We start from the raw sequence: 142,461 nt of genomic DNA, 5'->3' as shown, positions 1-142,461 counted from the left end.
AGTCCACAACAACAAGAATACAATACATTTCTTAATATAGTTAGATTCAAAGAAACAATAAAAGAATAACATTTCATTCTCTGTTCATGCCCAACCCCGTTTAAAAGAGATTTTTTCACTTATAAAAACAAAAACGAAAATCGATGCGATTCTTCGTGTCGTTAAACATTACTGAAAATCAATAGAATAGTTTAAACAAACTGCCCATCAGAGCAAACACGAGGTGGTTAAATCCCAAAATCCGATTCCAGAGTCCAGCAGAATCTTGTCTTCAGCCATGAGGCCTCTGATCGTCCTGCTCGCCTGCTCCTTCCTCGGTGCTGTGGCCGCCGACAGAGGTAACGGAAACACTTTCTGAATTTCGCCACCTGGTATCCGTGGGCGAAGGCGAGGCCTGGTTTAGTCAGGCCTGGTATCCGTGGGCGAAGGCGAGGCCTGGTTTAGTCAGGCCTGGTATCCGTGGGCGAAGGCGAGGCCTGGTTTAGTCAGGCCTGGTATCCGTGGGCGAAGGCGAGGCCTGGTTTAGTCAGGCCTGGTATTCGTGGGCGACGGCGAGGCCTGGTTTAGTCAGGCCTGGTATCCGTGGGCGAAGGCGAGGCCTGGTTTAGTCAGGCCTGGTATCCGTGGGCGACGGCGAGGCCTGGTTTAGTCAGGCCTGGTATCCGTGGGCGACGGCGAGGCCTGGTTTAGTCAGGCCTGGTATCCGTGGGCAACGGCGAGGCCTGGTTTAGTCAGGCGCTCCAAGTAAAGGAATCACAAGCGTGGAGAGCGGAAATGGTTCGATTCTGAGGCAGGGCTCACGAGGTTACTTTTTAAAAATTAATTCTGAGGATGTGGGCGTCGCTGGCAGGGCCGTCATTTATTGCCCATCCCTAATCGCCCTTGAGAAGGTAGTGGTGAGCCGCCTTCTTAACCGCTGCAGTCCGTGTGGTGAAGGTGCTCCCACAGTGCCGTTAGGGAGGGAGTTCTAGGATTTTGACCCAGCGACGATGAAGGAACGCCAATATATTTTCAAGTCAGGATGGTGTGTAACTTGGAGGTGATGGTGTTCCCATGCGCCTGCTGTCCTTGTCCTTCTAGGTGGTAGAGGTCACGGGTTTGGGAGGTGCTGAGGAGTTCCCCATTCTCCCCACACAGTGGTACCCCTCCCCCTGCTATCATCCATGTTGATGGAGGTATGTAAAAGTAGGCTTTCTCACGAGGGACCTTGGGGGACTAAAAATCTTTAGAGGGCAAGTCACCGGAAGCAACTTCAGTGCAGCCCGTGGGAGTCGGTGATCGCGGCGGCAGTGACGAGGAGCAGGAGGGGTTTTTAAATAAACATTAAATGCTCCCCAGATACTGAAAGGTCAATGGCAGTGATTTGCTGATCCGTACAGACTATGAAAACTAGGACATGAGTCAGAAAGATGTCAGCCATGGTTCAGTGGGCAGCACCCTCGATTCTGAGTCAGAAGGTTGTGGGTTCAAGTCTCACTCCAGAGACTCCAGAACACAAAATCCAGGCTGACACTCCAGTGCAGTATTGAGGGAGCGGCGCACTGTCGGAGGGGCAGTACTGAGGGAGCGGCGCACTGTCGGAGGGGCAGTACTGAGGGAGCGCCGCACTGTCGGAGGGGCAGTACTGAGGGAGCGGCGCACTGTCGGAGGGGCAGTACTGAGGGAGCGGCGCACTGTCGGAGGGGCAGTACTGAGGGAGCGCCGCACTGTCGGAGGGGCAGTACTGAGGGAGCACCGCACTGTCGGAGGGGCTGTGCTGAGTGAGCGCGCATTGTCGGAGGGGCAGCGCTGAGGGAGCACGGCACTGTCGGAGGGGCAGCGCTGAGGGAGCGCGGCACTGTCGGAGGGGCAGTACTGAGGGAGCGCCGCACTGTCGGAGGGGCAGCGCTGAGGGAGCGGCGCACTGTCGGAGGGGCAGTACTGAGGGAGCGCCGCACTGTCGGAGGGGCAGTACTGAGGGAGCACCGCACTGTCGGAGGGGCTGTGCTGAGTGAGCGCGCATTGTCGGAGGGGCAGCGCTGAGGGAGCACGGCACTGTCGGAGGGGCAGCGCTGAGGGAGCGCGGCACTGTCGGAGGGGCAGTACTGAGGGAGCGCCGCACTGTCGGAGGGGCAGCGCTGAGGGAGCGCGGCACTGTCGGAGGGGCAGTACTGAGGGAGCGCCGCACTGTCGGAGGGGCAGCGCTGAGGGAGCGCGGCACTGTCGGAGGGGCAGTACTGAGGGAGCGCCGCACTGTTGGAGGGGCAGTACTGAGGGAGCGCCGCACTGTTAGAGATGCTGTCTTTCAGATGAGACATTAAACCAAGGCCCCATCTGCCTGTTCTAGTGAATGTTAAATATCTCTTGTCACTATTCGAAGACCAGAGAGTTTTCTGGTTCCTCCAACAACAGATTAACGGATCATTTGTCTCCTTGCTGTTTGTGGGATCTCACTGTGCGCAAAATGGCTGCTGCGTTTGACGATGAAACATACTGACCATGCTTCAAAGATTGCTTGGCTGCGCTGCTTAACGAGCCATTCTTTGTGATTTGCTGCCTGTGTGTTCTTGTTTTGCAGGGTCTTGTGTCGGTCGCTGTGATCTGGGCTTCATTCTTTCAGAGAAATGTCAGTGTGACAGTCTGTGCAGGTTCTACAAAAGCTGCTGCGAGGATTACGAGACTGCTTGTAAAAAAGGTAATAAAAAAAAGCCAGAGGCAGACTCGCTCACACTCAGACACGTACACACTCACAGACACGTACAGACACTCAGACACACACACACACGCTCACACTCAGACATGCTCACACGCTCAGACATGCTCACACACTCAGACACGCTCACACACTCAGACACGCTCACACACTCAGACACGCTCACACACTCAGACACGCTCACACTCAGACACACACACACTCAGACACACACACACTCACAGACACGCTCACACACTCAGACACGCTCACACTCAGACATGCACACACTCACGGACACGCTCACACTCGCAGAGACACACACAAAGACGCACACACTCAGATACACACACACGCAGACATACAGACACACCCACACTTGCAGACATACGCATGTGCACACACGCAGACACGAAATTGCACACACCCACGTGTGTGCATGCACACGCACGCGCCCACACATACACACACACACACAAACACACGTACAAATATACACACCCACTAACAGTCACATGCATTCACATGAGATGCTCTCTGGCACACACAAACACACATTGGGAACACTCACCCACTCACACTCGACCTATTTATCCATTGCCCATCTGTAATATCTTAAAATGTTTTGCATATAGTACACACTTCCTGTGAGCATCACACTTATTCCCTGTCACACTTTTAACGGTCACACTTTAATGTATGCACTGACTCCCCAATGATGAGGGAGATCTGCTAGTCTACATTATTTCCGGCGTGTCTGTCATGCCTGAAAACATTGCCTCCAGCAGCAACGGCTCAAATATCATGTTTATAAAACATTAACAACTCACAACTGAACAGTCCTGTATAAAAAAAAGAAAGCCAGTCACTTCCTGCAGGTGTTTCTGACCTTGACAGTCTCTCCCCAAGAGGAGGAGCCACAGTTTTTACAAGGAGCCGCCAATCTAGAGAAACCTCCTCTGAGCGACTGCGATTAGCCTCGTGATCTCAGGGTGTTCCCTATTGGATCAGATCGCCACACAGAGCAGCTGAGCAGTGGCCTGAAAGGGGTAGGCCAAGGTTAATCACTTTAGCAGCAAAACACCCGGCCTCGCTCCTGAACCCAGGCTCCCCACGGGCAATGCCACAGGAGATTAGCGAGTAAGAAAGCCGGGAATTTAAAAAAAAACGTATTCAGCTCCCTCTACGCTCCATGCAGCCAAATCATGGACCCCCCTCCCCTTCCAAGAACGCTGCACTGTCTTCCTACCTCCAGTGGCTCAGTGGGTAGCACTCTCGCCTCTGAGAAGGCCGAGGATTCAAGTCCCACTCCAAAGACCTGAGCACATAATCCAGCACATAATCACACCCAATGCAGTACTGAGGGAGCGCTACACTGTCGGAGGTCTTTCGTATGAGTCGTTAAACCAAGACCCCGTCTGCCCCCTCAGGTGGATGTAAAAGATCCCGGGACATTATTTGAAGAAGGTAGGAGAGTTTTCCCCAGTGTCCTGGGCCAATATTTATCCCTCAACCAACATCACTAAAACAGATTATCTGGTCATTATCACGTTGCTGTTTGTGGGAGCTTGCTGTGCGCAAATTGGCTGCCGCGTTTCCCTAACTTACAACAGTGACTACACTTCAAAAATACTATTCGCTGCAAAGCGCTTTGGACATCCTGGAGGATCGGTTTTAACATCTCATCTGAAAGACGGCACCTCCGACAGTGCAGCACTCCCTCAGTACTGCACTGGAAGTGTCAACCTGGATTATGTATTCAAGTCTCTGGAGTGGGGTACAGTTCCTGAAGGTGTTTGGGACAGTGTAGAGGGAGCTTTACTCTGTATCTAACCCATGCTGTATCTGCCCTGGGAGTGTTTGATGGGACAGTGTAGAGGGAGCTTTACTCTATATCTAACCTAGGCTGTACTTGTCCTGGGAGTGTTTGATGGCACACTGTAGAGGGAGCTTTACTCTGTATCTAACCCGTGCTGTACCTGCCCTGGGAATGTTTGATGGGACAGTGTAGAGGGAGCTTTACTCTGTATCTAACCCATGCTGTACCTGCCCCGGGAGTGTTTGATGGGACAGTGTAGAGGGAGCTTTACTCTATATCTAACCTAGGCTCTACCTGCCCTGGGAGTGTTTGATGCGACATTGTAGAGGGAGCTTTACTCTGTATCTAACCCGTGCTGTACCTGCCCTGGGAATGTTTGATTGGACAGTGTAGAGGGAGCTTTACTCTGTATCTAACCTGTAATTAGGTAATGATAAGTATGTGCGAGTTGGGATTAATGGTGTTTCTCCCGTTCTCTGTAATCCCCAGCCCGCGGCGATGTGTTCCTCATGCCCGAGGATGAGTATGATGAACTGATTGAAATCGCGACAACCGACCATGATTCCGGACTTCAGCTTAACGAGACAGTGGAACTAGAACCAGAGACAGAACCGGAGCCGGAACCAGAACCGGAGCCAGAACCGGACCTGGAGCCAGAACCGGAGCCGGAACCGGAGCCAGAACCCGAACCGGAGCCAGAACCCGAACCGGAGCCGGAGCCAGAACCGGAACCGGAACCAGAACCAGAGCCAGAACCGGAACCGGAGCCGGAACCAATCGATCTGTGTATCAGTGAACGACCCTTTGACGCATTCACCGACCTCAAGAATGGATCGATCTTTGCTTTCCAGGGTAGGATCTGCTATTGTGAGCCAGGAGGGGGCCATTCAGCCCCTTGAGCCTGTTCCACCATTTAATCAGATCATGGCTGATCTGTGACCTTAACTCCATCCACCCGCCTTGGTTCCGTAACCCGTAATACCCTTACCCAACAAACGTCTGTCAGTCTCTGCACGCTCCAATTGACCCCCTCGCGCCCCCAGCCTGAACAGCTTTTTTGTGGGGGGGAGAGAGTTCCAAATTTCCACCACCATTTGTGTGAAGACGTGCTTAGTGACATCAGCCCGACGGCATGCCTCTAAGTTGAAGGTAAGGTCGATCCCATGGAGTTGGCTCTAGCACATGGACTACACACGTATCCAATGCAACCCCTACCCCTTGGGAACCGCTGCTGTCTGTGTCCAGTCAACAGGTGCCTGCAGCAAACACTGCTCCCCACTCAGCCCCACCTTGGGACACATTTGTCCATCTGACGCGATCCAACTGCAGGACAGCTGATGAGGTCACATTGAGGGTTCAGCCATATTGTTGGGGCAGAGCTTTACTCTGTATCTAACCCGTGCTGTACCTGCCCTGGGAGTGTTTGATGGGACAGTGTAGAGGGAGCTTTACTCTGTATCTAACCCCGTGCTGGACCTGCCCTGGGAGTGTTTGATGGGACAGTGTAGAGGGAGCTTTACTCTGTATCTAACCCGTGCTGTACCTGCCCTGGGAGTGTTTGATGGGACAGTGTAGAGGGAGCTTTACTCTGTATCTAACCCGTGCTGTACCTGCCCTGGGAGTGTTTGATGAGACAGTGTAGAGGGAGCTTTACTGTGTATCTAACCCGTGCTGTACCTGCCCTGGGAGTGTTTGATGGGACAGTGTAGAGGGAGCTTCACTCAGTATCTAACCTGTGCTGTCCTGTTATTCCTCTCTCTTCAGGGAAAAACTTTTATGAACTGGATAAGCACAGTGTTGTTCCAGGATATCCCAAGCTGATCCAGGACGTGTGGGGAGTGGCGGGCCCAATCGATGCTGCCTTCACACGAATAAACTGCGAGGGGAAAACCTACATTTTCAAGGTTTGATGTTCAAGGGACCCGCATCTCATCCTGAATTGTTCTTGTTTATCTTTCTGTTTGAAATGTTGTGGTTGCAACAACAACACTTGCATTTATATAGCAAATAAAACATCCCAAGGCGCTTCACAGGAGCAATTATCAAACAAAATTTGACACCGAGCCACATAAGGAGATATCAGGACAGGTGACCAAAAGCTTGGTCGAAGAGGTAGGTTTCAAGGAGCGGCTTAAAGGGGGAAAGAGAAGTGGAGAGGTTTAGGGAGGGAATTCCGGAGCTTAGGGCCCAGGCAGCTGAAGGCACGGCCGCATACGGTGGAGGGATGGAAATTAGGGAGGTGTAAGAGGCCAGAATTGAAGGAAGCGCTGAGATCTCGGAGGGTTGTGGGGCTGGAGAAAGTTACAGAGACAGGGAGGGACGCAGCCATGGAGGGATTTGAACACGAGGATGAGAATTTTAAGATCAAGGCGTTGCCGGACCAGGAGCCAATGTAGGTCAGCGAGCACAGGGGTGATGGGTGAACGGGACTTGGTGTGAGTTAGGACACGGGGCAGTGAGCACAGGGGTGATGGGTGAACGGGACTCGGTGTGAGTTAGGACACGGGGCAGTGAGCACAGGGGTGATGGGTGAACGGGACTCGGTGTGAGTTAGGACACGGGGCAGTGAGCACAGGGGGTGATGGGTGAACGGGACTTGGTGCGAGTTAGGACACGGGCAGCAGAGTACAGCTCTGCAGGTGACCCACCCCACTCCCCCAGGAATGACTGTCTGCACCCAGCTCTTTTGCTATGGCAATCTCTTTACCAAATGAAGCAATGTATGCCAACATTATACAGTGCAGTTTTACTCTGTATCTAACCTATGCTGTACCTGCCCTGGGAGTGTTTGATGGGACAGTGTAGAGGGAGCTTTACTCTGTATCTAACCCGTGCTGTACCTGCCTTGGGAGTGTTTGATGGGACAGTGCAGAGGGAGCTTTACTCTGTATCTAACCTGTGCTGTACCTGCCCTGGGAGTGTTTGATGGGACAGTGTAGAGGGGGCTTTACTCTGTATCTAACCCGTGCTGTACCTGCCCTGGGAGTGTTTGATGGGACAGTGTAGAGAGCTTTACTCTGTATCTAACCCGTGCTGTACCTGCCCAGGGAGTGTTTGATGGAACAGTGATATCTTCTCCCAAATGAGAGGAAAGAAATGTGTTGCTTGCTTGAGAAGGTTACTCCAGCGAAGAATTCCTAGTTTGTGGAACTCTGTTTCTAATGGTGCTCCTGCCCCTGCCCTAGGCTGATTCATACTGGCGCTTTAATAATGGGATCGTGGATGACGGTTACCCAAAGCTGATCAAGAACGGGTTTCCCGGCATTCCGGCCAATATCGACGCAGCGCTGGCGGTGCCCGCCTGCAGTATCGATGGAATGGAGCGGGTTTATTTCTTCAAAGGTAACGCGGTCAATTCTCGCCGTCTTAAACTCTGACCTTTAACTGACGCGGGGAGCTGAATTCAATTCCTGGCCGATTGTTTTCTTCCCAGGGGCATCCTACTGGCAATACGTCTTCAAACAGCAGCCGAGCCAACGGGACTGCGCCAGCTCGTCCATCTCCATCCCCTTCCAGAGATACACTTCCATCATGGACAACAACTGGGATGATTTCTTCGCCAATCTCTTCGGAGAGCCCCCACGTGGTAATCCTTGGACACCCGCTTGTTTTGTTCAATTCTCGACACCTGCTTCTCTTTTTCACTTTCCCTCTATCTCTTTCTCTCTCTCTCTCTCTCTCTGTCTTTCACTCTGTCTCTTTTTCTATCTCTCTCTCTCTTTCTCTCTCTCTGTCTCTCCCTCTCTGTTTTTATATTTCTCTCTCCATTTTACTTTCTTTTTCTCTATCTCTCATCTTTCTTTCTTTCTTTGGGATGCAATGAATCAAACGGTACTGGCTTGGTGAAGAATGAGTTTGAAACATAGGAATTGTGGGATGAAAACCTGCCAAGGACTATCTAGTTCGCCTTGTACCATCCTGGTGGTCGCACAATCCAGTGGTGATGGAATTGTTGACTAATCACAGCGATCAATCTCGATCAATTTGTCTACAACAGACCCAGACATGAGGTGAGTGAAACCCCCAGTGGTGGAGAGCTTTAGGAACCACGAGGTCCACAGTCACCTGTTCCTCCCGAGCTCGCTGCACTCGCCACACCTCATGTCGTCAATAACTCATAGTTCCAGTAGGAAACCGAGCAAAGAGTCTTGATACAGATCAGCCATGATCTCATTGAAAGGCGTAGCAGGCTCGAGGGGCTGAATGGCCTACTCCTCTTATGTTCCTGTATCGACACGGTGAGGATGTAGGGAGATGGAGCAACATGGCAAGAACAGAAAAGGAAAGTTGAAAAGACCGCTGACTGCAATGGTGTCGATAACTTTGAAGAAAGTCTTATGAGAGAAGGTAGAGGTTGGAGATAAGAGAATTATCTTGTTTTTTAATTATTATTAATTCTCGGGATGTGGGTGTCACTGGCAAGACCGACATTTATTGCCCGTCCCTAGTTGCCCTTGAGAAGTTGCTGATAGTGGTTTGCAGGGCAGCTAAGAGTCAACCATGTTGGTGTGGGACTGGAGTCACATGTAGGCCCTGACCGGGTAAGAAGGGCAGGTGGGTTAGTGGGAATATGAGGAGAGGCATGCCCGGAACTGTTGGGGGGGGGGGGGCGGAGGTCACCAATCCCTGGGAGGGTGGGGGGGAAGTGACCCCAGGGGGGGTCCAACTTTGAGGTGGGGGCTCTGATTGTGGGGGGGGGGGCGGTTGCGATCTCGGGGTGGGAGGGGGGTCCAATCGTGGTGGGAGGGGGTTCCAATTGCGGTGTGAGGGCGGTCCGATCCCCGATCGCGGGGGGTTCCGATCACGGGGGGAGGGAGGTCCGATCCCCGATCGCGGGGGGTTCCGATCACGGTGTGAGGGCGGTCCGATCCCCGATCGCGGGGGGTTCCGATCACGGGGGGAGGGAGGTCCGATCCCCAATCGCGGGGGGTTCCGATCACGGGGGGAGGGAGGTCCGATCCCCGATCGCGGGGGGTTCCGATCACGGGGGGAGGGAGGTCCGATCCCCGATCGCGGGGGGTTCCGATCGTGGTGGGAGGGGCGGTCCGATCCCCGATCGCGGGGGGTTCCGATCGCGGTGGGAGGGGGGTTCTGATCCCCGATCACGGGGGGTTTCAATCACGGGGGGAGGGGGGTCCGATCCCCGATCGCGGGGGGTTCCGATCGCAGTGGGGGGGGGGGTCTGATCCCTGATCGCGGGGGGGTTCCGATCGCAGGTGGGGTGGTTGTCTGATGGCGGGCAGGGAAGGAGGTAAGTTTAGAGGGGTCGGGGGGAAGCACTCCTGCTCCTCCTGGCCCACAGGCAGTGCTGGAAAGGCGCTCACCTTCTCCACGAAGCTGTCCTCGCCTCCCTTTAGCTGCCGGGTTTCCTGAAGCCAGGGTTAAACCAGTAAGACAGGTTAAATCTCAGGCAGGCAGCCTCCTTGTAATATTTAAATGGACAACCCGGCTCCTGGGAGTGGATTGGTCGCTTGCCCCCCCATCCAACCTCCGTTAATCACGGAAGTGGGCGGGTTGGGTTTGAGATTTTAAAAATTTTAGTGTCCTACCTGACCCCAACCCGACCATTTTTGGGGGTTAAATTCCACCCCCCCCCCCCCCCCATGATTCTATGAGGCACTAAAAGTTAGCATGCAGGTACAGCAAGTAATTTGGAAGGCAAATGGAATGTTGGCCTTTATTGCAAAGGGAATGGAGTATAAAAGTAGGGAAGTTCTGTTACAACTGTACAGGGCGTTGGTGAGACCACACCTGGAGTACTGCATACAGTTTTGGTCTCCTTATTTAAGGAAAGATATACTTGCATTGGAGGCAGTTCAGAGAAGGTTCACGAGGTTGATTCCGGAGATAAAGGGGTTGTCTTATGAGGAAAGGTTGAGCAGGTTGGGCCAATACTCATTGGAGTTTAGAAGAATGAGAGGGGATCTTATTGAAACATATAAGATTCTGAGGGGGCTTGACAGGGTAGATGCTGAGAGGATGTTTCCCCTCGTGGGGGAATCTAGAACTAGGGGGCATAGTTTCAGAATAAGGGAGCACATATTTAAATCGGAAATGAGGAGGAATTTCTTCCCTCAGAGGGTCGTGAATCTTTGGAATTCTCTTCCCCAGAGAGCTGTAGAGGCTGGGCCATTGAATATATTTAAGGTGGAGATAGACAGATTTTTGAACGATAAGGGAGTCCAGGGTTATGGGGAGCGGGCAGGGAAGTGGAGTTGAGGCCAAGATCAGATCAGCCATGATCTTATTGAATGGCGGAGCAGGCTCGAGGGGCCAAATGACCTACTCCTGCTCCTACGTCTTATGTTCTTATGTTCTAAGGAGATATTAGGAAGGGCGACCAAAGGCTTGGTCAAAGAGTTGGGTGTTAAAGGTACGTTGCAGATCCAGAGTCAGGACGCCAGCTGATTCCAGAGAGGAACGGAGTCAGACTCTCTGCTCCAGGCTCGGACTCTGGGCTTGCAGCTGCAGACTGCGGATGGTCCTGACGTTTGGGCTGAAGGCCGCCTTCCCCTCCTCCCTCCTGCTCGGTCAAACTGACTCCCGCCCCATGCTCTGCCTTTCAGCCGGCACCACCACAGCTCGTTCCATCAGACGCGACTGGCGTGGGCTCCCGGATCACGTGGACTCGGCCGTGATCGGGAAGCTCTTCCTGATCCGCCAATTCTGGGGAAACAGCCGGAGGAAGTGGAAATATTTGCGGAGGAACCGATACAATGGACGGCGGCGGAAGTACTCCTCCAGCATGGAAACGGACCTGTTCTCGATGATCCCCAGCCAGAGTGTCTACTTCTTCGTGAATGGTAACGTGTGAAGTTCCATCTCTCTTGTTTTAAACGTTGTTCCTCCATCAACCCCCAACCTCCTTTTCTGAAGGCGCTGACTCGTGCTGTGATGTTGGGGGTGGGTGGGCGGGGGGCAGACACCCTCCAGTACATTGCCCCGTCCCCAACAGTGTGAGCTCAGACATTGAGCTATCTTTCCACAGAGGGCTTCACAACGGGGCCCAGAATCCTGCCCTTGGCCAATGTTGACCTGTGCACTTTCCATCGGGGGGGGGGTCACTGGGTCACAGGTCACTGGGTCGGGGGTCAGGAATGGGAACCCTGGCTGTCTCACTCCCCCCAACCCCGCCCTCAAACCCAGGGACATTACAGCCACTCATAGCGTCGTAACGACCCACAGATCCTGGGGATCGCATCTGAGTCCTCGAGCTCAGTAGGGTTTATTGAAGAAATATTAATTCTCGGGATGTTAGCGTCGCTGGCAAGGCCGGCATTTATTGGCCATCCCCAGTTGCCCTGAGAAGGTGGTGGTGGGCCTTCAGAACCTAGTGGCTCGCTCGGCCACTTCAGAGGGCTGTCAAGCCACGTTGGTGTGGGACTGGAGTCACAATTAGGCCCAGGCAGGGTCCAAACCCCAAACAGCGGGAAAACACGCCCAAAGCCCCAAGCGAATAAACGAGGAACTGACCGACTCTCTGATTCCAGATAAGTATTACCGAGTGGACCTGGAGACCAAGCGAGTTGTTACTGCTCGACCCCCTTACCCGCGATCCATCGCCAGGTACTGGTTCAAGTGCGAGGAGGTGTCGCATGAATAAAGCCAGGGCCGGAACAGTGGGAGGAATCGCCATTTCCACAATCATGGACAGACGGGCCTTAATTCCATTATGAAAACAGCCTCGACTACCTGTTATATGTGAATATACCAGTCAATGACCGATCAATGTAAAAAATCAGTAAACGAGGAAATAAAGGCAGAATAACTCGCCTCAGAGTCGATCATTTTCAAGCATTAAAATAAAAGCTTTGTTCTCAGTGTGACAGTATTCATCAGGGAGAGGCGAAACCAACATAAAATATGGGGAGGTTTTTCCCCCAACCCCACCCACCTCCCCATATCCCCCAACCCCACCCACCTCCCCATATCCCCCAACACCACCTACCCACCTTCTCCCCATATCCCCCAACACCACCTACCCACCTTCTCCCCATATCCCCCAACACCACCTACCCACCTTCTCCCCATATCCCCCAATCCCACCTACCCACCTTCTCCCCATATCCCCCAACACCACCTACCCACCTTCTCCCCATATCCCCCAACACCACCTACCCACCTTCTCCCCATATCCCCCAATCCCACCTTCTCCCCATATCCCCCAACCCCACCCACCCACCTTCTCCCCATATCCCCCAATCCCACCTACCCACCTTCTCCCCATATCCCCCAACCCCACCCACCCACCTTCTCCCCATATCCCCCAATCCCACCTACCCACCTTCTCCCCATATCCCCCAACCCCACCCACCCACCTTCTCCCCATATCCCCCAATCCCACCTTCTCCCCATATCCCCCAATCCCACCTACCCACCTTCTCCCCATACCCACAACCCCCACCTACCCACCTTCTCCCCATATCCCCAACCCCACCCACCCACCCACCTCCCCATATCCCCCAACACCACCTACCCACCTTCTGTCCCTCCAGAAACACCTAATTCCCTTTCTACTGTTCTCTTCCAGGGCCTTCACTGACAAGTTATTCTGGACCTCGGTTACTCATTGAGTGAAATAGTTACCACTAACTTCCCTTTTTACTTTGAACTTCCTCATTTTAACTTGTGCGATTTGAACCCTTCTCCCCACAGGGAACAATATGCTTAGTCCAGTTTTCTCAGTTCCCTTCAGCGACTTAAAAACGTTAATGACATTTTCTTGTTTCCAAAGCCCAACTTCCTTAACATTGCCTCAGAAGGGCAAGCCATTGATCTCAAGGTGGGGGGGGGGGAGGTTTGGAGGGTTAGTCTCTTTGTCACACATATGCAACTTCAACAGAAAGAAAGACTTGCATTTCTATAGCGCCTTTCACGACCTCAGGACGTCCCAAAGCGCTTTACAGCCAATAACGCACTTTTTGAAGTGTAGTCACTGTTGTAATGCAGGAAATGCGGCACCCAATTTGCGCACAGCAAGGTCCCACAAACAGCAATGAGTTAATGACCAGATAATCTGTTTTTTTTAACGATGTTGGTTGAGGGATAAATATTAGCCCCAGGACACCAGGGTTAATTCCCCTGCTCTTCTTCGAATAGTGGCCGTGGGATCTTTGAGGTGTAGTTGCACAGCAGTCCTGACAGTAAGTAATCTCCTGGATTTTAGGAGCAGGAGGAGGCCGTTCAGCCCCTCGAGACTGTTACATAAACATAAGAACATAAGATGTAGGAGCAGGAGTAGGTAATTTAGCCCCTCGAGCCTGCTCTACCATTCAATAGGATCATGGCTGATCTGATCTTGCCCTCAACTCCACTTCCCTGCCCGCTCCCCATAACCCTTGACTCCCTTATCATTCAAAAATCTGTCTATCTCCACCTTAAATATATTCAATGGCCCAGCCCCTACAGCTCTCTGGGGAAGAGAATTCCAAAGATTCACGGCCCTCTGAGAGAAGAAATTCCTCCTCATCTCCGTTTTAAATGGGCGACCCCTTATTCTGAAATTATGCCCCCTAGTTCTAGATTCCCCCATGAGGGGAAACATCCTCTCTGCATCTACCCTGTCAAGCCCCTTCAGAATCTTATATGTTTCAATAAGATCCCCTCTCATTCTTCTAAACTCCAATGAGTTTAGGCCAAACTGCTCAACCATTTTTCATAAAACAACCCCTTCATCTCCAGAATCAACCCAGTGAATCGTTTCTGAACTGCCTCCAATGCAAGTATATCCTTAAATAAGGAGACCAAAACTGTACGCAGTACTCCAGGTGTGGTCTCACCAACGCCCTGTACAGTTGTAACAGGACTTCCCTACTTTTATATTCCATTCCCTTTGCAATAAAGGCCAACATTCCATTTGCCTTCCTAATTACTTGCTGTACCTGCATGCTAACTTTTTGTGATTCATGTACAAGGACCCCCAGATCCCTCTGTACCTCAGCATTTTGTAATCTTTCTCTATTTAAATAATAATTTGCTTTTTTATTTTTCCTACCAAAGTGGCTAACCTCGCATTTTCCCACATTAAACTCCAGCTGCCAGATTTTTGCCCACTCACTTAGCCTATCTATATCCCTTTGGAGATTCTTTGCATCCTCCACACAATTTGCTTTCCCACCTAACTTTGTATCATCAGCAAATTTGGCTACATTACACTCAGTCCCTTCATCCAAGTCATTAATATAGATTGTAAATAGTTGAGGCCCCAGCACTGATCCCTGCGGCACCCCACTAGTTACAGTTTGCCATCTTGAAAATGACCCATTTATCCCGACTCTCTGTTTTCTGTTAGTTAGCCAATCCTCTATCCATGCTAATATATATATTACCCCCAACCCCGTGAGCTCTTATCTTGTGCAGTAACCTTTTATATGGCACCTTATCGAATGCCTTCTGGAAATTCAAATACTCGACATCTACTGGTTCCCCTTTATCCACTCAGCTCGTTACATCCTCAAAGAACTCCAGCAAATTTGTTAGACATGATTTCCCTTTCATAAAACCATGCTGACTCTGCTTGACTATATTATGATTTTCTAAATGTCCTGCTACCACTTCCTTAATGATGGACTCCAGCATTTCCCAATGACAGATGTTAGGCTAACTGGTCGATAGTTGCCTGCTTTCTGTCTCCCTCCTTTCTTAAATAGGGGTGTTACATTTGCGGTTTTCCAGTCTGCTGGGACCTCTCCAGAATCCAGGGAATTTTGGTAGATTACAACCAATGCATCCAATATCTCTGCAGCCACCTCTTTTAAGACTCTAGGATGCAGGCCATCGGGTCCAGGGGACTTGTCCACCTTTAGTCCCATTAGTTTGCCTAATACTTTCTCTCTAGTGACAGTGATTGTTTTAAGTTTCCCCCCCGCCCCACCCGAATAGCCCCTTGATTATCCATTATTGGGATGCTTTTAGTGTCTTCACCAATACAAAATATTTGTTCAAGGTCTCCGCCATTTCCCTGTTTCCCATTATTAATTCCCCAGACTCATCCTCTAGGGGACCAACGTTTACTTTAGCTACTCTCTTCCTTTTTATATACCTGTAGAAGCTCTTACTGTCTGTTTTTATATTTCTTGCTAGCTTACTCTCATAAGCTATCTTCTCTCTTCATTTTTTTAGTCATCCTTTGCCGCTTTTTAAAAATTTCCCAATCCTCTGGCCTTCCACTATTCTTCGCAACATTGTATGTTTTTGTTTTCAATTTGATACCATCCTTTACTTCCTTAGTTAGCCACGGATGGTTCATCCTTCTCTTAGAGCCTTTCTTTCTCACTGGAATATATCTTTGCTGAAAATTATGAAATATCTCCCTAAATGTTTGCCACTGCTTTTCTACATTCTTACCCTGTAATATGTTTTCCCAGTCCACTTTAATCAAGTCTGTCTTCATACCTTTGTAATTACCTTTGTTTAAGTTCAGGACACTAGTTTGAGACCTAGCTTTCTCACCCTCAAATTGAATTTGAAATTATACCATGCTCCTTCACTTTGAGATCATTAATTAATCCAGCCTCGTTACACATTACCAGATCTAAAGTAGTCTTCTCCCTGTTCTGCCATTCAATGAGATCAGAGTCGCAATGTGGATTCTGCCCACTAAGGGGCACAATGGACATGATCTTCACCGCACGTCAATTACAAGAGAAATGCAGGGAACAGCACCAACCGCTGTACTTGGCCTTCTTTGACCTCACAAAGGCCTTTGACACTGTCAACCGCGAGGGATTATGGAGTGTCCTCCTCAAATTCAGCCGCTCTCAAAAGTTTGCCACCATCCTCCGCCTGCTTCATGATGACATGCAAGCCGTGATCCTGACCAATGGTTCCACCACAGACCCAATTCACGTACGGACCGGGGTCAAGCAAGGCTGTGTCATCGCACCAACGCTCTTCTCGATCTTCCTTGCTGCAATGCTCCATCTCACCCTCAGTAAGCTCCACGCTGGAGTGGAGCTAATTTACAGAACAAACGGGAAACTGTTCAACCTCCGTCGCCTCCAGTCCAGATCCAAGGTCGTCCCATCCTCTGTCGTCAAATTACAGTATGCAGATGATGCTTGCGTCTGCGCACACTCGGAGGTTGAAGTCCAAACCATTGTCAACACCTTCACCGAAGCGTACGAGAGCATGGGCCTAAACATCCGTAAGACAAAGGTCTTCTACCAACCTGCCCGCGCCACACAGTACTGTCCCCCGATTATCAAAATCTACAACGAGGCCTTGGACAACGTGGACCAATTGCCATTCCTCGGGAGCCTACTGTCAACAAGGGCAGACATCAATGACGAAGTCCAACACTGCCTTCAGTGTGCCAGTGCAGCCTTCGGTCGCCTGAGGAAGAGAGTGTTTGAAGACCAGCACCTCAAACCCAGAACTAAGCTCATGGTCTACAGAGCAGCAGTGATACCCGCCCTGCTGTATGCCTCAGAGACATGGACCATGTACAGCAGGCACCTCAAAGCACTGGAGAGGTACCACCAACGCTGCCTCCATAAGATCTTGCAAATCCACTGTTAGGATAGGCGTACCAACGTCAGTGTTCTCGCTCAGGCCAACATCCCCAGCATCGAAGCTCTGACCACGCTCAATCAGCTCCGATGGACGGGTCACATTGTTTGCATGCCCGATACGAGACTCCCAAAACATGCGCTCTACTTGGAGCTCCGGCACGGCAAGAGAGCCCCAGGTGGGCAGAGGAAACGCTTCAAGGACACCCTCAAAGCCTCCTTGAAAAAGTGTAACATCCCCCACTGACACCTGGGAATCCCTGGCCCAAGACCACACAAAGTGGAGGAGAAGCATCCAGGAAGGCGCCGAACTCTTCGAGTCTCTTTGCCGGGAGCAAGCGGAAGCCAAGTGCAGGCAGCGCATGTCAACCCAAGCACCCCACCCACCCGTCCCTTCAACCCACCGTCTGCCCCACCTGTGACAGAGACTGTAGGTCCCGCATTGGACTCATCAGTCACCTGAAAACTCATTTTTAATGTGGAAGCAAGTCATCCTCGGTTCCGAGGGCCTGCCTAAGAAGAGGTTGATCTGCACCTCAACCCCATTTACCCGCCTTACTTCACATCCCTTGAAATCCTTACCCAATCTCAATCTTGAGAATTTGAATTGACCCCCCCCCCGAACGCCCCCCCCCCCCCGCATCCACAGCCCTTTGGCGGAGAGAGTTGCAGATTTCCACGCCCCTTTGCTTTAGGTTGGGATGGTGTGCGTTGCTGGAAGGGGCTCATCGGGGTGAAGATTCGGCCACGCCCCCAGATTGAAATAACGAGGATGGTGAGTTTTCACCGATTGCGCCAGTTCCCGGAAGCTCTTCAAATTAAACCCTTCTTTTAGCCACAGAGGCATCAGTGGGCACTTCTTAAAAGTTTTTAAATATCAAAAAATATTTTAAATGACTATGAAACCGACCCGTGTACACCAATGAAACTAGTAAATGGTTCGGTATAGTTTATTAAGTCATTATCAGTGATTTAAAATGCGGTTATTCACAGGTGTTGGACTGGACACTGATTAACAATGCTTATTATTTGTTATAAGAACGTAAGAATTAGGAGCAGGAGTCGGCCATTCGGCCCCTCGAGCCTGCTCCGCCATTCAATGAGATCATGGCTGATCATCGACCTCAACTCCACTTTCCCGCCCGATCCTCATATCCCTCAATTCCCCCTAGTGTCCAAAAATCTATCGATCTCAGCCTTGAATATACTCAACGGCTCAGCATCCACAGCCCTCTGGGGCAGAGAATTCCAAAGATTAACCCATTCTCAGCTGTTTTTATACCAGGTTACCGCTCTTCAATACACCAAGGAATATTTTTCTAACGCGAGGCGAAAAAATAAACAATTATGTTGTCTTACGCTGCCCGATTTCGCGGGTTCATGGAAGATTTGACATTTGGCCGAAAACTTGAACCAAAACTTTGCTTTGGGAAAATCGACGCAATTTGAAGAGTAATCGATGCGGGGATTGCCGAATGTGCCCAAAGCAGAAACTCCACCCCGATATCATATTTGGGCTGGACTGAGCTCACCCGGGGCAACAGGTGTAATGCCACACTTGGCCTCAGCAGCTCTGAGGTAGCGAGGTGGGGGCGGGGTGCGGGGGAAACCAGCCCGGATCCCAGCTCCTGATCCCAATACACTGGCATCTGGAATGTGCGTGCGGGCGGATATCAGACCGGATCGGGCTCAGCTCACGCGTGAAGCCCTCCTGGTCAGGCGATGCGCTACCAGAGGTCAACCAAAGCCCGAGGAGTCAACGGGGGAAAAATTCGGTATCGCCCCATTTGGGGCGCCATTATCGGCCGTGCGCAAAGTTTAGCGCCTGGCGCTAATTATCGCCTCCGACAGCAAACTTGGCTTTTATCGCCCCTGGAGGTGATTGGAGCGCTAAATCAGGCACTTCACACCTGTCTTAAGGCGCAAATGCCGAGGAGCGAGGCACTACCTCAGAGCGCTGGCGAAACAAGGAAGGGCAAATCAAAATAAACCTGCAAAGTGCTGCTCAGTACTCAAAACTCCTTCACACAGCGTTGAATCTCTCTAGAAGTCTCTCTCTCTCGGAATGCGTGGTGCAAAAATGTCACCAACAAAAAAAGGCAGGAAGCGGTCGCCTTTAAATAGCGCTCCCCCAGTCCCTTTCTGACTGCAGAACGCTCCCCTCAACCTGTCGTTGCTAGCGGCAGGCGGTAAGGCAGGGGGCGCCACTCAATATCTGGTCCGGGGCGCTAACGGGGCGTTGCGCTCTCGACTGACATCACAATCTGCTGGCGCAGGAGATCGTGGCGGTAGTGTTTAGCGCTGCCGCAAAATGTCTAGTTAATTTCGCGAGCGGCACAAACATCACTAACGGGAGGCACAAACCAACTGAATTTTTCCCCCAACGTGTTCAGGAGAGGAAAGGAAATAAAATAAAGTAAGGCCCCAACAACAAAAATGTGCATTTATATAGCGTCTTTTAACACAGTGAAACGTTCCAAGGCGCTTCACAAGAGCATTAGCAAACAAAATTTGACACCAAAGGAGATATTAGGACAAGGTGACCGAAAGCTTGGTCAAAGAGGTTGGTTTTAAGGAGCGTCTTAAAGGAGGAAAGCGAGGCGAAGAGGTTTAGGGAGGGAATTCCAGAGTTTGGGCCTCAGTACCGAACACCTTAAAATTCCCAAATGCAACGCAAGGTGGTGATATTAATTGTTAAACTAGAACTTGGGTTTCAGCCATCTCCGTGTCGTGGACAGTGTGGGGCTTTATCAGGCTGGCATGGGTGTCATGGTTGCCATGGCTTCGAGTGCTGACTTTGAACCAACAGAATGCCAGCTTCAGATCTACCTTGTAATGGGCAGGTTGGCTGGGCCTAGAATCTCTAACTAAAGCTGCCAGAGAAGGCCTTCAATCCAAGATCATTGGAAGCATCTGACAGGAAAGACAGAGACCAGCTGTCTCCTCCTCTAACTCAATCTTTCTCTGGACCTGAGAACTATAGAACACCTTAACTCACTCAATGTTTGTTTCTGACTTATTGGGTTGGGTTGGAGGCCCTTGTCCCTGGTGTTGGTGTTTGGGTTGAATGCTCTTGCCCCTTGTATTGGGTTGGATGCTCTTGCCCCTTGTATTGGGCTGGATGCCCTTGTCCCTTATCCCTGGTGTTGGGCTGGATGCCCTTGTCCCTTATCCCTGGTGTTGGGCTGGATGCCCTTGTCCCTGGTGTTGGGGTTGAATGCTCTTGCCCCTTGTCCCTGTTTTTTAAAACATTCGTTCCTGGGATGTGGGCGTCGCTGGCAAGGCCAGCATTTATTGCCCATTCCTAATTGCCCTTGAGAAGGCGGTGGTGAGCTGCCTTCTTGAACTGCTGCAGTCCGTGTGGTGAAGGTACTCCCACAGTTCCAGCATTTTGACCCAGCAACGATGAAGGAACTGTGATACACTTCCAAGTCAGGATGATGTGTGACTTGGAATGTGGGTTGGATGCCGTTGTCCCATGCCCGTGATGTTGGGTTGGATGCTCCTGTCCCTGGCATTGGTGTTTGGGCAGGGTCTCCTTGTCCCCTCTCCCTGGTGGTGCAGTGTCTGATGTTGGCTTGGGCTGGTGTTGGGTTAGTTGCCCTTGCCCCTGGTGTTGGCTCGGGCTGGTCTTGTCCCTGGTGTTGGGTTGGATGCTCCTGTCCCTGATGTTGGTGTTTGGGCTGGGTGTCCTTGTCCCTTGCCCTTGTCACTGGTTCCCTGGTGGTGCAATGATGATGTTGGGCTGGGTTGAATGCCCTTGTCCCCTGTCCCTTGGGTGTTGGGTTGGGTTGAATGCCCTTGTCCCTGGTTCCTTGGTGGTGCAGTGATGATGCTGGCCCAGGCTGGTCTTGTCTCTGATGTTGGGGTTGGGATGTCCCTGGTCTTGGGTTGGGGTTGGGATGTCCCTAGTTCCCTGGTCTTGACCCTGGTATTGGGTTGGGGTTGGGATGTCCCTAGTTCCCTGGTCTTGGGTTGGGGTTGGGATGTCCCTAGTTCCCTGGTCTTGACCCTGGTATTGGGTTGGGGTTGGGATGTCCCTAGTTCTCTGGTCTTGACCCTGGTATTGGGTTGGGGTTGGGCAGGGTGTCCCTGTTCCCGGTGGTGCAGTGCTGACGTTGGGGTTGGGTTGGATGCTCCTGCCCCTGATGTTGGGGTTGGGGTGTCCCTGGTTCCCTGGGGTTGGGATTGGGATGCCCTTGTCCCTGTTCCCGGTGGTGCAGTGCTGACGTTGGGGTTGGGTTGGATGCTCCTGCCCCTGATGTTGGGGTTGGGGTGTCCCTGGTTCCCTGGGGTTGGGATTGGGATGCCCTTGTCCCTGTTCCCGGTGGTGCAGTGCTGACGTTGGGGTTGGGTTGGCTGCTCCTGTCCCTGATGTTGGGTTGGATGCCCCTGTCACGTCCCTGGGGTTGGTTTGATGGCTCCTGTCCCTGATGTTGGGGTTGGGGTGTCCCTGATTCCCTGGTGTTGGGATGTCCCTGGTTCTCTGATGTTGGGGTTGGGATGTCCCTGGTTCCCTGGTCTTGACCCTGGTGTTGGGATGCCCTTGTCCCTGTCCCCGGTGCTGCAGTGTCTGATGCTGGGCTGGGCTGTCCCAGGGTGATGTCATGCTTTGTGTGCGAACTCTGGTGCTGATGCGAGGCGAGGACCGGCCGGCGAGAAACTGCCAGCTGCGGGCCGGGCTCCGCAGGTTGTCGGGGGCGGTGCGGCGCTGCCTGTCCCTCGGCTTGGACATGCTGTCGGTGCCGGAGCCGGAGCGGAGCCGCCCGCGGTCCCCGAGCCCGGGCTCCGAGTCCACGGCAGCCTGCCAGCGGGCGATGCCGGCGCTGCGATCCGCCCTCCGAGCTCTCCGAGCGGCCGGCAGCGAGCAGGAGCAGCGGGGGCAAGTGGCCGAGCTCTACCGGCTGGTGGAAGAGGCCTGGGCGCTCCCGGGTCTGGGCAGGGAGGTGGCCACCGCCCTCTGCCACCAGGTCCGGCTGGAAGGAGCCTTGGACCAGCTCCTGGAGATGCTCCGCAGCGCAGACTTGGCCAGCAGATACCAGGCAGCCAAACTGTTGGAGCAGATCCTGATTGCAGAGAACAGGTGACAGGAGCAAGAGGGCCGAGCCAGCAGGAGACAGGGGGCATCTAATACTGAGTGGCTGCTTGCCCAGGCTGGAGAGGCACTGGAGAGGCTGCAGAGAAGGTTTAGAAGGACAATACCAGAAATGCGAGGGTGCATATATCAGGAAAGGATGAACAGGCTGGGTCTCTTTTCTCTTGAAAAAAGAAGGCTGAGGGGTGACCTAATAGGAGGTCTTGAAAATTATGAAAGGTTTTGATAGAGTGGATAGAGAGAATGTTTCCACTTGTGGGGAAGAGCAGAACTAGAGATCATCATCAATATAAGATAGTCACCAAGAAATCCAATAGGGAATTCAGAAGAAACTTCTTTACCCAGAGAGTGGTGAGAATGTGGAACTCGCTACCACAGGGAGTGGTTGAGGCGAATAGTATAGATACATTTAAGGGGAGGCTAGACAAGCATATGAGGGAGAAGGGAATCGAGGGTTACGCTGATAGATTTAGATGAGGAAAGACGGGAGGAGGCTCGAGTGGAGCATAAACGCCGGCATGGACTGGTTGGGCCGAGTGGCCTGTTTCTATGTAATCAAGGGGAACCCAAGCCAGCTCCCAGCTTGGCAAAGACGATGGTACCGGGAACTTGCCATATTCTTGCTTGGCTGTGGTCATCACCTGGGCAGTGTCGCCTAAAATGGGCATTGGGACCATCGGTGAGGCAATACAGGGAGGGTACAGATAAGTGCCCTCAACTCCTCATCTCCAGAGCATCAGTCAGGGGTTGAGCAGCAGGACTGTCTGATTAAAGGATTCGATAGGGTCGATCGGGAGAGAAGCGATTTCCTCTGGTGGGGGGAGTCCAGAACAAGGGGGCAGAACCTTAAAATTAGAGCCAGGCCGTTCAGGGGTGATGTCAGGAAGCACTTCTTCACACAAAGGGTGGTGGAAATCTGGAACTCTCGCCCCCAAAAAGCTGAGACTGGGGGTCAATTGAAAATGTCAAAACTGAGATTAATAGATTTTTGTTGGGTAAGGGTATTAAGAGTTTCAGAACTAGGGTGGGTTGATGGAGTTAAGATTCAGATCAGCCATGATCTCACTGAATGGCAGAACAGGCTCGAGGGGCTGAATGGCTTCCTCCTGTCCCTGTGCCAGGGAGGCAGGATGGAGAATCGGAAAGGGGGAGTCACGGCTGGGTGGCCTCCGGCATCTGTGGGTGGTGGATTGTAGGGGCCATTGGCACGGTCTACATCGGAGGGAGGGGGAGGAGATATAATTACAGGGAGACAAAATAGGGGAATTAATCTGGGGGAGAGTCGAACCCGCCCCACCTCCTGGAACGGGGAATGAAAGGGAAGCAGTGGTAGTGTGCTTTAACCCTTACCCGCCCAGCGGGAATCGGGCAGTGAACAATGAGCTCGCAACGCGACTCTTCCGCATCACTCCCAATTTTAACCCTCAGAGTTTTGCAGGCGGATGAGGTGGTCGCCTAAAGCAGGTGGGGGCCTCATGCACTTACGCATTTCGGGGCGGGTCACCGAGCTCACTCAAGGAGATTGGCCACTTGGATGAGGTAGAGAGAAAACTGGAGAGAAAGTTAAAAATAATTCACGTTAAAAGGGAACCATTGAATCTTGATCTAGTTTGATAACCGGAACAGGCCTCCCTGACTGATTGAGATTGAACGCTGTGATTGGTCAATACCTCCATTATGGTTGGATCTGCGATTACCCGGATGGGAGAGGGTGAACTAGATGGAAGTTGGCCTGTTTTCATCCAGGAGTTCCTATGTTCCAAACTCATTCTTTCCCAGAACCTCAAAACTGTGGAACTCGGGTTACGGACAAAAAGCGGGGTGTGGGGCAAAGCACAACCGCTCTTTCAGAAGGAGGCCGAATAGCCTCCTTCTGTGCTGTAAGTTTCTCTGAATTCTATGAACTCCTCACCTCCCTCAGTCTCCTCTCCCTCCTACAATCAGCAGGAATTTAAATGCTGAACTTGGCCAAACCAAGCCAATAATCTCTGATTTATCTCAGCTCCCGTCTTGTGTTTCTGAACCTTGGTGGTGTCCCACAGCCTGGGCCTCAGCCTGGGCTACACCATAAAATAAACCAACAGCAGCTCTGTGAAGGAACAGGGACAGAAGCTGGAGGAAATTGGCATGGAGAAAGAGCAAGAAAGAAAGGAGGGAAGGAAGAAAGAAAGAAAGAAAGAAAGAAGCAAAAGAAATACGGAAAGAAGGAAGGAAGGAAAGAAAGAAAAGGAAAGGTAACAAATGAGCGTGAGAAATAGCAAAAAAGAGGAGAAAGATGTGATTAGTCAACTACTCCATTATGGTTGTATCTGTGACTACCAGGCTGGTACAAGGTGAGCGAGATGGACCTGGGTCTCTTTGTTTAGTGATTCCTGTGTTGTTCCTCACTGCTTGATTCATTCCCTGACTGATGTTTTTTAGTATGCTGTGATTTATCTCCTCGCAGGGACCGACTAGCTCGCACGGGTCTCAGAGTGATTCTGGACCTGGCCAAGGATCGCGATGATGCTCAGCTGGCGAGGGTTGTCTCGGGGATCCTGCAGCACATGTTCAAACATACGGAGGAGACCTCCTACCTGCTCATCACCAACGGGGGACTGGACTCTGTCCTGTACTGGTGCCGCAGCAACGATTCCACCATCCTGCGGCACTGCGCCGTGGCGCTTGCCAACTGCGCCATGCACGGCGGGAACGCCAATCAGCGGCTCATGATCGAGAAGAATGCCGCTGATTGGCTCTTCCCCTTGGCCTTCTCCAAGGATGAGCTGGTCCGATTCCACGCCTGCCTGGCCATCACTGTCCTGGCAACCAACAAGGAGATCGAGAAGGATGTGGAGAAGTCGGGGACCTTGGACCTGGTGGAACCTTTCATAGCTTCCCTTCACCCGGAGGAGTTTGCACGCAATTGGCTGGACAGCACGGACAACTCGCAGGGACGCACGGCCGATGACCTCCAGCGCCTGGTGCAGCTGTTGGACAGCTCCAGGCTCGAGGCCCAGTGCATCGCGGCTTTCTACCTGTGTGTAGAGGCAGGCATCAAATCCAGGCAGAGAAAAACACAGGTACCGACCGAGAGACCGAGTGTGGGGAGAGCGCGGAGGGAAGGGGGAGAGGAGAGATAAATAGAGGAAGGGAGAGAGAAAGCAGAGGGAGGGAGGGAGAAAGGAGGAGTGAGGGGGAGGGATGGAGAAATGGGAGAAAGAGGGAGGAGAGCTGGAGGGAAAGGAAAAGGGGAGGGAGAGATCAAAAAAAGGTGAGTGAGAAATGGGAGTGAGAGGAAACTAGGAGGGGCAGAGCACGAGAGGGGAAAGAGCGGGAGACAGACAGAGGGGTGAGAGGGAGATTGGGAAGAGAGAATGAAAGATAGTGCGAAAGTAAGAGAGTGGACAGAGTAAGAGAAAGGAGGATAGAGAGTGAGGGAAAGTGATGGGGAGAGAAAGGATAAGAAAATCGTGGGAAAGGGAGGAGAAGAGGGAAATACAGGGAGAAAGTGAGAGTGAGATTGAAAAGATAGAAGAGGCGGGAATGAGAGTCGAGTGTGGCTGTGATGGAGAGAGGGGGCCGGAGGTCAGAGACGGGAGCAGGATTGAAAACGTGAATTGTGTCTGAGAGAAGATCTCAGGGGTTGATGTGACCATCGCACTCCCCAATATTATAGCCCCAATTTCCTGCTCGCTGTTGGGACCGAGAATCACCCGTAAAACAGCTCTCCTTGTGTTAAGAGCCGTGGGGATTCCTCCACTGTCCCACCCCGAGTTGGATGGGATGGCGGGAAAGATTGGGCAGTGAGGTCCGACCTCAATATCCCTCCATCCCTCTGCAAGCTAATGCTAGTGGGGGTGCAGGGTCTGGATTCCGGGCTCTCTTCCCCACCCATCTGCCCCCCTGTTCTTGCCGGTCCACGTAATGGCGCGGATACACGGGAGAGTGTCTGAGGTCTTCACTGGGTCACTCCTCGTTCCCCACTCTCCTCCTCCTCCTCCAGTCGATGACTCCTCATTCCCCACTCCCTCTCCTCCTCCTCCTCCTCCTCCTCCTCCTCCACCCGGTCACTCCTTGTTCCCAATCCCTCCTCCTCCTCCTCCTCCGCCGACACTCGGTCACTCCTTGTTCCCCACTCCCTCTCCTCCTCCTCCAGCCGATGACTCCTCATTCCCCACTCCCTCCTCCTCCTGCTCCTCCTCCGACACTCGGTCACTCCTCATTCCCCACTCCCTCCTCCTCCTCCTCTGACACTCGGTCACTCCTCATTCCCCACTCCCTCCTCCTCTTCCTCCTCCTCCTCCGACACTCGGTCACTCCTTGTTCCCCACTCCCTCCTCCTCCTCCTCCAGTTGATGACTCCTCATTCCCCACTCCCTCCTCCTCCTCCTCCTCCTCCTCCTCCTCCGACACTCGGTCACTCCTTGTTCCCCACTCCCTCCTCCTCCAACACTCGGTCACTCCTTGTTCCCCACTCCCTCCTCCTCCAACACTCGGTCACTCCTTGTTCCCCACTCCCTCCTCCTCCTCCTCCAGTTGATGACTCCTCATTCCCCACTCCCTCCTCCTCCTCCTCCTCCTCCTACACTCGGTCACTCTGTTCCCCACTCCCTCCTCCTCCAACACTCGGTCACTCCTTGTTCCCCACTCCCTCCTCCTCCAACACTCGGTCACTCCTTGTTCCCCACTCCCTCCTCCTCCTCCAGTTGATGACTCCTCATTCCCCACTCCCTCCTCCTCCTCCAGTTGATGACTCCTCATTCCCCACTCCCTCTCCTCCTCCGACACTCGGTCACTCCTCGTTCCCCACTCCCTCTCCTCCTCTGACACTCGGTCACTCCTCGTTCCACACTCCCTCTCCTCCTCCGACACTCGGTCACTCCTCGTTCCCCACTCCCTCTCCTCCTCTGACACTCGGTCACTCCTCGTTCCACACTCCCTCTCCTCCTCCGACACTCGGTCACTCCTCATTCCCCACTCCCTCTCCTCCTCCGACACTCGGTCACTCCTTGTTCCCCACTCCCTCCTCCTCCGACACTCGGTCACTCCTCATTCCCCACTTCCTCTCCTCCTCCGACACTCGGTCACTCCTCATTCCCCACTTCCTCTCATCCTCCGACACTCAGTCACTCCTCGTTCCCCACTCTCTCTCTGGGGGCCACCGTTCCCTGCCATGGTGCGTTGGGTCACAGCATGGCTGGGTAGGAGAGGGATAGACTGCGAAGCCCGCCATTCTGGGGGTACCTTAGCAGTAAGAATGTTCCTGGTATGTTTCAGATATTCCATGAGATCGGAGCCACGCAGAGCCTGAAGAGATTGGTCAGTTACTCAGGCAACACCACCGTCTCCAGCCTTGCCAAGAAAGCCCTGCACCTGATGGGGGAGGAGATCCCTCGGCGACTCTCTCCCGCCGTCCCAAACTGGAAACCTGCCGAGGTCCAAACGTGGCTGCAGCAGATTGGATTCATTGTCTACTGCGAGAGGTTTTCGGTGAGCAGAGCTGCCTCCTGCATCGCTGCCGGTCCAGGGAACACCAACGCAGACTGGAAGGGCCGAATGGCCTGTGTCTGCCATGTCATTTTTACGTAATTCAGTCTGTGTCAGGTTTAGGAGGGCAGGGCGGGAGAGTCTGAGCGGACAATCAGTCTGGGGCGAGAGGCAGCTGCTGAACTGTTTGGAACTGAACGGGTTAAAATCAAAGGCGTAAAACTGTTCATAAAGCAAAGTACTAATACACACACACACACAGGCACACACACAGGCACACACACACAGAGACACACACACAGACACACACACACACAGAGACACAGACACACACAGAGACACACATACACACAGAGACACAGACACACATACACACAGAGACACACATACACACAGAGACACACACACAGACACACACACAGACACACATACACACAGAGACACACATACACACAGAGACACACACACAGACACACACAGAGACACACATACACACAGAGACACACACACAGACACACACAGAGACACACATACACACAGAGACACAGACACACATACACACAGAGACACACACACAGACACACACAGAGACACACATACACACAGAGACACAGACACACATACACACAGAGACACACATACACACAGGTATACGCACACACACCCTCAAAGATAGATACAGACACACAAAGACAAGTGCTCTTGTATCTGTGTGTCTCAGTGTGTGGGTCTGTTTATTTGTGTGTCGGCAAATTTCAGGCTGATATCAGGAAATTCTTCTTCACACGAAGAGTGATCGACTTTTAGAATAAATGTCCAGATAGAGGAGTGGAAACAAAAAAACTGGAATCAATTACGAAATATTTGGAAGCTAAAGGGGGGGATGTTAGGGCGTCTCTGGATGTAATCATTAAGATAGGATGAATGGCCATTCCCGTTCATAATTATCTTGTGATCTTGTATACGTGGGTGTCTGTGTCTGTGCCTGTGTCTGTGTGTGTGTCTGTGTCTGTGTCTCTGTGTCTGTGTGTGTGTCTATGTGTGTGTGTGTGTCTGTGTGTGTCTCTGTGTGTGTGTCTGTGTCTATGTGTGTGTGTGTGTCTGTCTGTGTGTGTGTCTGTGTCTATGTGTGTGTGTGTGTCTGTGTGTGTGTGTGTCTGTGTCCGTGTGTATCTGTTAACCTGCTCCTGTAAACTATAACGATATTTCTGTATCTGCCAGGACCTGCAGGTTGATGGAGATCTCCTGCTGATGATTTCGGATTCGGAATTACGGGAAGATTTGGGAATATTTCCCAGCATCACTCGGAGAAGGTGCGAGAACATTATTTTCTCTCATTTATACTACATCCCATGGTGACACTTTGAAGGGACAATATAGAGCGAGCTTTACTCTGTATCTAACCCGTGCTGTACCTGCCCTGGGAGTGTTTGATGGGACAGTGTAGAGGGGGCTTTACTCTATATCTAACCCGTGCTGTACCTGCCCTGGGAGTGTTTGATGGGACAGTGTAGAGGGAGCTTTACTCTGTATCTAACCCGTGCTGTACCTGCCCTGGGAGTGTTTGATGGGACAGTGTAGAGGGAGCTTTACTCTATATCTAAACCGTGCTGTACCTGCCCTGGGAGTGTTTGATGGGACAGTGTAGAGGGAGCTTTACTCTGTATCTAACCCGTGCTGTACCTGCTCTGGGAGTGTTTGATGGGACCGTGTAGAGGGAGCTTTACTCTGTATCTAACACGTGCTGTACCTGCCCTGGGAGTGTTTGATGGGACAGTGTAGCGGGAGCTTTACTCTATATCTAACCCGTGCTGTACCTGCCCTGGGAGTGTTTGATGGGACAGTGTAGAGGGAGCTTTACTCTGTATCTAACCCGTGCTGTACCTGCCCTGGGAGTGTTTGATGGGACAGTGTAGAGGGAGCTTTACTCTATATCTAACCCGTGCTGTACCTGCCCTGGGAGTGTTTGATGGGACAGTGTAGAGGGAGCTTTACTCTGTATCTAACCCGTGCTGTACCTGCCCTGGGAGTGTTTGATGGGACAGTGTAGAGGGGGCTTTACTCTATATCTAACCCGTGCTGTACCTGCCCTGGGAGTGTTTGATGGGACAGTGTAGAGGGAGCTTTACTCTGTATCTAACCCGTGCTGTACCTGCCCTGGGAGTGTTTGATGGGACAGTGTAGAGGGAGCTTTACTCTATATCTAAACCGTGCTGTACCTGCCCTGGGAGTGTTTGATGGGACAGTGTAGAGGGAGCTTTACTCTGTATCTAACCCGTGCTGTACCTGCTCTGGGAGTGTTTGATGGGACCGTGTAGAGGGAGCTTTACTCTGTATCTAACACGTGCTGTACCTGCCCTGGGAGTGTTTGATGGGACAGTGTAGCGGGAGCTTTACTCTATATCTAACCCGTGCTGTACCTGCCCTGGGAGTGTTTGATGGGACAGTGTAGAGGGAGCTTTACTCTGTATCTAACCCGTGCTGTACCTGCCCTGGGAGTGTTTGATGGGACAGTGTAGAGGGAGCTTTACTCTATATCTAACCCGTGCTGTACCTGCCCTGGGAGAGTTTGATGGGACAGTGTAGAGGGAGATTTACTCTGTATCTGACCTGTGCTGCACCTGCCCTGGGAGTGTTTGATGGGACTGCATAGAGGGAGATTTACTCTGTATCTAACTCGTGCTGTACATGCCCTGGGAGTGTTTGATGGGACAGTGTAGAGGGCGCTTTACTCTGTATCTGACCCGTGCTCTACTCACCCTGGGAGTTGTTGATGGGACAGTGTAGAGGGATGTTTGATGGGACAGTGTGGAGCTTTACTCTGTATTTAACCCGCGCTGTACCTGCTCTGGGAGCGTTTGATGGGATAGTGTAGAGGGAGCTTTACTCTGTATCTAACCCGTGCTGTACCTGCCCTGGGAGTGTTTGAAGGGACAGTGTAGAGGGAGATTTACTCTGTATGTAACCTATGCTGTACCTGCCCTGGGAGTGTTTGATGGGACAGTGTAGAGGGAGCTTTACTCTGTATCTAACCCGTGCTGTACCTGCCCTGGGAGTGTTTGATGCGACAGTGTAGAGGGAGATTTGCTCTATATCTAACCCATGCTGTACCTGCCCTGGGAGTGTTTGATGGGACAGTGTAGAGGGAGTTTAACTCTGTATCTAACCCGTGCTGTACCTGCCCTGGGAGTGATGACGGGGCAGTGTAGAGGGAGCTTTACTCTGTATCTAACCCGTGCTGTACCTGTCCTGGGAGTGTTTGATGGGACAGTGTAGAGGGAGCTTTACTCTGTATCTAACCCGTGCTGTGCCTGCCCTGGGAGTGTTTGATGGGACAGTGTAGAGGGAGTTTAACTCTGTATCTAACCCGTGCTGTACCTGCCCTGGGAGTGTTTGACGGGACAGTGTAGAGGGAGCTTTACTCTGTATCTAACCCGTGCTGTACTTGCCCTGGGAGTGTTTGATGAGACAGTGTGGAGCTTTACTCTGTATTTAACTCGTGCTGTACCTGCTCTGGGAGCGTTTGATGGGATAGTGTAGAGGGAGCTTTACTCTGTATCTAACCCGTGCTGTACCTGCCCTGGGAGTGTTTGAAGGGACAGTGTAGAGGGAGCTTTACTCTGTATGTAACCTATGCTGTACTCGCCCTGAAAGTGTGTGATGGGACAGTGTAGAGGGAGCTTTACTCTGTATCGAACCCGTGCTGTGCCTGCCCAAGGAGTGTTTGATGGGACAGTGTAGAGGGAGCTTTACTCTGCATCTAACCTGGGCTGTACCTGCCCTGGGAGTGTTTGATGCGACAGTGTAGAGGGAGCTTTGCTCTATATCGAACCCATGCTGTACCTGCCCTGGGAGTGTTTGATGCGACAGTGTAGAGGGAGCTTTACTCTGTATCTAACCCGTGCTGTACCTGCCCTGGGAGTGTTTGACGGGACAGTGCAGAGGGAGCTTTACTCTGTATCTAACCCGTGCTGTACCTGTCCTGGGAGTGTTTGATGGGACAGTGTAGAGGGAGCTTTACTCTGTATCTAACCCGTGCTGTACCTGCCATGGGAGTGTTTGATGGGACAGTGTAGAGGGAGCTTTACTCTGTATCTAACCCGTGCTGTACCTGTCCTGGGAGTGTTTGATGGGACAGTGTAGAGGGAGCTTTACACTGTATCTAACCCGTGCTGTACCTGCCCTGGGAGTGTTTGATGGGACAGTGTAGAGGGAGCTTTACTCTGTATCTAACCCGTGCTGTACCTGCCCTGGGAGTGTTTGATGGGACAGTGTAGAGGGAGCTTTACTCTATATCTAACCCGTGCTGTACCTGCCCTGGGAGTGTTTGATGGGACAGTGTAGAGGGAGATTTACTCTGTATCTGACCTGTGCTGCACCTGCCCTGGGAGTGTTTGATGGGACTGCATAGAGGGAGATTTACTCTGTATCTAACTCGTGCTGTACATGCCCTGGGAGTGTTTGATGGGACAGTGTAGAGGGCGCTTTACTCTGTATCTGACCCGTGCTCTACTCACCCTGGGAGTTGTTGATGGGACAGTGTAGAGGGATGTTTGATGGGACAGTGTGGAGCTTTACTCTGTATTTAACCCGCGCTGTACCTGCTCTGGGAGCGTTTGATGGGATAGTGTAGAGGGAGCTTTACTCTGTATCTAACCCGTGCTGTACCTGCCCTGGGAGTGTTTGAAGGGACAGTGTAGAGGGAGATTTACTCTGTATGTAACCTATGCTGTACCTGCCCTGGGAGTGTTTGATGGGACAGTGTAGAGGGAGCTTTACTCTGTATCTAACCCGTGCTGTACCTGCCCTGGGAGTGTTTGATGCGACAGTGTAGAGGGAGATTTGCTCTATATCTAACCCATGCTGTACCTGCCCTGGGAGTGTTTGATGGGACAGTGTAGAGGGAGTTTAACTCTGTATCTAACCCGTGCTGTACCTGCCCTGGGAGTGATGACGGGGCAGTGTAGAGGGAGCTTTACTCTGTATCTAACCCGTGCTGTACCTGTCCTGGGAGTGTTTGATGGGACAGTGTAGAGGGAGCTTTACTCTGTATCTAACCCGTGCTGTGCCTGCCCTGGGAGTGTTTGATGGGACAGTGTAGAGGGAGTTTAACTCTGTATCTAACCCGTGCTGTACCTGCCCTGGGAGTGTTTGACGGGACAGTGTAGAGGGAGCTTTACTCTGTATCTAACCCGTGCTGTACTTGCCCTGGGAGTGTTTGATGAGACAGTGTGGAGCTTTACTCTGTATTTAACTCGTGCTGTACCTGCTCTGGGAGCGTTTGATGGGATAGTGTAGAGGGAGCTTTACTCTGTATCTAACCCGTGCTGTACCTGCCCTGGGAGTGTTTGAAGGGACAGTGTAGAGGGAGCTTTACTCTGTATGTAACCTATGCTGTACTCGCCCTGGGAGTGTGTGATGGGACAGTGTCGAGGGAGCTTTACTCTGTATCGAACCCGTGCTGTGCCTGCCCAAGGAGTGTTTGATGGGACAGTGTAGAGGGAGCTTTATTCTGTATCTAACCTGTGCTGTACCTGCCCTGGGAGTGTTTGATGCGACAGTGTAGAGGGAGCTTTGCTCTATATCGAACCCATGCTGTACCTGCCCTGGGAGTGTTTGATGCGACAGTGTAGAGGGAGCTTTACTCTGTATCTAACCCGTGCTGTACCTGCCCTGGGAGTGTTTGACGGGACAGTGCAGAGGGAGCTTTACTCTGTATCTAACCCGTGCTGTACCTGCCCTGGGAGTGTTTGATGGGACAGTGTAGAGGGAGCTTTACTCTGTATCTAACCCGTGCTGTACCTGCCCTGGGAGCGTTTGTTGGGACAGTGTAGAGGGAGCTTTACTCTGTATCTAACCCGTGCTGTACCTGCCCTGGGAGCGTTTGTTGGGACAGTGTAGAGGGAGCTTTACTCTGTATCTAACCCGTGCTGTACCTGCCCTGGGAGTGTTTGATGGGACAGTGTAGAGGGAGCTTTACTCTGTATCTAACCCATGCTGTACCTGCCCTGGGAGTGTTTGATGCGACAGTGTAGAGGGAGCTTTGCTCTATATCTAACCCATGCTGTAACTGCCCTGGGAGTGTTTGATGGGACAGTGTAGAGGGAGCTTTACTCTGTATCTAACCCGTGCTGTACCTGCCCTGGGAGTTGTTGATGGGACAGTGTAGAGGGATGTTTGATGGGACAGTGTGGAGCTTTACTCTGTATTTAACCCGCGCTGTACCTGCTCTGGGAGCGTTTGATGGGATAGTGTAGAGGGAGCTTTACTCTGTATCTAACCCGTGCTGTACCTGCCCTGGGAGTGTTTGAAGGGACAGTGTAGAGGGAGATTTACTCTGTATGTAACCTATGCTGTACCTGCCCTGGGAGTGTTTGATGGGACAGTGTAGAGGGAGCTTTACTCTGTATCTAACCCGTGCTGTACCTGCCCTGGGAGTGTTTGATGCGACAGTGTAGAGGGAGATTTGCTCTATATCTAACCCATGCTGTACCTGCCCTGGGAGTGTTTGATGGGACAGTGTAGAGGGAGCTTTACTCTGTATCTAACCCGTGCTGTACCTGTCCTGGGAGTGTTTGATGGGACAGTGTAGAGGGAGCTTTACTCTGTATCTAACCCGTGCTGTGCCTGCCCTGGGAGTGTTTGATGGGACAGTGTAGAGGGAGTTTAACGCTGTATCTAACCCGTGCTGTACCTGCCCTGGGAGTGTTTGACGGGACAGTGTAGAGGGAGCTTTACTCTGTATCTAACCCGTGCTGTACTTGCCCTGGGAGTGTTTGATGAGACAGTGTGGAGCTTTACTCTGTATCTAACCCGTGCTGTACCTGCCCTGGGAGTGTTTGAAGGGACAGTGTAGAGGGAGCTTTACTCTGTATCTAACCCGTGCTGTACCTGCCCTGGGAGTGTTTGATGGGACAGTGTAGAGGGAGCTTTACTCTATATCTAACCCGTGCTGTACCTGCCCTGGGAGTGTTTGATGGGACAGTGTAGAGGGAGATTTACTCTGTATCTGACCTGTGCTGCACCTGCCCTGGGAGTGTTTGATGGGACTGCATAGAGGGAGATTTACTCTGTATCTAACTCGTGCTGTACATGCCCTGGGAGTGTTTGATGGGACAGTGTAGAGGGCGCTTTACTCTGTATCTGACCCGTGCTCTACTCACCCTGGGAGTTGTTGATGGGACAGTGTAGAGGGATGTTTGATGGGACAGTGTGGAGCTTTACTCTGTATTTAACCCGCGCTGTACCTGCTCTGGGAGCGTTTGATGGGATAGTGTAGAGGGAGCTTTACTCTGTATCTAACCCGTGCTGTACCTGCCCTGGGAGTGTTTGAAGAGACAGTGTAGAGGGAGATTTACTCTGTATGTAACCTATGCTGTACCTGCCCTGGGAGTGTTTGATGGGACAGTGTAGAGGGAGCTTTACTCTGTATCTAACCCGTGCTGTACCTGCCCTGGGAGTGTTTGATGCGACAGTGTAGAGGGAGATTTGCTCTATATCTAACCCATGCTGTACCTGCCCTGGGAGTGTTTGATGGGACAGTGTAGAGGGAGTTTAACTCTGTATCTAACCCGTGCTGTACCTGCCCTGGGAGTGATGACGGGGCAGTGTAGAGGGAGCTTTACTCTGTATCTAACCCGTGCTGTACCTGTCCTGGGAGTGTTTGATGGGACAGTGTAGAGGGAGCTTTACTCTGTATCTAACCCGTGCTGTGCCTGCCCTGGGAGTGTTTGATGGGACAGTGTAGAGGGAGTTTAACTCTGTATCTAACCCGTGCTGTACCTGCCCTGGGAGTGTTTGACGGGACAGTGTAGAGGGAGCTTTACTCTGTATCTAACCCGTGCTGTACTTGCCCTGGGAGTGTTTGATGGGACAGTGTAGAGGGAGCTTTACTCTGTATCTAACCCATGCTGTACCTGCCCTGGGAGTGTTTGATGCGACAGTGTAGAGGGAGCTTTGCTCTATATCTAACCCATGCTGTAACTGCCCTGGGAGTGTTTGATGGGACAGTGTAGAGGGAGCTTTACTCTGTATCTAACCCGTGCTGTACCTGCCCTGGGAGTTGTTGATGGGACAGTGTAGAGGGATGTTTGATGGGACAGTGTGGAGCTTTACTCTGTATTTAACCCGCGCTGTACCTGCTCTGGGAGCGTTTGATGGGATAGTGTAGAGGGAGCTTTACTCTGTATCTAACCCGTGCTGTACCTGCCCTGGGAGTGTTTGAAGGGACAGTGTAGAGGGAGATTTACTCTGTATGTAACCTATGCTGTACCTGCCCTGGGAGTGTTTGATGGGACAGTGTAGAGGGAGCTTTACTCTGTATCTAACCCGTGCTGTACCTGCCCTGGGAGTGTTTGATGCGACAGTGTAGAGGGAGATTTGCTCTATATCTAACCCATGCTGTACCTGCCCTGGGAGTGTTTGATGGGACAGTGTAGAGGGAGCTTTACTCTGTATCTAACCCGTGCTGTACCTGTCCTGGGAGTGTTTGATGGGACAGTGTAGAGGGAGCTTTACTCTGTATCTAACCCGTGCTGTGCCTGCCCTGGGAGTGTTTGATGGGACAGTGTAGAGGGAGTTTAACGCTGTATCTAACCCGTGCTGTACCTGCCCTGGGAGTGTTTGACGGGACAGTGTAGAGGGAGCTTTACTCTGTATCTAACCCGTGCTGTACTTGCCCTGGGAGTGTTTGATGAGACAGTGTGGAGCTTTACTCTGTATCTAACCCGTGCTGTACCTGCCCTGGGAGTGTTTGAAGGGACAGTGTAGAGGGAGCTTTACTCTGTATCTAACCCGTGCTGTACCTGCCCTGGGAGTGTTTGATGGGACAGTGTAGAGGGAGCTTTACTCTATATCTAACCCGTGCTGTACCTGCCCTGGGAGTGTTTGATGGGACAGTGTAGAGGGAGATTTACTCTGTATCTGACCTGTGCTGCACCTGCCCTGGGAGTGTTTGATGGGACTGCATAGAGGGAGATTTACTCTGTATCTAACTCGTGCTGTACATGCCCTGGGAGTGTTTGATGGGACAGTGTAGAGGGCGCTTTACTCTGTATCTGACCCGTGCTCTACTCACCCTGGGAGTTGTTGATGGGACAGTGTAGAGGGATGTTTGATGGGACAGTGTGGAGCTTTACTCTGTATTTAACCCGCGCTGTACCTGCTCTGGGAGCGTTTGATGGGATAGTGTAGAGGGAGCTTTACTCTGTATCTAACCCGTGCTGTACCTGCCCTGGGAGTGTTTGAAGAGACAGTGTAGAGGGAGATTTACTCTGTATGTAACCTATGCTGTACCTGCCCTGGGAGTGTTTGATGGGACAGTGTAGAGGGAGCTTTACTCTGTATCTAACCCGTGCTGTACCTGCCCTGGGAGTGTTTGATGCGACAGTGTAGAGGGAGATTTGCTCTATATCTAACCCATGCTGTACCTGCCCTGGGAGTGTTTGATGGGACAGTGTAGAGGGAGTTTAACTCTGTATCTAACCCGTGCTGTACCTGCCCTGGGAGTGATGACGGGGCAGTGTAGAGGGAGCTTTACTCTGTATCTAACCCGTGCTGTACCTGTCCTGGGAGTGTTTGATGGGACAGTGTAGAGGGAGCTTTACTCTGTATCTAACCCGTGCTGTGCCTGCCCTGGGAGTGTTTGATGGGACAGTGTAGAGGGAGCTTTACTCTGTATCTAACCCGTGCTGTACCTGCCCTGGGAGTGTTTGATGGGACAGTGTAGAGGGAGCTTTACTCTGTATCTAACCCATGCTGTACCTGTCCTGGGAGTGTTTGATGCGACAGTGTAGAGGGAGCTTTGCTCTATATCTAACCCATGCTGTAACTGCCCTGGGAGTGTTTGATGGGACAGTGTAGAGGGAGCTTTACTCTGTATCTAACCCGTGCTGTACCTGCCCTGGGAGTGTTTGACGGGACAGTGTAGAGGGAGCTTTACTCTGTATCTAACCCGTGCTGTACCTGTCCTGGAAGTGTTTGATGGGACAGTGTAGAGGGAGCTTTACTCTGTATCTAACCCGTGCTGTACCTGCCATGGGAGTGTTTGATGGGACAGTGTAGAGGGAGCTTTACTCTGTATCTAACCCGTGCTGTACCTGTCCTGGGAGTGTTTGATGGGACAGTGTAGAGGGAGCTTTACTCTGCATCTAACCCGTGCTGTACCTGCCCTGGGAGTGTTTGATGGGACAGTGTAGAGGGAGCTTTACTCTGTATCTAACCCGTGCTGTACCTGCCCTGGGAGTGTTTGATGAGACAGTGTAGAGGGAGCTTTACTCTGTATCTAACCCGTGCTGTACCTACCCTGGGAGTGTTTGACGGGACAGTGTAGAGGGAGCTTTACTCTGTATCTAACCCGTGCTGTACCTGCCCTGGGAGTGTTTGAAGGGACAGTGTAGAGGGAGCTTTACTCTGTATGTAACCTATGCTGTACCTGCCCTGGGAGTGTGTGATGGGACAGTGTAGAGGGAGCTTTACTCTGTATCGAACCCGTGCTGTGCCTGCCCCAAGAGTGTTTGATGGGACAGTGTAGAGGGAGCTTTACTCTGTATCTAACCCGTGCTGTACCTGTCCTGGGAGTGTTTGATGAGACAGTGTGGAGCTTTACTCTGTATTTAACTCGTGCTGTACCTGCTCTGGGAGCGTTTGATGGGATAGTGTAGAGGGAGCTTTACTCTGTATCTAACCCGTGCTGTACCTGCCCTGGGAGTGTTTGAAGGGACAGTGTAGAGGGAGCTTTACTCTGTATGTAACCTATGCTGTACTCGCCCTGGGAGTGTGTGATGGGACAGTGTAGAGGGAGCTTTACTCTGTATCGAACCCGTGCTATGCCTGCCCAAGGAGTGTTTGATGGGACAGTGTAGAGGGAGCTTTATTCTGTATCTAACCTGTGCTGTACCTGCCCTGGGAGTGTTTGATGCGACAGTGTAGAGGGAGCTTTGCTCTATATCGAACCCATGCTGTACCTGCCCTGGGAGTGTTTGATGCGACAGTGTAGAGGGAGCTTTACTCTGTATCTAACCCGTGCTGTACCTGCCCTGGGAGTGTTTGACGGGACAGTGCAGAGGGAGCTTTACTCTGTATCTAACCCGTGCTGTACCTGTCCTGGGAGTGTTTGATGGGACAGTGTAGAGGGAGCTTTACTCTGTATCTAACCCGTGCTGTACCTGCCATGGGAGTGTTTGATGGGACAGTGTAGAGGGAGCTTTACTCTGTATCTAACCCGTGCTGTACCTGTCCTGGGAGTGTTTGATGGGACAGTGTAGAGGGAGCTTTACTCTGTATCTAACCCGTGCTGTACCTGCCCTGGGAGTGTTTGATGGGACAGTGTAGAGGGAGCTTTACTCTGTATCTAACCCGTGCTGTACCTGCCCTGGGAGTGTTTGATGAGACAGTGTAGAGGGAGCTTTACTCTGTATCTAACCCGTGCTGTGCCTGCCCTGGGAGTGTTTGACAGGACAGGGTCGAGTGAGCTTAACTCTGTATCTAACCCGTGCTGTACCTGTCCTGGGAGTGTTTGATGGGACAGTGTAGAGGGAGCTTTACTCTGTATCTAACCCGTGCTGTACCTGCCCTGGGAGTGTTTGATGAGACAGTGTGGAGCTTTACTCTGTATTTAACCCGTGGTGTACCTGCTCTGGGAGCGTTTGATGGGATAGTGTAGAGGGAGCTTTACTCTGTATCTAACCCGTGCTGTACCTGCCCTGGGAGTGTTTGAAGGGACAGTGTAGAGGGAGCTTTACGCTGTATCTAATCCGTGCTGTACCTGGCCTGGGAGTGTTTGATGGGACAGTGTAGGGAGTGCTTTACTCTGTATCTAACCCGTGCTGTACCTGCCCTGGGAGTGTTTGATGCGACAGTGTAGAGGGAGCTTTACTCTGTATCTGATCCATGCTGTATCTGCCCTGGGAGTGTTTGATGGGACAGTGTAGAGGGAGCTTTACTCTGTATCTAACCCATGCTGTACCTGCCCTGTGAGTGTTTGATGCGACAGTGTAGAGGGAGCTTTGCTCTATATCTAACCCATGCTGTAACTGCCCTGGGAGTGTTTGATGGGACAGTGTAGAGGGAGCTTTACTCTGTATCTAACCCGTGCTGTACCTGCCCTGGGAGTTGTTGATGGGACAGTGTAGAGGGATGTTTGATGGGACAGTGTGGAGCTTTACTCTGTATTTAACCCGCGCTGTACCTGCTCTGGGAGCGTTTGATGGGATAGTGTAGAGGGAGCTTTACTCTGTATCTAACCCGTGCTGTACCTGCCCTGGGAGTGTTTGAAGGGACAGTGTAGAGGGAGATTTACTCTGTATGTAACCTATGCTGTACCTGCCCTGGGAGTGTTTGATGGGACAGTGTAGAGGGAGCTTTACTCTGTATCTAACCCGTGCTGTACCTGCCCTGGGAGTGTTTGATGCGACAGTGTAGAGGGAGATTTGCTCTATATCTAACCCATGCTGTACCTGCCCTGGGAGTGTTTGATGGGACAGTGTAGAGGGAGCTTTACTCTGTATCTAACCCGTGCTGTACCTGTCCTGGGAGTGTTTGATGGGACAGTGTAGAGGGAGCTTTACTCTGTATCTAACCCGTGCTGTGCCTGCCCTGGGAGTGTTTGATGGGACAGTGTAGAGGGAGTTTAACGCTGTATCTAACCCGTGCTGTACCTGCCCTGGGAGTGTTTGACGGGACAGTGTAGAGGGAGCTTTACTCTGTATCTAACCCGTGCTGTACTTGCCCTGGGAGTGTTTGATGAGACAGTGTGGAGCTTTACTCTGTATCTAACCCGTGCTGTACCTGCCCTGGGAGTGTTTGAAGGGACAGTGTAGAGGGAGCTTTACTCTGTATCTAACCCGTGCTGTACCTGCCCTGGGAGTGTTTGATGGGACAGTGTAGAGGGAGCTTTACTCTATATCTAACCCGTGCTGTACCTGCCCTGGGAGTGTTTGATGGGACAGTGTAGAGGGAGATTTACTCTGTATCTGACCTGTGCTGCACCTGCCCTGGGAGTGTTTGATGGGACTGCATAGAGGGAGATTTACTCTGTATCTAACTCGTGCTGTACATGCCCTGGGAGTGTTTGATGGGACAGTGTAGAGGGCGCTTTACTCTGTATCTGACCCGTGCTCTACTCACCCTGGGAGTTGTTGATGGGACAGTGTAGAGGGATGTTTGATGGGACAGTGTGGAGCTTTACTCTGTATTTAACCCGCGCTGTACCTGCTCTGGGAGCGTTTGATGGGATAGTGTAGAGGGAGCTTTACTCTGTATCTAACCCGTGCTGTACCTGCCCTGGGAGTGTTTGAAGGGACAGTGTAGAGGGAGATTTACTCTGTATGTAACCTATGCTGTACCTGCCCTGGGAGTGTTTGATGGGACAGTGTAGAGGGAGCTTTACTCTGTATCTAACCCGTGCTGTACCTGCCCTGGGAGTGTTTGATGCGACAGTGTAGAGGGAGATTTGCTCTATATCTAACCCATGCTGTACCTGCCCTGGGAGTGTTTGATGGGACAGTGTAGAGGGAGTTTAACTCTGTATCTAACCCGTGCTGTACCTGCCCTGGGAGTGATGACGGGGCAGTGTACAGGGAGCTTTACTCTGTATCTAACCCGTGCTGTACCTGTCCTGGGAGTGTTTGATGGGACAGTGTAGAGGGAGCTTTACTCTGTATCTAACCCGTGCTGTGCCTGCCCTGGGAGTGTTTGATGGGACAGTGTAGAGGGAGTTTAACTCTGTATCTAACCCGTGCTGTACCTGCCCTGGGAGTGTTTGACGGGACAGTGTAGAGGGAGCTTTACTCTGTATCTAACCCGTGCTGTACTTGCCCTGGGAGTGTTTGATGAGACAGTGTGGAGCTTTACTCTGTATTTAACTCGTGCTGTACCTGCTCTGGGAGCGTTTGATGGGATAGTGTAGAGGGAGCTTTACTCTGTATCTAACCCGTGCTGTACCTGCCCTGGGAGTGTTTGAAGGGACAGTGTAGAGGGAGCTTTACTCTGTATGTAACCTATGCTGTACTCGCCCTGGGAGTGTGTGATGGGACAGTGTAGAGGGAGCTTTACTCTGTATCGAACCCGTGCTGTGCCTGCCCAAGGAGTGTTTGATGGGACAGTGTAGAGGGAGCTTTATTCTGTATCTAACCTGTGCTGTACCTGCCCTGGGAGTGTTTGATGCGACAGTGTAGAGGGAGCTTTGCTCTATATCGAACCCATGCTGTACCTGCCCTGGGAGTGTTTGATGCGACAGTGTAGAGGGAGCTTTACTCTGTATCTAACCCGTGCTGTACCTGCCCTGGGAGTGTTTGACGGGACAGTGCAGAGGGAGCTTTACTCTGTATCTAACCCGTGCTGTACCTGTCCTGGGAGTGTTTGATGGGACAGTGTAGAGGGAGCTTTACTCTGTATCTAACCCGTGCTGTACCTGCCATGGGAGTGTTTGATGGGACAGTGTAGAGGGAGCTTTACTCTGTATCTAACCCGTGCTGTACCTGTCCTGGGAGTGTTTGATGGGACAGTGTAGAGGGAGCTTTACTCTGTATCTAACCCGTGCTGTACCTGCCCTGGGAGTGTTTGATGGGACAGTGTAGAGGGAGCTTTACTCTGTATCTAACCCGTGCTGTACCTGCCCTGGGAGTGTTTGATGAGACAGTGTAGAGGGAGCTTTACTCTGTATCTAACCCGTGCTGTGCCTGCCCTGGGAGTGTTTGACAGGACAGGGTCGAGTGAGCTTAACTCTGTATCTAACCCGTGCTGTACCTGTCCTGGGAGTGTTTGATGGGACAGTGTAGAGGGAGCTTTACTCTGTATCTAACCCGTGCTGTACCTGCCCTGGGAGTGTTTGATGAGACAGTGTGGAGCTTTACTCTGTATTTAACCCGTGGTGTACCTGCTCTGGGAGCGTTTGATGGGATAGTGTAGAGGGAGCTTTACTCTGTATCTAACCCGTGCTGTACCTGCCCTAGGGAGTGTTTGAAGGGACAGTGTAGAGGGAGCTTTACGCTGTATCTAATCCGTGCTGTACCTGGCCTGGGAGTGTTTGATGGGACAGTGTAGGGAGTGCTTTACTCTGTATCTAACCCGTGCTGTACCTGCCCTGGGAGTGTTTGATGCGACAGTGTAGAGGGAGCTTTACTCTGTATCTGATCCATGCTGTATCTGCCCTGGGAGTGTTTGATGGGACAGTGTAGAGGGAGCTTTACTCTGTATCTAACCCGTGCTGTACCTGCCCTGGGAGTGTTTGATGGGACAGTGTAGAGGGAGCTTTACTCTGTATCTAACCCGTGCTGTACCTGCCCTGGGAGCGTTTGTTGGGACAGTGTAGAGGGAGCTTTACTCTGTATCTAACCCGTGCTGTACCTGCCCTGGGAGCGTTTGTTGGGACAGTGTAGAGGGAGCTTTACTCTGTATCTAACCCGTGCTGTACCTGCCCTGGGAGTGTTTGATGGGACAGTGTAGAGGGAGCTTTACTCTGTATCTAACCCATGCTGTACCTGCCCTGGGAGTGTTTGATGCGACAGTGTAGAGGGAGCTTTGCTCTATATCTAACCCATGCTGTAACTGCCCTGGGAGTGTTTGATGGGACAGTGTAGAGGGAGCTTTACTCTGTATCTAACCCGTGCTGTACCTGCCCTGGGAGTGTTTGACGGGACAGTGTAGAGGGAGCTTTACTCTGTATCTAACCCGTGCTGTACCTGTCCTGGAAGTGTTTGATGGGACAGTGTAGAGGGAGCTTTACTCTGTATCTAACCCGTGCTGTACCTGCCATGGGAGTGTTTGATGGGACAGTGTAGAGGGAGCTTTACTCTGTATCTAACCCGTGCTGTACCTGTCCTGGGAGTGTTTGATGGGACAGTGTAGAGGGAGCTTTACTCTGCATCTAACCCGTGCTGTACCTGCCCTGGGAGTGTTTGATGGGACAGTGTAGAGGGAGCTTTACTCTGTATCTAACCCGTGCTGTACCTGCCCTGGGAGTGTTTGATGAGACAGTGTAGAGGGAGCTTTACTCTGTATCTAACCCGTGCTGTACCTACCCTGGGAGTGTTTGACGGGACAGTGTAGAGGGAGCTTTACTCTGTATCTAACCCGTGCTGTACCTGCCCTGGGAGTGTTTGAAGGGACAGTGTAGAGGGAGCTTTACTCTGTATGTAACCTATGCTGTACCTGCCCTGGGAGTGTGTGATGGGACAGTGTAGAGGGAGCTTTACTCTGTATCGAACCCGTGCTGTGCCTGCCCCAAGAGTGTTTGATGGGACAGTGTAGAGGGAGCTTTACTCTGTATCTAACCCGTGCTGTACCTGTCCTGGGAGTGTTTGATGAGACAGTGTGGAGCTTTACTCTGTATTTAACTCGTGCTGTACCTGCTCTGGGAGCGTTTGATGGGATAGTGTAGAGGGAGCTTTACTCTGTATCTAACCCGTGCTGTACCTGCCCTGGGAGTGTTTGAAGGGACAGTGTAGAGGGAGCTTTACTCTGTATGTAACCTATGCTGTACTCGCCCTGGGAGTGTGTGATGGGACAGTGTAGAGGGAGCTTTACTCTGTATCGAACCCGTGCTATGCCTGCCCAAGGAGTGTTTGATGGGACAGTGTAGAGGGAGCTTTATTCTGTATCTAACCTGTGCTGTACCTGCCCTGGGAGTGTTTGATGCGACAGTGTAGAGGGAGCTTTGCTCTATATCGAACCCATGCTGTACCTGCCCTGGGAGTGTTTGATGCGACAGTGTAGAGGGAGCTTTACTCTGTATCTAACCCGTGCTGTACCTGCCCTGGGAGTGTTTGACGGGACAGTGCAGAGGGAGCTTTACTCTGTATCTAACCCGTGCTGTACCTGTCCTGGGAGTGTTTGATGGGACAGTGTAGAGGGAGCTTTACTCTGTATCTAACCCGTGCTGTACCTGCCATGGGAGTGTTTGATGGGACAGTGTAGAGGGAGCTTTACTCTGTATCTAACCCGTGCTGTACCTGTCCTGGGAGTGTTTGATGGGACAGTGTAGAGGGAGCTTTACTCTGTATCTAACCCGTGCTGTACCTGCCCTGGGAGTGTTTGATGGGACAGTGTAGAGGGAGCTTTACTCTGTATCTAACCCGTGCTGTGCCTGCCCTGGGAGTGTTTGACAGGACAGGGTCGAGTGAGCTTAACTCTGTATCTAACCCGTGCTGTACCTGTCCTGGGAGTGTTTGATGGGACAGTGTAGAGGGAGCTTTACTCTGTATCTAACCCGTGCTGTACCTGCCCTGGGAGTGTTTGATGAGACAGTGTGGAGCTTTACTCTGTATTTAACCCGTGGTGTACCTGCTCTGGGAGCGTTTGATGGGATAGTGTAGAGGGAGCTTTACTCTGTATCTAACCCGTGCTGTACCTGCCCTGGGAGTGTTTGAAGGGACAGTGTAGAGGGAGCTTTACGCTGTATCTAATCCGTGCTGTACCTGGCCTGGGAGTGTTTGATGGGACAGTGTAGGGAGTGCTTTACTCTGTATCTAACCCGTGCTGTACCTGCCCTGGGAGTGTTTGATGCGACAGTGTAGAGGGAGCTTTACTCTGTATCTGATCCATGCTGTATCTGCCCTGGGAGTGTTTGATGGGACAGCGTAGAGGGAGCTTTACTCTGTATCTAACCCGTGCTGTACCTGCCCTGGGAGTGTTTGATGGGACAGTGTAGAGGGAGCTTTACTCTGTATCTAACCCGTGCTGTACCTGCCCTGGGAGCGTTTGTTGGGACAGTGTAGAGGGAGCTTTACTCTGTATCTAACCCGTGCTGTACCTGCCCTGGGAGCGTTTGTTGGGACAGTGTAGAGGGAGCTTTACTCTGTATCTAACCCGTGCTGTACCTGCCCTGGGAGTGTTTGATGGGACAGTGTAGAGGGAGCTTTACTCTGTATCTAACCCATGCTGTACCTGCCCTGGGAGTGTTTGATGCGACAGTGTAGAGGGAGCTTTGCTCTATATCTAACCCATGCTGTAACTGCCCTGGGAGTGTTTGATGGGACAGTGTAGAGGGAGCTTTACTCTGTATCTAACCCGTGCTGTACCTGCCCTGGGAGTGTTTGACGGGACAGTGTAGAGGGAGCTTTACTCTGTATCTAACCCGTGCTGTACCTGTCCTGGAAGTGTTTGATGGGACAGTGTAGAGGGAGCTTTACTCTGTATCTAACCCGTGCTGTACCTGCCATGGGAGTGTTTGATGGGACAGTGTAGAGGGAGCTTTACTCTGTATCTAACCCGTGCTGTACCTGTCCTGGGAGTGTTTGATGGGACAGTGTAGAGGGAGCTTTACTCTGCATCTAACCCGTGCTGTACCTGCCCTGGGAGTGTTTGATGGGACAGTGTAGAGGGAGCTTTACTCTGTATCTAACCCGTGCTGTACCTGCCCTGGGAGTGTTTGATGAGACAGTGTAGAGGGAGCTTTACTCTGTATCTAACCCGTGCTGTACCTACCCTGGGAGTGTTTGACGGGACAGTGTAGAGGGAGCTTTACTCTGTATCTAACCCGTGCTGTACCTGCCCTGGGAGTGTTTGAAGGGACAGTGTAGAGGGAGCTTTACTCTGTATGTAACCTATGCTGTACCTGCCCTGGGAGTGTGTGATGGGACAGTGTAGAGGGAGCTTTACTCTGTATCGAACCCGTGCTGTGCCTGCCCCAAGAGTGTTTGATGGGACAGTGTAGAGGGAGCTTTACTCTGTATCTAACCCGTGCTGTACCTGTCCTGGGAGTGTTTGATGGGACAGTGTAGAGGGAGCTTTACTCTGTATCTAACCCGTGCTGTACCTGCCCTGGGAGTGTTTGATGGGACAGTATAGAGGGAGCTTTACTCTGTATCTAACCCGTGCTGTACCTGCCCTGGGAGTGTTTGATGAGACAGTGTAGAGGGAGCTTTACTCTGTATCTAACCCGTGCTGTACCTGCCCTGGGAGTGTTTGATGGGACAGTGTAGAGGGAGCTTTACTCTGTATCTAACCCGTGCTGTACCTGCCCTGGGAGTGTTTGATGGGACAGTGTGGAGGGAGCTTTACTCTATATCTAACCCGTGCTGTACCTGCCCTGGGAGTGTTTGATGGGACAGTGTAGAGTGAGATTTACTCTGTATCTGACCAGTGCTGCACCTGCCCTGGGAGTGTTTGATGGGACTGCGTAGAGGGAGATTTACTCTGTATCTAACTCGTGCTGTGCAGGCCCTGGGAGTGTTTGATGGGGCAGTGTAGAGGGAGCTTTACTCTGGATCTGACGCGTGCTGTACCTGCCCTGAGAGTGTTTGATGGGACAGTGTAGAGGGCGCTTTACTCTGTATCTGACCCGTGCTCTACTCACCCTGGGAGTTGTTGATGGGACAGTGTAGAGGGATGTTTGATGGGACAGTGTGGAGCTTTACTCTGTATTTAACCCGTGCTTTACCTGCTCTGGCAGCGTTTGATGGGATAGTGTAGAGGGAGCTTTACTCTGTATCTAACCCGTGCTGTACCTGCCCTGGGAGTGTTTGAAGGGACAGTGTAGAGGGAGCTTTACTCTGTATGTAACCTATGCTGAACTGAAGTTGTTGTTGAACACATGGGAGTACGATATTGTTGCTATCACGGAGACATGGTTGAGGGAGGGTCAGGACTGGCAGCTCAATATTCCGGGGTATAGTATCTTCAGGCGAGACAGAGGGGGGTGTAAAAGGGGAGGGGGTGTTGCAATATTAATTAAGGAGTCAATTACTGCTGTAAGGAGGGATGATATATTAGCGGGTTCCTCTAATGAGGCCATATGGGTAGAACTTAAAAACAAAAAGGGGGCAAGCACTTTGCTGGGAGTGTACTATAGGCCCCCAAACAGTCAGGGGGAGATAGAGGAACAGATATGTAGGCAAATCTCAGAAAAGTGCAAAAATAATAGGGTAATAATAGTGGGGGATTTCAACTTCCCCAATATAAATTGGGACAGTCAGAGTGTGAAAGGCTTAGAGGGTGCAGAATTCTTAAAGTGCATCCAGGAGAGCTTTTTGAGCCAACATGTAGAAAGTCCTACAAGAGAGGGGGCGGTACTGGACCTAATTCTGGGGAATGTAGCCGGGCAAGTGGTGGAAGTGTCAGTAGGAGAGCATTTTGGCGACAGTGACCATAATTCGGTGAGATTTAAGGTGGTCATGGAAAAAGACAAAGACGGCCCGGAAATAAGGGTTCTAAATTGGGGGAAGGCCGATTTTAATATGATAAGGCAGGATCTGGCCAAAGTGGACTGGGAGCAGCTGCTTATAGGAAAATCCACATCAAAACAGTGGGAGACTTTCAGAAGGGAAATAGAGAGAGTACAACGCCAACATGTTCCTGTAAAGGTCAAGGGTGGGACCAACAAGCAAAGGGAACCTTGGATGACAAGGGATATACAAAAATGCATTAGAAATAAAAGGGGGGCTTTTGGCAGTTACAAAAGACTAAAGACGGAAGAAGCCCTAGAGGAGTATAAAAAGTGCAGGGGCATACTTAAAAAAGAAATTAGGAGGGCGAGGAGGGGCCATGAAATAACACTGGCGAGCAAAATAAAGGAAAATCCTAAGATGTTTTATAAGTATATTAAGGGCACGAGGATAACCAGGGAAAGGGTAGGGCCCATTAGGGACCAAAGTGGCAATCTGTGTGTAGAGCCAGAGGATGTAGGCGGGGTTTTAAATGAATTTTTTGCATCTGTGTTCACTATGGAGAAAGACGATGCAGACATAGAAATCGGGCAAGGGGACTGTGACATACTTGAACATATTAGCATCGAGAGGGAGGAGGTGCTAGCGGTTTTAGCAGGCCAAAAAGTGGATAAATCCCCAGGCCCGGATGAGATGTATCTCAGGCTGCTGTGGGAGGCAAAGGAGGAGATTGCAGGGGCTCTGACACAAATTTTCAGAACTTCTCTGGCCACAGGGGATGTACCAGAGGACTGGAGAACAGCTAACGTAGTACCATTATTCAAGAAGGGTAGCAGGGATAAACCAGGGAATTACAGGCTAGTGAGTCTAACATCTGTGGTGGGGAAATTATTGGAAAAAATTCTGAGGGACAAAATTAATCTCCACTTGGAGAGGCAAGGGTTAATCGGGGATAGTCAGCATGGCTTTGTCAAGGGTAAATCATGTCTGACAAATCTGATTGAATTTTTCGAGGGGGTGACTACGGGGGTGGATGAGGGAAATGCTGTGGATGTGGTTTACATGGACTTCAGTAAAGCTTTTGACAAAGTCCCGCATAGGAGACTGGTCAAGAAGGTAAGAGCCCATGGGATCCAGGGTGCCTTGGCGCGTTGGATCCTAAACTGGCTGAGTGGCAGGAGGCAGAGGGTGATGGTCGAAGGTTGCTTTTGTGACTGGAAGCCTGTGTCCAGTGGGGTACCTCAGGGATCGGTGCTGGGTCCCTTGTTGTTTGTGATCTACATAAATGATTTGGATGAGAATGTAAAAGGTATGATCAGTAAGTTCGCAGATGACACGAAAATTGGTGGGGTGGTAAATTGCGAGGAGGAAAACCTCAGGTTACAGGACGATATAAACGGGTTGGTCAGATGGGCGGAAAAGTGGCAAATGGAATTTAACCCTGAAAAGTGCGAGGTGATGCATTTTGGACGGACAAATAAGGCAAGGGAATACACAATGAGTGGTAGGACCCTAGGAAGTACAGAGGGTCAGAGGGACCTTGGTGTACATGTACATAGATCCCTGAAGGCAGCAGAGCAGGTAGATAAGGTGGTTAAAAAGGCATATGGGATACTTGCCTTCATTAGTCGAGGCATAGAATATAAGAGCAGGGAGGTTATGATGGAGCTGTACAAAACGCTGGTGAGGCCACAGCTGGAGTACTGTGTGCAGTTCTGGTCGCCTCACTATAGGAAGGATGTGATTGCTTTGGAGAGGGTGCAGAGAAGATTCACCAGGATGTTACCTGGGATGGAGCGCCTCAGCTATGAAGAGAGGCTGGACAGGCTGGGGTTGTTTTCCTTGGAGCAGAGAAGGCTGAGGGGGGACCTGACTGAGGTGTACAAAATGATGAGGGGCATAGATAGGGTAGATAAAGAGGAACTTTTCCCCTTAGTGGGGGGGTCAATAACAAGGGGGCATAGATTCAGGGTAAGGGGCAGGAGATTTAGAGGGGATTTGAGGAGGAACTTTTTCACCCAGAGGGTGGTTGGAATGTGGAATTCAATGCCTGAAAGGGTGGTAGAGGCAGGAACCCTCACAACATTCAAGAAGCATTTGGATGAGCACTTGAAATGCCATTGCATACAAGGCGATGGACCAAATGCTGGAAAATGGGATTAGACTGGGCAGGGATGGATGGGCGGCGCAGACACGATGGGCCGAAGGGCCTCTTTCTGTGCTGTAAAACTCTATGACTCTATGACTCTATGCTGTACCTGCCCTGGGAGTGTTTGATGGGACAGTGTAGAGGGAGCTTTACTCTGTATCTCACCCGTGCTGTACCTGCCCTGGGAGTGTTTGATGCGACAGTGTAGAGGGAGCTTTGCTCTGTATCTAACCCATGCTGTACCTGCCCTGGGAGTGTTTGATGGGACAGTGTAGAGGAAGTTTAACTCTGTATCTAACCCGTGCTGTACCTGTCCTGGGAGTGTTTGATGGGACAGTGTAGAGGGAGCTTTACTCTGTATCTAACCCCTGCTGTACCTGCCCTGCGAGTGTTTGATGAGACAGTGTAGAGCGAGCTTTACTCTGTATCTAACCCGTGCTGTACCTGTCCTGGGAGTGTTTGATGGGACAGTGTAGAGGGAGCTTTACTCTGTATCTAACCCGTGCTGTACCTGCCCTGGGAGTGTTTGATGGGACAGTGCAGAGGGAGCTTTACTCTGTATCTAACCCATGCTGTACCGGCCCTGGGAGTGTTTGACGGGACAGTGTAGAGGGAGCTTTACTCTGTATCTAACCCGTGCTGTACTTGCCCTGGAAGTGTTTGATGAGACAGTGTAGAGGGAGCTTTACTCTGTGTCTGACCTGTGCTGCACCTGCCCTGGGAGTGTTTGATGGCACTGCGTAGAGGGAGCTTTACTCTGTATCTAACTCGTGCTGTACATGCCCTGGGAGTGTTTGATGGGGCAGTGTAGAGGGAGCTTTACTCTGGATCTGACGCGTGCTGTACCTGCCCTGAGAGTGTTTGATGGGACAGTGTAGAGGGCGCTTTACTCTGTATCTGACCCATGCTCTACTCACCCTGGGAGTTGTTGATGGGACAGTGTAGAGGGATGTTTGATGGGACAGTGTGGAGCTTTACTCTGTATCTAAACCGTGCTGTACCTGCCCTGGGAGCGTTTGAAGGGACAGTGTAGAGGGAGCTTTACTCTGTATGTAACCTATGCTGCACCTGTCCTGGGAGTGTTTGATGGGACAGTGTAGAGGGAGCTTTACTCTGTATCTAACCCGTGCTGTACCTGCCCTGGGAGTGTTTGATGCGACAGTGTAGAGGGAGCTTTGCTCTATATCTAACCCATGCTGTACCTGCCCTGGGAGTGTTTGATGAGACAGTGTAGAGCGAGCTTTACTCTGTATCTAACCCGTGCTGTACCTGTCCTGGGAGTGTTTGACGGGACAGTGTAGAGGGAGCTTTACTCTGTATCTAACCCGTGCTGTACTTGCCCTGGGAGTGTTTGATGAGACAGTGTGGAGCTTTACTCTGTATCTAACCCGTGCTGTACCTGCCCTGGGAGTGTTTGATGCGACAGTGTAGAGGGAGCTTTGCTCTATATCTAACCCATGCTGTACCTGCCCTGGGAGTGTTTGATGGGACAGTGGAGAGGGAGCTTTACTCTGTATCTAACCCGTGCTGTACCTGCGCTGGGAGTGTTTGACGGGACAGTGTAGAGGGAGCTTTACTCTGTATCTAACCCGTGCTGTACTTGCCCTGGGAGTGTTTGATGAGACAGTGTGGAGCTTTACTCTGTATTTAACTCGTGCTGTACCTGCTCTGGGAGTGTTTGGTGGGATAGTGTAGAGGGAGCTTTACTCTGTATCTAACCCGTGCTGTACCTGCCCTGGGAGTGTTTGAAGGGACAGTGTAGAGGGAGCTATACTCTGTAAGTAACCTATGCTGTACCTGCCCTGGGAGTATGTGATGGGACAGTGTAGAGGGAGCTTTACTCTGTATCGAACCCGTGCTGTGCCTGCCCCAGGAGTGTTTGATGGGACAGTGTAGAGGGAGCTTTACTCTGTATCTAACCCGTGCTGTACCTGCCCTGGGAGTGTTTGATGCGACAGTGTAGAGGGAGCTTTGCTCTATATCTAACCCATGCAGTACCTGACCTGGGAGTGTTTGATGGGACAGTGTAGAGGGAGCTTTACTCTGTATCTAACCCGTGCTGTACCTGCCATGGGAGTGTTTGATGGGACAGTGTAGAGGGAGATTTACTCTGTATCTAACCCGTGCTGTACCTGTCCTGGGAGTGTTTGATGGGACAGTGTAGAGGGCGCTTTACACTGTATCTAACCCGTGCTGTACCTGCCCTGGGAGTGTTTGATGGGACAGTGTAGAGGGAGCTTTACTCTGTATCTAACCCGTGCTGTACCTGCCCTGGGAGTGTTTGATGCGACAGTGTAGAGGGAGCTTTGCTCTGTATCTGACCCATGCTCTACTCACCCTGGGAGTTGTTGATGGGACATTGTAGAGGGATGTTTGATGGGACAGTGTGGAGATTTACTCTGTATTTAAACCGTGCTGTACCTGCTCTGGGAGCGTTTGATGGGATAGTGTAGAGGGAGCTTTACTCGGTATCTAATCCGTGCTGTACCTGGCCTGGGAGTGTTTGATGGGACAGTGTAGGGAGTGCTTTACTCTGTATCTAACCCGTGCTGTACCTGCCCTGGGAGTGTTTGATGCGACAGTGTAGAGGGAGCTATACTCTGTATCTAACCCATGCTGTACCTGCCCTGGGAGTGTTTGATGGGACAGTGTAGAGGGAGCTTTACTCTGTATCTAACCCGTGCTGTACCTGCCCTCGGAGTGTTTGATGGGACAGTGTAGAGGGAGATTTACTCTGTATCTAACCCGTGCTGTACCTGTCCTGGGAGTGTTTGATGGGACAGTGTAGAGGGCGCTTTACACTGTATCTAACCCGTGCTGTACCTGCCCTGGGAGTGTTTGATGGGACAGTGCAGAGGGAGCTTTACTCTGTATCTAACCCGTGCTGTACCTGCCCTGGGAGTGTTTGATGCGACAGTGTAGAGGGAGCTTTGCTCTGTATCTGACCCATGCTCTACTCACCCTGGGAGTTGTTGACGGGACAGTGTAGAGGGATGTTTGATGGGACAGTGTGGAGATTTACTCTGTATTTAAACCGTGCTGTACCTGCTCTGGGAGCGTTTGATGGGATAGTGTAGAGGGAGCTTTACTCGGTATCTAATCCGTGCTGTACCTGGCCTGGGAGTGTTTGATGGGACAGTGTAGGGAGTGCTTTACTCTGTATCTAACCCGTGCTGTACCTGCCCTGGGAGTGTTTGATGCGACAGTGTAGAGGGAGCTATACTCTGTATCTAACCCATGCTGTACCTGCCCTGGGAGTGTTTGATGGGACAGTGTAGAGGGAGCTTTACTCTGTATCTAACCCGTGCTGTACCTGCCCTCGGAGTGTTTGATGGGACAGTGTAGAGGGAGCTTTACTCTGTATCTAACCCGTGCTGTACCTGCCCTGGGAGCGTTTGTTGGGACAGTGTAGAGGGAGCTTTACTCTGTATCTAACCCGTGCTGTACCTGCCCTGGGAGTGATTGATGGGACAGTTTAGAGGGAGCTTTACTCTGTATCTAACCTGTGCTGTACCTGCCCTGGGAGTGTTTGATGGGACAGTGTAGAGGGAGCTTTACTCTGTATCAAACCCGTGCTGTACCTGCCATGGGAGTGTTTGATGGGACAGTGTAGATGGAGCTTTACTCTGTATCTAACCCGTGCTGTACCTGCCCTGGGAGTGTTTGACGGGACAGTGTAGATGGAGCTTTACTCTGTATCTAACCCGTGCTGTACCTGCCATGTGAGTGTTTGATGGGACAGTGTAGAGGGAGCTTTACTCTGTATCTAACCCGTGCTGTACTTGCCCTGGGAGTGTTTGATGAGACAGTGTGGAGCTTTACTCTGTATTTAACCCGTGCTGTACCTGCTCTCGGAGCGTTTGATGGGATAGTGTAGAGGGAGCTTTACTCTGTATCTAACCCGTGCTGTACCTGCCCTGGGAGTGTTTGATGGGACAGTGTAGAGGGAGCTTTACGCTTTATCTGATCCGTGCTGTACCTGGCCTGGGAGTGTTTGATGGGACAGTGCAGGGAGTGCTTTACTCTGTATCTAACCCGTGCTGTACCTGCCCTGGGAGTGTTTGACGGGTCAGTGAAGAGGGAGCTTTACACTTTATCTATCCCGTGCTGTACCTGCCCTGGGAGTGTTTGATGGGACAGTGTAGAGGGAGCTTTACTCTGTATCTAACCCGTGCTGTACCTGCCCTGGGAGTGTTTGACGGGACAGTGTAGAGTGAGCTTTACTCTGTATCTAACCCGTGCTGTACCTGTCCTGGGAGTGTTTGATGGGACAGTGTCGAGGGAGATTTACTCTTTATCTAACCCGTGCTGTACCTGTCCTGGGAGTGTTTGATGGGACAGTGTAGAGGGAGCTTTACTCTGTATCTAACCCGTGCTGTACCTGCCCTGGGAGTGTTTGACGGGACAGTGTAGAGGGATCTTTACTCTGTATCTAACCCGTGCTGTACCTGCCCTGGGAGTGTTTGATGGGATAGTGTAGAGGGAGCTTTACTCTGTATCTAACCCGTGCTGTACCTGCCCTGGGAGTGTTTGAAGGGACAGTGTAGAGTGAGCTTTACTCTGTATCTAACCCGTGCTGTACCTGTCCTGGGAGTGTTTGATGGGACAGTGTAGAGGGAGCTTTACTCTGTATCTAACCCATGCTGTACCTGCCCTGGGAGTGTTTGATGCGACAGTGTAGAAGGAGCTTTGCTCTATATCTAACCCATGCTGTATCTGCCCTGGGAGTGTTTGATGGGACAGTGTAGAGGGAGCTTTACTCTGTATCTAACCCGTGCTGTACCTGCCCTGGGAGTGTTTGACGGGACAGTGTAGAGGGAGCTTTACTCTGTATCTAACCCGTGCTGTACCTGTCCTGGGAGTGTTTGATGGGACAGTGTAGAGGGAGCTTTACTCTGTATCTAACCCGTGCTGTATTTGCCTTGGGAGTGTTTGATGGGACAGTGTAGAGGGAGCTTTTCTCTGTATCTAACCCGTGCTGTACCTGCCGTGGGAGTGTTTGATGGGACAGTGTAGAGGGAGGTTTACTCTGTATATAACCCGTGTTGTACCTGCCCTGGGAGTGTTTGATGGGACAGTGTCGAGGGAGCTTTACTCTGTATCTAACCCGTGCTGTACCTGCCCTGGGAGTGTTTGATGGGAAAGTGTAGAGGGAGCTTTCCTCTGTATCTAACCCTGTGCTGTACCTGCCCTGGGAGTGTTTGATGGGACAGTGTAGAGGGAGCTTTACTCTGTATCTAACCCGTGCTGTACCTGCCCTGGGAGTGTTTGATGGGACAGTGTAGGGAGTGCTTTACTCTGTATCTAACTCGTGCTGTACCTGCCCTGGGAGTGTTTGATGGGTCAGTGAAGAGGGAGCTTTACACTTTATCTGTCCCGTGCTGTACCTGCCCTGGGAGTGTTTGATGGGACAGTGTAGAGGGAGCTTTACTCTGTATCTAACCCGTGCTGTACCTGCCCTGCGAGTGTTTGACGGGACAGTGTAGAGTGAGCTTTACTCTGTATCTAACCCGTGCTGTACCTGCCCTGGGAGTGTTTGATGCGACAGTGTAGAGGGAGCTTTGCTCTGTATCTGACCCATGCTCTACTCACCCTGGGAGTTGTTGATGGGACATTGTAGAGGGATGTTTGATGGGACAGTGTGGAGATTTACTCTGTATTTAAACCGTGCTGTACCTGCTCTGGGAGCGTTTGATGGGATAGTGTAGAGGGAGCTTTACTCGGTATCTAATCCGTGCTGTACCTGGCCTGGGAGTGTTTGATGGGACAGTGTAGGGAGTGCTTTACTCTGTATCTAACCCGTGCTGTACCTGCCCTGGGAGTGTTTGATGCGACAGTGTAGAGGGAGCTATACTCTGTATCTAACCCATGCTGTACCTGCCCTGGGAGTGTTTGATGGGACAGTGTAGAGGGAGCTTTACTCTGTATCTAACCCGTGCTGTACCTGCCCTCGGAGTGTTTGATGGGACAGTGTAGAGGGAGATTTACTCTGTATCTAACCCGTGCTGTACCTGTCCTGGGAGTGTTTGATGGGACAGTGTAGAGGGCGCTTTACACTGTATCTAACCCGTGCTGTACCTGCCCTGGGAGTGTTTGATGGGACAGTGCAGAGGGAGCTTTACTCTGTATCTAACCCGTGCTGTACCTGCCCTGGGAGTGTTTGATGCGACAGTGTAGAGGGAGCTTTGCTCTGTATCTGACCCATGCTCTACTCACCCTGGGAGTTGTTGATGGGACAGTGTAGAGGGATGTTTGATGGGACAGTGTGGAGATTTACTCTGTATTTAAACCGTGCTGTACCTGCTCTGGGAGCGTTTGATGGGATAGTGTAGAGGGAGCTTTACTCGGTATCTAATCCGTGCTGTACCTGGCCTGGGAGTGTTTGATGGGACAGTGTAGGGAGTGCTTTACTCTGTATCTAACCCGTGCTGTACCTGCCCTGGGAGTGTTTGATGCGACAGTGTAGAGGGAGCTATACTCTGTATCTAACCCATGCTGTACCTGCCCTGGGAGTGTTTGATGGGACAGTGTAGAGGGAGCTTTACTCTGTATCTAACCCGTGCTGTACCTGCCCTCGGAGTGTTTGATGGGACAGTGTAGAGGGAGCTTTACTCTGTATCTAACCCGTGCTGTACCTGCCCTGGGAGCGTTTGTTGGGACAGTGTAGAGGGAGCTTTACTCTGTATCTAACCCGTGCTGTACCTGCCCTGGGAGTGATTGATGGGACAGTTTAGAGGGAGCTTTACTCTGTATCTAACCCGTGCTGTACCTGCCCTGGGAGTGTTTGATGGGACAGTGTAGAGGGAGCTTTACTCTGTATCAAACCCGTGCTGTACCTGCCATGGGAGTGTTTGATGGGACAGTGTAGATGGAGCTTTACTCTGTATCTAACCCGTGCTGTACCTGCCCTGGGAGTGTTTGACGGGACAGTGTAGATGGAGCTTTACTCTGTATCTAACCCGTGCTGTACCTGCCATGTGAGTGTTTGATGGGACAGTGTAGAGGGAGCTTTACTCTGTATCTAACCCGTGCTGTACCTGTCCTGGGAGTGTTTGATGGGACAGTGTAGAGGGAGCTTTACTCTGTATCTAACCCGTGCTGTACTTGCCCTGGGAGTGTTTGATGAGACAGTGTGGAGCTTTACTCTGTATTTAACCCGTGCTGTACCTGCTCTCGGAGCGTTTGATGGGATACTGTAGAGGGAGCTTTACTCTGTATCTAACCCGTGCTGTACCTGCCCTGGGAGTGTTTGATGGGACAGTGTAGAGGGAGCTTTACGCTGTATCTGATCCGTGCTGTACCTGGCCTGGGAGTGTTTGATGGGACAGTGTAGGGAGTGCTTTACTCTGTATCTAACTCGTGCTGTACCTGCCCTGGGAGTGTTTGATGCGACAGTGTAGAGGGAGCTTTACTCTGTATCTAACCCATGCTGTACCTGCCCTGGGAGTGTTTGATGGGACAGTGTAGAGGGAGCTTTACGCTGTATCTAACCCGTGCTGTACCTGCCCTGGGAGTGTTTGATGGGACAGTGTAGAGGGAGCTTTACGCTTTATCTAATCCGTGCTGTACCTGGCCTGGGAGTGTTTGATGGGACAGTGCAGGGAGTGCTTTACTCTGTATCTAACCCGTGCTGTACCTGCCCTGGGAGTGTTTGACGGGTCAGTGAAGAGGGAGCTTTACACTTTATCTATCCCGTGCTGTACCTGCCCTGGGAGTGTTTGATGGGACAGTGTAGAGGGAGCTTTACTCTGTATCTAACCCGTGCTGTACCTGCCCTGGGAGTGTTTGACGGGACAGTGTAGAGTGAGCTTTACTCTGTATCTAACCCGTGCTGTACCTGTCCTGGGAGTGTTTGATGGGACAGTGTCGAGGGAGATTTACTCTTTATCTAACCCGTGCTGTACCTGTCCTGGGAGTGTTTGATGGGACAGTGTAGAGGGAGCTTTACTCTGTATCTAACCCGTGCTGTACCTGCCCTGGGAGTGTTTGACGGGACAGTGTAGAGGGATCTTTACTCTGTATCTAACCCGTGCTGTACCTGCCCTGGGAGTGTTTGATGGGATAGTGTAGAGGGAGCTTTACTCTGTATCTAACCCGTGCTGTACCTGCCCTGGGAGTGTTTGAAGGGACAGTGTAGAGTGAGCTTTACTCTGTATCTAACCCGTGCTGTACCTGTCCTGGGAGTGTTTGATGGGACAGTGTAGAGGGAGCTTTACTCTGTATCTAACCCATGCTGTACCTGCCCTGGGAGTGTTTGATGCGACAGTGTAGAAGGAGCTTTGCTCTATATCTAACCCATGCTGTATCTGCCCTGGGAGTGTTTGATGGGACAGTGTAGAGGGAGCTTTACTCTGTATCTAACCCGTGCTGTACCTGCCCTGGGAGTGTTTGACGGGACAGTGTAGAGGGAGCTTTACTCTGTATCTAACCCGTGCTGTACCTGTCCTGGGAGTGTTTGATGGGACAGTGTAGAGGGAGCTTTACTCTGTATCTAACCCGTGCTGTATTTGCCTTGGGAGTGTTTGATGGGACAGTGTAGAGGGAGCTTTTCTCTGTATCTAACCCGCGCTGTACCTGCCGTGGGAGTGTTTGATGGGACAGTGTAGAGGGAGGTTTACTCTGTATATAACCCGTGTTGTACCTGCCCTGGGAGTGTTTGATGGGACAGTGTCGAGGGAGCTTTACTCTGTATCTAACCCGTGCTGTACCTGCCCTGGGAGTGTTTGATGGGAAAGTGTAGAGGGAGCTTTCCTCTGTATCTAACCCTGTGCTGTACCTGCCCTGGGAGTGTTTGATGGGACAGTGTAGAGGGAGCTTTACTCTGTATCTAACCCGTGCTGTACCTGCCCTGGGAGTGTTTGATGGGACAGTGTAGGGAGTGCTTTACTCTGTATCTAACTCGTGCTGTACCTGCCCTGGGAGTGTTTGATGGGTCAGTGAAGAGGGAGCTTTACACTTTATCTGTCCCGTGCTGTACCTGCCCTGGGAGTGTTTGATGGGACAGTGTAGAGGGAGCTTTACTCTGTATCTAACCCGTGCTGTACCTGCCCTGCGAGTGTTTGACGGGACAGTGTAGAGTGAGCTTTACTCTGTATCTAACCCGTGCTGTACCTGTCCTGGGAGTGTTTGATGGGACAGTGTAGAGGGAGCTTTACTCTGTATCTAACCCGTGCTGTAGTTGCCCTGGGAGTGTTTGATGGGACAGTGTAGAGGGAGCTTTTCTCTGTATCTAACCCGGCTGTACCTGCCGTGGGAGTGTTTGATGGGACAGTGTAGAGGGAGCTTTACTCTGTATCTAACCCGTGCTGTACCTGCCCTGGGAGTGTTTGACGGGACAGTGTAGAGTGAGTTTTACTCTGTATCTAACCCGCGCTGTACTTGCCCTGGGAGTGTTTGATGAGACAGTGTGGAGCTTTACTCTGTATTTAACCCGTGCTGTACCTGCTCTGGGAGCATTTGATGGGATAGTGCAGAGGGAGCTTTACTCTGTATCTAACCCGTGCTGTACCTGCCCTGGGAGTGTTTGAAGGGACAGTGTAGAGGGAGCTTTACTCTGTATGTAACCTATGCTGTACCTGCCCTGGGAGTGTGTGATGGGACAGCGTAGAGGGAGATTTAATCTGTATCTAAAACGTGCTGTACCTGCCCTGGGAGTGTTTGATGGGACAGTGTAGAGGGAGCTTTACTCTGTATCTAACCCGTGCTGTACCTGCCCTGGGAATGTTTGATGAGACAGTGTAGAGGGAGCTTTACTCTGTATCTAACCCGTGCTGTACCTGCCCTGGGAGTGTTTGATGGGACAGTGTAGAGGGAGCTTTACGCTGTATCTGATCCGTGCTGTACCTGGCCTGGGAGTGTTTGATGGGACAGTGTAGGGAGTGCTTTACTCTGTATCTAACTCGTGCTGTACCTGCCCTGGGAGTGTTTGATGCGACAGTGTAGAGGGAGCTTTACTCTGTATCTAACCCATGCTGTCCCTGCCCTGGGAGTGTTTGATGGGACAGTGTAGAGGGAGCTTTACGCTGTATCTAACCCGTGCTGTACCTGCCCTGGGAGTGTTTGATGGGACAGTGTAGAGGGAGCTTTACGCTTTATCTAATCCGTGCTGTACCTGGCCTGGGAGTGTTTGATGGGACAGTGCAGGGAGTGCTTTACTCTGTATCTAACCCGTGCTGTACCTGCCCTGGGAGTGTTTGATGGGTCAGTGAAGAGGGAGCTTTACACTTTATCTATCCCGTGCTGTACCTGCCCTGGGAGTGTTTGATGGGACAGTGTAGAGGGAGCTTTACTCTGTATCTAACCCGTGCTGTACCTGCCCTGGGAGTGTTTGACGGGACAGTGTAGAGTGAGCTTTACTCTGTATCTAACCCATGCTGTACCTGTCCTGGGAGTGTTTGATGGGACAGTGTAGAGGGAGCTTTACTCTGTATCTAACCCGTGCTGTACCTGCCCTGGGAGTGTTTGAAGGGACAGTGTAGAGGGAGCTTTACTCTGTATGTAACCTATGCTGTACCTGCCCTGGGAGTGTGTGATGGGACAGTGCAGAGGGAGATTTAATCTGTATCTAAAACGTGCTGTACCTGCCCTCGGAGTGTTTGATGGGACAGTGTAGAGGGAGCTTTACTCTGTATCTAACCCGTGCTGTACCTGCCCTGGGAGTGTTTGATGAGACAGTGTAGAGGGAGCTTTACTCTGTATCTAACCCGTGCTGTACCTGCCCTGGGAGTGTTTGACGGGACAGTGTAGAGGGAGCTTTACTCTGTATCTAACCCGTGCTGTACCTGTCCTGGGAGTGTTTGATGGGACAGTGTAGAGGGAGCTTTACTCTGTATCTAACCTGTGCTGTACCTGTCCTGGGAGTGTTTGATGGGACAGTGTAGAGGGAGCTTTACTCTGTATCTAACCCATGCTGTACCTGCCCTGGGAGTGTTTGATGCGACAGTGTAGAGGGAGCTTTGCTCTATATCTAACCCATGCTGTACCTGCCCAGGGAGTGTTTGATGGGACAGTGTAGAGGGAGCTTTACTCTGTATCTAACCCGTGCTGTACCTGCCCTGGGAGTGTTTGATGGGACAGTGTAGAGGGAGCTTTACTCTGTATCTATCCCGTGCTGTACCTGCCCTGGGAGTGTTTGATGGGACAGTGTAGAGGGAGCTTTACTCTGTATCTAACCCGTGCTGTACCTGCCATGGGAGTGTTTGATGGGACAGTGTAGAGGGAGCTTTACTCTGTATCTAACCCGTGCTGTACTTGCCCTGGGAGTGTTTGATGAGACAGTGTGGAGCTTTACTCTGTATTTAACCCGTGCTGTACCTGCTCTGGGAGCGTTTATGGGATAGTGTAGAGGGAGCTTTACTCTGTATCTAACCCGTGCTGTACCTGCCGTGGGAATGTTTGATGGGACAGTGTAGAGGGAGCTTTACTCTGTATATAACCCGTGTTGTACCTGCCCTGGGAGCGTTTGATGGGACTATGTTGAGGAAGCTTTACTCTGTATCTAACCCGTGCTGTACCTGCCCTGGGAGTGTTTGATGGGACAGTGTAGAAGGAGCTTTACTCTGTATGTAACCCGTGCTGTGCCTGCCCTGGGAGTGTTTGATGGGACAGTTTAGAAGGAGCTTTACTCTGTCTCTAACCCGTGCTGTACCTGCCCTGGGAGTGTTTGATGGGACAGTGTAGAGGAAGCTTTACTCTGTATCTAACCCGTGCTGTACCTGCCCTGGGAGTGTTTGATGGGTCTAGTGGGACCTGTTGCATTTCTTTTAAAGATTTCTCCGAGAACTCACCGAGTTAAAGACTTACGCGAATTACTCCACCTGTGACCCCAGTAACCTGGCCGACTGGCTGGGCAACATCGACCCTCGCTTTCGACAGTATACCTACAATCTGGTGCAGTGCGGGATTGGGAGGGAGACTTTACCCAGAGTGACGGGCCAGCAGCTTAAGTCGGATTGCCGGATCGAGATTGGATTTCATCGAGAATGGATCCTGTCTGCAGGAAAAGGTAAAGCACGGAGCATTGAACAAGGCAGATGCAAGGAATTCATAAACCCACGCGATAGGAGAGCCTACAGCACCATCTCCTCAATATCCAGCAGTGTATCAGTAATACACGGGTCTCCCAGGGTACATCTGGCCCCTGCCTCAGCTCACCTGCTGCTGAAACCCTCACCCGTCCCTCTGTTTCCTCCAGAGTCGACTATTCCAACGTACTCCTGGCCGGCCTCCCATCCCCCACCCTCCGTAAACTTCAGCTCATCCAACACTCTGCTGCCCCGTGTCCTAACTCGCACCGAGTCCCGTTCGCCCATCGCCCCCTGTGCTCGCTGATCTACATTGGCTCCCAGTCTGGCAACGCCTCGATTTTAAAATTCTCATCCTTGTTTTCAAATTCCTCTAAGGCTTCGCCCCTCCCTATCTCTGTAATCTGCTCCAGCCCCACAACCTCCCCCGAGATCTCTGCGTTCCTCTAATTCTAGCCTCTTGAGCATCCCTAATTTTAATCGCTCCACCATTGGCGGCCGTGCCTTCAGCTGCCTGGGCCCCGAGCTCTGGAATTGCCTCCCTAAACCTCTCTACCTCCTTAAAGACCCTCCTTGACTGAGCTTTTAGTCGCCTCTCCCTCGTCAGTGTAGAGTCTAGCCGGTGTTCCTCCGCATTCGGGTTGAGTATCTGCCTTTACTAGGAGTGTGCAGGTTGCAAGGCGCCCGGAAGGAGAGGCGAGGTGATCCTGGATGGTCTTTGCTTCTGGAAGTGTTTACCGATCGGATTAGAATGTAGGAGCTAAAAATATGCGGATTAACTGAAATAAACTGGGGATTGGAGCTTCCTAGTGCTGTGGAACCCTGAGCTCACCCAATGGGAATGAAGCTGTCATTTTCCACCTGCCAAGCCCCCAATCCCCAGGATGTATTCAATCACCGTAGGACTTGGTCGTGAGGGAAGACACAAAGGCAGACTGTCCCTGGCGAGAACAAGGTGCATTCCAGGGTCAATTCCCTCTCAACCACGCTGTGCTGCCCACCCATCCCCATTGGGCAGTAGCCCTACAGTCACCACCCTGCCACGCTTGATGGGGAAAGAGCAGGGGGGAGTGGGACTAACTGGAGAGCTCTACCAAAGAGCCGGCACAGGCACGATGGGCCGAATGGCCTCCTTCGGTGCCTTATCCCCGTGGCCCGTGTGGGCATGTGACAACCTGAGGGAATGAAACAAAATCAGGGCGTTCTCCCCGATGTCCTGGGGCCAAAACTTACCCCTTCGTCCAACATCACTAAAAACAGACTATCTGGTCAGTAATCTCATTGCTGTTTGTGGGAGCTTGCTGTGCGCAAATTGGTTGCTGCGTTTCCTACATTACAACAGTGACTCCACTTCAAAAAAAAGTGCTTCAGTGGCTGTAAAATGCTTTGGGATGTCCTGAGGTCATGAAAGGCGCTATAGAAATGCAATTCCTTTCTTCCAAGTCCAGTTGGAATGCTGGATTGAAACCCTAAACCAGCCAGGGGAAGCTCACGTTGATGTTGGAACTAGTCCTGAAGTTTCTGTTTGATATTCAGATCTAGATTATCCAATCGGATGATTGAAGTTTCACTCACCTAATGCCAGGATGTTATAGGGGATGTCACTGATGTGGGAAATGATCCTTTGGCAACCATAGCCTTTGATGTGAATGTTTTCTACTCAACCCTTCACTCTAAAAGAAAGACTTGCATTTCTGTAGTGCCTTTCAGATGTCCCAAAGCGCTTTACAGCCAATTAAGTACTTTTTGAAGTGCAGTCACTGTTGTAATGTAGGAAACGCAGCAGCCAATTTGCGCACAGCAAGCTCCCACAAACAGCAATGTGATAATGACCAGATCATAAATATTGGCCAGGACACCGGGGATAACTCCCCTGCTCTTCTTCTAATAGTGCCATGGGATCTTTTACGTCCACCTGAGAGAGCAGAAAGCTCGGTTTAATGTCTTATCTGAAAGACGGCACCTCCGACAGTGCGGCGCTCCCTCAGTGCTGCACTGGGAGTGTCAGCCTGGATTTTTGGGCTCAAGTCTCTGGAGTGGGACTTGAACCCACAACCTTCTGACTCAGAGGTGAGAGTGCTACCTGTTAAGTCTGTGTGTTCCAGTTGTATTAAGATTAATTACTGACACAGACTACAAGAATAAAGTTTCAATAGGTCTTTACTAGTTGGAGGTCAGGACTATACTAAATACAATATCACTACACAGTACTTATATACCGGTGGTCACCACCGGTATTACGTATACAGCAGCCAGAGAAAGTAGTACATCTCTTAAGGTGGAACAGGCTTAAGTTCTCTTAAGGTGGAACAGGTTACATACACCACAATCCTCCCTTTTTAGCTTAACAGTCATATCCCCATTTAACATAACATAATAACATATATACATGTATAACTTCAGGTATAAACAGTTCAAAGATTCAGTCTCTCAGGAGGCCTCCTGATTCGGTTTGGATAACGCCTTTCAGTGGTCTCTGATTCTTGTTGCTGAGGTGACTCTTCTTGTTGCTTTCCTATGTATTGGACGTCATCATCAGGTACAGTCCCTGCCGAGGTAGATGCTTCAGGTTCATTAACGTCTTCCACAGTTGTCTCTGTCGCAACCATGGGTTCGACCCTTGCTCTTGATTCTACCTGTTGATCCGCATGATGCCTTATCACATTGTTACCAATATCTACTGTGTACATCAGAGGTCCTTGTCTGGCCCGAATTGATCCGGACTGCCATTTTTCGTTTCCATAGCCCCTTGCCAACGCTGGTTGTCCTACGTCGAAACTTCGAGTGGACTTGTTATTAATATGCCGGAACTGTTTGTTTTCCACTTCCCTCCGCACATTTGGTTTTAACAAGTCCAACCTGGACCGCAACCTCCTGTTATAAAACATCATGGCAGGACTTTGGTTAGTCACTGCATGAGCGGCGTTTCGATATGCCATTAGGAAATTGTCCACCTTGTGTTGTAACGGAATCTGATCATCGTTCATGGCCTTTATTGCCTTTTTGAATGTTTGGACAAATCTCTCGGCCAACCCGTTTGTCGCCGGATGATATGGGGCAGAGGTATAATGTTTCACCCCATTCTTCTTTAAGAATTTTTGGAATTCTTCCGACACGAACTGTGGTCCGTTGTCCGAACATATCTGTTCTGGCAATCCGTTCCTTGCGAATATTGTTCTTAACACCGCAATTGTCTTTTCTGAAGTAGTGGTATTCATCTTGATCACTTCTGGCCATTTGGAATGTGCGTCCACCGCAATTAGGAACATGGAGTCCATGAATGGACCAGCAAAGTCAATATGTACGCGTTGCCATGGGGCTGAAGGCCATTCCCATGGGTGTAGCGGTGCGATCGGAGCTGCATTTTGCACTTTTTGGCACCCAGCGCAGCTTTTTGTCAACTCCTCTATCTGTTGGTCAATGCCCGGCCACCATACATAAGCCCTAGCAAGACTTTTCATCTTAACTCCCCCCAGATGACCTTCATGCAGTTCCTTTAGAACTCTTTCCCGTAACTTGGAAGGAATAATCACTCTTGTCCCGTACATCAAAGTACCATGGCAGACGGACAGCTGGTCTCGCCTTGCCGAGAATGCCGGTAACAGAGGATCACCATGTGTTGGCCATCCCTTCCCTGTCACCTCGTAAACTCGGGACAGTGTCGGGTCGTTCCTGGTTTCTCTTTCAATACTTGCATTGGTGACTGGTAAACACTCGATAATGGTCGAATGAAATAACTCAACAGGGTCAACTTTCGTCGTCTCTTCTGCTTCAGGTAGTGGCAGGCGCGACAGCCCATCAGCATTGCCATGCTGCTTTGTACCTTTGAATTCTATTTGATATTGATGTGCCCCTAGGAAAAGGGACCATCTCTGGAGTCGCTGTGCTGTCATCACCGAAACACCCTTCTTAGGGTTAAAAATGGATACCAACGGCTGATGGTCTGTCAGAAGTGTGAATTTTTGGCCCTGCAGGTAATGATTAAACTTCTTCACTCCCCATACAAGGCTGAGAGCCTCCCTATCGATCTGCGCATAGTTGCGCTCAGCGGAGGTCAATGATCTGGATGCAAACGCGACTGGCCTTTCCGTGCCATTTGGCAACTTGTGTGAGAGTACTGCCCCAATACCATATGGAGAAGCATCACAAGCCAACCGAATAGGCAGTGTCGGGTTGAAGTGAGCCAACACTTCCTCTGAGGTGATCAATTCTTTGCTTTTGCGAAATGCCTTCTTACAGTTTTCGCTCCATTCCCATGGTACCCCCTTCTGTAAAAGAGCATTCAGCGGGTGCAGTACCGTGGATAGATTCAGTAGAAACTTATGGTAATAGTTAATCAATCCCAGAAATGACCTCAACTGAGAGACATTATCCGGAGCGGGAGCCTTTACAACTGCCTCTATCTTGTCAGGAGACTTATGAAGCCCCTCCCGGTCAATGACATGACCACAGTACGAGATCCGCTTCTGAAAGAACTCACATTTCTGCCGATTAACTCTAAGTCCATACTCTTTCAGTCTGTTGAGCACCAGTTCCAAGTTTGCGAGGTGTTCTTCATCACCATCACCTGTAATCAGAATATCGTCCAGGTAACATTGTGTGCCTGGAATTCCCTGTAATACCTGCTCCATGGCCCTCTGCCAAATTGCCGGAGCCGATGCCACTCCAAAAACCAGCCTATTATACCGGTACAAACCTCTATGCGTGTTGATCGTGAGGTACTGGCGTGACTCTTCTTCAACCTCCATCTGCAAGTACGCCTGCGCCAGGTCTATCTTGGTGAAGTGTTTCCCGCCAGACAACGAAGCAAAAATATCCTCAATCCGCGGAAGCGGATACTGCACCGTGTGAAGCACCGGATTAACGGTGATCTTGAAATCTCCACAGATGTGAACCTTCCCTGGTTCTCCTGGCTTGTTGCTTGAAGGACGTTTCATAACGGGAACAATGGGCGTAGCCCACTCACTCCAATCTACCTTAGACAGTATACCTGAACGTTCTAGCGCTTCCAGTTCCGCTTCTACAGTAGGTCGTATTGCATAGGGTACCGGTCTGGCTTTGAAAAATTTTGGTTGTGCATGTTCATCAATCTTGATGTTTGCCGTAATTCCTTTCAGTGTTCCCAGTCCTTGCTGGAACACCTCTTTAGCATCATCCAATATTTTGGACAATCGTTTAGGTTTGACATCTGTTTCCCCGGAATCTACCATTAGTGCTTTTAAGGAGTGCCAGTCCATATTCATTTTCCTAATCCACTCCCGTCCCAGTAGTGGTGGACCTCCTTCAGGTAGCACATATAAGTCCATTACTTGTCTTTCTTCGCCCTTGTGGACCACTTTTACCTCTATCTTTCCGATGGGGTACACTCTTTGCCCCGTGTATGTTTTCAATATAATCTCCGTATCCCGTAGGGGAATATGTTGGAATAACCTTTTGTAATCTTTCTTATTCATGACCGTCAATGCCGATCCAGTGTCCAATTCCATCTTTACTTGGACTCCTGCTATCTGAAGAGTGACCCAAATTGTCTGGAGATCTGCATCCTTACCAACGTTGTGTACTCTTAAGCTACCCAGTTCATTACTGCTAGCGTCTGAATCTGACTTCTGTTCGTTCGAACTGGTCTTTGTCACCTTGTGCACCTTTATGTATTTTCCTTGCGGTGACTTTTTGTTGCTGGTCTTCTTTCCTGACCGGCATACTTTAGCTATGTGGCCAAGCCTGCCACACGTTCTGCATTCTTGGTTTTTAAACCAACACTGGTTCTGATCGTGTGTTGTCTTTCCACAACGATAACATTTTACAGTACTCAAACCCAATTTATTTGTACTGAGTTCCGGTGACCGTAGCTGCATTACTGCCGTGCCTCTCGCTGCGGCTTCGTGTGCTGCTGCCATAGTGACCGCTTTCTCAAGCGTCAGCTCATTCTCCTCGAGCAGTCGCTTTTGTGTATCTTCTTTTAATAATCCACACACAAATTTATCTCTTAGCACGTCTGTTAGTCCCGTTCCAAACTGACAGTACTTTGCTAGCTTACGCAATTCCATTAAATATTCAGCATTGCTTTCATCCTTCAGCTGCCTTCTGCTGTAAAATTTAAATTGTTCCGCTAGCATCAACGGCGTGGGGTTTAGATGATTTTTCAGGACAGTAACAATCTCCTCGAACGTCTTATCCACCGGTTCATCTGGTGATAAAAGGTGTTTCAATTGCCCGTATGTCTTCGCACCCATTAAGCTTAATAAAGTTAGTGCTTTCTCTGCATCTGGGATTTTATTTGCTTTACAATAATTTTGTATGCGTTCTACATACATGGCCCAATCTTCGATGTCACTATCAAAGGTATTAATGTTCCCATGTTTAGGCATCGTTGCAATTTTTTATTTTTTTATTTTATTTTATTTTTTATTTTATCCCAAGATGGCGGCTTCCCGCTCTTGTCTTCGTCCTCCGCCTACAAAATGGCGGTTTTCCCGCGCTTGGCGGTCTTCACCCACTGGCTGCAATGGCGTTTGGCGTGCCGCTGCTGCTCCCCTTTCCCAGCGGTTAGTAACTCCCCCGACGCTGTCTCTGCTTCACCGCGGCTCCCTCGGGCATTCGCGCTTCCCCGATGTCGCGCCTCGCAGCCCTTCTTGCAGCCCGGTTATTAGCACCGGCTGCGTTCGCCTTCACCGCGGCTCTCGCGCCTTCAGTCGCCCCAGACGCTGCGCCTTTTTGGCCTGAAAGCGGCCCGGCCCTTATCACCAGCCGCGATCGATGTCCCCGCGCTGCGCCTTTCGGCCCGAATGCGGCCCGGCCCTTATCTCCGGTCGCGATCGATCTCACCGCCCTTATTCCTCCGTCTTCCTCCCCCGTCTGTACAGCCAACGCGGCCGACTTTCTGCTCGCGTCGCTGACCGGCTTACCCACCACCTAGGTAGAAAGAAGATAGCTGACTGCCGCTGATGGAGGCTTCGAGTTCAGGATGTCTTCTGCACTCCGGATTCTCAATGCCTGCCGCGCGACGTGTCTTCCAGCAGGGTGATGAGGGTGGATGCCTCTCTTCGACGCCCGTTCTGTGGACAAAGCCGCCGTGGATATAAACTGCCGCAGGGTAAGAATCGGACTCGTCGCCACTGTTAAGTCTGTGTGTTCCAGTTGTATTAAGATTAATTACTGACACAGACTACAAGAATAAAGTTTCAACAGGTCTTTACTAGTTGGAGGTCAGGACTATACTAAATACAATATCACTACACAGTACTTATATACCGGTGGTCACCACCGGTATTACGTATACAGCAGCCAGAGAAAGTAGTACATCTCTTAAGGTGGAACAGGCTTAAGTTCTCTTAAGGTGGAACAGGTTACATGCACCACACTACCCACTTTTTTTTATTATACTTTATTGAACATTAAGAACATTTTCAACATCGTGATCATTATATTGTATGATACAAATCAATTCCACCGCCCTGCACAGCCATTCCGCCACCACATTTTAACATCAAAACCTTAAGTTTAATTTGTCACCTGTAACATATATTAATCGATTGTACTTTAAAAATTGGTTGTAAAATACTGTCCTTAAATTCCTTTCTGAATAAAACATCCACAGAGCCTTATAATGGTCTTTTAGCTTATATTTAAAATACTCTTTTAGATTCTCCTCCCCTTAAAAAACAGAGCATTCTTTCTTTGCAGAATCACGAATCTAGCCAAACTGAACATTAAATTAATTGTCGCTCTGCTAGACTCTGGCAGACTCTCCTGCAATCCCCATCTCAAAATTGAGTCCCACGGGATTCCCATTCTCGCTGTTCGGTCCCCACCCAGCAAAAAAGCTTCACACAACTGTCGAACATAGTACTTAAAGTCATTTAACTGCGGACATAACACCAGTAAATGGGACAGAGTCTCATCCTGTGTCCCACACATTGGGCAAGTTGCCGCCTCCACTCGTCCAATCTTGCACAAGACCGTCATGGTAAAAATCCGGTTATGAGCCAATTTGAAATCCAGTTCAATCCATTCTGGGCATTTAAAATTCGCCCACATTCCCTTCCAAATCCTGTTGAAGTCCAGCTGTGGGTATATACTCTGCCAAAACTCCTGACCAGCAGGTGTCTTGAATCTCCATTCTCTGAATACCTCATAGAAATCTCGAGTATTACAGTTGTCAAATTGGACTAACTCTCCCCCTTTCTCCAGTACAAAGCTTGGAAAAGCAGGACGCATTTTACTTCCTTTGGAGATTTCCGCATTTATTTCTTCCATCCAATCCTGTGGCATTGCCCTCACAATCTTCTCATACATGATTCCTATTGCTTTTCCTTCTACCTCCTGATCCTCCTCCCACACCATGTCCCTCACTATCGCTTCCGGCAACCAACCTGGAATCACCTCGTATAATACATCTTTCACCGATATAATCCCAGCTTTTATAAAAGCTTGATTAAATAAAACCTCTCCTTCGATGTTGACCCACCTGTTCAAAAATAAGGGCTGTTCTAAAAGTTCCTCAGCCCCCTTGGGCATAAACTGCACACTTTTTAAAAATTGAGCCCAAGTCTCTACAACCCCCTTATAAAACCTAGGGAGAAGCTTAATCGATTTCAAAAACATATTATTGTATTCCATATACAATATCCCCTGCCCTCCTATCCCACTTCATTTTAAAAAATGCTCAAAACAACTCTTCCAAAAACTTGAATTTGACTTCTGAAGAAATCTCTTCACCCATTTGATTCTAAAGGATTTTTTCTTCAAATCAATATCTGGGAAGTTGAGTCCTCCCTGATTTCTCCGTCCAATGATGGTATTGTAAGCCACCAAGGCTGGTTTCCCTTCCCATAAAAACCTCACACAAGCCTCTCGGATGGACTGTTCTGCCCACTCAGGAATATCCTCCACCGTCAATAAGTACCATAGCTTAGATAGCAGGAGAGCAGACACCACTGTCGCTCTTCCTTGCACTTTCAACCACCTTCATTCCCATCTTCCCAAAATCTTTTTAATTTTCATAACCTTCGGTTCCCAATTTAATCGATCCACTTCTTCCCTGTCTTTCTTGCACCCCATATGCACCCCCAGAACTTCCAAAACCTCCACCACCTTAAAGGGACATTCCCCCAACCATTCCCCCCTACCCCTCCCTGCAACCAGGCATTGGGACTTATTGGCCCAGTAATTCCTGTCGGGGGCTTGCCGCGCGTGCAAGCCCCCGATGTGCACTTACCCGGCGCGCCGACATCTGAAACCTGGCCCGCAGTGGATTTCCTGTCAGTGGCCCGGTTCTGATCTCGGCGCGCTGTGCTAACCTGACCCAGCGGCGTAGTTAGTGCGATGTGCCGGCTGGGATCAGGTGAGCACTGTTCAGCCAATCAGGGGAGGGGAAACTTCATTCATAAGTTTGATAGTAAAGACTGTCAAACTCATGAAAAGTACGGCACCCCAAAACACTACTTAAACTTTAAATAAAATTTTAAAAAGCATCCCAATAATTAAATTAACTATGAATAACTTTAAAAAACTACTTTAAACAATTAATCAAATTTTTGAAAAAAATAAATTTTTAAAAAATAGGGTCTAAAACTAAACTTACCTTACTGTAGATTCTTTAAAAATAATAAACCTGTGGAAAAAAAAATTCTAAATTGTACTAAAAGACCACTTACCTGTAAAACTAAGTACTTACGTGTGGTTTTTCAATGCGTAAAAACCGGAGCCCTTTACACACGCGCAAATCTGTAAAAATACAGGAAATCCAAGTCGCACGCGCTGCCCAATACCGCGCATGCGATCAGCCTCTTAACCCCTTGGGTCAGAGGACAGGAAATGCCGGTTTTCAGCGCTTGCGCTGTGCATGCTGAAAACCGGCAATTCCTCCTGGCACACGCGTGAGTACCCTGTCCGTACTCACGCGTTGTGACAGGAATTACTGGGCTGTTAACATAATTCACTCTGGCACCTGAAGCTCTACAATATTCCTCCACTACCTCCATAGCTTTCCTCACTGACTCCCCATTTCTCAATGTTAAGGTTGTGTCATCTGCATATTGGTGTATCACCGACACCAGCCCGGAACTGGATACCACAATCCCAACTACACCTTGTTTCTTTCGCATCATGTAACCTAATGGTTCTGCTACCAATGTGTACAGCAGTGGGGACAGGGGATAACCCTGTCTCACTGATCTCTGTATCGGAAAATACTTAGATAAAAAACCATTACATTTAACACAGCTAAATATGTTTGAATAAAAAATCCTTATCCACTGAATGAAATTTTCCTTGAAACCAAATGCTTCCAAAACCTTCAATAAAAACTCATGAGAGACCCTATCAAAGGCTTTCTCTTGATCTATCTTTAATACATAAGCCTCCCTCCCACTCTCTTCCATGAGCTCTATCGCATCTCGGATTGAGACCACAGAGTCTGCGATGTCCCGGCCTATGACTCCATAGGACTGAGAGGGCCAAACTATCTCCGGTAACACCTCCTTCAAACGATTTGCCATAACCCTCGCCAAGATCTTATAATCCACATTTAATAGTGTGATGGGCCTCCAATTCTTCAGATCCCATCTATCCCCTTTATTTTTATAAGCTAAGCTTATGATACCTCTCCTCATAGATGGGGCCAGGCTTCCCTCAATTTTAATTTCCTTAAAAACTTCTAAGAGCAATGGACTTAAAATCTCGAAAAATTCCTTATAAAATTCTGCACTTAGTCCATCGGACCCTGGGCTTTTCCCCCCCTTCATTCCACTTATTGCTATTTTTATTTCTGCTAATCCTACTTCTTTATCACACATGCTTCTCTCATCCTCCTTTAAACCCTTTTCAATAAAAGCAGTAACCTTCTCCATCTCCAAATTGGAAATGTCTTCTTTTGTATATAGCTCTTGATAAAAGCTGCTAGCCGCCTCCAAAATCTCCTCACTTTCATGAATGATCTTCTCCCCAACCTTCAACTCCTCAATTAACGATAATCTCTGTCGCAGCTTCTCTTGCCCTAGAAAATATCTAGTGCATCTTTCGCCCTCCAATGCATCTCTAGCCTTTGCACGGAGAATGGCCCCCTTGCATTTTTCAGCTTGCAATAATTCCCACTCTTCCTTTAGCACCCGGAACTTAGTCTCAGCTCCCTTATCCCCTCCGTCAACTGCTTTACAGACATCCGTAAACCTTTTGTTTATATTCTCTTCTCGATGCCGGTTATCTGCCGCCCTCTTTTTCCCATAACGTACCGAAAAAACTTTTACCTCATATTTGAAATTGTCCCACCAAACTCTTCTTTCTTTCAAGAACAAAAGTTCCTTCTGAGCATTCTTTATTATTTTTATAATTGTAGTGTATGTGCCTTTAAGAGCCCCAGGTGTGCTGTGGTGCCGGTGATTGCCACTTGGGCTATATAAGCCTGTGTATTGTGTAAATCCGTTAGAAACCCCCCCCCAGACTTTGCTTAGTAAATACCTATGAACCAACTCCTGTCTTCAGTGTCTTTATCAACACACGGACACTACAGTGGCGACGAAGTGGAAACGGACTTACCTGCAATTCGGCAACACCTCAAGGACATCGATTCCTCGGGCGTCCTGAAGACTCAAGGAAGTGAGAGAAGCTGTGGTTTCACCAGCTGGCCAAGCTGGTGGCAGGTACTGCGCTAAATCCTTCCTGGGCGTCAAGCTGGGGCTCCAGCGGCTGGCTCTACAGCTGAGACAGGCAGCGAAATCGGAGGCAAGCAATAACGGACTGGGAGGGAGCACTCGGGAGACGGCCGGCGCGGCAAGCAGGTCAGCGTTCAGACCTGGAGAGAAACTCCGGCGGGAACGAGTCTCCAACAGTAAATTAAAAAAAACAAAAAAAACAAACGGGAACCGCAGTAAACAGCGTTGTCATCGGCAGCAGCGGCGGGAATGCGCGGGAAGCGCCATATCTTTTCTACAGAAAAGAGAAAAGCACGGGAAGCGCCATATCTTTTCTAAGATGCCTAATTTTGGCAATGTTGATGTTTTTGATAACGAGATAGAGGATTGGACCACATATGTGGAAAGAGTGGAGGTATATTGCACCACAAATGGAATAGAAGATGAAAAAAAAGCTTCAGTGCTTCTGGATCTAATGGGCGCAAAGACATACAAGCTGTTACGAAACTTAATCACTCCAGCCGAACCGATGGACAAGAATTTTGAGGAGATTGTTGATACCCTACACTGCCAATTCGAGGCAGGACTGGCAGATTCTCTGCGAGACAAATTCATCTGCGATCCCCTAAGTGTAGAAACACAAAAAAAGGTATCTTCTGAGAAAAATTTAACACTGGACAAGGCTTTCAGTGCAATAGGAGCTGCAAAGATACAGCAAAGGCCACAGGACTTCGGCACCCATGAAATGACACGGGGTTTCGAGAGATGTTATCGCTGCGGCAGATCCACCCATGACCAGAGGGACTGCTGGTTCAAGGAAAAAGCATGCAGGCGATGCGGAAAGATGGGATACATTCCACGTGTGTGCCGATCTGAAAACAAAAAATCCACTAACGGGAAAAGAATCAATAAGGAAAAGCACAGAAAGGTACAAATGATGACGGACAGTAGCTCTGAAGACCAGAAGAGCGATAGCGACTCCGGGAACAAGAGACTAAGCTCTCTCAAATTACATAATGTAATTGCCAAAGAAGATTACCAGACCATTTGGGTTACCCTCACAATAGCAGGGTCCCCAGTTAAAATGGAGCTAGATACAGGATCAGCTCTGACCGTCATAAATCGACGGGATTACGAGCGGCTATTTCCGCATATACCTTTAAAAGATACATCCATTATCTTGAAAACATATACGGGGCAGAAAGTATACCCCAAAGGAAAAATAAGGGTGCCTGTTGTATACAACGGCAAGGAAATACAGAAGTTGTATTTATACGTTCTACAAGATGGTGGTCCACCGCTGTTGGGACGTGAATGGATCAGAAAAATACGTTTAGACTGGCACTCCATTCAGGCACTGACGGTGACCAGTAAGGAAAAAAATGATGATGACGTCATACCTGAACGATTGAAAGACATCTTGGCCAACGCCAAGGAAGTATTTCAAGAGAAACTAGGAACCTTGAAAGGCATCACCGCCTCAATAAAAGTGGAAGATGCAGCAATTCCCAAGTTTTTTAAGGCAAGACCGGTGCCATACGCAATTCGTCCAACAGTCGAGGCAGAGCTGGAGAATTTGGAAAAGGCAGGCGTATTATCTAAAATAGATTGGAGCGAGTGGGCAACACCCATCGTCCCAGTCATGAAGAAAGCATTGAAGGGTGATGGATCTGAAGAACAGAGAAAAATTCACATCTGTGGAGACTTCAAGGTGACTGTAAACCCGGTCCTTCACACGGTACAGTGTCCTCTTCCGAGGATAGAAGATATTTTCGCCTCACTATCCGGAGGGAAACATTTCACCAAAATTGACTTGGCACAGGCATATCTACAGATGGAGGTTGAAGAGGCCTCTAAAAAATATCTCACGATAAATACACACAAAGGTCTGTACCAGTACAATCGACTGGTTTTCGGAGTAGCATCCGCTCCAGCTATCTGGCAAAGAGCTATGGAGCAAGTCCTCCAAGGGATTCCGGGGACTCAATGCTACCTAGACGACATCCTTGTAACAGGAGAAAACGACAACGAGCACCTTGCCAATTTAGAGCAGGTGCTCACTAGGCTGAGAGAACGGGGCCTACGAGCAAATCGCCCCAAGTGCGAATTTTTCCGAAATCAAATATCATATTGTGGCCACATAATAAATAAGGAAGGGTTGCATAAGTCACCTGAAAAAATTGAGGCGGTCATAAAAGCCCCAGCACCTGAAAATGTTTCACAATTAAGGTTGTTCCTGGGATTAATAAATTACTATCATAAATTTTTACCGAACTTATCAACTCTTCTACACCCTCTTAATGAACTGCTACAAACAGGAGTAATTTGGAAATGGAACGAAGACTGCAAAAGTGCCTTCCATAAATGCAAAGACTTAATCACATCCAAAGAAGTTTTGGCTCATTACAACCCATCACTGCCAATCAGACTGACGTGCGATGCATCCCCTTACGGCATAGGAGCAGTATTATCGCATAAATTCCCTGATGGCTCGGAACGGCCAATAGCTTTTGCGTCACGCTCATTGAACTCAGCTGAGCGTAACTATGCCCAAATCGACAGGGAAGCACTCAGCCTGGTATGGGGAGTAAAGAAATTCAACCATTACCTACACGGACAAAAATTTACCTTGTTGACTGACCATCAACCCCTCATCTCCATATTCAACCCTAAAAAGGGTGTTCCCATTATGACAGCACAAAGGCTACAGCGGTGGTCCCTTTTTCTAGGGGCACACCAATACAACATAGAATACAAAGGATCAAAACAGCATGGGAATGCTGACGGTTTATCGCGCCTACCGTTGCCAACGGTAGAAGAGGCACCTACAGTAGACCCAATGGAGATGTTCCACTCTACCATAGTGGAATGTCTACCAGTAACAAATTCTGCCATTGAAAGGGAAATGAGAAATGACCCGACTCTTTCACGGGTCTATGATTTAACAGTGAAGGGATGGCCAGCACATGGCGAACCACTGTTGCCAGCATTCTCGCAAAGAAGAGAACAGCTGTCAGTGTGCCGAGGAACCTTGATGTGTGGATCCAGAGTGGTGATTCCACCCAAACTCCAGGATAAAGTGCTAAAGGAGCTTCACGAGGGGCATCTGGGTGGAGTGAAAATGAAGAACCTAGCCAGGGCGTTTGTATGGTGGCCAGGTATCGATGGAGACATCGAAGAAATGACCAAGAGCTGCCTAGGATGCCAGAAGGTCCAAAACGCTCCACCACAAGCCCCTCTACATCCATGGGAGTGGCCCTCATCTCCCTGGCAAAGGGTACACATCGACTTTGCTGGTCCATTTATGGACTCAATGTTCTTAATCGCGGTTGATGCACACTCCAAGTGGCCGGAGGTAATAAAGATGTCCTCCACCACCACGGAAAAAACCATCACAGTATTTGTTGTGTATGTAACCGTTTACCTTTAAGGGAACTATAGAATGTAACCATTCGCCTTTAAGAGCACTACTTTAGGGTGGCACTATTTGTTGGCTCATGTATACTGTAATACCGATAGTGACCACACCAGTATATAAGGGTTGTGATACGTTAACTAGGGCAGAATCGCCCGAACCTCTGAATAGTAAAGACCTGTTTTATTTTGTTAATCGTGGAGTCTGTGTATTATTTACAATACAACCCACAGACTTAACACTGGCGACGAGTCGGATTCGAACCCTGCGGCAGTTATTCCACGGCGGCTTCGTCCAAAGACAGGACGTTGAAGAGAGGTTTCAATCCTCACCACCCCACTGGAAGCGACAGGCATCAGGACCCTGCAGCCTCCATCAGCGACTGAAAACTGGAGTGCAGAAGAAACAGGGCTGGGAAGACAGAGGTACAGGCGCTCGCGATCGGCAGATAAGGGCCGGGCCGCTTTGAAGTGAGGGGCGCAGCCGGGCCATCGATCGCAACCACCGATAAGGGCCGCGCTCGGGCTGAAAAGGGCAGCGGCTGCAGAAATTGAAGGCGCGAGAGCCGCGGTGCACAGCGCGGGCCATCGATCGCGATCGGGAGATAAGGGCTTTGGAGTGCGAGGCGCAGCCGGGCCATCGATCGCAAGCACTGATAAGGGCCGGGCCGCTTTCAAGTGCGAGGCGCAGCCGGGCCATCGATCGCATCCGCTGATAAGGGCCGCACTCGGGCTGAAAGACAGCGTCGGGGGGGACGGGTGAAGACCGTCAAGCGCGGGAAAACCGCCATTGAAGTGGGCGGGGAGAGCGAGAAGTGCGGGAAAGCCGCCATTTTTCGCGGGAAAACCGCTGGGGAAGAAGACAGAAGCGGGAAACCGCCATCTTAGAAAATTAATTAGAATTTTCAGAAAGGCTGGTGTGTTCTCAAGAAGAGAGGAAAAATAAGAATAAGTAAAGCAATACTTGTGGTGTTCTCAAGAAGAGAAGAAAATTAATAATAAGTAAAGAAATACTTGTGCTGTTCTCGGAAAGAGAAGAAGATGCCTAAGCGAGGAAATATTAATGATTTTAATGCTGAAATAGAAGACTGGGCCACGTATGTGGAACGCATAGGAATATATTGCGTAGCCATATCCGACAAGGCAATAACTTTGTTAAATTCGATGGGAGCAAAAACATACGGGCTTTTGAAACATCTAATAGCACCAGTTAAACCAGTGGCCCAGACCTTCGAAGAGATCGTAACAGTGTTGAAGGATCACTTGAACCCCACACCGTTGATGCTGGCTGAACGATTTAAATTTTACGCCAGAACCCAGAGGCAAGATGAAAGCAATGCGGAATACTTAGTCGAACTGCGTAAGCTAGCGAAATACTGCCAGTTTGGAGGGAATTTGACAGAGGCGCTGCGGGACAAGTTCGTATGCGGCTTGGCCAAAGAAGGAACGCAGAAGCGACTTCTGGAAGAAAACGACCTCACACTGGACAGGGCTGTCCTCATAGCTTCATCGCACGAAGCCGCAGCGAAAGGAACGGCGGAAATGCAGCAAAAGGCGGCGGCACTCGGGGTGGACCAAATTACTGCAAGCAATTCCAAATGCTACCGTTGTGGAAAGACAACGCATGACCAGAATCAGTGCTGGTTTAAGAACCAAGAGTGCAGGAAATGTGGCAAACTGGGTCACATCGCGAAGGTATGCAGGTCCGGAAAGAAAACCAACAAGCAAAGGAAGCCACCACCACAAGAAAAGTACAACAAGGTACATCAGGTGGCTGAAAAGAATTCAGACTCAGACCCAAACAGCCAGGAGTCGGATAGTCTGAGAATCCACAATGTGGGTAAAGTGACTGATCTACAGACGATCTGGGTCACACTAAAAATAGCTGGAGTCCAAGTACGAATGGAGCTGGACACGGGATCAGCTGTATCAGTCATCAACCAAAAGGACTACCACCGGCTATTCTCTCACATACCCTTAAGAAATACCAAGTTCGTATTACAGACATACACGGGGCATAACGTATACCCCATGGGGAAAATAAGAGTCAAGGTGAGAGATAGGGGTAAAGTACACCCAAGAATGAATTTGTACGTACTACCTGAGGGAGGACCACCACTTCTAGGACGGGAGTGGATCAAGAAAATAGACATGGAATGGCACTACCTACAAGCAATGACGAGTGAGGACTCGGTGCAGACAAGCAGCTCAGACTCCGAGCCGGAAGACGATAAGTCCAGCTTACGTATGAAAAACAAGGTTAACATGAACTCACGGACTAAGGTGGGAAAATCGATGGCGTGCATAAAGACAGAGAATTCTGAGTCTGTTCAAGTTACAGACATATGCATTATGGAGGAACACCGGGCTCGAACTCAACGTTATTTCAAAGTACAACAACAATTAGAACAATTAAGTTACCGCCTCGTACAAGAGATGAAAACAATGAAAAAGTTCTATGACACCGAATGGGAGAGTCTGGAAAGACAACAGAACCTACTGGCTCAAGCAGAGAGCGACCATAGAGCCATCGTGACCAATTACCGATCACATCTCCCTTATGATGTTCAGGAGTTAGAATATTTGCATGATCTAGAGATACAGCAGAAGGGCAAACCACACTACACTGAGGATTTTGTTCTGCAATTAGAGACGGAGCTAGTGCAGGCAAGGTTAAAAGAAGTTGAATCGCAGTGTGCTCTTAAGGAGATGCAGAAACAAATCTTGGACATGGAAAAGAGGAACGCTTCTTTACCTGATGTGAATAATGTGGACATGTTGCGAGAGGGGATTATTGAGGTGAAACTGAAAGAAGCTAAGCAAAGGATGTTGGAACTTGAAACACAGAACCAAATCAGCAGAAATCAGCTATGTCGAGCAGAGAAGGAGTGCTATGGTCTACATGAGAAGGTGCAATATCTCTCAGCCCAGAATAAGGGGCTACTCACTCAGTTAAATGAGAGTAAACGGGAAATGGCTGAGATAGACTGCAAGAATAAAGAAGAATTGATGTCAGTGAGACTTCGAGAGGCAGATAGCATAGCAGCCTTGGCTGAACTCCAACAGGAAATTGCAAAAAAACCAATTGCAGAGGAATCTTCAGGAAGCCAGGATTTTATTCCAGTCCTTCTTTACGACTCCTTACAAGCAGAGTGTGAGAAGTTGAAAGAACAGTATGGACAGGCCCAGGCTACAATTCTGGAGGGGATTAACTCGGCAACCCCCGAAAAGCTAGTTTCAGTAGAAGCATATGAACAACTAAAGGTTGAACATGAGCAAGAAGTCCAAAGGCTGCAGGAAATGTTTGATGAGCTCCAGGCCAAGGCTGCCTCATCGGTAAAGATTCCATCCATAGATGAAACATTAGTGGTGGAAGTGGAGAGGGGTTTGGAGCTCTCAAAAGTTATGGAAATAGCTGAGGTTGCAACACAGACTGAGAAGATGGCAGCAGAGCAACCCTTGGATACCAAAAGTACGCTGACTCACGTCAATGTAGAACAACAGACCGCTGAAACAGCTGCTCCGGTAGAGGTATTGAATAGTCCGATCAATCAATCTCCAAAGGAAGTTGAAGTATTAAAATCACAAATGAGGTCATTAGTAAACGACTTGCTGAAAGCCCAGAAAAAGCTGGATGAAGAGGTACACATGAAGAAGTCTCTTCAGGAAAGATGTCTGGATTTGGAACAAGAGCTGGCTAACGTCCAGCTGGGTATGGAGGAAATAGACGACCCTCTCGCTGGCCTAGCTCAGGACGACACCGAATATTACCATGACCTGGTGGACTACACCGAATATTGCGATGTCCTGTCCTGCCCAGCTTGTAACTTCGACTCCCAAAGTGCAGAAATCATGGAGGAGCACCAAAAGTCTACAGAACATCGGGTGAAGCTGGCTCTACGACGGAAACAGGAGGCAGAGAAGGAGGAACTGCGCAGGCAGCTGGCAGCTGACAGTGGAGCCCAGAGAGTCTCCAAGAAGCAGAAAAGGAAAAGTCGAAACAGAAGATGACCCATCTGAACCATTATCACCTCTACCAGATCACACACGTGGTCCCTCCGAACGGAGCCAAATCAGTTCGGAAGTTCAAACTGTTAAATCCATGGAAGGACTATTGAATGAGTCACTTCAGCAATGTGAACTGTTTTCCGCAGAGACTGAATCTGTGATCTGTTTTGACATGAAGTTATATATATGTTATTATGTTATGTTAAACATGAAGTTATATGACGTTGACTCCATCGAGAGTATATCTGTAAATTGTTATATGATGTTGACTCCATCGAGAGTATATCTGTAAACTGTTTATATGAAGTTGAAGATTGTATGTTTAAAGGGGATTCTGTAAGTAATAAGCTAAAAAGGGAGGAGTGTTGTGTATGTAACCGTTTACCTTTAAGGGAACTATAGAATGTAACCGTTCGCCTTTAAGAGCACTACTTTAGGGTGGCACTATTTGTTGGCTCATGTATACTGTAATACCGATAGTGACCACACCACACATAAGGGTTGTGATACGTTAACTAGGGCAGAATCGCCCGAACCTCTGAATAGTAAAGACCTGTTTTATTTTGTTAATCGTGGAGTCTGTGTATTATTTACAATACAACCCACAGACTTAACAGTATTAAGGACTATATTTGCCAGGAATGGGCTGCCAGAACAGATCTGTTCTGATAATGGACCGCAATTTGTGTCCGAAGAATTCAGAAAGTTCTTTAAAAAAATGGGGTTAAGCACTACACCCCATACCATCCCGCCACCAATGGATTGGCTGAAAGGTTTGTCCAGACCTTCAAGAAGGCCATAAAGGCCATGGGTAATGAAGACATAAAACTTCAGCACAAGGTGGATAACTTCTTATTCGCATACAGGAATGCAACACATATGGTTACCAACCAAACTCCCGCCATGATGTTCTTCAATAGAAACCTAAGATGCCGGCTGGATTTGGTCAAGCCCAACATCAGAAGGGACGTGGAGAACCTTCTTTATAAGCACTTTCCTTCAGGTATTGATTGTTTAAAATCCACACCCCTGAACCAATCTTAACTCTGCTGTTCCTAATTCTAAGAACCAAAGCCGAGTGATCACTAAAAAATACTTTTTTATAATAAATCTCCATCACCTCCGAACTTAACCCTTCCCGCATTAACACAAAATCTATTCGGCTCTGTTTTAAAACATCACCCACCCAACCTGCTCTGGAGAACTCCCTTTTTATGGGGTTCCGGTCGCTCCGTAAGTCTCTCAAATTTAAATTTGCCAACATTTTTATAATCATCCCTCTGGAATTATCCTCTTTAAAGGTCATCTGGGCTGAAATGTCCATCCAAGATAAAAATACATTAAAATCCCCCACTATACAAGGATTTTCCACCTCTGCCACTTCAGTGAATAACCCCCGAAAAAACTCGCGACGCTTGCAATGGTCGTTCGGTGCATAGATATTAAAAAGATCACAATTAAATCCCTCCAATTTTACCCTTAGCCGTAAAAATCTCCCCTCAGTGTCCTTGTCCACCAAGGCAACGTTCTCTTCTATGGACGGACTCACCAAAACAGCAACCCCTCTACGGTTATTGCTTGCACAACTTGCAAACACCTCCAAACCTTCTGAACTCGTTCTAGAATATCCTCATCCCAAAAGGTTTCTTGCAGACACAAGTCCGTGCCTTTAAAACCCTGCAACAACTGCTGCAATTTCTTCTCACCCCTCAGTCCGTTCACATTGATCGAGACCAATGTAATCATGGCTCCAAAGAAGGGAAGTATGCCTGATAATCTCCCCATCATTTAATCTCAGGCTCTTCCCTCTTCTCATGCTCCTTCTCAACTTTTCGGGCAGCTGTTGCTTTTTCCTGCAGCCTCCGGCTCTTTTTCCCCTCCTGTTTGACCCCTCCCTGCTGTTTCAGCCTCTTCCTTGCCTTAAGTTTGGACCCAGAAGCTGCCCTTTCTCCCTCCTTCTGCCCCTCACTAACCTTTCCCTTTCCACATGATGCTACCCCATCCCCAACTTCCATGTCTCTGTCCCTCTCTAATTCCTCACACTCAAGCTCTTCTGCAACCCCCTGTGCCTGCTCCCTGTCAGATACATAATCCTGCTCCCCGTCAGATACTTCATCTCCCATTGAGAGTCTTCCTGCTATCGCAGTTTCTCCCACTGTGCCGCTCCCTTCAACCACGTCTCTACTTCTGACCCTTGCACCTTGTTCCCTCGCTCCATGGGACAATGGCACACCTAAATTATTCCCTTCTGACGTCTCTATCTCGCCGATCCCATTCTGCTGTCCCTTTAAGGCTCCTGCCTCTTGCACCCTCTCCCCGCCCTGCCCCCTCCCGCTCACCAAAATATCCGACTCCCCGCCTCTCCCCGGAGCACTCACTTCCACCACACACCCCGCTCCTGCCTCCTCTCCCCCCACCGACACCAGACTCCCCAGGGGGAGCCGAACTGCACTAAGGCTCGAGTCTGCACTCGACCCTCGCTGCCCGCTGCTGTCTTTGTTCCCCTCCATAGCACTCGCCATGTTTTCCGCCATCTCCATCTTGATCTCCGCTCCACCAACCTCTGCCTCTTCCTGTGCACCTTTTTCCTTCATTTTACCGGCTGTGTCCTCCGAGTGCACCGCACCTCCGGCCGTTCCACACTCCTCTCCTGCTCCTTCTCCCATCTCCTCATCACTCATTTCGCTCCCTTCTGCCACACACTCACAGCGGGTGGGGCCTTTACGACACACCCCACAGCTCTCCGCCTTGCAGCTCCGCGCGATATGTCCCGACTCACCACAATTGTAACAATACAAATCAGGACAGTTTCTTATGAGATGGTCATGTCCCAGACAATAGTAACACACCTTTACTTGGTTATCGTGCAGCACACAAAAGTACTGTACTCCTTCCAGTGTCTCGAACTTCATACTGTAAGGCAAAGACCTCACCCCCTCTGGGAACCGCACCTTTACATATCGGGTTCCGTCTGCTACCCGTGTTCCCGGATAGTACCTCCTCTTTATTTCGGAACAGATTTTAATGTCCCACGACTCCAACTTTTTGCTCAGCACTTCGTCCTCGATGTACACAGGCAAGTTCAAAAATGAAACCACCACCTCCTCTGAATATAGCAGAGTCACCTCCAAAAATTTCTCCCCAACTTTCAGGCTGAGCAGCAGTTTTTCCACCTCCTCACGGCCACTGACCGTCACCTCAAATCCCACATTTGGTTTTGGTCGGCAGGCAAAACAGCTTCCCTCACCACAGTCCTCATGAACCGCCTGGATTATATCCCAAGCTCGAATCTTCTTATCTTCACATTGCACCACCACTGTATTTTCTTTACCAAACCTCCTGAGGTCCCGGCCCAAATCTTTGGGCCTTTTTTTCCCCCTTCCCACCACAGTTTCTTCCCTAATAAAATTCCTCTCGGGAATATTGTCCTCTGAGGGGTCCGGCACTCCGGACCCCTCAGCAACCATCTGGCTGTTTTTTGTGGGCCAAAAAGGCCTTGAAACCCGAAAACAACACCCAAAACCCTCCACCAACTTTTTACAAAACTTCCTCCAACACCCAGCTGCAATTAGGCAACCAGTCACACCTGGCTCACTCCTAGCCACTCCCACCTAGCGAGTGCTGCCCACTGAGCCACAGCCGATGGAAGACTGTGTTTATCTTTCAGAACTGCTGCTTCCCAGTTCCCCCGTGGACAGTCTGCAGCCCCGCTGCAAAGGGCCCGACGTCTTCATCAGTTACCGGAGGACCACAGGATCGCAGCTGGCGAGGTTTGTGCCCCTGCCTCCAGGATTGCAGTGTCGCCGGTCGGGTGGGCGAGGTCTCAGGGCCTGGGGCCGCATGAGGTGGTCACTGCGGGTTAGATAGTGTTGCTTGTGCTGCAAAACCGCCGGAGAAAAGGGGAAAGGGGATTGGACACTCAAACTTGAACATTCTTGGACAGAATCATTGGCCTTTGGAATTGGAAAGCTAGACCTTTCTCCTCCTCCCTTCCCTCTCCCTTCTGTCCAGCTGTGTGGCCAATTGTGTAATTAATTTAACAAGGCAAAACGATAGGGTAGATAGAGAGACACTATTTCCGCTGGTTGGGGATTCTAGGACTAGGGGGCAGAGTCTAAAAATTAGAGCCAGACCTTTCAGGAGTGATGTTTGGAAACACTTCTCCACACAAAGGGTGGTAGAAGTTTGGAACTCTCTTCCGCAAACGGCAACTGATGCTAGATCAATTGTTAATTTTAAATTGGAGATTGATAGCTTTCTGTTAACCAAAGGTATTAAGGGATATGGGCCAAAGGCGGGTAGATGGAGTTAGGTCACAGATCAGCCGTGATCTCACTGAATGGCCTCCCCCTGTTCTTATAATTTGGGGGGAAAAGGGCTCTTAAAGTTCTGGAAGATACCCGGGAGCCATTTGAAGGAAGCTGGAGAAGGTCTACTAACAGCCTCGGGCCAGGCCGGGTTCCTCGAAACGCCCAAGGCCCAGAATTGGGTTTTAGTGGCGAGAGCAGAAAAATAAACTTGGATTAGGAGCGAGGAAGGAAAGAACAGACTGGCATTTCCATAGTTCATTGTAGGTCTCTCTTAAACATCTCAAAGTGCTTCTTAACCAGAGAATCACAGTGACTTGCTATGTAGGCAGACACAGGGGGCCGGTAGTGTTGTGGTGAAATTACTAGACTAGTATTCCAGAGAACGTGAGTTCACAATCCCACCGTGGCAGTTTATAGAATCTGGAAATAAAAATCTGATTTCAGCAAAAATGACCATTAATCTGTTGGACTGTCATTAAAAACCCGACTGTCCCAATAGGAAGGAGCGTGTAATCAGAAACTGGTGTAATTGGGTGTCCCATCTTGTAACGGTGACCCTCTTTCCCTCTCCCTTTTGTCTTTCAGTCTTCTGAAGGTCCACCTGCAGTTACGCGGTTTCAGTGTGTTCATCGATGTGGAGAAACTGGAGGCTGGCAAGTTTGAGGATAAACTCACTCAGAGTGTGAAGAAGGCGGCGAACTTTGTCCTGGTCCTCTCGGCCAATGCCCTGGACAGGTGCATGGGGGACAGCGAGATGAAGGACTGGGTGCACAAGGTGAGTGAGCGGAGACTATTACTCCGAGGGGAACCAGCCACCAGGGAGAAAGGAGCTTCACAGGTCAGAGTTGGGGGGAGCAGCATTGACCCCCTCCCCGCGATTCTTCATCAGGCAGAACTGAAGGAAACCAACTCCCAGAGAGGGCCAGTGGTAGTCCACAGACCTCCATTGCCCCTCTCCCTCTCTCACTCTGTGAATGAAAGGCAGAAACTGTGGAGGAGCAGAGAGATTGAGGGCTCCAAGTACAGAAATCACTAAAAGCTGGTGGACAGGTACAAAAAATAATTTAAAAGGCTGATGGAATGTTGGCCTTTATCTCCGGGGCTGGAATATAAAGTGAGGAAGTGAAGCTTCAGTTGTACAAAGCTCTGGTCAGACCCCACCTGCAGTAACTGCGTTCAGTTCTGGGCACCGACCCTCGGGAAGGAGATACTGTTCTTGGAGGGGGAGCCGCGCAGATTCACCAGATCGATACCCGGGGCTAAAAGGGTTAAATTACAAGGACAGGTTGCACAGACTAGGCTTGTATTCCCTGGAGTTTAGAAGATTAAGGGGTGATCGAATCGAGGTGTTTAAGATGATTAAAGGAGTTGATCGGGTCGATCGAAACTATTTCCTCTGGTGGGGGGGAGTCCAGAACAAGGGGGCAGAACCTTAAAATTAGAGCCAGGCCGTTCAGGGGAGATGTCAGGAAGCACTTCTTCACACAAAGGGTGGTGGAAATCTGGAACTCTCTCCCCCAAAAAGCTGTTGAGGCTGGGGGTCAATTGGAGCTTTCCAGACTGAGATCGATAGATTTTTGTTGGGTATGGGTAACTTTGTTGAGTTGAGGTACAGATCAGCCATGATCTAACTGGATGGCGGAACAGACTCGAGGGGCTGAACTGCCTCCTCCTGTTCCTGTGTAACAGGCTCGAAGGGCTGAACGGCCTCCACCTGTTCCCGTGTAACAGGCTCGAGGGGCTGAATGGCCTCCTCCTGTTCCTGTGTAACAGGCTCGAGGGGCTGAATGGCCTCCTCCTCTTCCTGTGTAACAGGCTCGAAGGTCTGAACGGCCTCCTCCTCTTCCTGTGTAACAGGCTCGAGGGGCTGAATGGCCTGCTCTTGTTCCTGTGTAACAGGCTCGAGGGGCTGAATGGCCTCCTCCTGTTAGAACATAAGAAATAGGAGCAGGAGTCGGCCATTCGGCCCCTCGAGCCTGCCCCGCCATTCAATACGATCATGGCTGCTCTGATCTTGGCCTGAACGCCACTTTCCCGCCCGCTCCCCATAACCTTTGACTCCCCTGTAGCTCAAATATATGTCTACATTCTCATCTTTGTGAGTCTCTACTTCCTAACACGAGGAGGCCCCTTTACATTTGTGTCAGTATGGCGCCTCCAGTCCTTCCTGATTTTCTGTATCATTACACTCCATACAGTGTCCATTTCTACCGAGCTGAACATCACGAAGAGAAGCCTAAAGGTATCCACGCGGTACCGATGGTCCTTCTGTGGTGATGGGGATTCTCCATCTCAAAGATATAAAGCGAGCACATGTCTGGGTTGAGAGGAGACAAGAGTAATATGTGGAACATGTGGTCCTTTCATGTACAACAAAGCACTCAACCTATCCTCACCCGAATTATTTCAATTAATGTGGAAACACAGCAGATCAACGGGTACATAATTCCCTACCGAAATCCTTGCTCCTCTGTGAGCCTGGTGCAGTCACACCATTCTGAACACACGGATAAAAGGAGCATGAACTGTGACTTTCTCTACCGCCATATATTCATTGTAAGACATTGCCACAGTGAAATATGTCCCGTGGGATTTGGACATTGTGGTCGCAAATTAAAATGCCCTTAACTCCTTTAACCACACTCCCTAGAGCCTTTCCATTCAGTCCATTCATACACTGAATGAATTGTTCACCAGTTGGGCGGGTAAGGTCAGTACATCACTGAGATGTGCTCAGTTTGATGGGGTCACCGTGATGGAGACATATGGTTAGAGTGGACATGGTACATCTTGCAGACAGAGCTGAGTCGATGAAGTTGCCGAATATGGTGATTTGAATGACGATTTTGGACAAGTTTATAGGCTCAGTGCTCTATGACACGAGGTTAAAGCAGACTCTTATTTCTCAGAAGGTTGTACTTTTTGTGCTACTTGTTTAGGTTCCTGACGAGCTGGTGTAGGGATATAAAGACTGGAATAAGGTGCCATCATGGGAATATTTGGAAATTACTTATCTACGTAATTTTCTGGTCCAAATGTATAGCTTCAAACCCTTTCTTAATGTCCCAAAGTGCTTTAAAATGAATTGTTAATATTGAAGTGTTATTGATGATGTTATTTTCTGCGAATGGCTCTGAGGTAACTGATTCCTGATTGACCCCCTCCCCCTTGTATAAGAGGCTCTCTCCCATAATCGACGGATTATTAATGTGGTTTGTGCCCAGTTCCCATTCCCGCTCAATACCCCACACTCAGGAGTAACAAACTGTCTCTGCTCCAACTAACAGAAATAGCGACAGATGGACGGAGAGAGATTTCCGGACCCATTGGTATTTCCCAGGCCGTCATATTACTAAACAAATGATATTTCTCAATACTGTCGGCCTTCATCGTGTTTTCCAATCCACAGGTGTTTCTCAATCCATTGATGGGTTCAATCGATTGATATTTCCCCAACCATCAACTTCCACAAACAATTGATAGATTACAATCGATTGATGTTTCTCGACCAATCAATGATTCCCAAACCTTTCAGCACTCCCAATAGATTCACGCTTAACAATCTATTAATGATCACCAATCCCTTAATGATTCACAATCCATTGATGTTTCGTTTAATAAAATAAGGGAGATCGCCCACATATCCTTTGTTTTTGTTTCTTTAACCTGTGACCATTCTGGTTTGCCTACGAAGCGGTTGGACTTTTAGTAAAATTCCCAGAATGGCCTTGTGACTCCGGTGTCGGAGTCAGGGTCACACCTGCAGTCAGTGTCTGTACTACCGGCCATACTGTACAACTGCAGTGAATATCTGAGCGGTCCGGACTCAGTCTGAGTTGCCTCGCTATCACAATGGAAGTTGAACCGTTGAATGCCTGGGCTTCCATTTACCTATTTCTTGTCGATCTATTTGTTAATTAGTAACGGGCATTGATCATTAGTAATTGGTGTAAATAAGGGAGTGTTCGATTGAGCCAGTAAATGATAGAATCCTAGAATGATACAGCTGAGAAGGAAGCCATTCAGTCCCTCATGACTGCACCAGCGCTTTGGAACATAGAAACATAAACATAGAAGATAGGAGCAGGAGTAGGCCATTCGGCCCCTCGAGCCTGCTCCGCCATTCAATGAGATCATGGCTGATCATCCAAACTCAGTACCCTGTCCCTGCTTTCTCCCCATAGCCCTTGATCCCTTTAGCCTTAAGATATCTAACTCCTTCTTGAATATACTTAATGAATTGGCCTCAATTGCCTTCTGTGGTAGAGAATTCCACAGATTCACCATTCTCTGGGTGAAGAAATTCCTCCTCATCTCTGTCCTAAATGGCTTACCACTTATCCTTAGACTGTGACCCCTGGTTCTGGACTCCCCCGCCATCGGGAACATCCTTTCTGCATCTAGTCTGTCTAGTCCTGTTAGAATTTTATAAGTTTCAATGAGATCCCCTCTCAATGTTCCTGTGTAACAGGCTCGAGGGGCTGAATGGCCTCCTCCTGTTCCTGTGTAACAGGCTTGAGCGGCTGAATGGCCTCCTCCTGTTCCACTGTAACAGGCTCGAGGGGCTGAATGGCCTCCTCCTGTTCTCGTGTAACAGGCTCGAGGGGCTGAATGGCCTCCTCCTGTTCCTGTGTAACAGGCTCGAGGGGCTGAATAGCCTCCTTCTGTTCCTGTGTAACAGGCTCGAGGGGCTGAATGGGCCTCCTCCTGTTCCAGTGTAACAGGCTCGAGGGGCTGAATGGGCCTCCTCCTGCTCCTGTGTAACAGGCTCGAGGGGCTGAATGGCCCCCTGTTCCTGTGCAACAGGCTCGAGCGGCTGAATGGCCTCCTCCTGTTCCAGTGTAACAGGCTCGAGGGGCTGAATGGCCTCCTCCTGTTCTCGTGTAACAGGCTCGAGGGGCTGAATGGCCTCCTCCTGTTCCTGTGTAACAGGCTCGAGGGGCTGAATGGCCTCCTCCTGTTCCCGTGTAACAGGCTCGAGGGGCTGAATGGCCTCCTCCTGTTCCTGTGTAACAGGCTCGAGGGGCTGAATGGCCTCCTCCTGTTCCTGTGTAACAGGCTCGAAGGGCTGAACGGCCTCCACCTGTTCCCATGTAACAGGCTCGAGGGGCTGAATGGCCTCCTCCTGTTCCAGTGTAACAGGCTCGAGGGGCTGAATGGGCCTCCTCCTGTTCCTGTGTAACAGGCTCGAGGGGCTGAATGGCCTCCTGTTCCTGTGTAACAGGCTCGAGCGGCTGAATGGCCTCCTCCTGTTCCACTGTAACAGGCTCGAGGGGCTGAATGGCCTCCTCCTGTTCTCGTGTAACAGGCTCGAGGGGCTGAATGGCCTCCTCCTGTTCCTGTGTAACAGGCTCGAGGGGCTGAATGGCCTCCTTCTGTTCCTGTGTAACAGGCTCGGGGGGCTGAATGGCCTCCTTCTGTTCTTGTGCAACAGGCTCGAGGGGCAGAATGGCCTCCTCCTGTTCCCGTGTAACAGGCTCGAAGGGCTGAACGGACTCCTCCTGTTCCTGTGTAACAGGCTCGAGCGGCTGAATGGCCTCCCCCTGTTCCAGTGTAACAGGCTCGAGGGGCTGAATGGCCTCCTCCTATTCCTGTGTAACAGGCTCGAGGGGGCTGAATGGCCTCCTCCTGTTCCTGTGTAACAGGCTCGAGCGGCTGAATGGGCTTCCTCCTGTGTAACAGGCTCGAGGCGCTGAATGGCCTCCGTTCCTGTGTAACAGGTTCGAGGGGCTGAATGGCCTCCTCCTGTTCCTGTGTAACAGGCTCGAGGGGCTGAATGACCTCCTCCTGTTCCTGTGTAACAAGCTCGAGGGGCTTAATGGGCCTCCTCCTGTTCCTGTGTAACAGGCTCGAGGGGCTGAATGGCCTCCTCCTGTTCCCGTGTAACAGGCTTGAGGGGCTGAATGGCCTCCCCCTGTTCCCGTGTAACAGGCTCGAGGGGCTGAATGGCCTCCCCCTGTTCCCGTGTAACAGGCTCGAGGGGCTGAATGGCCTCCTCCTGTTCCCGTGTAACAGGCTCGAAGGGCTGAATGGCCTCCTCCTGTTCCTGTGTAACAGGCTTGAGCGGCTGAATGGCCTCCTCCTGTTCCACTGTAACAGGCTCGAGGGGCTGAATGGCCTCCTCCTGTTCTCGTGTAACAGGCTCGAGGGGCTGAATGGCCTCCTCCTGTTCCTGTGTAACAGGTTCGAGGGGCTGAATGGCCTCCTTCTGTTCCTGTGTAACAGGCTCGAGGGGCTGAATGGGCCTCCTCCTGTTCCAGTGTAACAGGCTCGAGGGGCTGAATGGGCCTCCTCCTGTTCCTGTGTAACAGGCTCGAGGGGCTGAATGGCCCCCTGTTCCTGTGCAACAGGCTCGAGCGGCTGAATGGCCTCCTCCTGTTCCAGTGTAACAGGCTCGAGGGGCTGAATGGCCTCCTCCTGTTCTCGTGTAACAGGCTCGAGGGGCTGAATGGCCTCCTCCTGTTCCTGTGTAACAGGCTCGAGGGGCTGAATGGCCTCCTCCTGTTCCCGTGTAACAGGCTCGAGGGGCTGAATGGCCTCCTCCTGTTCCTGTGTAACAGGCTCGAGGGGCTGAATGGCCTCCTCCTGTTCCTGTGTAACAGGCTCGAAGGGCTGAACGGCCTCCACCTGTTCCCATGTAACAGGCTCGAGGGGCTGAATGGCCTCCTCCTGTTGCTGTGTAACAGGCTCGAGGGGCTGAATGGCCTCCTCCTGTTCCTGTGTAACAGGCTCGAAGGGCTGAACGGCCTCCACCTGTTCCCATGTAACAGGCTCGAGGGGCTGAATGGCCTCCTCCTGTTCCTGTGTAACAGGCTCGAGCGGCTGAATGGCATCCTCCTGTTCCTGTGTAACAGGCTCGAGGGGCTGAATGGCCTCCTCCTGTTCCTGTGTAACAGGCTCGAAGGGCTGAATGGCCTCCTCCTGTTCTCGTGTAACAGGCTCGAGGGGCTGAATGGCCTCCTCCTGTTCCTGTGTAACAGGCTCGAGGGGCTGAATGGCCTCCTCCTGTTCCCGTGTAACAGGCTCGAGGGGCTGAATGGCCTCCTCCTGTTCCTGTGTAACAGGCTCGAGGGGCTGAATGGCCTCCTCCTGTTCCTGTGTAACAGGCTCGAAGGGCTGAACGGCCTCCACCTGTTCCCATGTAACAGGCTCGAGGGGCTGAATGGCCTCCTCCTGTTCCAGTGTAACAGGCTCGAGGGGCTGAATGGGCCTCCTCCTGTTCCTGTGTAACAGGCTCGAGGGGCTGAATGGCCTCCTGTTCCTGTGTAACAGGCTCGAGCGGCTGAATGGCCTCCTCCTGTTCCACTGTAACAGGCTCGAGGGGCTGAATGGCCTCCTCCTGTTCTCGTGTAACAGGCTCGAGGGGCTGAATGGCCTCCTCCTGTTCCTGTGTAACAGGCTCGAGGGGCTGAATGGCCTCCTTCTGTTCCTGTGTAACAGGCTCGGGGGGCTGAATGGCCTCCTTCTGTTCTTGTGCAACAGGCTCGAGGGGCAGAATGGCCTCCTCCTGTTCCCGTGTAACAGGCTCGAAGGGCTGAACGGACTCCTCCTGTTCCTGTGTAACAGGCTCGAGCGGCTGAATGGCCTCCCCCTGTTCCAGTGTAACAGGCTCGAGGGGCTGAATGGCCTCCTCCTATTCCTGTGTAACAGGCTCGAGGGGGCTGAATGGCCTCCTCCTGTTCCTGTGTAACAGGCTCGAGCGGCTGAATGGGCCTCCTCCTGTGTAACAGGCTCGAGGCGCTGAATGGCCTCCGTTCCTGTGTAACAGGTTCGAGGGGCTGAATGGCCTCCTCCTGTTCCTGTGTAACAGGCTCGAGGGGCTGAATGACCTCCTCCTGTTCCTGTGTAACAAGCTCGAGGGGCTTAATGGGCCTCCTCCTGTTCCTGTGTAACAGGCTCGAGGGGCTGAATGGCCTCCTCCTGTTCCCGTGTAACAGGCTTGAGGGGCTGAATGGCCTCCCCCTGTTCCCGTGTAACAGGCTCGAGGGGCTGAATGGCCTCCTCCTGTTCCTGTGTATCAGGCTCGAGGGGCAGAATGGCCTCCTCCTGTTCCCGTGTAACAGGCTCGAAGGGCTGAATGGCCTCCTCCTGTTCCTGTGTAACAGGCTTGAGCGGCTGAATGGCCTCCTCCTGTTCCACTGTAACAGGCTCGAGGGGCTGAATGGCCTCCTCCTGTTCTCGTGTAACAGGCTCGAGGGGCTGAATGGCCTCCTCCTGTTCCTGTGTAACAGGTTCGAGGGGCTGAATGGCCTCCTTCTGTTCCTGTGTAACAGGCTCGAGGGGCTGAATGGGCCTCCTCCTGTTCCAGTGTAACAGGCTCGAGGGGCTGAATGGGCCTCCTCCTGTTCCTGTGTAACAGGCTCGAGGGGCTGAATGGCCCCCTGTTCCTGTGCAACAGGCTCGAGCGGCTGAATGGCCTCCTCCTGTTCCAGTGTAACAGGCTCGAGGGGCTGAATGGCCTCCTCCTGTTCTCGTGTAACAGGCTCGAGGGGCTGAATGGCCTCCTCCTGTTCCTGTGTAACAGGCTCGAGGGGCTGAATGGCCTCCTCCTGTTCCCGTGTAACAGGCTCGAGGGGCTGAATGGCCTCCTCCTGTTCCTGTGTAACAGGCTCGAGGGGCTGAATGGCCTCCTCCTGTTCCTGTGTAACAGGCTCGAAGGGCTGAACGGCCTCCTCATGTTCCTGTGTAACAGGCTCGAGGGGCTGAATGGCCTCCTGTTCCTGTGTAACAGGCTCGAGCGGCTGAATGGCCTCCTCCTGTTCCACTGTAACAGGCTCGAGGGCCTGAATGGCCTCCTCCTGTTCTCGTGTAACAGGCTCGAGGGGCTGAATGGCCTCCTCCTGTTCCTGTGTAACAGGCTCGAGGGGCTGAATGGCCTCCTTCTGTTCCTGTGTAACAGGCTCGGGGGGCTGAATGGCCTCCTTCTGTTCTTGTGTAACAGGCTCGAGGGGCTGAATGGGCCTCCTCCTGTTCCTGTGTAACAGGCACGAGGGGCAGAATGGCCTCCTCCTGTTCCCGTGTAACAGGCTCGAAGGGCTGAACGGCCTCCTCCTGTTCCTGTGTAACAGGCTCGAGCGGCTGAATGGCCTCCCCCTGTTCCAGTGTAACAGGCTCGAGGGGCTGAATGGCCTCCTCCTGTTCCTGTGTAACAGGCTCGAGCGGCTGAATGGGCCTCCTCCTGTGTAACAGGCTCGAGGCGCTGAATGGCCTCCGTTCCTGTGTAACAGGCTCGAGGGGCTGAATGGCCTCCTCCTGTTCCTGTGTAACAGGCTCGAGGGGCTGAATGACCTCCTCCTGTTCCTGTGTAACAAGCTCGAGGGGCTTAATGGGCCTCCTCCTGTTCCTGTGTAACAGGCTCGAGGGGCTGAATGGCCTCCTCCTGTTCCCGTGTAACAGGCTTGAGGGGCTGAATGGCCTCCCCCTGTTCCCGTGTAACAGGCTCGAGGGGCTGAATGGTCTCCTCCTGTTCCTGTGTATCAGGCTCGAGGGGCAGAATGGCCTCCTCCTGTTCCCGTGTAACAGGCTCGAAGGGCTGAACGGCCTCCTCCTGTTCCTGTGTAACAGGCTCGAGGGGCTGAATGGCCTCCTGTTCCTGTGTAACAGGCTTGAGGGGCTGAATGGCCTTCCCCTGTTCCTGTGTAACAGGCTCGAGGGACTGAATGGGCTCCTCCTGTTCCTGTGTAACAGGCTCGAGGGGCTGAATGGCCTCCTCCTGTTCCTGTGTAACAGGCTCGAGGGACTGAATGGGCTCCTCCTGTTCCTGTGTAACAGGCTCGAGGGACTGAATGGGCTCTTCCTGTTCCTGTGTAACAGGCTCGAGGGGCTGAATGGCCTCCTCCTGTTCCCGTGTAACAGGCTCGAGGGGCTGAACGGCCTCCTCCTGTTCCTGTGTAACAGGCTCGAGGGGCAGAATGGCCTCCTCCTGTTCCTGTGTAACAGGCTCGAGGGGCTGAATGGCCTCCTCCTGTTCCCATGTAACAGGCTCGAGGGGGCTGAATGGCCTCCTGTTCCTGTGTAACAGGCTCGAGGGACTGAATGAGCTCCTCCTGTTCCTGTGTAACAGGCTCGAGGGGCTGAATGGGCCTCCTCCTGTTCCTGTGTAACAGGCTCGAGGGGCTGAATGGCCTCCTCCTGTTCCTGTGTTCCTATTTGTGCTTATTTATTCTGAGTTGGGGCCAAAATATACCAGGATCCGCCAGTTTATAAACTTTACTCACCAATAGGAATTAAATTGACCCTAAGATTTTCGGCAAGTCGTCTTTGTGATCTTAAAGAGACATGACGCTTTAAACACAGATTGACTGCCAAAGAGAATATCTGTATCGAGTCCCGTTCACCTGTCACCCCCTGTGCTCGCTGAGCTACATTGGCTCCCAGTCCAGCAGCGCCTCGATTTTAAAACTTGCATCCCTTGATTTCAAATCCCTCCCTAGCCTCGACCCTCCCTATCTCTGTAACCTCCTCCAGCCCCACAACTCTCCAAGATCTCTGCGCTCCTCCAATTCTGGCATCTTGCACATCCCCCGATTCCCATCGCTACACCATTGGCGGCCGTGCCTTCAGCTGCCTGGGCCCCGAGCTCTGGAATTCCCTCCCTAAACCTCTCTGCCTCTCTCTCCTCCTTTAAGACACTCCTTAAAACCGACCTCTTTGACCAAGCTTTTCGTCTCCTGTCCTAATATCTCTTTATGTGGCTTAGTGTCAAATTTTGTTTGATAATCACTCCTGTGAAACACCTTGGGACGTTTTACTACATTAAAGGCGCTGGATAAATGCAAGTTGTTGTTATAAATTCCAATTTGATACGAGCAGGCACAACAGGACATCCACGTGTTTGAAAGTTTTAGAAGCCTCTCATTTACTTCATCCAATACCGGCTGCACAATGTAGGGGGCAGTGTTGAGCCACGGAGACCAGGGGTGTCCCGGGATCAGTCTGTGCGGCCTTACCTAGTTTCAGACAGCAGTGCGCAAATCTTCAAAGGTGGCAGGACAGGTTAAGAAAGCAGTTAATAAAGCAGTAATGGGATGCTGGGCTTTATAAATAGAGGCATAGAGTACAAAAGCCAGGAAGTTATGCTAAACCTTTATAGAACACTAGTTCGGCCCCAGCTGGAGTATTGTGTCCAATTCTGGGCACCGCACTTTAGGAAGGACCTGAAGGTTTTGGAGAGGGTGCAGAAGAGATTTACTAGAATGGCTCCAGGGATGAGGCAATACAGTTACGTGGATAGACTGGAGAAACGGGGATTGTTCTCCTTGGAGCAGAGAAGGCTAAGAGGAGATTTGATAGAGGTGTTCAAAATCATGAAGGGTTTAGATAGAGTAAATAAAGAGAAACTGTTTCCAATGGGTGAAAGGTCGATAACCAGATTTAAGGTGATTGGCAAAAGAACCAGAGGCGACATGAGGGAAAAAAAAATTTGCGCAGCGAGTGGTTAGGATTTGGAATGCGCTGCCTGATAGGATGGTGGATACAGATTCAATAGGAGCCTTCAAAAGGGAATTGGATAAATACTTGGAAGGAGAAAAAATTGCAGGGATATGGGAAAGGGCGGGGGAGGGGGACTAACTGGATTGCTCTTCGGGGGAGCCGGCACAGACTCGATGGGCCGAAAGGCCTCCTTCTGTGCTGTGCTCCTCTGTGATTCTAAGGCTGTAGTTAAACTCTAATATTTTTGGTCGCATCTATTTGCAACACCAGATTTCTGATTGGTCCCCTTGGAGGACACGACACACTCAGCAGTTTATCGAGAATGTGTAATTAGATCCTGCCTGCCTAAGTAATCACCTCGCGGGCTGGGACCTTCTCCCCCCCGCGACCCCCACCCCCCAACAAGTTCCTGACCTTCACCCCGGGTTCCTGACCTTCCCCCCGGGTTCCTGACCTTCGCCCAGGGTTCCTGACCTTCGCCCCGGTTTCCTGACCTTCACCCCGGGTTCCTGACCTTCCCCTGCCCCATAGATGGGGCATTGTGTGTGGGTCAAGGACTGTTGACAGGTTTACTGGGTATGAAGTGAATAGTGACAGTGTCAATACTTCCGGATTTCGTCCAGTCCAATGATGTCGCTTGCCACACACGCACCGAGCTTTCCGAGAAATCAACCAGTCTCGGGGGAGGAGAGGGAGAAGGTGGTGCGGGTATAAAGGAGGTGGGGGTGGAAGAACGTGATCCGTCTTCCCATCTGGATCATGTTCTCGCTCTCATTCCCCACCCCCCATAGACCTGGATCACGTTCTCGCTCTCATTCCCCCTCCCCATAGACCTGGATCACGTTCTTCCCCCATCCCCACTGTGTTCTCCGTGCTCTTTACACCCGCCCCCCCGTCCGCCCCACCCAATTCCTGACCACCTATTCCTCCGATCTCCTCTTTCTCTCCCTCCAAGGAAAGCGTTGGCCCAGTGTCCAGGTCGCAGCTGCAGCACTGTTGGGTACTGTACATGCGCGGCTCCACTATACCGCGCGCATGCACTGGAGACTGCAAAGGTGTTTGTGCAAATAATCCGAGCAAATTTTTTTTGCCACGCGCGGCCCCCATTCAAGATACCGTGCTAGTGCGGTTTATTCATTTACAAGCTGGCTGCGCAGGTCCCAGCAGTGCCGAGCGGCCGCACAGTTTATTGGGAACATTGGTTGTAAACCAGGTCTCCGGTTCCCGATCCCCGTCCAGTGACCCCTGCTGGAAAGGGTGTGTGTTGCAGATTCTGGGTGAGGACAGGAGCAGGGTGGATTATCCCGACATTTACTGTCAAAACTCAGAAAGGACATTTGGGTGAAGTACTGGAGGATAATGTGGAACCCGTACCGCAGTGAGAGTCAGTGTGTGTGGAACCCGTATCCCAGTGAGAGTCAGTGTCTGTGGAACCAGTACCCCAGTGAGAGTCAGTGCCTGTGGAACCCATACCCCAGTGAGAGTCAGTGTCTGTGGAACCCGTACCCCAGTGAGAGTCAGTGTCTGTGGAACCTGTACCCCAGTGAGAGTCAGTGTCTGTGGAACTCGTATCCCAGTGAGAGTCAGTGTCTGTGGAACTGTACCCCAGTGAGAGTCAGTGCCTGTGGAACCAGTACCCCAGTGAGAATCAGTGTCTGTGGAACCTGTACCCCAGTGAGAGTCAGTGTCTGTGGATCCCGTACCCCAGTGAGAGTCAGTGTCTGTGGAACTCGTATCCCAGTGAGAGTCAGTGTCTGTGGAACCCGTACCCCAGTGAGAGTCAGTGTCTGTGGAACCCGTAACCCAGTGAGAGTCAGTGCCAGTGGAACCTGTACCCCAGTGAGAGTCAGTGCCTGTGGAACCCGTACCCCAGTGAGAGTCAGTTTCTGTGGAACCTGTACCCCAGTGAGAGTCAGTGTGTGTGGAACCCGTATCTCAGTGAAAGTCTGTGCCTGGGAAACCGTCCCCCAGTGAGAGTCAGTGTCTGTGGAACCTGTACCCCAGTGAGAGTCAATGTTTGTGGAACCCGTACCCCAGTGAGAATCAGTGCCTGTGGAACCCATACCTCAGTGAGAGTCAGTGTCTGTGGAACCCGTACTCCAGTGAGAGTCAGTTTCTGTGGAACCTGTACCCCAGTGAGAGTCAGTGCCTGTGGAACCCGTACCCCAGTGAGAGTCAGTGCCTGGGAAACCGTACCTCAGTGAGAGTCAGTGCCTGTGGAACCTGTACCCCAGTGAGAGTCAGTGTCTGTGGAACCCGTACCCCAGTGAGAATCAGTGTCTGTGGAAGCCGTACCCCAGTGAGAGTCAGTGCCTGTGGAACCCATACCCCAGTGAGAACCAGTGTCTGTGGAACACGTACCCCAGTGAGAGTCAGTGTCTGTGGAACCTGTACCCCAGTGAGAGTCAGTGCCTGTGGAACCCGTACCCCAGTGAGAGTTAGTGTCTGTGGAACACGTACCCCAGTGAGAGTCAGTGTCTGTGTAACCTGTACCCCAGTGAGAGTCAGTGTCTGTGGAACCCGTACCCCAGTGAGAGTCAGTGTGTGTGGAACCCGTACCCCAGCGAGAGTCAGTGTGTGTGGAACCCGTACCCCAGTGAGAGTCACTGTGTTTGGAACGTGTACTTGCATCTTCTGCACAGTCCGGATGTTGCCGTACGTTTGGACTGGTGCTAATCTTGCCAGTCGATGTGATCAGTGTGATGAAATATTCCATTCATCACTGCCTGTGACTGTGGTTGGTTTCAGGTTCCCCCTTACCATTGTATTGCCTGTGACTGTGGTTGGTTTCAGGTTTCTCCTCACCATTGTATTGTGTATTGGAATGTATGGAATGTGTTGTGTGTAGGGCTCCGCCCATACCTGGCCTCTATGTAAGCCAGCTCAGTCTGACCTCACAGCCAGTACTGCAGACCTCCAGGGAAGATACCTCTCTCCACTGCGTGTTATCTTCTAAGTTAATAAAAGCCTTGTTGTTTCGCTAACATCGAGTCTCGGGATTATTGAGGCACATCAATTTTATTAACTTATTTTTCAACACAATGGACCAACTCCTGAAACCCGAATGTTTGGATTTGGATCAGCATGCTCCGGACGCATCAGCACGCTTCGGACACTGGTTTATGTGTATGGAATTCTTCCTGGACAATTCCGCAGCCGTCAAAGACGCTACGGACGCTGCGAGTATGAAACTCGGAATTCTGCGGAATTGGGTAAGCCACCGGGTTTACCCCCTCATCCAAGACGCTGACATGTACCTGGCCGCCTGCGACATCTTAAAGGCGCATTACCAGCAGCCTACGAATGAGGTGTATGCTAGGCATCTGCTCGCCACTCGCGCACAGCGACCTGGGGAATCGGTGGAGGAGTTCCGAGGCACCCTGAAAATGCTTGGCAAAGACTGCAAGTGCCGAGATGCAAAAGCCGCAGTGTACACCGACGAGCTTGTTCGCGATGCCTTTATCACAGGCCTCAGCTCCACTTACATCCGGCAAAGACTGCTGGAAAAAACGGGATTGGACCTGAAACAGGCTGCGGACACCGCGCGATCCCTGGATGTGGCCCAGAGAAACTCGGACGCCTACTCTTCAGCCCGCGCCGTCCACGCTGCCACGTGTGCACCAAGGGCGCCGCCATCTTGGAAGGCATCTTCCCCACCCGGCAGCCCGACACCGTCGGGGCCCCGCTCTCCCCCCAGAAGCCCTACGACAGCCGCGCCGCGTCGGGGACCCAACTGCTACTTCTGCGGGCAGCCAAAGCACACCAGAAACCTGTGCCCGGCGAAAGGCACCACCTGCTTTAAGTGCGGTAAGAAGGGGCACTTTGGGAAGGTGTGCAGAGGGAACCCCGCTGGAAAACCAAAACCCGCCACCGCCGCGTGTGCGCCGTGGGAGCGGCCATCTTGGACGCCATCTTGCCCGACCTCGTGGGGTCCGCCATCTTGTGAGCAGACAGCGCGGACGCCATCTTGTCTCGATCAGGGCCCTACAGTGGCATCGGTCACAGTGGACCAGACCAGGCCCCACCCGCTATCCAAATCAATGGTGGACATCGAGGTAAACGGGTGCGGGGTTAAATGTTTAATTGACAGTGGAAGCACGGAGAGTTTTATCCACCCGGAACTGGCACGACAACTCTCCCTAAAGGTGGTCCCTACTCGGGGTACCATCTCTATGGCTGATAAAACCCAGACATCGACCATTCTGGGTTACTGCACGGTACAATTGTCCGTTAACGGGACTGTATACGATAATTTTAAAGTATTAATCATGAAGAATCTATGCGCGAGCGTGATCTTGGGCCTGGATTTCCAGTGCAACCACCAAAGCATCACGCTCAAGTACGGTGGGTCCCAGCCGCCCCTCACAGTGTGCGGCCTGGCTACCCTGAAGGTAAAGCCGCCTTTGCTATTCGCAAACCTTACCCCTAACTGCTGGCCAATAGCGACCAAAAGCAGGAGGTACAGCTGGGAGGACAGGCGGTTTATCGCAACCGAGGGAGACAGGCTCCTGAAAGAGCGCATTATTGAATGCAGCAATAGCCCGTGGCGCGCCCAAGTGGTGGTGGTAAGGGGTAGCGAGAAGAAACGGATGGTGATCGACTATAGCCAAACGATCAACAGGTACACCCAACTAGACGCCTACCCGCTACCCCGCATATCAGAAATGGTGAACCAAATCGCCCAATACCGGGTGTTCTCCACCATCGACCTCAAGTCAGCGTACCACCAGCTCCCTATCAGACCAGAGGACCGCCCGTACACCGCCTTCGAGGCGAACGGACGCCTCTACCAATTCCTCAGAGTCCCCTTTGGGGTGACGAATGGGGTCTCGGTCTTCCAGAGGGAGATGGATCGCATGGTTGATGACCACCACTTGCAGGCAACCTTCCCCTACCTCGACAACGTCACCATCTGCGGTCACAACCAGCAGGATCATGACTCGAACCTCGAGAGGTTCCTGAAAACCGCACAAAAACTCAACCTCACCTACAACGAGGACAAGTGCGTTTTCAACACCACGCGCCTCTGCATACTAGGCAGCGTGGTGGAGAATGGGGAAATCGGACCAGACCCCGACCGATTGCGCCCCCTACGGGAGCTGCCCCTGCCCAACACTCCCAAAGCCCTGAAAAGGTGCCTGGGGTTATTTTCTTATTATTCCCAATGGGTCCCCAACTACTCCGACAAAGCCCGCCCCCTCTTGAAAGCATCCTCTTTTCCGCTCTCTGCTGAGGCCCACGCCGCCTTCAAAAGCATTAAGCAGGATATTGAGCGGGCCACGCTAAGGGCAGTGGACGAGAACACTCCATTTCAAGTGGAAAGTGATGCGTCTGACTTTGCCTTGGCGGCCACCCTCAACCAGGCGGGGCGGCCCGTAGCTTTCTTCTCAAGGACCCTCCAAGGGCCCGAGATCAGACACTCCTCCGTGGAAAAGGAGGCCCAAGCCATCGTGGAGGCAGTGCGCCACTGGCGCCACTACCTAGCCGGCAAACGCTTCACCCTACTTACCGACCAGCGGTCGGTTGCGTTTATGTTCAATAATAAACAGAGGGGGAAGATCAAAAATGATAAGATCCTTAGGTGGCGGATCGAGCTCTCCACCTTCGAGTATGACATCATTTACCGGCCAGGGGCCCTTAACGAATCCCCAGATGCCCTCTCACGAGGGATGTGTGCCAGCGCCACCGGGGATCGGCTACAGACCCTCCACAACGACCTCTGCCACCCAGGGGTCACGCGGCTGTTCCACTTCATAAAGTCCCGCAACTTACCCTACTCGATTGAGGAAGTTCGGTCTCTGACCAGGAACTGCCACACTTGCGCTGAGTGCAAGCCTCGGTTCTACCACCCTGATAGAGCCCACTTAATCAAAGCTACACGGCCCTTTGAGCGGCTCAGCTTAGATTTCAAGGGCCCCCTCCCGTCCGTCGACCGCAATGTTTACTTCCTGAACATTGTGGACGAATACTCCCGGTTCCCATTCGCCTTCCCCTGCCCAGACATGACCAGCGCCACGGTCATTAAATGCCTCAACAGCCTGTTCTGCCTGTTCGGTATGCCGAGCTACATCCACACAGATAGGGGGGCGTCCTTCATGAGTGAAGAGCTACGCCAGTAGATGCTGTCCAGGGGTATCGCCACGAGCCGTACCACCAGCTACAACCCCCGGGGTAACGGTCAAGTGGAGCGAGAGAACGGGACAGTATGGAAAGCAGTCACTCTAGCTCTAAGGACCAAGGGCCTCCCTATCTCCCGCTGGCAGGAAGTCCTCTCAGATGTGCTCCATTCGATACGGTCGCTATTGTGTACTGCCACTAATGCCACGCCTCATGAACGAATGTTTAGCTTCCCCCGGAAATCCACCTCAGGCGTATCCATGCCGTCATGGCTCTCCACCCCGGGTCCGGTATTCGTGCGAAGGCATGTGAGGGGCCATAAGATGGACCCTCTCGTGGAGCCAGTGCACCTACTCCACGCCAACCCCCAATACGCGTATGTCCGGCACGCCGACGGAAGGAAGGACACCGTGTCAATAAAAGACGTCGCCCCAGCCGGTAACGACAACAACCACGGCAATAGCAGCAACAACGACCACAGCAACTCTTACCCACCCACTACTCTTTCATCACCCCCGGAAGAACATCGACCAACGGCACCCCCACCAACTACCCCTTCAACAACCCTGGCGGCACCCCCGGCAGAGACCCAGGAGGCCACCGGGGACACCCAGCCGACACCACAACAGCCACGTCGGTCGCAGAGGACTACCAAACCCCCGAACAGACTAAATCTATAGAAGGGGTGAATGTGATGAAATATTCCATTCATCACTGCCTGTGACTGTGGTTGGTTTCAGGTTCCCCCTTACCATTGTATTGCCTGTGACTGTGGTTGGTTTCAGGTTTCTCCTCACCATTGTATTGTGTATTGGAATGTATGGAATGTGTTGTGTGTAGGGCTCCGCCCATACCTGGCCTCTATGTAAGCCAGCTCAGTCTGACCTCACAGCCAGTACTGCAGACCTCCAGGGAAGATACCTCTCTCCACTGCGTGTTATCTTCTAAGTTAATAAAAGCCTTGTTGTTTCGCTAACATCGAGTCTCGGGATTATTGAGGCACATCACTCAGTTACGGTGCCCATGTACAGCAGGGAATGTCATTTTCAGTTAGTGCTGGTGTCGTTACTAACTTGTAAACTGCCGTTAACCAGTTCATGAGTTTTGTTTTTACAAGTACAGGATGGTAACTCAGTCGGGGGAGAGTCTTCAAAAATTTACACCACAGCCACCTAGTGGCCAAAGCACACTATTACACCGTGACTGTTGACATAGTATAATTGAATAGAAAAAGTTGACAGAGCAATTTACAACAGTTGACAGAAAAGCATGACCAAAAATTGTGACAACAGGAAGTGTGGTTTGTGTACAGGAAGTGTGCATCCAATGCAAGATCACCAGTAGATTTCTGAGAGACGGGAGGGCAGCGAGATAAGCTACGGGGGTTAACTTTCCAAGTGCACGCTGGGGGAATTTCACCCGCTGCCAGCTCATACAGGAAAATAAAGACAGGCTACCCGTGATGTGCGCTGGTGATATGCAAGATTCGCAGCCGCTAGTATGGACTGTCCACTCACCTCTGGAGCTTGGGTTCAAATCTAGACTCGACTTGAGGCGTTTGCGGGTGGGGGGAATGACTCCCTCTCTCCTGCCGTCCGGGAGGGTCCCACATGAAATGAATTTGGCCGGACACCATCCAGTTTTCAGTCGGCATGGGGCTCACAGCCCATAATAAGCGATCTCCCTCGGCAGGGATGAGGACAGTTGGATGCATTTAAGGGGAAGCTAGACGAGTACATGAGGGAGAAAGGAATATGTTGATAGGGTGAGGTGAAGAGGGGTGGGAGGAGGCTCGTGTGGAGCACGGACCAGTTGTAGATTCTGTGGTGAGGGAAGTGGAAATGTCACATTGGCACAGTGCAGGGTGTCGCCAAGCTGAAACTTAACCTACATAAACCTGAAGGGATGTGTGTGTGGGGCGCTTTAACTATACCGAGCTGACTATAGCCGTGCTGACGCTCTGCTGTATACAGAGATATTTTTTTCCGAGCTGCACCTTGTTCTGATGCCCGGTTTTTGCACGGACTGACTCAAGTTTCTGTGAATGTGTCGCAGGAGATCGTCGTGGCAATGAACTCCAGCAAGAACATTGTTCCTGTGGCCGACCATTTCACGTGGCCCGACCCCAACTCCCTGCCCGAGGACATGCGAGGGATCCTCAAATTCAACGGCATCAAGTAAGTGCGGCTTCCCGTCTCCGCTCCACGTCATCGCATTGTCTGCCCGTCTGGCGCCAATTCCGGCGCCCAAGAGGTTGCGCGGGTGACCTGCCTTCGATCCCCAACTCCGCACGAGGGGGGCGGGGTGGGGGGATGGCGAGTTTCGTTCGCTTGGCTCATCGTCTTACTGTGCATAGAATGTACCGCACAGAAACAGGCCATTGCAACCAACTGGTCAATGCTCCACATGAGCCTCCTCCCACCCCACCTCATCTCACCCCAAATACTGACCAATCGGAAATAATCAGGAGGCAGATTGAACATGTCTTGGGTATTCCAGCCTTGGACTGAGGTACAGTCTGATCCCGTTACCTTTTGTAGTGTTTACGTGTTCACTCTCCGTTTATGTACCCTGTTTACTAATCACTCTCGTTAGGTTTCGTAGTGTTTGTGATTCTCTATTTACTGTCTACAACCGTTGTACTGTTTACCTGTTTATTTGTGTCCTTTCTTCACCTCCCTAAACCTCTCCGCCTCTCTCTCCTCCTTTAAGACGCTCCTTAAAACCGACCTCTTTGACCAAGCTTTTGGTCATTTGTCCTAATTTCTCCTTATGTGGCTCGGTGTCAAATTTTTGTCTGATTTCGCTCCTGTGAATTGCCTTGGGATGTTTTACTACGTTAAAGGTGCGATATAAAGCTGTCGTCATTTATTTTCTCTCCCCGACGCAGGTGGTCTCACGAGTACCAGGATGCCAGTATCGAGAAGATCCTGCGGTTCCTCCAAACTCCGTCACAAAATAATTGCGCGGTCCCGGCGGACGCCAGCAACGCTGCACCACAGGCAAGCCTAGCGAGCGCCTAAACCTGCCGCCGCCCACTTCCCGTGCACGAGACAACCCCGGAACTCCTGCTCTGCCAACAGAATCCACGCATCTGTGCTTCCTCACATGGATGCTGCTGCAGCTGGTGACGGCCGATCGGTGTTTGAGGGCCGCTGGTCGCTACCAGTGAACGGTGGTGTGACGTGTGGAGGCAGCTGCTCCCGTGTTGGAGCGAGGCACTGCCGTTTTCCAGCAAGCCGGAATGGGGAAGTGAAGCGAGGGTGCCTGGGTTTTTTAATCATTGCTGTTGTTTCGTTTATTCTGGCAATAATGTGAATGGGATTTCTGCAGATCTCCCGACTTCTGACCAATGCACTGAACCTCAGCTACTTTAGTGGCGGACGAGACAAGTTTTAGTTAGAGAGCTGGAGACCCCCCCCCCCCCCCCCCCCCCAGGGTTAATCCCCACGAGAGTGCGGATTGTTCCCGGGAACCCAGTGACCCGCCACACACACACACTTTCAGTCTCACAATCACACACACACTCTCACACATTCATACACACTCACTCACTCTCACCCACACACATTCTCACACACCACTCTCACCCACACCTCTCACCACTCGCACACACCTCTCACACTCACACTCTCACGCGCACACACACACACCACTCTCACCCACACACTCACGCGCACACACCCACCACTCACACAAACACACTCTCACTCACACACAATATTGCCAATCCCCAAAGGGTGACTCTCCAGGGTTGAGTGGAGGGAGCGCTTGTTTTATTCTGGTGGGTCAGTGATTCACACTCAGGGTCACTCTCACCGTGCTCCCTGCCATTCCCGCTGTCCCCATCACTTCTCCAGGCTCCCCTCCCTCAAATTCAGCTGCTCTCCCCCGCAGGGTTTCCGTCTCTCTCCCCCTTGCGGAGTCACGGTTTCTCGCACACTTGCTCCCCTTTGTCTGGGGATTCGAGTTTCTCACTCCCTCCCCTTGCAGGGTCTCGGCCTCGCTCCTCTCAGGATTTTCAGTCTCTCAGGTTCTCTGTTATCCCTTTGCTCCTTTGTGGGATCTTGGTCCCTCCCTCCGTCTCTGCATCTTGGTCTCCCCGTCCCTTGCTCGTCTCTCTTACACCCCCGCCCAGACCGATAGCTTGCCCTGCCATATGCAGCCTCTGGGGGAAGGTGAGTGCCAGTCCATGGCTTGTTAATTAAGGAACATCTCCTGACCTCGCGAACTTTAGTACTTACCCATGGATTTTCCGTCCCTACTGATAGTTCCTGTGCCTTTCTCAACTCTCTGGGAGTAGCTTTAACTGAACCCTCACAGCGGGAATGGGGCGGGTACGGGACGGACACCCACTTTACACCCCGCCCGCATTTACTCTCCATTGCCTTCGACCCTCTCCCATTGCCCCGGGTGGGTTAGGTTAGAATGACTCCCTCTAATACCGCAATGCAAGTGCCGCTGAACTATTAAGAGTGTAATTTAGGGCGAGAGAATGTTTGCAGTTGATTTTGTAAAGAGATCTCTTCATGGGTCTTTAATAAAATCCCTCACGAGAGATTCTAAAATTACGCACCTCACTGTTCGACTCCTCTTTTGTCTCCTGCAGTAAGAAACTAACGCGCTCAGACACTTCGCGATCTCTGCGCAATCGGAAACGCGCTGACTAAAGTTCACTACAGCGGCAGTGTCACAGCGTGAGGACATTGTGTGAAATGCAGAAAAACCGAGCGTTCAAATTCACCCACACACTAACTCGTGGGTCTCAGAACAAAAGAACTCGCATTTCTATAGCGCCTTTCTCAACCTCAGGACGTCCCAAAGTGCTTTACAGCCAATGAAGTATTTTTGAAGTGTAGTCACTGTTGTAATGTAAGAAACGCGGCAGCTAATTTCCACACAGCAAGCTCCCACAAACAGCAATGTGATAATGACCAGATCATCTGTTTTTAGTGATGTTGGTTGAGGGATAAATATTGGCCAGGACACTGGGGAGAACTCCCCTGCTCTTCTTCGGAATAGTGCCCTGGGATCTTTTACAATCCTCTCTCACCCCCTGCTGATGCCTGGCCAACCCGCCCAGCCTGATCCCCGACCACTGCTGATTGTCTCCCCCACCCCCCGCGATCCTAGATCCCCCCCCCGCATTCCTAGATTCCTCCCCGCGTCCCCAGATTCCTCCCCGCGTCCCCCGATCCCCACCTCGAGCCCTGCCCGCGTCCCCCAAACTCCCGATCCCTTCCTGCGATCCCCGAATACCCACCCGTGATGCCCGATTTCCCCCCCCTGTGAGCCCCTCACTTCTGAGGCCAGATTGAGAGGCTGGCTGACTGCGGGCGGGAATCTGAGGCCTGACATTCAAATCAGGCCCTGCCTTTAAAGTCGGACCGGCTTCCCGGGTTTCCCGCCCGCCTTGGAGGACCCCCACCCCGCCTCCCTTGAGAAAATTCCGTCTGGAATGTTAGCCTAAATTTTTGTGCTCAAGCCTCTGGAGTGGGACTCGAATCCACAACCTTCTGACTCTGAGGCGAGAGTGCTGCCCACTGAGCCAGAGCCGACGCTCTCGGACTTTCTCAAGTGCTCCTTGCTGCATTGCCTGCGTGCTCGAATGTCTCTCACCTCCTGCCAACCAGGCCTGGACCCTTGCCCGGTGTGTAAACAGGTAACTCACCTCATCACAGAATGAGTCACAGGGAGACGGAGCCAAGCATCAGTTTAATTGCGACATTTTCTGTTAAAATACATTAACACCTTCCTCTCCTTGTCTTTAAGATGTGACGAAAGTGCTCGCACACTGAATATTTCTCCCCGCCTTTTCCAACATGCAGCAAAATTACAATCAACTAAAAAAAATTTTAAATGATGATTATGTAATAATTTTGATCCTTCTTCAATTTCGTTTCGCAATTTCCGAAGTTTAACTTAATTCAGTTGAGGTGGCTCCAAGTTCTTAAAATTTAAATTATTCATTCATGGGATGTGGGTGTCGCTGGCAAGGCCAGCATTTATTGCCCATCCCTAATTACCCTCGAGAAGGTGGTGGTGAGCCGCCTTCTTGAACCGCTGCAGTCCGTGTGGTGAAGGTGCACCCACAGTGCTGACTTTGTTGTAGCGGTTTGGTGTAACCGAGTGTCTCGCTCGGCCATTTCAGAGGGCAGTTAAGAGTCAACCACATGGCTGTGGGTCTGGAGTCACATATAGGCCAGACCGGGTAAGGACGGCAGATTTCCGTCCCTGAAGGACATTAGTGACCCAGATGGATTTTACAACAATCCGATAGTTTCATGGTCACCATTACTGACGCTAGCTTTTTACTCCAGATTTATTTAATTTACTGAATTTAAATTCAAGCTCTGGGCCTCTGGAGAAGCCTGGAGCTCAATTTATGCACGAGCCTAGTCAAGGGCCTACTCAGTCTGTACAGTCGTTTTCATCCTTGAGCAAAGCCATGGGAAATCTACAAGGAAATACTGACTACCTAAAACTAAAGGACAGAAGAGCGTGGGGACAGAGCGCAAAATACTGAGGTGATCAAAATCATGAAGGGTTTTGATAGAGTAAATAAGGAGAAACTGTTTCCAGTGGCAGGAGGGTCAGTAACCTCTGGACACAGATTTAAGGTGATTGGCAAAAGAACCAGAGGGGACATCAGGAAAAAAATCGGCCCAGCGAGTTGTTGTGATCTGGACTGCGTTGCCTGAAAGGGCGGTGGAAGCAGATTCAACAGCAACTTTCAAAAGGGAATTGGATAAATACTTGAAAAGGAAAAATTTACAGGGTTATGGGGGAAAGAGCAGAGGGGAGTGGGACTAATTGGAGAGCTCTTTCAAAGAGCCAGCACAGGCACGATGGGCCGAATGGCCTCCTTCTGTGCTGTATGATTCTACTTGCTTCCAGCAACTTGAAGTTCCATGCAGGCAAACCAATGAGTAAAATTACCCGAATACACAACGGAGCAACAGATGGATTTCACGGCCTTGTGATGTCGCCGCAGGTGTTGGTGTATCTCCCGCTCCGGCTGCAGTTGCTCGCATTCAAATTGGTTCGTTGATTGGAAAGAAATGCGAGGTAATCAGAACAGGTCCCGGCTCTCACGCCCACTAATTGCAGCAGACGCAAGTCACACTTTCCTGTCAGATTTGCTCGTTCTGATTGGCAACGGCATCGGGTTCAAGGGAAACAGGGACAACCTGGGGAGCGTCTTCGAATCGGCTGTACTGTGTCTTCGTCTCACTACATCGCACGATTCTAAAAAGATTAAGCCAATTGTTAAAAGAAATCAGGGCACATGGTCAAAACCCTTCTGTTAAAACTCCCATTCGCCCCCATCTTTACTCTGTATCTAACCCGTGCTGTACCTGCCCTGGGAGTGTTTGATGGGACAGTGTAGAGGGAGCTTTACTCTGTATCTAACCCGTGCTGTACCTGCCCTGGGAGTGTTTGATGGGACAGTGCAGAGGGAGCTTTACTCTGTATCTAACCCGTGCTGTACCTGCCCTGGGAGTGTTTGATGGGACAGTGTAGAGGGAGCTTTACTCTGTATCTGACCCGTGCTGTACCCACCCTGGGAGTGTTTGATGGGACAGTGTAGAGGGAGCTTTACTCTGTATCTAACCCCGTGCTGTACCTGCCCTGGGAGTGTTTGATGGGACAGTGTAGAGGGAGCTTTACTCTGTATCTAACCTGTGCTGTACCTGCCCTGGGTGTGTTTGATTGGACAGTGTAGAGGGAGCTTTACTCTGTATCTAACCTGTGCTGTACCTGCCCTGGGAGTGTTTGATGGGACAGTGTAGAGGGAGCTTTACTCTGTATCTAACCCGTGTTGTACCTGCCCCGGGAGTGTTTGATGGGACAGTGTAGAGGGAGCTTTACTCTGTATCTAACCCGTGCTGTACCTGCCCTGGGAGTGTTTGATGGGACAGTGTAGAGGGAGCTTTACTCTGTATCTAACCCGTGTTGTACCTGCCCCGGGAGTGTTTGATGGGACAGTGTAGAGGGAGCTTTACTCTGTATCTAACCCGTGCTGTACCTGCCCTGGGAGTGTTTGATGGGACAGTGTAGAGGGAGCTTTACTCTGTATCTAACCCGTGTTGTACCTGCCCCGGGAGTGTTTGATGGGACAGTGTAGAGGGAGCTTTACTCTGTATCTAACCCCGTGCTGTACCTGCCCTGGGAGTGTTTGATGGGACAGTGTAGAGGGAGCTTTACTCTGTATTTAACCCGTGCTGTACCTGCCCTGGGAGTGTTTGATGGGACAGTGTAGAGGGAGCTTTACTCTGTATCTAACCCGTGTGGTACCTGCCCTGGGAGTGTTTGATGGGACAGTGTAGAGGGAGCTTTACTCTGTATCTAACCCGTGCTGTACCTGCCCTGGGAGTGTGTGATGGGACAGTGTAGAGGGAGCTTTACTCTGTATCTAACCCGTGCTGTACCTGCCCTGGGAGTGTTTGATGGGACAGTGTAGAGGGAGCTTTACTCTGTATCTAACCCGTGCTGTACCTGCCCTGGGAGTGTTTGATGGGACAGTGTAGAGGGAGCTTTACTCTGTATCTAACCCGTGTGGTACCTGCCCTGGGAGTGTTTGATGGGACAGTGTAGAGGGAGCTTTACTCTGTATCTAACCCGTGCTGTACCTGCCCTGGGAGTGTTTGATGGGACAGTGTAGAGGGAGCTTTACTCTGTATCTAACCTGTGCTGTACCCACCCTGTGAGTGTTTGATGGGACAGTGTAGATGGAGCTTTACTCTGTATCTAACCCGTGTTGTACCTGCCCTGGGAGTGTTTGATGGGACAGTGTAGAGGGAGCTTTACTCTGTATCTAACCCATGCTGTACCTGCCCTGGGAGTGTTTGATGGGACAGTGTAGAGGGAGCTTTACTCTCTATCTAACCCGTGCTGTACCTGCCCTGGGAGTGTTTGATGGGACAGTGTAGAGGGAGCTTTACTCTCTATCTAACCCGTGCTGTACCTGCCCTGGGAGTGTTTGATGGGACAGTGTAGAGGGAGCTTTACTCTGTATCTAACCCGAGCTGTACCTGCCCTGGGACTGTTTGATGGGACAGTGTAGAGGGAGCTTTACTCTGTCTCTAACCCGTGCTGTATCTGCCCTGGGAGTGTTTGATGGGACAGTGTAGAGGGAGTTTTATGTGGTATGTAATTTTCATTCCCTCTGACTGGGTTGCATTTGAACTCAGGTGCCAGAGGTGAATTACTAACTCACTCTGCCTCCCAGTCTCTGTCAAGTTCGGATTCATGATGTCCTCTATGTCCTGGCCCATTCCTATCTTTGGAAAAAAGTTTTTCTAACCCTCTGCTGTTGGGAAAGGTACGCTCATCAGTTTGCACTTTGGGCTGAACTTCACCAATCTCCTCTCCCATCAGTGTCTCTATCTCTCTCCATTCCCAGCCCGTACTTCATCCCCCCCTCAGTCTCTCTCCATTCCCCAGTGCGCACTCCATCCCCCCTCCCATCAATCTCTTTCTCTCCATTCCCAGGCAGGACCCCAGTTATACTGCCTGCAACCTCCTGTCCTGACTGTGCTGCTACCCTCACGTGGGCGAGATCTCTGGTGCAGAGCTGCGATGAGGGGTTGTTGCTGTGTGTGTTTTATAGGAAATACTCGGCTCCAAATGGCACCAGGCCAGGCAACTCCTGACTGCTGACAGTACTGTTCTATTTTAGGAATCTTCTTCTCTTGATAACACTGCAGCAGATCTGCCGACAGATTTAATAGCAGTCGATAAACATCTTGATGGTTATTACTTAGAACAGGGCGCTGATAAAATGCATCCTGTGCTCTCAGCCCCTCCTAGAACAGCACATTGAAAACTTCAGTTGTGTAAGATGTAGAATAGCGCATTGGGGATAGATGTACAGCACTGTGCTGGGGATAACTGGGGACAGATGTACAGCACTGTGCTGGGGATTGCTGGGGACAGAGGTACAGCACCGTGCCGGGGACAGAGGTACAGCACCGTGCTGGGGATAGCGGTACAGCACCGTGCTGGGGTAACACATTCCATGCAGTCGGGTACACAGGTTAGTCCACTGGCCTGGTGTTGCACAGGTAAAGCATGTCAGGAGAGTGATGATCTCTGTTTAAGAACACAAGAATTAGGAGCAGGAGTAGGCCATACGGCCCCTCGAGCCTGCTCCGCCATTCAATAAGATCATGGCTGATCATCGATCTCAACTTCACTTTCCCGCCCGATCCCCATATCCCTCGATTCCCCTAGAGTCCAAAAATCTATCGATCTCAGCCTTGAATATACTCAACAATTCAGCATCCACGGCCCTCTGGGGTAGAGAATTCCAAAGATTCACAACCCTCTGAGTGAAGAAATTTCTCCTCATCTCAGTCTTAAATGGCTGACCCCTTATCCTGAGACTGTGACCCCTAGTTCTAGACACTCCAGCCAATGGAAACACCCTCAGCATCTACCCTGTCGATCCCCCTCAGAATCCTGTATGTTTCAATGAGATCACCTCTCATTCTTCTAAACTCCAGAGAGTATCGGCCCAGTTTACTCAATCTCTCCTCATAGGTCAACCCTCGCATCCCAGGAATCAATCTAGTGAACCTTTGTTGCACCGCCTCCAAGGCAAGTATGTCCTTCCTTAGATAAGGAGACCAAAACTGTGCACAGTACTTCAGGTGTGGTCTCACCAAGGCCCTGTACAATTGTAGCAAGACTTCCTTACTCTTATACTCCAGCCCCCTTGCAATAAAGGCCAACATGCCATTTGCCTTCCTAATTGCTTGCTGTACCTGCATGCTAGCTTTCTGTGTTTCCTGTATGAGGACACCTAAATCTCTCTGAACACCAACATTTACTAGTTTCTCACCATTGGAAAAATATTTTGTTTTTCTATTCTTCCTACCAAAGTGAATAACCTCACATTTCCCCACATTATACTCCATGTGCCACCTTCTTGCCCACTCGCTTAACCTGTCTATATCCCTTTGCAGGCTCTTTGCGTCCTCCTCACAGCTTACTTTCCCACCTAGCTTTGTATCGTCAGCAAAATTGCACTCGGTCCCTTCATTTAAGTCATTAATATAGATTGTAAATAGCTGAGGCCCCAGCACTGATCCTTGTGGTACCCCACTAGTTATAGCCCACCAACCTGAAAATGACCTGTTTATCCCTACTCTCTGTTTTCTGTCCATTAACCAATCCTCTATCCATGCTAATTTATTACCCCCAACCCCATGTGCCCATATCTTGCTTAACAACCTTTATGTGGCACCTTATCAAATGCCTTTTGAAAATCCAAATAAACTACATCCACTAGTTCCCCTTTATCTACCCTGCTAGTTACATCCTCAAAAAACTCTAATAAATTTGTTAAACATGATTTCCCTTTCAAAAAACCCAATAAACCAGCGATTGATGATCCCAGTTTACCCAATAACCCAGGGAATGATGATCCCAGTTTACCCAATAACCCAGCGATTGATGATCCCAGTTTACCCAATAACCCAGGGAATGATGATCCCAGTTTACCCAATAACCCAGGGAATGGTGATCCCAGTTTACCCAATAACCCAGGGAATGGTGATCCCAGTTTACCCAATAACCCAGGGAATGATGATCCCAGTTTACCCAATAACCCAGGGAATGGTGATCCCAGTTTACCCAATAACCCAGGGAATGGTGATCCCAGTTTACCCAATAACCCAGGGAATGATGATCCCAGTTTACCCAATAAACCAGCGATTGATGATCCCAGTTTACCCAATAAACCAGCGATTGATGATCCCAGTTTACCCAATAACCCAGGGAATGATGATCCCAGTTTACCCAATAACCCAGGGAATGATGATCCCAGTTTACCCAATAACCCAGGGAATGATGATCCCAGTTTACCCAATAACCCAGGGAATGATGATCCCAGTTTACCCAATAACCTAGGGAATGATGATCCCAGTTTACCCAATAACCCAGGGAATGATGATCCCAGTTTACCCAATAACCCAGGGAATGATGATCCCAGTTTACCCAATAACCCAGGGAATGATGATCCCAGTTTACCCAATAACCCAGGGAATGGTGATCCCAGTTTACCCAATAACCCAGGGAATGGTGATCCCAGTTTACCCAATAACCTAGGGAATGATGATCCCAGTTTACCCAATAACCCAGGGAATGGTGATCCCAGTTTACCCAATAACCCAGGGAATGATGATCCCAGTTTACCCAATAACCCAGGGAATGATGATCCCAGTTTACCCAATAACCCAGGGAATGATGATCCCAGTTTACCCAATAACCCAGGGAATGGTGATCCCAGTTTACCCAATAACCCAGGGAATGGTGATCCCAGTTTACCCAATAACCTAGGGAATGATGATCCCAGTTTACCCAATAACCCAGGGAATGGTGATCCCAGTTTACCCAATAACCTAGGGAATGATGATCCCAGTTTACCCAATAACCCAGGGAATGATGATCCCAGTTTACCCAATAACCCAGGGAATGGTGATCCCAGTTTACCCAATAACCTAGGGAATGATGATCCCAGTTTACCCAATAACCCAGGGAATGGTGATCCCAGTTTACCCAATAACCCAGGGAATGATGATCCCAGTTTACCCAATAACCCAGGGAATGGTGATCCCAGTTTACCCAATAACCTAGGGAATGATGATCCCAGTTTACCCAATAACCCAGGGAATGATGATCCCAGTTTACCCAATAACCCAGTGATTGATGATCCCAGTTTACCCAATAACCCAGGGAATGATGATCCCAGTTTACCCAATAACCCAGGGAATGATTCGGTTCCTTACCCAATAATCGCTGCTGGGATGAGCAGCAAAGCTGCTCCAAAGAGAAAGGAAAACCCTTTCATGAAGTTGAGTGTAGCAGGATATAAGGAGCTGAAGACGGCCGTGGATGTCAGCGAGCAGGCACTCTCCACACATGCCACCGAGGCAAACAGAGCTCCTGGACAGAGAAAATGGGAGATCTCAGTTACACAGCACTTCCTCCCATTCTTTTCCTGATTTTCTTTTCTCCTGAAGGTGCTGGCTGGGGTACGGTTCCATGGGTTCAGTCAACTGATGCGCGACCCTACACAAGGTGTGTCAATAGCCGAACATTTAGAACTAAATCCTCTGGTGGGGGGAGTCCAGAACAAGGGGGGCAGAACCTTAACATTAGAGCCAGGCCGTTCAGGGGTGATGTCAGGAAGCACTTCTTCACACAAAGGGGAGTTGAAATCTAGAACTCTCTCCCCACAAAAAGCGGTTGAGGCTGGGGGTCAAATGAAAATTTCAGAATTGATATGGATGATTGTTAGGTAAGGGTATAAAGGAAAGGCTTGCATTTCTATAGCGCCTTTCACGACCTCAGGGCATCCCAAAGCGCTTTACAGCCAAAGAAGCACTTTTTGAAGTGTAGTCACTGTTGTAATGTAGGAAACGCGGAAGCGAATGTGCGCAAAGCAAGCTCCCACAAACAGCAATGTGATAATGACCAGATAATCTGTTATAGTGATGTTGGTTGAGGGACAGATATTGGCCAGGACACCGGGGAGAACACCCCTGCTCTTCTTCGAAATAGTGGCCATGGGATCTTTTACATCCACCTGAGAGCAGACGGGGCCTCGGTTTAACGTCTCATCTGAAAGACGGCACCTCTGACAGTGCAGCACTCCCTCAGTACTGCCCCTCCGACAGTGCGGCGCTCCCTCAGTACTGCACCTCCGACAGTGCAGCGCTCCCTCAGTACTGCACCTCCGACAGTGCAGCGCTCCCTCAGTACTGCACCTCTGACAGTGCAGCACTCCCTCAGTACTGCCCCTCCAACAGTGCAGTGCTTCCTCAATACTGCTCCTCCGACAGTGCAGCGCTCCCTCAGTACTGCCCCTCCGACAGTGCGGCGCTCCCTCAGTACTGCCCCTCCGACAGTGCGGCATTCCCTCAGTACTGCCCCTCCGACATTGCGGCGCTCCCTCAGTACTGCCACAGTGCGGCGCTCCCACAGTACTGCCCCTCCGACAGTGCAGCGCTCCTTCAGTACTGCCCCTCCGACAGTGCAGTGCTCCCTCAGTACTGCTGCTTCGACAGTGCAGCGCTCCCTCAGTACTGCCTCTCCAACAGTGCGGCGCTCCCTCAGTACTGCCCCTCTCTCAGTGCAGTGGAGATCTCCCTCAGTACTGACCCTCCCGACAGTGCAGCGGAGTGCTCCCTCAGTACTGCACTAGAGTTTATGGTTTAAGTTTTTTATGTTTCTGGAGTGGGTATTACGGGATATGGGGCAAAGGCGGGTAGATGGAGTTGAGGTACAGATCAGCCAAGATCTAACTGAATGGTGGAACAGGCTCGAGGGGCTGAATGGCCTCCTCCTGCTGCTATTCTACCATGAAAGGCACCAAAACCAATCTCAATCTGGGAGAAACTCAATAGTAACGAGGAGAAAAAAATATAATTTTCTTTTCCCTTATTTAGCCCAGATCAGGGATTGACCCTGGGATCTTCCTGATCGCCACCCATTGTGGGAGCTGGAATCGACCTGAATGCGACGACTCAGGAGTGACCTCGTGGCCAAACCTGAGCTTGAGCTCCTGGTACCCTTGTAATGTTCCCTACATTCCAACAGTGCCTGCACTTAATTGGCTGTAAAGCGCTTTGGGGCGTCCCGAGATGGTGAAAGGCGCTATAGAAATGCAAGATCGTTCGTAGTCAGAGAGGGGTCCTGGTATTCAGCCAGTGCTCGGGCGAAGAGTCCACATAAAGAACAGAGGAGCCATGCTCTAAATTGCAATGTTGTAGTACTAATGTCTGGAGATCATAATCCGGAGCTGGGAGTTCATGGGCTCCCACTGAACCCCAAGAGAACTGGCAGGATTTAGTTTGCTGTCGGGAATATTTGTCTTCATCAATATCTTGACAATTTTATTAGGTGTAGTACACAGAGCAAAACTTCCCTGTGCATTTCATAGAATCACACAGCACAGGAGGCCATTCAGCCCACCGTGCCTGTGCCGGCTCTCCCATTAGTCCCACTGCCCCTGCTCTTTCCCCAGAGCCCTGCACATTTCTCCTTTTCAAGTACAGGTATTTAATCCTTTTGAAAGTTATTATTGAATCTGCTTCCACCGCCCTTTCAGGCAGCGCGTTCCAGATCACAACATTTATTGTTTAATAACTGAGGTCGTTCTCCCTTAGGTTCAAACAGAGTTGGGTGAATGTCCTACCCTGTGGGGTGCTGGACCATGCCAAGGTTCAATTCGTACCTCTCCTGAAGATTTGGCTCTTTCCTGGGGGACTGTTCAATGGCGTCAGCCTTCCTTTGTTACTCTGGGTACAAAAGACCATAAGAATCAGGAGCAGGAGTCGGCCATATGGCCCCTCGAGCCTGCTCCGCCATTCAATAAGATCATGGCTGATCTATGACCTCAACTCCACTTTCCTGCCCGATCCCCATATCCCTTGATTAAGAGAGTCCAAAAATCTATCAATCTCAGCCTTGAATATACTCAACAATTCAGCATCCAGAGCCCTCTGGGGTAGAGAATTCCAAAGATTCACCACCCTCTGAGTGAAGAAATTTCTCCTCCTCTCAGTCCTAAATGGCCGACCCCTTATCCTGGGACTATGCCCCCTAGTTCTAGACTCTCCAGTCAGGGGAAACAGCCTCTCAGCATCTACCCTGTCAATCCCCCTCAGAATCTTCTATGTTTCAATGAGATCACCTCTCATTCTTCTAAACTCTAGAAGGTATAGGTTCCTCAATACGTTGCAGGTAATACTCATCGGCGAGGCTTGACAGTGAGTCGGTGGGCTGAGAGAGCTGGGGAGGGTATCAGCCAACTCCAGCCTTGCCCCCACCCAATGGATCCAGAGGCCTTTCGACGAGATCAACCAGCTAAGCAAAGGCCGGGAATGGGAGGTGGGACGTTCTCCTGAAACGGCCTTGAACTTTACCAACAGCTACCTCTTATCTAACCTGGAGACACAACAACAGTGATTCAAAATCGTCTGCCAGTTTCCTCATTACCTGTTGTAAGCTCTTATCCTTGCAAAGAGATAAAAACAACCCGAGGGCAGCTCTCGCTCCCAATGCACTGTGTTGAAACCGGACATCAAACTCAAACCGAGACTCGTCCCACTCTCTCCCAGCATCTCTGAACTCTCTAACCTCCCACCTCCCTCAGTTGGAGCGCCACACTGTCGGAGGGGCAGCGCTGAGGGAGTGCTGCACTGTCAGAGGGGCAGTGCTGAGGGAGTGCTGCACTATCGGAGGGGCAGTGCTGAGGGAGCGCCGCACTGTCGGAGGGGCAGTGCTGAGGGAGTGCTGCACTGTCGGAGGGGCACTGCTGAGGGAGGGCTGCACTGTCGGAGGGGCAGTACTGAGGGAGCGCCGCACTGTCGGAGGGGCAGTACTGAGGGAGCGCCGCACTGTCGGAGGGGCAGTACTGAGGGAGCGCCGCACTGTCGGAGGGGCAGTACTGAGGGAGCGCCGCACTGTCGGAGGGGCAGTACTGAGGGAGCGCCGCACTGTCGGAGGGGCAGTACTGAGGGAGCGCCGCACTGTCGGAGGGGCAGTACTGAGGGAGCGCCGCACTGTCGGAGGGGCAGTGCTGAGGGAGTGCTGCACTGTCGGAGGGGCAGTGCTGAGGGAGGGCTGCACTGTCGGAGGGGCAGTACTGAGGGAGCGCCGCACTGTCGGAGGGGCAGTACTGAGGGAGCGCTGCACTGTGGGAGGGGCAGTACTGAGGGAGTGCTGCACTGTCGGAGGGGCAGTACTGAGGGAGCGCCGCACTGTCGGAGGTGCTGTCTTTCGAATGAGACATTAAATCGAGGTTCCATCTGCCCTCTCAGGTGGATGTAAAAGATCCCATGGCACTATTTTGAAGGAGAGCAGGGGAGTTCTCCCCGGTGTCTTGGCCAATATTTATCCCTCAACCAACATCACTGAAACAGATGATCTGGTCTTTATCACATTGCTGTTTGTGGGAGCTTGCTGTGCGCACATTGGCTGTCACGTTTCCCGCATTACAACAGTGACTACACTTCAAAAAGTACTTCATTGGCTGTAAAGTGCTTTGGGACGTCCGGTGGTCGGTAAAGGCGCTATAGAAATGCAAATTAATCTTTCTTTCTTTCCCTCTCCTCCTCCAACTTATGGCTTTCGACGGCCACTCTCGACGCCACCTAATCACGATTTGTCTTCGTACCTCACTCACCCTTGCCTAACCTGGGCACTGGTATCGCACACTGTAGGACCCCCCTCCCCGGATGTGCCCCTGCCACACTGGCAGGAATCCGCTGAGGTCCTTCTTAGCTTCCCGTCGATCCAATCCGGTCAGGGATGACAGGCGGGGAAGTAGGTCTGTGGTACAGATCTGATGAATCCGCACAGCCCGGGCGGGGCCAGTGCTTCGTGTGACTGGAGTTCAGCCCGTCCTCCATGATGGAGGTGAGACGAGTGCACCCCAATCCCTGACATGTGCCCCCTCCCCTCAATCGCTTGGTGTTGGAAGTGGCCGGGGTGTTTGTGTCACGAGCCCCCTGCCCCGCACACCCGCCCCGCCCCCCCCCCCCCACACACACACAGTCTCGATTCTCAGTGGACCTTGAGTTTATGAGTTCCCAATCAATGTCTTGATCGGTACAAAGTCAGCTCTGCAAAAAAGCAAACAACCTTTGTTCGGCATGACTGATAAATACTTTATGCCTCAAGTGTTTTCCAGCCAAGGACATCAGCAGCTGCAGCTTGTGTTTACACATCTTTAGGAAAGTCATTCCACATGGCAGTGCCACAATGATCACCCTGCTCCCAAACCCTGCCAAAACCCTCCACGCCCAGCTTATCTCAAAGGGGCACAGTCTACGTCCGAATGGTTTAGTCACGAAGATCAGAATCAGTGAGCGCTATTGGCATCCAATTTTCTGAGGTTACCTCACGACCGTCACAATGCCTGGTTTCAGATTTGGACAGGCGCAGCGGTCACACTGGCAGTGCGGGCAGCGAAGGTTTGCACCCACCTATCCTTCAAATTTTAAGGTGTCAGCTGCGGTTCAGTGAGTAGCATTCTCGCCTCTATGAGTCAGAAGGTTGTGGGTACAAGCCCCACTCCAGAGATTTGAGCACAGAAATCCAGGCTGTGTGGCGTTCCTTCAATACTGCCCCTCCGACAGTGCAGCGCTCCTTCAGTACTGCCCCACCAACAGTGCAGCGTTCCCTCAGTACTACCTCTCCAACAGTGCGGCGCTCCCTCAGTACTACCCCTCGGACACTGCAGAACTCCCTCAGTACTGCACCCCCGACAGTGCAGCACTCCTTCAGTACCGCCCCTCCGACAGTGCAGCGCTCCCTCAGTACTGACCCACCAACAGTGCAGCGTTCCTTCAATACTGCCCCTCTGACAGTGCAGCGCTCCCTCAGTACTGCCCTACCGACAGTGCAACACTCCCTCAGTACTGCCCCTTCGACAGTGCGGCACTCCCTCAGTACCGCCCCTCCGACAATGCAGCACTCCCTCAGTACTGCCCCTCCGACATTGCGGCGCTCCCTCAGTACTGCCCCACCAACAGTGCAGCGTTCCCTCAATACTGCACCTCCGACAGTGCAGCACTCCCTCAGTACTGCCCCTCCGACAGTGCAGCAATCCCTCAGTACTGCCCCGCCAACCGTGCGGCACTCCCTCAGTATCGCCCCTCCGACAGTGCAGCACGCCCTCAGTACTGCCCCTCCGACAGTGCAGCACGCCCTCAGTACTGCCCCTCCGACAGTGCAGCACGCCCTCAGTACTACGTCACCAACAGTGCAACGTTCCCTCAGTACTGCCCCTCCGACAGTGCGGCGCTCCCTCAGTACTGCACTGGAGTGTCAGCCTAATTTGTGTGCTCAAGACCCTGGAGTTGGGTTTGAACGCACGACCTTCTGACTCAGGCAAGAGAGCGACCCACTGATTACCTCAAAAGTACTTCATTGTCTGTAAACACTTTGGGACGTCCTGAGGTTGTGAAAGGCGTTGTACCAGCTCTTTCTTTATAGGAGTTACAATGGATGTGCGGTCACTCTGCGCTCGGCCGGTTTCACTCTATCAGCCAGCAGCTTAACAGCTGTGTCCTTTAAACCTTTGGGCCGGTAAAGCAAGGGAGCTAGCCAAGATTTAGGTCTGGTGACCTAGTTCACAGATCCCTGCTGGCACACACAACTGCTTAACATCTCAACTTTATTTAAGTCTATAAAGTAGGTTAAGCGCTCCAGTGGGAACAAACCATTCTTCGTGGGTTGCATAAGTGCCCCTCGTGACTGCATCCCCTCGCTCTTACCTTGCTCCGTCGCCTCTGCCAACTTTGACAACTTGGCTCTTATCACGGGTGTAGTGGCCATGGCAAGAAACCGCAGACCATATCCTGGGGAAAGGGGGAACGAGAAAATGGGCTGAATAATATAATACATCATCTCCGCACCAGAACATCACTAATTTAAAACAATCTCACTGTGCTAGAGCGTCCACAACTTGACTCTGGACAAGGAATCAGTCAGCAGTGGTAGACATGAAGGGTGTTGGTGGAGAACTAAACTTCACTTTTTTGGATTATTTCCTAGTTGGCTTTTAAAGTTTTCTTCAACAACAACTTACATTTATACAGCGCCTTTGACATAGTAAAATGTCCCAGGGTGCTTCACAGGAATGATTATCAAACAAAATGTGACACCGAGCCACAAAAGGAGAAATTAGAACAGGTGAAATTGGTTGGTTTTAAGGAGCGTTTTAAAGGAGGCGAGAGAGACGGAGAGGTTTAGGGAGGGAATTCCAGAGCTCGGGGCCCAGGCGGCTGAAGGCACGGCCGCCAATGGTGGAGCCATGGAAATCGGGGATGTGCAAGAGGCCAGAACTGGAGGAGTTGAGAGATCTCGGGAGGGTTGTGGGGCTGGAGGAGGTTACAGAGATAGAGAGGAGCGAGGCCATGGAGGGATTTGAAAGCAAGGATGAGAATTTTAAAATCGAGGCGTTGCTTAACCAGGAGTCAATGTCAGTCAGAAAGCACAGGGGTGATGGGTGAACGGGACTCGGTGCGAGTTAGGACACGGGGCAGCAGAGTTTATGGACGAGCTGGAGTTTTATGGAGAGTGGGGGATGGGAGGCCGGCCAGGAGAGCGTTGGAATAGTCGAGTCTGGAGGAGACAAGGGCATGGATGAGGGTTTCAGCAGCGGATGAGCTGAGGTAGGGGCGGAGTCGGGCGATGTTATGGAGGTGGAAGTAGGCGGTCTTGGTGAGTGTGCGGATGTGTGGCCGGAAGCTCATCTCGGGGTTGAATAGGATGCCAAGGTATTGAGCAGTCTGGTTCAGCCTCAGATAGTTGCCAGGGAGAGGGATGGAGTCTATGGCGAGAGAACAGAGTTCATGCCACTTATCGGTCTCCAGGAGAGATGTCTAGGCCAATATCTGGTGCTTCTCCTCAACTGACTGTTAGGTGGTGCAAGATTGAGAGTGTTGACCCTTCAATGGTTTGTTGCCCCACCTTGGTGGCCCAGACAAGTTCCAGTGTGTGGTGTTGGGAATCTCAGGAGCAAGCCAACGCTCTATCACCTCGGGCGCCATCGGTCTGATAGTAAATGCGCATTCGATCCCAAGCTGGCAGACATACCTGTGAACATGAGAGGGCTGGTCGCGGCCAGTGAGAAGACCACCAGACCTGCCATGTTGGACACCAGCCCGATCTCCGCGATCCAGCTGTCCTCAATGCAAGGTTGCATCACCTTCAGTCCCACCAGGCTGCTCAGGTAGGTCAAGTGCTCCACTGCCGAGCCGTAGCCAATCAGATCGGATTCCCAGCACAAGGGTGAGCTGAGCTCGAAGATGACCAGAATGTCCTTGACTCCAAAATGCACCGTCACCACTACAAAGAGGGAGAGTGCGTAGAGCCAGAGGCGGTGCCTGCGACCAGTCTCCCTTCCAGCGGAGTACAGCTGGTATACCGATCTGTAATGCTCTGTTGTGAACAGTTTTCCCGGTCCGTTCACGGTCACAGACTCGCTAACGAAGGCGAAGGCGTAGGCGGCAGTGGCCAGGTTCAGCGCCAACACCAGCCAGAAGGGGTTGATGAAACCTTGAGCCTTACTCCACTGCCCTCCGATAATACTGCCCAACATTCCCGCCATCCCCAGGCAGGCCTCCAGCACAGCAACGCGGAACGTGCGCGACTGCTTGTCGCTGACGTCCGCGATGTACGAGAAGCACCCAACCAGGATGGTGTTGAAATCCCCTAGAAGTCCACTCAGTAGGCGACCAATCAGAAAGTAGCTGACCGGCAGCTTCTGGTACATGACGATGATGTAGACTGCCGACTGCAGTGCCAAGCCAATGGCGGGCATGATTAGGATAGGCCGGCGGCCCACGCGGTCACTCCATGGTCCGAGCAGCGTTACCGAGAACAGTCCCACAGCAAAACCCCCCAGGTTAATGTACAGGTTCCAGTGCGAAGTCAACACTTCTATCTCCTAGAAGGGAAATCACAAAATCACTTTCAGGAGACTCCTTCCAATAGATCTTTGGCCTCAACCAATCCCAACTCAACTGCCCATCCTACAAGAGATCTCTGGCCTTAACCAATCCCAACTCAACGGCCTTAGTTCTACAACAGATCTCTGGCCTTAACCACTCCAAACTTGATTTTGTTGGTCCGCGACTAGATCTCTTGTGTTGGCCAATCCAAATGCAATTACCCTACTCCCAGGATAGATATTCATCCATCACCAATCCAAACTTGATTTCTTTCAACACTGGCTCCCTCAAAGGGAGTAGTTGCCCTTGAGATCAAGGCAGCATTTGACCGAGTGCTGCATCAAGGAGCCCGAGCAAAACGGAGGTCAATGGGGATCAAAGGGAAAACCCTCCAGTGGCTGGAGTCATACTGAATGGCCTCCTTCTGTGCCGTGAATTTCTATGATTCTTACGCAGAGGAAGCTGGTTGTAGTCGTCGGAGGCCAATCATCTCAGCCCCAGGACATCGCTGCAGGAGATATCTCAGGGGCAGTGTCCTAGGCCCAACCATCTTCAGCTGCTTCAGTAATAACCTTCCCTCCATAACAGTCAGGAGTGGGGCTGTTCGCTCAGCCCCATTCACACCTCCTGGAATAGTGAAACAACCTTTGCCCACAGGCAGCAGGACCTGGACAACATCCAGGCTTGGGTCAAGGTGGCAGGTAACATAATACTTTGTAATCAGTAAATGCAAGATAATTAATTAATAAGTACATTGTATCGATTTAAGGGTTATAGAGTTTTTATTTAATGAATATACTGTCTTTAGTTGACTATTCTTTGCTGATTATTCTATATTTATTGATGATTCTGCGTTATTTATTGATGCTGTATGCATTCATTATTGTGTGTTAATTTACTGATTATTCTGTGTTATTACTCTGCATTGATTAGGCTGACCGTACATCCCCGGATGAGGTACGGTGTCCCCGGGCAAACAATGACCCCCGGAAGAGTCCCCGGTTCTGGAAACTCGTCCCTGAACAAAATGTTCAGTGATTAAATGTAAAATAGTTTTCAGGCAATAAACAAGAACTCTGGCCTACAGGTTTAGGAAAATAAATGTTAAAAGTTGCCCCCACTTAGTTACATCCAAACACAGTACACTATAATCGGTTATCGCAGGAGCGGCTGATGTTTGGTGACATACTGGGGGCGCCAGCCACCACACTGTCAAACCGCAGTGACGGGTGACTGATGGCGGAACTGACAGCGCGCCAATTTTAAGAAAGTAAGTTTAATTAACCAGTATCTTTTAAGTACTTGGATATGTTGTGTTCTTACTAATTGATGTGCTTTATTCAACCCCTAGTTCTAAAGAACTCTGGTCCCAAAAAATTTATTTATTTTCATAGCTGCTGATTGAGCTGTTTGTTTCTGTTTCAAATTTCTAGCATATGTAGATTTTTTTTGATCTTATCTAATCAATATTTACCGCCCAGATTCACTTTTTAGGTCCTTTCGTCTTTGTTTTTAGATTGCATGCAGTGATACTAAAATAAACACTAGTGGTACATCAGTGGCCAATGGTTTAGTGGGAATGGGATCCAGCGAGCCAGGAAGTGGGTCTCGTTCGCTTAGAAAGAGCAGGCGGTAAGGGAGAAACGAGAGAAAGACATGGGTTCAGAGCTAGGGCACAGGGGAGCCTTGGGAGAGGTCTGGCTTGGCGGACAAGGGGATTGCAGGGTGTGGCAGAGGCAGATGAACAGATCGTTTTAATCTTAGTGACAAACAAGTCTGTGAGCTCCTTCCACGTGTTGTTGGCGAGAACATTGGAATTTCCATCACACATACACTGGAGACAATTCTGAAAGCTACAGGAGGGAAGGTGGGCTGGAGCAGGAGCAGAGATGGGCGATGTTACGGAGGTGCAAGTGGGCGGTCCTTGTGATGGAGGGGATTATGGAGTTGGATGTTCAGTCCAGGGACGCTGCGGTGATGAGCCACTTGGTTCAACCGGAGATGGTGGCCAGGGAGCAGAGAAGGAATCGTGGCCAAGGAACGGAGTTTGTGGTGTTTCATTGAAACTTATAAAATTCGAACAGGACTAGACAGACTAGATGCAGGAAGGATGATCCCGATGGCGGGGGAGTCCAGAACCAGGGGCCACAGTCTAAAGATAAGGGGTAAGCCATTTAGGGCAGAGATGAGGAGGAATTTCTTCACCCAGAGAGTGGTGAACCTGTGGAATTCTCTACCACAGAAGGCAGTTGAGGCTAATTCATTAAATATATTCAAGGAGTTAGAAATATTTCTTAAGGCTAAAGGGATCAAGGGGTATGGGGAGAAGGCAGGGACAGGGTACTGAATTTGGATGATCAGCCATGATCTCATTGAATGGCGGAGCAGGCTCGAGGGGCCGAATGGCCTACTCCTGCTCCTATCTTCTATGTTTCCAATGATTTCTTGAAGAATTTATGGCTCATTCGGGATTGGGTGTCAGACGAGCAATCTGACAACACCAGGGCAGTGGAAGTGTTGAGAGGCAGTGGCGAGGGAGAGCTGGGTGTCCGTCAGTGTAGAGAGAGCTTGGAACTAACGCTGGATGCTGTTTGGTTGTACTTGTGGTCATCAGTGTGCAAACTAAAGACAGGAACATGGGCAAACGGTCAGAGACTAGTGATGGTCGATGGAGGTTAATCTCCACGGGTAATCCACGAACAGAAGCAACAAAGTCGTCATGCTGGTTTTCTTTAAACGTGGAGATAGCACAGCAATCAGTAAAAAATCTGTGAAAAATACATGACTTGGACACTGATATAAAGAAAGATTTTCTGAACAGACCGTCAGTGGGTACGAAAAACTGATGTTCCTGAGCAGTGTTACTGTATTATTTATAAACGGTGTCTGAATGCGCTTCAATAGTGTAACGTCACATCCGCGGTAATATTATGCACATTTTGTTTTGCATTTGTAGTGTATCTGTGCCACTGATCACACATAGGATGCTAACAATTTTTGCCTTGCTACGCTGCAAAACCTACATTTTCTGTCCTGGCTACTTTGCTGTGCTCCCACCCAGTGTCTCCTCGGATTCGGTTTAGAAAATTCATTGATCACCCTGTTCCAGAGCCACTGGGGGTGGGGGTGAGGGAGGTGTGGGCTGGTGCTGGGAGAGAGCATGAGAACGAGGAGCAGGAGTCGGCCATTCGGCCCCTCGAGCCTGCTCCGCCATTCAATAATGGCTGATCACCGACCTCAACTCCACTTTCCCGCCCAATCTCCATATCCCTTGATTCCCCTGGAGTCCAAAAATCTATCGATCTCAGTCTTGAATATACTCAACGACCGAGTCTCCACAGCCCTCTGGGGCAGAGAATTCCAAAGATTCACAACCCTCGGAGTGAAGAAATTCCTCCTTGTCTGAGTCCTAAATGGCCGACCCCTTATCCTGGGACTGACCCCTGGTTCTAGATTCTCCAGCCAGGGGAAACAACCTGTCAGCATCTACCCTGTCAATCCCCCTCAGAATCTTGTATGTTTTAATGAGATCACCTCTCATTCTTCTAAACTCCAGAGAGTATCGGCCCATTCTACACAATCTCTCCTCATAGGACAGCCCTCTCATCCCAGGAATCAATCTAGTGAACCTTTGTTGAACTGCCTCTAAGGCAAGTATATCCGTCCTCAGAATAAGGGGTCAGCCATTTAATACTTAGATGAGGAGAAATTTCTTCACTTTTTGGAGTGTAGTCACTGCTGTAACGTAGGAAACGCGGCACCAATTTGCGCACAGCTAACTCCCACAAACAGCAATGTGATAATGACCAGATAATGATTTTTTTTGTTTTGTTGGTTGAGGAATAAATATTGGCCCAGGTCACCGGGGAGAACTTCCCTGCTTCTTCAAAATAGGGTCTTTTACGCCCACCTGAGGGGGCAGACGAGAGACAGCACCTCCGACAGTGCAGCACTCCCTCAGTCCTGCCCCTCCGACAGTGCGGCGCTCCCTCAGTACCGCCCCTCCGACAGTGCGGCGCTCCCTCAGTACCGCCCCTCCGACAGTGCGGCGCTCCCTCAGTACCGCCCCTCCGACAGTGCGGCGCTCCCTCAGTACCGCCCCTCCGACAGTGCGGCGCTCCCTCAGTACCGCCCCTCCGACAGTGCGGCGCTCCCTCAGTACCGCCCCTCCGACAGTGCGGCGCTCCCTCAGTACCGCCCCTCCGACAGTGCGGCGCTCCCTCAGTACCGCCCCTCCGACAGTGCGGTGCTCCCTCAGTACTGCCCCTCTGACAGTGCGGCGCTCCCTCAGTACTGCCCCTCCGACAGTGCGGCGCTCCCTCAGTACTGCCCCTCCGACAGTGCGGCGCTCCCTCAGTACCGCCCCTCCGACAGTGCGGCGCTCCCTCAGTACCGCCCCTCCGACAGTGCGGTGCTCCCTCAGTACCGCCCCTCCGACAGTGCGGCGCTCCCTCAGTACCGCCCCTCCGACAGTGCGGCGCTCCCTCAGTACCGCCCCTCCGACAGTGCGGCGCTCCCTCAGTACCGCCCCTCCGACAGTGCGGCGCTCCCTCAGTACCGCCCCTCCGACAGTGCGGCGCTCCCTCAGTACCGCCCCTCCGACAGTGCGGCGCTCCCTCAGTACCGCCCCTCCGACAGTGCGGCGCTCCCTCAGTACCGCCCCTCCGACAGTGCGGCGCTCCCTCAGTACCGCCCCTCCGACAGTGCGGCGCTCCCTCAGTACCGCTCCTCCGACAGTGCGGCGCTCCCTCAGTTCCGGCCCTCCGACAGTGCGGCGCTCCCTCAGTACCGCCCCTCCGACAGTGCGGCGCTCCCTCAGTACCGCCCCTCCGACAGTGCGGCGCTCCCTCAGAACCGCCCCTCCGACAGTGCGGCGCTCCCTCAGTACCGCCCCTCCGACAGTGCGGCGCTCCCTCAGTACCGCCCCTCCGACAGTGCGGCGCTCCCTCAGTACCGCCCCTCCGACAGTGCGGCGCTCCCTCAGTACCGCCCCTCCGACAGTGCGGCGCTCCCTCAGTACCGCCCCTCCGACAGTGCGGCGCTCACTCAGTACTGCACTGGGACCCACAACCTCTGACACAGGCGAGGGAGATGAAGGCTGGGATCGACTGTGGGGATCGAGCGGGAAGGTGGAATCAGCCAATGATCTGACTGGATGGCGGGGCCGAGTGCCCGGTCACCCACTCCCGGTCCCCCGGGATTATCCGGCGATCGCCGGCCGGAGCCGCGGCCTCACCTGCTCCTCCGCCGTCCAGTTACAGCCGCGGCTCCGGTTGCCGCTGAGGCCGCGCTCGGCGCTCAGGGTGCGGTAGATGTACTGGGTGCTGAGCGGGGCCGCCAGAGCCAGCGCCAGGGTGGCGAGAAACAGCACCGGCTCCACCGTCAGTCCGCACCGGCACCGGGAGAGCCCGCTCGGCGGCCCGGTCATCGGCGGCGGGGACGGGGGCCCGGACTCGGCACAGGCCGCGGCCCCAAACTCCAGCCTGTCTCCGGCCATGGCGACTGGGCCTGGGGAGGAGGCGGGGCCCCGGTAAACCCCGCCCTCCGGACTAAACCCCGCCCACCCGGACTAAACCCCGCCCTCCGGAATAAACCCCGCCCCCCGGACTAAACCCCGCCCCCCCGGACTAAACCGCGCCCCCCCGGACTAAACCCCGCCCCCCCGGACTAAACCCCGCCCCCGGACTAAACCCCGCCCTCCGGGCTAAACCCCGCCCCCCGGACTAAAACCCGCCCCCCTGACTAAACCCCGCCCCCCCGGACTAAAACCCGCCCCCCTGACTAAACCCCGCCCCCCGAACTTAACCCCGCCCCCCGGACTAAACCACGCCCCCTGGACTAAACCCTGCCCCCAGACTAAACCCCGCCCCCCCGGACTAAACCCCGCCCTCCGGACTAAACCCCGCCCCCCCCTGACTAAACCCCGCATTTTGGACTAAACCCCCCCTCCGGACTAAACCACGCCCCCCTGGACTAAACCACGCCCCCCTAGACTAAACCCTGCCCCTGGACTAAACCCCACCCCCTGGACTAAACCACGCCCCCTGGACTAAACCCTGCCTCTGGACTAAACCACGCCCCCTGGACTAAACCCCGCCCCCAGACTAAACCCCGCCCCTGAACTAAACCCCGCCCCTGGACTAAACCCCATCCCCGGATTAAACCCCGCCCCTGGATTATACCTCGCCCCCGGATTAAACCCCACCCCCGTACTAAACCCCACCTCTGGATTAAACCCCGCCCCCGGATAAAATCCCCGCCCCCGGATTAAACCCCACCTGGTCTGTGCAGCCTCCCCAGGTTGAATTTCCCTGGCGTGTGGGGGTCTCTCCAACTCCCACCTCAGTCTTCGCCGTTCCAGCTACCCCGGTGCGGCGGGCGAGTTGCCCATTTCCCCGTTCGACGCCGACCTTTTACATTACGCCGGCTGTTCCACCCATTCAGCTCTTGCGGACAGGCATCACCGGACAGTTTGTTTTGACTGAAGTTTATAAAATAATGAAGGAACTAGATTGTGTTCGTGTCATAACGGCACAGAAGGAGGCCATTCGGCCTATCGCATCCGTGCCAGCTCTCTGTAGAGCAATCTAGTCAGTCCCATTCCCCCGCTCTATCCCCATTGCCTTGCAAGTTTATTTTCCTCAAGTGCCTATCCAGCCTCCCCTTGAAAACATTGAGTGTCTCCGCTTCCACCACTTCCGTCGGCAGCGAATTCCAGGTCATCACAACTCGCTGCGTAAAAAAGTTTTCTTCACATCCCCCCTGTATCTCTTGCCCAAAACCTTAAATCTGTGTCCCCTAGTCCTTGTACCATCAACTAGTGGGAACAACCTTTCCCCATCTAGCCTATCCAAACCCGTCATAATCTTGTACACCTCTATCAAATCACCCCGCAACCTTTGCTCTAATGGAAACAAATCCAGCTTCTCCAACCTGTCCTTGTAGCTAAGATCCCCCATCCCCGGAACCATTCTGGTAAATCTCCTCTGCACCCTCTCAAGGGCCTTCACATCCTTCCTAAAGTGTGGTGACCAGAACTGGACGCAATACTCCAGTTGTGGCCTAACCACCGCTTTATAAAGGTTCAGCATAACTTCTCTACTTTTGTATTCAATACCTCTATTTATGAAGCCCAAGATCCCATATGCTTTGCTAACCACTCTCTCAATATGTCCTGCCACCTTCAGGGACCAATGCACATTAACTCCCAGGTCCCTCTGTCCCTGCACACTCTTTAAAACTGTGCCATTAAGTGTATATTGCCTCTCCCTGTTCCTTCTGCCAAAATGCATCACCTCACACTTCTCTGTATTAAATTCCATCTGCCACTTGTCTGCCCATTCTGATAGCCTTTCTATGTCCTGTTGCAGTCGATTGGTATCATCATCACTGTTTGCCACACCCCCAAATTTGGTGTCATCGGCAAATTTAGAAATTCTACTCTGTATTCCAACACCAAGGTCATTTATATATATCAAAAAAAGCAGTGGCCTCAGCACTGGCCCTTGGGGAACACCACTGTCTACCATCCTCCAGTCTGAAAAACAGCCATTTACCACAACTCGCTGTTTTCTGTCCTTAAGCTAATTCTGAGCTGAGCGGCGGACCTGCAAGAGGCACAGAGTCAGCGAGAGGAGAGAGAAGTAAAAAGTAATTGAAGTGTGACGTCACCAGAAAGCAGGTAAGTGATTGGTTGGCGAGTATTTCTCTCTTTCTCGCTTTTTTCCAAACTTAAATTTTGTGGTTTATAGTTTCTAGGGTCTCTGTTGTGTAGCGGGGAGTGCTGGTAAACAAGGGCCCTTGAGCATATCATTTAATTGTAGTGTAATTAGTGGTATTGATTTGATTTAATTTAATTTGAATTAATTGAAGGGTAAATCATGGCAGCACAGTTCGGCACTGTGGCATGCTCCTCCTGCACTATGGACCATGTGTGCGGGAAGTGTATCCAGCTGCAGCTACTGGCAGACCGCATTGCGGTGCTGGAGCTGCGAATGGATACATACTGGAGCATTCGTGATGCTGAGGACGTCGTGGATATCACGTTTAATGAGTTGGTCACACCGCAGGTAAAGGCTGCACAGGCAGGAAGGGAATGGGTGACCACCAGGCACAGTAGTAGGCACAGGCAAGTAGTGCAGGGATCCCCTGTGGCCATCCCCCTCTCAAACAGATATACCGCTTTGGATATTGTTGAGGGAGATGGCTTGTCAGGGGAAGGCAGCAGCAGCCAACTTCCTGGCACCGTGGATGGTTCTGCTGCACAGGACGGGAGGAAAAAGAGTGGGAGAGCTATAGTAATAGGGGATTCTTTTGTAAGGGGAATAGATAGGCGTTTCTGCGGCCGCAAACGAGACTCCAGGATGGTATGTTACCTCCCTGGTGCAAGGATCAAGGATGTCTCGGAGCGGCTGCAGAGCATTTTGGAGGGGGAGGGTGAACAGCCAGTTGTCATGCTGCATATAGGTAGCAACGATATAGGTAAAAACTGGGATGAGGTCCTAAAAGCTGAATATAGGGAGTTAGGAGGTAAATTTTACAAAAGGACCTCAAAGGTAGTAATCTCAGGATTGCTACCAGTGCCACGTGCTAGTCAGAGTAGAAATAGAAGGATATTTCAGATGAATACATGGCTAGAGGAATGGTGCAAGGGGGAGGGATTCAAATTTCTGGGACATTGGAACCGGTTCTGGGGGAGGTGGGACCAGTACAAACTGGACGGTTTGCACCTGGGCAGGACCGGGACCGATGTCCTAGGGGGAGTGTTTGCTAGTGCTCTGGGGGAGGGTTTAAACTAAAATGGCAGGGGGTGGGAACCTGTGCAGGGAGACAGAAGAAAGGGAAACAAGGATAGAAGCAAAAGACAGGAAGGAGAAAAGCAAAAGTGGCAGTCAGTGAAATCAAGGGTTTAAATCAAACATGGCCACAGTAAATAATAATTCTAAAAGGTCTAAGAGTGTTAAAAAAACAAGCCTGAAGGCTTTGTGTCTTAATGCGAGGAGCATTTGTAATAAGGATGATGAATTAGCTGCGCAAATAGATGTAAACGGATATGATATGATATGGATTACGGAAACATGGCTCCAGGGTGACCAAGGCTGGGAATTCAACATGCAGGGGTATTCAATATTCAGGAAAGAGGCAAAAATGAAAAGGAGATGCGGTAGCATTGCTGCTTAAAGAGGAGATTAACACAATTGTAAGGAAGGATATTAGCTCTGATGATGTGGAATCTGTATGGGTAGAGCTGAGAAATACCAAGGGGCAGAAAACGTTAGTGGGAGTTGTATACAGACCCCCAAACAGTAATGCTGAGGTCGGGGATGGCATTAAATGGGAAATTAGAGACGCGTGCAATAAGGGCACAGCAGTTATCATGGGTGACTTTAATCTACATATAGATTGGGCTAACCAAATTAGTAACAATACTGTAGAGGAGGAATTCCTGGAGTGTATACGGGATGGTTTCCTGGACCAATATGTCGAGGAACCAACGAGAGATCAGCCCATCTTAGACTGGGTATTATGTAATGAGAAAGGAATAATTAGCAGTCTTGTTGTGCGAGGCCCCTTGGGGCGGACCGATCATAATATGATCGAATTCTTCATTAAGATGGAGAGTGAAGTAGTTGACTCAGAGACTAGGGTCCTGAATTTAAATAAAGGAAACTACGATGGTATGAGACGCGAGTTGGCTAGGATGGATTGGGGAATGTTACTTAAAGGGTTGATGGTGGATAGGTAATGGCAAACATTTAAAAATCGCATGGATGAACTACAGAATTTGTTCATCCCTGTTTGGCATAAAAATAAAACAAAAAAGGTGACTCAACCGTGGCTAACAAGGGAAATTAGGGATAGCATAAGATCCAAGGAGAGGACATATACATTGGCCAGAAAAAGCAGCAAACCTGAGGATTGGGAGCAGTTTAGGATTCAGCAAAGGAGTACAAAGGGATTAATTAAGAAAGGGAAAATAGAGTATGAGAGTAAGCTTTCAGGGAACATAAAAACTGACTGTAAAAGCTTCTATAGATATGTGAAGAGAAAAAGAGTGGTGAAGTCAAGCGTAGGTCCCTTGCAGTCAGAATCAGGGGAATTTATAATGGGGAACAAAGAAATGGCAGACCAATTAAATACATACTTTGGTTCTGTCTTCACAAAGGAGGACACAAATAACCTCTCAGAGATGTCGGGGAACATAGGGTCTAATGAGAGGGAGGAACTGAATGAAATCAGTATTTGTAGGGAAATGGTGTTAGGGAAATTGACGGGATTGAAGGCCGATAAATCCCCAGGGCCTGATAAGCTACATCCTAGTGTACTTAAGGAAGTGGCCCTAGAAATAGTAGATGCATTGGTCATCTTCCACAATTCTATAGACTCTGGCACAGTTCCCATGGATTGGAGGGCAGCTAATGTTACCCCACTATTCAAAAAAGGTGGTAGAGAGAAAACGGGGAATTATAGACCAGTAAGCCTGACATCGGTAGTGGGGAAAATGCTAGAGTCCATTATAAAAGATGTAATAGCAGAGCACTTGGAAAACAGTGACAGGATCGGACAAAGTCAACATGGATTTACAAAAGGTAAATCGTGCTTGACTAATCTACTGGAATTTTTTGAAGATGTAACTGGTAGAATAGATAAGGGAGAACCAGTGGATGTGGTGTATTTGGACTTTCAGAAGGCTTTCGATAAGGTCCCGCATAAGAGATTAGCGTGTAAAGTTAAGGCACATCGGATTGGGGGCAAGGTATTGACTTGGATAGAGAACTGGTTGGCAGACAGGAAGCAAAGAGTTGGAATAAACGGGTCTTTTTCCGAGTGGCAGGCAGTGACTAGTGGGGTACCGCAGGGATCGGTCCTAGGACCCCAGCTATTCACAATATATATTAATGATCTAGACGAGGGAACTAGATGTAATATCTCCAAGTTTGCAGACGACACAAAGCTGGGTGGGCGTGTGTGCTGTGAGGATGCCGAGAAACTCCAGTATGATTTGGACAGGTTGGGCGATTGGGCAGATGCAGTATAATGTGGATAAATGCGAGGTTATCCACTTTGGTGGCAAAAACAGGAAGGCAGATTATTATCTGAACGGCAATAGATTGGGAGAAGGGGAAGTGCAACGAGACCTGGGTGTCCTTGTGCATCAGTAGCTGAAGGTAAGCATGCAGGTGCAGCAGGCGGTTAAGAAGGCAAATGGTATGTTGGCCTTCTTAGCGAGAAGGTTCGAGTACAGGAACAAGGATGTCTTGCTGCAGTTATACAGGGCCTTGGTGAGACCACATCTTGAGTATTGTGTGCAGTTTTGGTCACCTTATCTGAGGAAGGATGTTCTTGTCATGGAGGGAGTGCAGTGAAGATTCACCAGACTGATACCTGGGATGACGTATGAGGAAAGATTGGGTCGATTGGGCTTATACTCGCTGGAGTTTAGAAGAATGAGAGGGGATCTCATGTTTCTATGTTTCTATGTTTATCCAAGCTGCCACTGACCCACCTATTGTATGAGCCTCAATTTTGTTAACCAGCCTTCTATGTGGTACTTTGTCAAACGCCTTCCTAATATCCATGTAGACAGCATCCATTGCATTCCCTTCATCAATCCTCCCTGTTTCATCAAAAAATTCAATTAGATTAGTCAAACATGATCTGCCTTTTACAAATCCGTGTTGGCTCTCCTTAATTAGCTTAAACCTCTCCAAGTGCCCGTTAATTTTTTCCTTGATTATTGTTTCTAAAACTTTACCCACCACTGATGTTAAACTGACCGGCCTGTAGTTACTAGGATTGTCCTTACACCCTTTCTTGAACAATGGTGTCACGTTTGCCACTTTCCAATCCTCAGGCACCTCCCCCGCATCTAGGGAAGATTGGAAAATTATGGCAAGCCCTTCCATTAACTCCTCCCCCAATTCCCTTAGCAACCTGGGATGCAAGCCACCTGGTCCAGGCGACTTGTCCACTCTAAGCATACCCAGCCTTTCTTGTACATCCCATCAATTTTCACCCCTTCCATTGCTTCTACCTTTTCCACTTCTACCAATATTTTGTCAGCATCCACCTCCTTAGATACAAAGTACTCATTGAGTATTCTAGCCTTGCCCTGCGCCTCTAAGCATATATCACCTTCTTTATCCCCAATAGGTCCCACCCCACCTCTTACTACCCGCTTACTGTGGACCAGTTATTGGAACTGGACGGGTTGGGGCGGACCGGGGGTCAGGATTAAGCTCAGGGCCGGACTCAGTTGGGTCTTAGGCGGTGCTTCTTTTATGGGCCCGTGGAACAGGCAGCCGGTTCATGCGGTGAATGCCGATTCACCAGATCCCTTCAAGCGAGAGGTGGGGCTGTCTCTGGCTGGGGTGGAGATCACCTCGGACAAAAGGCCGGTTATCCTGTAACGTAAATCAGGATCTATGATCTCCCGGACTAGTTTCGATTGGAGAGGATGAAAGGATTATTACTAATCCTAGCCCCTTTAGGGCTACCCTGGATCAGATGTATTCCTCAGACGTTCACTTTCAACTAAAGTTTGAGGTAGCCGAATCCTAAAGATGCTTAATTGGGTCTAAAGGTCCAGACTATCTCTCCCTAAAGGAAAGGAACAATCTGAAAATGTTACCGTCCTCCAGATAGCACTTTTAATAAGTTTAGCTAGACTGCAACATTCCAGATATTATGAGGGTCCGGAAAACTCCCCCAGAATTCTGCAACTCCTCACCAAAGAGTGTACAGAGATTGAGTTCACGAGTTTGATACAGAAGTACTATGTGAGACAATTCTAAAAATATATAGATTTATTAACGAACCGACATATAATTTACAGTTGGTGAGTCAATTGCAACATTAACAGTTCCAAAAAAAGAAAGCTTACAATTCTAATATCAGAGAACCTACTCTCAAATCTTAACTTCGCTACAGTTTTACAGTTCTTAAAGTTTTATTCAAGATATCCACCAAAATCAAATACAGTACCTTTGATCCCTGAGGTACAAAGAGTTGGAGACTTACAGAGCTGGCTCTGAAGCCGAGAATCGCATTGTCCCTTTAGTCTACTATCCCATTTTGAGAGTTCAATATTTATACCCTTTGACGTAAGAAAACTACTAGGCCCTTGGTCTAAGCGTTAAACAAAGCTTTAATCAACTGATTTACAACATGGAGCTCTAGTTGTGTCCTTCACTAGTTCCTGTTAAGAATGTCCTGCGCAAGCTGGGCCCGTACCCGAGTATTTATACTCTCCCTGGACAGCGCCACCCGTAGGCCGCTCAGTATTGTTTCATAAGTCTTTCTTTCATGAATGACTGATTCATGTCACCCTTTTCCAGTGGTACTTCCTTTAAGGTTTTCTGCTGATGTAAGATAATTATCTCGTCATTTTTCTGCTGACCCCTGCAATTCTTACAGCCACGTCAGCTGGTAGCACTACAGAACCATGTCTCTCCTCTAAGTTTATCATAAAAAATGGTGTAACAGCAGGTGCGCTTTACTTGGTATCATTTTTATGCAGGCAGATGTTTGTTACTTTTATGTGCTTCTTTACGAGGTGCAAATTAGAACACCTTATACAGGGTGAACTATTGTCTTGTTCCCAAAGGTTCAGACTGTCAGGAGTCTTTAACCTTCTGTTTCAATAAGGTTATTGATTCAGTGTCAACAACTGTCTTATCTCATTAGCCAGAATGCTATCACAGCTTTTTCATCGTTAGGTTTCTAGATTTCCAGACCCAGTTTGTCATGTTTCAATAAGCCCAGAATTCTTTCATAGAATGGTGTATTTTTCTGAATAGGTTCTATGGCGTATTCCTTCACAAGGAATTTTCCAGATTGTTTTCCCTAAGTGACCCTGGGTTTTTACCCGGGCTTTCCTCCCCTCCCAGGAGATCACAGGGCTGCATCGAGGTGCACAAGACCTCGCAACGATATGGGGCAGGCTGGATGGACCAGTGCGTCTCCTCCGTATGTTTGATATGTGCCCTCAGTTCAAGTTGACTCCCAGGCCTCGCCCGCCTCCATTGAGTTTGTCACTGATCGCAGTTACTGATTGACATGAATCAACTGAGCGGCCTGCGGGTGGCGCTGTCCAGGGAGAGTATAAATACTCGGGCATGGGCCCAGCTTGCGCAGGACATTCTTAACAGGAACTAGTGAAGGACACAACTAGACCATCCCACTGGCTGTGTACCAATGGAGGATCCCCACCCCCAGCACCAGCCCCCACCCCCCCTCCCCTCACCCCCAGCACCAGCCCACACCCTCCCCCCACCCCCAGCACCAGCCCCCACCCCCCTCCCCCCACCCACAGCACCAGCCCACCCCCTCCCCCCCAGCACCAGCCCACCCCCACCCCCAGCACCAGCCCCCACCCCTCTCCCCTCACCCCCAGCACCAGCCCACACCCTCCCCCCCAGCCCCCCTCCCCCCCCGCAGCACCAGCCCACACCCTCCCCCCACCCGCAGCACCAGCCCACACCCTCCCTCCACCCACAGCACCAGCCCACACCCTCCCCCACCCCCAGCCCACACCCTTCCCCCCCAGCACCAGCCCACACCCTCCCCCCACCCACAGCACCAGCCCACACCCTCCCCCCACCCCCACCCTCAGCACCAGCCCCCACCCCCCTCCCCTCACCCCCAGCACCAGCCCACACCCTCCCCCCCAGCACAAGCCCACAGCCTCCCCCCACCCCCACCCCCAGCACCAGCCCACACCCTCCCCCCCAGCACCAGCCCACAGCCTCCCCCCACCCCCACCCCCAGCACCAGCCCACACCCCTCTCCCCTCACCCCCAGCACCAGCCCACACCCTCCCCCACCCCCAGCCCCCCCTCCCCCCCAGCACCAGCCCACACCCTCCCCTCACCCCCAGCACCAGCCCACACCCTCCCCCCACCCCCAGCACCAGCCCACACCCTCCCCCCACCCACAGCACCAGCCCACACCCTCCCCCCCAGCACCAGCCCACACCCTCCCCCCACCCACAGCACCAGCCCCCACCCCCCTCCCCCCACCCACAGCACCAGCCCACACCCTCCCCCCACCCCCAGCACCAGCCCACACCCTCCCCCCACCCCCACCCCCAGCACCAGCCCACTCCCTCCCCCCACCCACAGCACCAGCCCCCACCCCCCTCCCCCCACCCCCAGCACCAGCCCACACCCTCCCCCCACCCACAGCACCAGCCCACACCCTCCCCCCCAGCACCAGCCCACACCCTTCCCCCACCCACAGCACCAGCCTCCACCCCCCTCCCCCCACCCACAGCACCAGCCCACACCCTCCCCCCCACCCCCACCCCCAGCACCAGCCCACACCCTCCCCCCCACCCCCACCCCCAGCACCAGCCCACCCCCTCCCCCCACCCCCACCCCCAGCACCAGCCCACACCCTCCCCCCACCCCCACCCCCAGCACCAGCCCACACAGGCAGTTAATTGGCTCTAATCCCCTTCCCGCCTCGAGGAGACGGGTCCCTGCACGACTCAGGGAACCGCCTCCCGGGAAGATGGCACGGAGGTCGGTTGGGAGCGGGGTCGGTACCCGCCCCCAGTTTCTGCCATTTTCCCGACAGTCCCGCCTCCCCAGGGCTGGGAAAATTCCCCCCAAAGAGTCAGCAAAGCGATATAGATAGACTGAGTGAGTGGGCAGTGAGGTGGCAGATGGAGTATAATGTAGGGAAATGTGAGGTTATTCACATTGGTAGGAAGAATAGAAAAACAGAATATTTTTTAAATGGTGAAAAACTAGGAAATGTTGGTGTTCAGAGAAATTTAGGTGCCACACAGAGAGTTAGCAGGCAGGTACACCAATCAATAAGGAAGGCAAATGGCATGTTGGCCTTTATTGCAAGGGGTTGGAGTATAAGAGTGAGGAAGTCTTGCTACAATTGTACAGGGCCTTGGTGAGACCACACCTGGAGTACTGTGCACAGTTTTGGTCTCCTTATCTAAGAACATACATAAGAACATAAGAAATAGGAGCAGGAGTCGGCCATTTGGCCCCTCAACCCTGCTCCGCCATTCACTAAGATCATGGCTGATCTTCGACCTCAACTCCACTATTCCCATATCCCTTGATTCCCTGAATATTCAAAACTCTATCTATCTCAGCCTTGAATATACTCAACGACTGAGCCTCCACAGCCCTCTGGGGTAGAGAATTCCAAAGATTCACCACCCTCTGAGTGAAGAAATTTCTCCTCATCTCAGTCCTAAATGGCCGACCCCTTATCTAAGGAAGGATATACTTACCTTAGAGGCAGTTCAATGAAGGTTCTCTAGAATAATCTCTGGGATGAGAGGGTTGTTCTATGAGGAGAGATTGAGTAGATTGGGCCTATACTCTCTGGAGTTTAGAAGAATGAGAGGTGATCTCATTGAAACATACAAGATTCTGAGGGGGATTGACCGGGTAAATGCTGAGAGGTTGTTTCCCCTGGCTGGGGAGTCTAGAACCAGGGGTCACAGTCTCAGAATAAGGGGTCGGCCATTTAAGATCGAGATGGGGAGAAATTTCTTCACTCAGAGGGTGGTGAATCTTTGGAATTCTCTACCCCAGAGGGCTGTGAATGCTGAATCATCATTGACTATATTCAAGGCTGAGATCGATACATTTTTGGACTCTAGGGGAATCAAGGAATATGGGGATTGGGCGGGAAAGTGGAGCTGAGGTTGAAGATCAGCCATGATCTCACTGAATGGTGGAGCAGGCTCGAGGGGCCAAATGGCCGACTCCTGCTCCTATTTCTTATGTTCTTATGTTTCCCCCATCCCCCAGCACCAGCCCACACCCTCCCCCCTCCCCCACCCCCAGCCCCACCCCCAGCCCACATCCTCCCCCACCCCCAGCCCCAGCCCCCCCCCTCCCCCCCACCCCCACCCCCAGCCCACACCCTCCCCCCTCCCCCACCCCCAGCCCCACCCACAGCCCAGACCCTCCCCCCACCCCCACCCCCACCCCCAGCCCACACCCTCCCGCCTCCCCCACCCACAGCCCACACCCTCCCCCCTCCCCCGCTGTCTGAGAAAATGGAAGCGGTGGTTAACATCTAAAGTCATCAAAGTCGATGTTAAGTCCGGAAGGCTGTAAAGTGCCTAATAAAAAGATGAGGTGCTGTTCGTCGAGCGAGCGTTGAGCTTCATTGGAACAGTGTCGGAGGCCAAGGGCACAGAGGTCAAGGTGAGAATGGGCCAGACAATTCAAACGACAAGCGACCAGAAGATCAGGGTCACGCATTGCGGACTGAACGGAGGTGTTCAGCAAAACAATCACACAATCTGCGTTTGGTCTCCCCAATGTAGAGGAGACCGAGCTCTGTATGTGTTGGACAAAACATGCTCTTAGTGAATCAGGAAAAGTGCAACACAATGGGACGGCTGCCACTGATGAGTTAGCACTGGCACAGCTGTGATGGGCCGAATGATGTCCTTGGGTGCTGTAATTTCAAACAAGGCTACAAAACTCAGAGGGAAGTTAGACTTTGTAGAATTGTGATGCTGGCAATCATAGAAAAGGTAATCTTGAAGATCAAAGAGCAATGGGTGGGTAGAGTGCGTGATAGGGGAGTGTGTCCCTGGGCTGTGGGAGGAGATTAAATGGGTGGGTAGAGTCCATGATAGGGGAGAGTGTCCATGGTCTGTGGGAGGAGATTCAATGGGTGAGTAGAGTCTGTGATAGGGGAGATTGTTCACGGGCTGTGGGAGGAGATTCAATGGGTGGGTAGAGTCCATGATAGAGGAGAGTGTCCATGGGCTGTGGGAGGAGATTCAATGGGTGGGTAGAGTCCATGATAGGGGAGAGTGTCCATGGTCTGTGGGAGGAGATTCAATGGGTGGGTAGAGTCCATGATAGAGGAGAGTGTCCATGGGCTGTAGGAGGAGATTCAATGGGTGGGTAGAGTCCATGATAGGGGAGTGTGTCCCTGGGCTGTGGGAGGAGATTAAATGGGTGGGTAGAGTCCATGATAGGGGAGAGTGTCCATGGTCTGTGGGAGGAGATTCAATGGGTGGGTAGAGTCCATGATAGGGGAGAGTGTCCATGGTCTGTGGGAGGAGATTCAATGGGTGGGTAGAGTCCATGATAGGGGAGAGTGTCCATGGTCTGTGGGAGGAGATTCAATGGGTGGGTAGAGTCCATGATAGGGGAGAGTGTCCATGGTCTGTGGGAGGAGATTCAATGGGTGGGTAGAGTCCATGATAGGGGAGAGTGTCCATGGTCTGTGGGAGGAGATTC

The 142,461-nt window shown here is 51.0% G+C and overlaps 3 protein-coding genes across 5 annotated transcripts; 2 read left to right on the top strand and 1 right to left on the bottom strand.

Annotated features, from left to right (window-relative positions):
• Nucleotides 1–231: 231 nt before the first annotated feature.
• On the top strand, nt 232–12,263 carry vtna (vitronectin a). Of its 2 annotated transcripts, XM_085964666.1 has the most exons (8): nt 232–338; nt 2,558–2,674; nt 4,980–5,342; nt 6,255–6,394; nt 7,676–7,832; nt 7,924–8,076; nt 11,057–11,293; nt 11,981–12,263. In XM_085964666.1, the coding sequence occupies exons 1-8, from the start codon at nt 278–280 to the stop codon at nt 12,091–12,093; spliced, it is 1,341 nt and encodes a 446-aa protein (XP_085820792.1). In that variant the 5' UTR covers nt 232–277; the 3' UTR covers nt 12,094–12,263. The 2 variants fall into 2 exon arrangements, with proteins under 2 accessions (XP_085820792.1, XP_085820793.1); XM_085964667.1 differs by lacking the exon at nt 7,924–8,076.
• A 9,367-nt stretch (nt 12,264–21,630) lies between these two features.
• Nucleotides 21,631–106,171, top strand: sarm1 (sterile alpha and TIR motif containing 1). Its single transcript, XM_085964664.1, has 9 exons — nt 21,631–22,082; nt 24,541–25,156; nt 27,354–27,566; nt 28,785–28,876; nt 61,583–61,818; nt 84,557–84,659; nt 85,785–85,974; nt 104,805–104,926; nt 105,640–106,171. Exons 1-9 carry the CDS (start codon nt 21,634–21,636, stop codon nt 105,770–105,772), a joined length of 2,154 nt encoding a protein of 717 aa, XP_085820790.1. The 5' UTR covers nt 21,631–21,633; the 3' UTR covers nt 105,773–106,171.
• A 2,274-nt stretch (nt 106,172–108,445) lies between these two features.
• slc46a1 (solute carrier family 46 member 1) lies at nt 108,446–129,771 on the bottom strand. 2 transcript variants are annotated; one of them, XM_085964662.1, is made up of 5 exons: nt 129,459–129,768; nt 123,366–124,218; nt 122,042–122,125; nt 115,544–115,700; nt 108,446–109,997 (listed from the first exon to the last, which is right to left on the bottom strand). In XM_085964662.1, exons 1-5 carry the CDS (start codon nt 129,717–129,719, stop codon nt 109,883–109,885), a joined length of 1,470 nt encoding a protein of 489 aa, XP_085820788.1. In that variant the 5' UTR covers nt 129,720–129,768; the 3' UTR covers nt 108,446–109,882. The 2 variants fall into 2 exon arrangements, with proteins under 2 accessions (XP_085820788.1, XP_085820789.1); XM_085964663.1 differs by lacking the exon at nt 115,544–115,700 and having other exon boundaries at nt 129,459–129,771.
• Nucleotides 129,772–142,461: the final 12,690 nt, after the last annotated feature.

This window comes from Somniosus microcephalus, chromosome 22 (assembly GCF_052327205.1).
Source record: "Somniosus microcephalus isolate GS21.2 chromosome 22, FLI_Smic_1.0, whole genome shotgun sequence".
NCBI classification, from domain to species: domain Eukaryota; kingdom Metazoa; phylum Chordata; class Chondrichthyes; order Squaliformes; family Somniosidae; genus Somniosus; species Somniosus microcephalus.
Note: the sequence above shows the minus strand (reverse complement) of the source record. Positions and strands in the feature narration are given on the sequence as shown.

Coding starts and splice junctions, on each gene's coding strand:
- slc46a1 (XM_085964662.1), bottom strand. CDS start 129,719: ATGGCCGGAGACAGGCTGGAGTTTGGGGCCGCGGCCTGTGCCGAGTCC. Junction 124,219..129,458: donor ACTGGACGGCGGAGGAGCAG/GTGAGGCCGCGG, acceptor TTTCCCTTCTAG/GAGATAGAAGTGTTGACTTC. Junction 109,998..115,543: donor ATCCCAGCAGCGATTATTGG/GTAAGGAACCGA, acceptor TAATCTTTTTAG/AATCGTGCGATGTAGTGAGA.
- sarm1 (XM_085964664.1), top strand. CDS start 21,634: ATGCGAGGCGAGGACCGGCCGGCGAGAAACTGCCAGCTGCGGGCCGGG. Junction 25,157..27,353: donor CCAGGCAGAGAAAAACACAG/GTACCGACCGAG, acceptor GGTATGTTTCAG/ATATTCCATGAGATCGGAGC. Junction 85,975..104,804: donor TGAAGGACTGGGTGCACAAG/GTGAGTGAGCGG, acceptor AATGTGTCGCAG/GAGATCGTCGTGGCAATGAA.
- vtna (XM_085964666.1), top strand. CDS start 278: ATGAGGCCTCTGATCGTCCTGCTCGCCTGCTCCTTCCTCGGTGCTGTG. Junction 2,675..4,979: donor CGAGACTGCTTGTAAAAAAG/GTAATAAAAAAA, acceptor TGTAATCCCCAG/CCCGCGGCGATGTGTTCCTC. Junction 8,077..11,056: donor CTTCGGAGAGCCCCCACGTG/GTAATCCTTGGA, acceptor TCTGCCTTTCAG/CCGGCACCACCACAGCTCGT.